This window comes from Bombina bombina, chromosome 10 (genome assembly GCF_027579735.1).
Source record: "Bombina bombina isolate aBomBom1 chromosome 10, aBomBom1.pri, whole genome shotgun sequence".
NCBI classification, from domain to species: Eukaryota; Metazoa; Chordata; class Amphibia; order Anura; family Bombinatoridae; genus Bombina; species Bombina bombina.
The window spans coordinates 130465000-130609178 of NC_069508.1; the positions used below are offsets into that span (position 1 = coordinate 130465000).

The window sequence follows — 144179 nt, forward strand, 5'->3', positions numbered from 1 at the left end:
TGCACAGTGGACACAGGAATATTAAGATCTCTGGAGATGGACTTGTAACCTTGAGATTGTCCATGTTTTTCCACAATTTTTGTTCTCAAATCCTCAGACAATTCTTTGCTGCTCTTTCTCTTCTCCATGCTGAGTGTGGCACACAGAGACACACAACAGAAAGGTTGAGTAAAGTTTTCACCATTTTAACTGGTTGCCGATGTGATTTCTATATTGTCAGCACCTGATAATTGATACAGGTGAGTTTAATTACTAATTACAGGAGAATCACCATTATGGAATGCAATTGTTTCTTTAAATTTTGAGAAGGTGCTGATAATTTTGTCCAGTCCATTTTTGGAGTTTTGCATGGAATGTTTAAGATTTGGCATTTTTCCCCCCCACTTTTTTGTGTCATACCAATACAAACAAAAGAAATAAACATGAAAATGCCTAAACATTTATAATTGCAACTATTTTGCATTATCTGACAGAAATGCAGGGGTCCCAATATTTGTATATATATATATATATATATATATATATATATATATATATATATATATATATATATATATATATATATATATATATATATATATATATGTGTGTGTGTGTGTGTACATATTTATCTATTTACATATTTATATGTGTATATATGTATTTACAGACATATAAACACATAAATATATATGTATACGTATATAGACCTATATATATATATATATATATATATATATATATATATTCTATATATATCTTCTCTACCGAAGTTTATATATATATATATATATATATATATATATATATATATATATATATATATATATATATATAAATACAGGGGCGTATTTAGGTTTTGTGCTGCCCTAGGCACTCAAAATTCTGCTGCCCCCCCCCACCCCAGGTTTAAGGCCTTTTTTTAGACATAATATTTTTGGGGCAGGGTGTAAAAAATAAAACAAATAATGTCTTTTTAAGTAGATGTTCACCAGGGCTTGCATTCACTCTGGACACACACACACACACACATATATATATATATATATATATATATATATATAAAGACATTATTTTGCAAGTCACATGATTAAAGTGTTTATATCAGAAAAAAATATCCTTCACTGTATGCTAGTTTGTCAGTAGGTAGTTGTTTAACCTTAAACATCTTCTTTGGTGATTGACAGTTATTTAAGCAAAATATCTGCTTGGATAAATATGTAATGAATAAACAAACTGGCCTTTAAAAGTACTTAAAAAATACAACAGTAGTTATGATAGGTTTAGGAATTTTATCCTAGGAGATAAAGTCACATGATACAATCATAATAAAGTATATACTTGTATTGTTTCTTAATGTATTAAATGCATACAACATATTTTCAGTTGTGTTTTAAGTCACATAGTTGTATAGATTCAGCAATAAATAATTATTCTTTGCATGTATGACAGATAGACAAACAGTAAATGTACAAGTATTTAGTGACTAATCCGTTTAAGTATTTTAATGCCTAATGAAGATGTATTGAAGAGAAAAAGGCATATGCTGTTTCACAGTGGTCACTGTGTAGTGCACACTGCACTGTGTAGTCTGATTGAGTGTCAATCACGCGGTGGAGCCAGGAAGAATACTGCATTCCCTCTCAGTCCAGGCCAGGCTGCGCAAGTGAGCTCCACCTCCACTGTCACAACGTCATGCGCACCCACATACAATCTCATAGGATAGAAATAGCCGGGCCAGCCATTTAAGTCATTAGTAATTGGTTGATTTAGCCACCCGGCCCTGAGTTCAGTAGAGTGGCCCTAGGGACTCAAAATTCTGCTGCCCATTAAAAATCTGCTGCCTTAGGCACCGGCCTTGTTGACCTATGCCTTAATACGCCCCTGTATGTATATATATATATATATATATATATATATATATATATAATCGATTGCGAAGGCAATTGCACTCTCTGGGTTTAAATAAGTGTAGCTTTACTGCATGTTAACGTTTTCGGGGTCCTCACCCCTTAGACTGAGTTTGTGAGAGTGCATGCTGCTGTATATTTATATATATATATATAAGTGCAAAATAGAGGAAGAAATACGGAGGGGACGCAATTGCTATGAGATTCTAGAAAAAGGCCATATAGTTCCAAAATAAATACTAGTATGGCTGTAATTGAATATGTGGTGCAAACCCTTAAATAAATTTCATGGTTTAACAAGAAAGAGAAAATCCTGGAAAAAATAGATACCAGGATAAAAGACAGGGAAATCAGCACTCTTTTAAAAAAAGTTTTATTAAGCTCAAAAAAATATATAATGAGGTGTATCCAAAATGAAAGCTGTAGTGGTTTCAAGAGAGATCAATCTCTGACACTTGAATCCTAGGACAAAATTATCTTAGGAATATACTTAGCAATAGGTAAATACACAAATGACCAAGTAGTGTGTGTAATAGAAACATAAAACATAATAATTAGCAAACCTGACCGGTCAGGGGTGAGTGTTCAAGCATGAACAGGATATATTAATAAAAGACGTTACTTCTATATAATATTAGACAAGGGTATCTCATTGTACTCACAACGCTATAAGTGCAGTATATGTCTTGGGAAACTATAGTCAGACTGCTATTTCTTACTGCAGTCGGCACCTTGTAGAAGTATAAGGCAATCTGCCGAGCAGATATCAAAATGGGAACAAGAAAGTTTCTGACTATGTACCTCAAGAATAGTACAAGTATATATGATACAGATTTGAGCAAAAGCAATGTGATAATTGTACAAAGTATTACTGAGATATATTAGTGAGGAACAATTATCAAACTACTACACCCTGCTGCGTACGGCACCTTATCAGATAAGGCTTAATGCCGGGCAGGTATGGTGATGGGATCTAAGTAGTTACTGATAATGTGCCTCAAAATATTTACATATGTCTGTACATAAGCAAGCAAGCATCAAAAAGCAGAGATAAAGTATGCTCAGCAATGATTAGTAATAAGCAAGTAGTAGCGTGATGTTTGAAAAGTCATTGCAGAGGTCCTTAGCTTAAGGTCATATATGCATAAGATGAAAAGTCATGAAAAGATGACAAGCATTGTGCAAAGTGTAGAGTTGCAGATCAAGTATGCAAGATGTTAGTATGCCTTAAGCGATAGAAATCACAAACTCTTATATGTAGAGTGGCTTCTATTTCCACCCTCTCTGCAGGGTAACGATATCCAAGTCTAACATCAGTTTGCCTATTTGTCAGGCCAAGTTATAACTGCATACTACCTGTCTCCTGTCAAGTCCTCAGACTGATGCTTGCTGTATAGTCATCAGTGGTTTTCATCACGCCCTGACGAAGCCCGACACACCCAACGGGTGAAACGTGCGTCGGCATTGGACGAGCCGACACGGTGCATGTGGTCAGTGTGAATGCCACTGAACGGAGATACAACAAGCATCGCATCCAGGAAAAGTTTGGAGGTCCCGGGAAAACCACTGATGACTATACAGCAAGCATCAGTCTGAGGACTTGACAGGAGACAGGTCGTATGCAGTTATAACTTGGCTTGACAAATAGGCAAACTGATGTTAGACTTGGATATCGTTACCCTGCAGAGAGGGTGGAAATAGAAGCCACTCTACATATAAGAGTTTGTGATTTCTATTGCTCATGGCATACTAACATTTTGCATACTTGATCTGCAACTCTATACTTTGCACAATGCTTGTCATCTTTTCATGACTTTTCATCTTATGCATATATGACCTTAAGCTAAGGACCTCTGCAATGACTTTTCAAACATCACACTACTACTTGCTTATTACTAATCATTGCTGAGCATACTTTATCTCTGCTTTTTGATGCTTGCTTGCTTATGTACAGACATATGTAAATATTTTGAGGCACATTATCAGTAACTACTTAGATCCCATCACCATACCTGCCCGGCATTAAGCCTTATCTGATAAGGTGCCGTACGCAGCAGGGTGTAGTAGTTTGATAATTGTTCCTCACTAATATATCTCAGTAATACTTTGTACAATTATCACATTGCTTTTGCTCAAATCTGTATCATATATACTTGTACTATTCTTGAGGTACATAGTCAGAAACTTTCTTGTTCCCATTTTGATATCTGCTCGGCAGATTGCCTTATATTTCTACAAGGTGCCGACTGCAGTAAGAAATAGCAGTCTGACTATAGTTTCCCAAGACATATACTGCACTTATAGCGTTGTGAGTACAATGAGATACCCTTGTCTAATATTATATAGAAGTAACGTCTTTTATTAATATATCCTGTTCATGCTTGAACACTCACCCCTGACCGGTCAGGTTTGCTAATTATTATGTTTTATGTTTCTATTACACACACTGCTTGGTCATTTGTGTATTTACCTATTGCTAAGTATATTCCTAAGATAATTTTGTCCTAGGATTCAAGTGTCAGAGATTGATCTCTCTTGAAACCACTACAGCTTTCATTTTGGATACACCTCATTATATATTTTTTTGAGCTTAATAAAACTTTTTTTAAAAGAGTGCTGATTTCCCTGTCTTTTATCCTGGTATCTATTTTTTCCAGGATTTTCTCTTTCTTGTTAAACCATGATATATATAAGTGCATTGGAGCCCTTTGCAGTCAAGCACCTAAAAACATAAAAATCATAGCTGGATCATGGATCAATGCATTGTGGTAGTCCATTAGTAGAAAATTGACCTTCACTTTAAATTCTGGAATCTTATCAGTACATAAAATGTTATTGAAAGTGAAACATTATTGCAGTATATATTCATTATTTATTTTGCTTCCTTTTACTGTAAAATACATCTGAATATTGTACATGTTGCACTTTCTCCCAGAGAGGCTTGGGTTAATATTTTTAGCTAATTTATCTGTGAACTTTCTCTCCTCCACCCTCACAATTTCTGTGCTCATTTGTTGAATTAGCAGTTTTGCATCAACCATCATAATAGGAAAAGCATTATTTGCAATAACAGTAGTAGTTTAGGTATGAATATTATTGTGTGTATATATAAATATTATTTTATATTCAGATATTAGATCGAGATTAGAAAGGAATATTGTAAGTCTATTTAAATACCAGTTAAATAAATTATTACTAAGTAACTAAGTTTAGTCACTGCTAAACCACCTTAAGGGAAGAGTAGATGCCAGTCTCTTACCTTAAAGGGAAATGAAACCCAACATTTTTGTCATTCTTCAGATAAATTTGCTTTTTGCTTTTTTTATTCTTTGTTAAAGAGATATCTAGCTAGGTAGCATGCACATGTCTGGGTCATTACATGACAGGAAATAGTGGTGCCATCTAGTCCTCTTGCTACTGTATAACCCTGCTAAAATACTTGTACACAACAGTTTAATGTCCCTTTAAGTGGTATGCAACATTTTAAATCCCTTTGCTGCCAGAGAAAGCTGCAAGCAAAGGAACAAAGAAACTACCGTATTAATAGCTGATTCCAATTATACAAGGAGGTCTGTCTATTACCAAGCTCTTTTAAAACGTGTCCTTAAAAGGTGCAAACCATTCATTGGTAAATGTCCAATGTTTAGCAGCTCCTGGATTAACATTATAAGCAGAACTGCATAAAGTTTTACTCAGAGACAGATTAGAGAACAGCAGGGCTTTGGAGTCAACAACCAAAATGTATTGCAAGGAAAAAATATGAATAGCTTGTAAAAAAATATATAGATATAGGGATTTTGTATTAAAATGTTGATGTTCATATTAAAAAAGAAACCAAAAAACTTTAAAGGTAGAAAAACATAAATATGCTTTAATATTTACTTTAATACTATATTTCTATCACTTTATTATTCTTACTATCCCCTAAGCCTTTTTCCAGCACATAAAGGGGTGAATCACAATCAGACAAAGTTAAAACAGAAAAGCAAAATTTGTCATACAGAGATATTCTTGTGTAACTTTACACTAATATAGCAGTTGCATAGACATTTAGTGACTTACAGCTCACTTTGAGCCCCACACATTGCGGACGTCATAATGTCATATAAATCCTCCACAAAAGTAATTCAATTCAATTTTGTAGAAAGCACAAGAAACAGCTTACCCCTCCTCTGTCAAGTATATCCTCTTCTATGGCAGTTTCGTAAGGACTTTACACCTTCAGCATAATCCTTTTGTAATCACAAACTCACCAGTCTAAAATGGCGCTTGACGCTAACGCTCTCAGAGGGGGGGGTGTGCGTATCACCTGAGTGCAAATGCCGAATCCCAATATCCGGCATGGGCTGTGATGCAGGACTCGCTGGGGCTCTCCGCTACCCCTACAAATCAATACTTCAGTGCAGATTTAACAAACACTGCGATGTCCATAAAGCACCAAACAGGAGAAGAGTTATTTAGGTAAAACGTCCATTTTATTGTACAAATTTTAAAAGAACAAAAGGGCAAAGCACACAGAACTGCTGCTGACAAGTTTCCTGCCTAGCGGCACTTCCTCAGAGCTAAACTACAGGTAAGATTGCAGGTGTTAAATTGCCTACGGAGTTGTCTGTCTGAGCCAATCAGATAACAGTATTTAATTTCTGGTATCTATTTTTTGGACCAACTCATTTATTCACATCCTAAAAGTCATAGAATTAAAATTGACCTATCACATACGTATTGACAAACTCAATCTACACAATCTATCTTAAAAAAGATTATGATACATAGTTAAAAGAGTGGCTTAAATAAACATTAATATATGCTATAGAATATCAGATGGTATTAGTATGACCACTTGAATAATATGACTATGGCATTTTATTGAAAGAAATATTAATTCGATCTTAAGGAAACTTAATTATATAATTCATTTTTAGTATAAAAAATAGAAATGTCTTCATAATAACTTATATAATAGTCTCCTTTGACACCATATACTGCCTAATATAATTCAAGCTCTATATACCACAATTTATTATGTAGGATGAACAGCTGGTAGAGATCATACAGAAAAAACAAACCCACAAGAACATATTAAATTACATTTATATTGCAATGATCTTACAACCCTATAACGAAATTAACCATGATCTATAAATAATTTAACATCGCTGATTTTATTAATTCCCAATGGATGTCCTGTTTTTAATGTATAGATAAAAAAAAAACTCTTTTTTGCTTAGGGCCATATATCTATCACCTCCCCTTGCATTAACTCTCACTTGATCAATGCCCTGAAAATGAAAGTATTTCAAACCCTCATTATGCTTGGCAAAATGTTTTGCCACTGGCGTTTTAGGGACTTCTGCTTCTAAGGATAGAAGGTGTTCCCTTACCCTGTCCTTAAGAAACCTTGAGGTAAGACCCACATGCTGAAAAATGCAAAAACCGCAGGTAATAAGATATATAACATAGGTCGAATTACAATTAAGTCTCATCCTTATGTCATATATCTTCCCTGTATTTGTAGATGTAAATTTGTCTCCTACTGTGGCATAACAACAGCTCTTGCATGGTCTACAACCACATTTAAAAAATCCTGCTTTTTTAGAGAGCCAGTTAGACTTCGCTCCAATATCACTTACATTTGTTGCAAAATTTTTGGCTACTCTATCTCCGATTGTTTCCGCTCGACTGGATACAAACTTGTAACTGCTGGATATACTTTTAAGATCATTATCTTTCTCCAGTATAGGCAGCCTTTTTCTTATAATCTCACAGATATTACTATACTGTCTGCTATAAGTAGTTATGAAACTAATATCACCATAGCTTGTTTTTACTTTCTTTTTGCCTATAAGGAGATTATTTCTATCAAATCCAGATACTTGTCCTGCAATATTCTGTAACAAAGAAGAATCATAACCTCTCTCTACCAGACGTGAGGTCAATTCATTTGCATGTTCCCAATATGTTTTTAAGTTAGTGCAATTACGTCTTAATCTGATATACTGACCCTTGGGTATGCCCTTTTTCAAATGATGTGGATGGGAGGAATCTGCTCTTAAGATTGTGTTACCACTTATTTCCTTCCTATAAACTTCTGTGATAATACTATCTTGATCATGGGACAATGACACATCCAAATATGGCATATTAGTTTTGGAGACACTATGGGTAAAACTTAAATTGCCCGAATTATTATTCAAATATTTCATGAAAAATTCTAATTCAGTGACTGTCCCCTCCCACACTAGAAGAATATCATCAATAAATCTTGTATAAAATTTGATGTTTTTTGCAAAAGAATTTTCTTCGCTAAAGATAAATATTCTTTCAAAATCTCCCAGGTAAAGGTTTGCATACGATGGAGTGAATTTTGCCCCCATCGCAGTTCCCCTAAGTTGTATAAAGAACTCGCTGTTAAAGATAAAATAATTATGTTCCAGTAGAAAGGAAATAACCTCTAGTATGTATTCAATTAATTCTTCACTATAATCAGAAAATCTTACCAGCATGTTCTTTACTGCTATTAAACCTCTATCATGGGGTATGCAAGAGTAGAGCGAGACAACGTCAATAGTTACAAAAATTTTGTTTTCCCTCCATCTGACCTTTTGTAATAGTCTAAGAAGATGCTTAGTGTCTTTTAAAAACCCAGGTAGAGATTGCACCACCGGTTGCAATTGTGCATCCACCCACTGACCTAATCTTTCCCCCAGGGAGCCAATAGCTGAAATAATTGGTCTCCCTGGGGGATTGATCTGAGATTTGTGCACTTTAGGCAGAAATTTAAATACTGGTACTCTTGGATGTTCCACATACACATAATCACTTATCTTAACAGTCAAAATCGACTTTTCTACACCCAGATCTATAAGGTGTGTCAATTCATTTTGAAATTTATTTGTTGGATTAAATGTAAGTTTTTTGTATGTCTCTGAGTCATTTAGCTGTCTATAAGCCTCATTCAAATATTGTTCTTTACTTAGAATCACTATAGATCCACCCTTATCTGATTTAAGAATCACTATGTCAGGGTTACTCTCCAATTTCTTTAGAGCAAAACGCTCTTTGCTATTTAGATTGTTTGAAGATGTTTTATTATTTGAGATATCCTCTGACAGAGTGATTAAATCTTGTTCCACTATAGAGTGAAAAATTTCAATGACATCATTTCTGGCATTGACACAGTAATACTTTTCTTAACCTCTTTAATCTGTTGCTGTATGTGACTCCCACTTGTCAGATTAGACTCTAACTGTAAATCACATAGAGAGACAATATCACATAAATCCCCAAAATTGCAATTTTCATTCAAGGTAGAGGCAGGTCTATTTTCAGATACAACAGAGTTAACAATATCTAAGGGAGCATCTTGATTTGAAAAATGTTTTCTCAATGCAATTTTTCTAACAAATTTGTTAGTGTCCAAGATAGTATCAAATAAGTTAAAGTTCCAAGAAGGAGAAAAACCTAATCCTTTGGACAGTACCCGTTCTTCTTGTTTGCTTAATCGTATAGGAGACAAATTTATTATCTTCAGTTTCTGTTGTTCTTCTTTTTCCACTGAGTCTTTCGACTTGGGTATCTTGGGGTTTGTGAATCTGTTACAATCCTGATTTCTTCTTGAATTTCTGGAGCTTTGTCTTTCTCTTTCTTTTTGTTGCTTACCCCGTTTTTTGGCCTTGCTCCCAGATCAGTAGTGGGATGTTCTACTGCTCTCATAGGGGTTGAAGTGGTAGGAATATTATCTGTCAGATCTGATTTTTCACCTCCATCCGTTGTAGTGCTTTCAAAGCTAGTGAAGGTTACTTTCTTCGGTGTGGTCTTGCTATTATCTATCTTTTTTTGTTTTTTCATATAGTTCTTTTTCTTATCTGTATTCCAATTATAGACTACCCCTAGTTCATAGTCTTTTGAATCTCTCTCATACTTCTTAAATTTGAAATCTGACAATTCCACATTCATTTTTTTCCATTGTTTCATTTAATTGATTTTGGAATGGTGTCAATTTCTCATCATCTTTATAATCTTTTAATTGTTCTTCTATCAGATCCATTTCAACAAGAATTAACTCTCTTTGTTCTTTTTTGAACTTGACTAATTTTCCCATCAAAATAAGAGAACAGTCTGTGAGTGTTTCATTCCAGTCTATCATAAATTCTGGATATTCCTTGTAAAATGCTGGAATTTTTTTTACTCTCAGGCCCCTTGGGATCTTTCTTTCATCTATGTAATGTTCCAGAAATTCAATATCCCACCATAATTTAAGTTCTTTAATGTGGATTTTTTCTTTTTTAGCATATAATGTTTCCAGCCCCTCTTTTTTTGAACAGACTGTTGCTGTGCCCTTAATTAATTTTTCAAAAATCTCTCTCCTGCCCTTGTCATATGAAGCAGCCATTAAAATGACAATTAAAATGACAATAAACCCCTCTTGCTTTTGTTTAAAATGGTGCTTTTTACCACACTCCCTAGAGGCCATAGAGCAATTTATGTAACCTACAAATGCTGCAAATCAAGTAGCTGGTTTAGACAGTTTGCAGCATTTCAAAACCTAGGTTACAGATTTTGCTTTTTGGCTTCTCTAGGGAGCGTGAGACAAAATACAATTTTTACAGAAAACAAAGTGGGGTTTGATGTCCCTTTAATACATCTGAATTTCAATATTTTTATATGCCCAAAACAACACAGTTATGTGCATTGTTAATCAGGCACTTGGTAATAAAAAATGAAATATGCAGGATATTAGCAAACAAAATGTCAATGTGGGGCGTTAGTGATTAAATCACAGGTTGAAGGAGTTTTATGTTAATTGATCCCTTTTGATAGTATGGAGTGAGGCTGATGATACTCAAATCTATATTTGCTCTCCAGATATCTCTCCCTCTTTACTCAATCATATTTCTAACTGTCTCTCTGCGATTTCCTACTGAGCTGCTGCGTATTCCCCCTCTCCTGGGCAACCATCCCACACCTTTGAGCTGTTGAATTTGAACTTGAAAAATGACCCTGTAAATGCATTATATAAGTTAAAGTAAATCCTAGCATTACAAAAACGCTATGATTCACCGCAGTTTGCTGAAGTTTAACTTTTTTTTCAATATAGTGACGTTTCTCACTGAAATAATAATGACAAACTATTGCAAATAAACAATAAAAATGGTGATTGTGATCACATCAAATTAAAACAAATTAGCTCACTGGCAGCAGTTAATATGCAGATAAATTTCAAAGATCAACCCCAATATTTTTTAAGCAAAAATGGGTAACATAGGTAATGTTTTGCTTTATTTTATACATGAGTTGCTTATATATTATTGGTTAGTATGCATGTATCTCATTCTATCATTCTCTCTCAAACAGTATTTCGTGGTATTCTTCTCTCGACAATATTTAATTAATCAAGATTGAATGTTCTAATGATAAAATTATCACAAATACTTAGCAAACGAACAGCATTGTTCAGGCACCACAAATACTCATGAATATGATGTGTGTATAACTGCTTATATAAGCTTAATTAGAAAAATAACAGTTTGCATCTGCAAAAAAATATTCTATAAAAATAATGTCAGATTTTGTAATAACTGCTCATGCACACAGCATTCTGGGTATACAATGCATCCAATAAAAGCCTTTGCCCAAAGTGTCTGTGGTCATCAGATGCACATACACACAACTTCAAACAAAAATATTTATTAAAAACAGCTTCATAATTGTATTTCTTTATTTATAACTATAATAACATTTACATTACCCTAGAGCAGAACTTTCCAGACTTTTCATGTTGGTGACACACTTTTCAGACCTACATCATTTCGCGATCTAAGTTACAATAACACCTAACACTACATTACAATTAAATCAATTAACTAAATTAAAAACAATTAAATAAATTAAATTAAATTAGCTAAATTACAAATAAAACACACTAAATTACAGAAAATAAAAAACAAATGACAGATCTTTAAACTAATTACACCTAATCTAATAGCCCTATCAAAATAAAAAAAAAAGCCCCCCCAAATAAAAAAAACCCTAGCCTAAACTAAACTATCAATAGCCCTTAAAAGGGCCTTTTGCGGGCATTGCCCCAAAGTAATCAGCTCTTTTACCTGTAAAAAAAAATACAAACACCCCCAACAGTAAAACCCACCACCCACACAACAAACCCCCAAGTAAAAATCTAACTAAAAAAACCTAAGTTCCCCATTGCCCTGAAAAGGGCATTTGGATGGGCATTGCCCTTAAAAGGGCAGTTTGCTCTTTTGCAGCCCAAACCCCTAATCTAAAAATAAAACCCACCCAATAAACCCTTAAAAAAACCTAACACTAACCCCCTGAAGATCTACTTATAGTTCTGAAGACCAGACATCCATCCTCAAGGAAGCGGCAGAAGTCTTCATCCAACCGGGCCAAACTCCTCAATGAAGCCTGGAGAAGTCTTTATCCAAGCTGGGTGAAGTGGTCCTCCAGACGGGCAGAAGTCTTCATCCAGACGGCATCTTCTATCTTCATCCATCCAACGCGGAGCGGCTCCATCTTCAAGACATCTGACGCGGAGCATCCTCTTTTTACGATGACAACCCAACGAATGACGGTTCCTTTAAGTTACATCATCCAAGATGGTGTCCCTTAGATTCCGATTGGCTGATAGAATTCTATTAGCCAATCGGAATTAAAGTAGAAAAAATCCTATTGGCTGATGCAATCAGCCAATAGGATTGAGCTCGCATTCTATTGGCTGATTGGAACAGCCAAAAGAATGCAAGCTCAATCCTATTGGCTGATTGGATCAGCCAATAGGATTGAACTTCAATCCTATTGGCTGATTGCATCAGCCAATAGGATTTTTTCTACCTTAATTCCGATTGGCTGATAGAATTCTATCAGCCAATCGGAATCTAAGGGACACCATCTTGGATGACGTCAGTTAAAGGAACCTTCATTCGTCGGGTAGTTGTCGGAAGAAGAGGATGCTCCGCGTTGGATGTCTTGAAGATGGAGCTGCACCGCGTCGGATGGATGAAGATAGAAGATGCCGTCTGGATGAAGACTTCTGCCCGTCTGGAGGACCACTTCGCCCGGCTTGGATGAAGACTTCTCCCAGCTTCTTTGAGGACTTTGGCCCGGTTGGATGAAGACTTCTGCCGCTTCCTTGAGGATGGATGTCCGGTCTTCAGAACTGTAAGTCGATCTTCAGGGGGTTTAGTGTTAGGTTTTTTTAAGGGTGTATTGGGTGGGTTTTATTTTTAGATTAGGGGTTTGGGCCACAAAAGAGGTAACTGCTCTTTTAAGGGCAATGCCCATCCAAATGCCCTTTTCAGGGCAATGGGGAGATAAGGTTTTTTTTAGTTAGTATTTTATTTGGGGGGTTGGTTGTGTGGGTGGTGGGTTTTACTGTTGGGGGGTTGTTTGTATTTTTTTTACAGGTAAAAGAGCTGATTACTTTAAGGCAATGCCCCGCAAAAGGCCCTTTTAAGGGCTATTGATAGTTTAGTTTAGGCTAGGGTTTTTTTATTTTGGGGGGCTTTTTTTATTTTGATAGGGCTATTAGATTAGGTGTAATTAGTTTAAAGATCTTGTAATTTGTTTATTATTTTCTGTAAATTAGTGTTTGTTATTTTTGTACTTTAGCTAATTTAATTTATTTAATTGTTTTTAATTTAGTAAATGTATTTAGTTATAGTGTAGTGTTAGGTGTTATTGTAACTTAGGTTAGGTTTTATTTTACAGGTACTTTTGTATTTATTTTAGCTAGGTAGTTATTAAATAATTAATAACTATTTAATAACTATTGTACCTAGTTAAAATAAATACAAACTTGCCTGTAAAATAAAAATACACCCTAAGATAGCTACAATGTAACTATTAGTTATATTGTAGATAGCTTAGGGTTTATTTATAGGTAAATATTTAGTTTTAAATAGGAATTATTTAGGTAATATTATTAATTTTTATTTAGATTTATTGTAATTATATTTAAGTTACGTTGGGGGCGGCAGATTAGGGGTCAATAAATGTAGGTAGGTGGTGGCGATGTTAGGGACGGCAGATTAGGGGTTAAAAAATGTAGGTAGGTTGCGGCGACATTGGGGGTGGCAGATTAGGGGTTAATAAATATAATGTAGGTATCGGCGATGTTGGGGCAGCAGATTAGGGGTTAAAACATATAATGTAGGTGGCGGCAGTGTACGGAGCGGCAGATTAGGGGTTAATAAGTATAATGTAGGTGTCTGCGATGTCGGGGTGGCAGATTAGGGGTTAATAAGTGTAAGATTAGGGGTGTTTAGACTCGGGGTTCATGTTAGGGTGTTAAGTGTAAACAAAACTTTTATTTCCCCATAGGAATCAATGGGGCTGCGTTACTGAGTTTTATGCTGCTTTTTTGCAGGTGTTAGATTTTTTCTCAGCTGGCTCTCCCCCTTGATTCCTATGGGGAAATAGTGAACAAGCACGTACGGCCAGCTCACCGCTGACTTAAGCAGCGCTAGTATTGGAGTGCGGTAAGGAGCACAATTTTGCTCAATGCTCACTTCTTGCCTTTTAACGCCGGGTTTGTAAAAACCTGTAATACCAGCTCTGCAGGTAAGTGAGCGGTGAGAGAAAACTGCTCGTTAGCACCGCATAGCCTCTAACGCAAAACTCGTAATCTGGCCGTTAATTACTTCCTCAATTCTCTAAGAAAAGAGACAGAACCTGGAAGTCACAGAGAGATGAGAGCTGCATCCCATAGAAAGGAATAGACAATTTCACAGGGGAGAGTGAGGTTAACAGGTGAGCACCAACACTGCTTTTCACAAAAGCATGTCAAATTTTTATTTTTAATTGATGTTTTGAGGGTATCTAATCCTCTTCTTCAGAACAGAAAGTTTAACTTTAATTTACTAAGGGGAGAAAAGTTACTAGCCCAGAGAGAAAGTTCACACATTCAAAAGATAGAAAAAAAGTGAAAAGTTTAATCTAGGACTATAGTTTTGATTTCCTAATGCACAACAGCCTATCTGTCTACTGTGAGAGCTGTCAGGTAAGCCCTGACACATAATGTACACAAAAACAACAAATGCTGGGAGCCATCCATAAAGCTTCTGGGGAACAAGGTCTTAAAGAAACATAATACTCATATGCTAAATCACTTGAAACTGATGCAGTATAACTGTAAAAAGCTGACAGGCAAATATCACCTGAGCATCTCTATGTAAAAAAGGAAGATATTTTACCTCACAATCTCCTTAGCTCAGCAGAGTAAGTTCTGTGTCAAAAGTTATACTTCAGCTGCTCCCAGCTGCAGATAAAAAAAAAAAAATGAAGAAATGAGCAGCAGCCAATCAGCATCAACAGTGTTGAGGTCATGAACTCTTTTACTGTGATCTCATGAGATTTGACTTAACTCTCATGAGATTTCATTGTGTGCACAAAAGCTCGTTCCTTCCGCTGTCCCGGGACAGACATACTGATTTGTTGCTTAGAAGTCCTTTACAATGGGATGTGGCTACTGAGGAACTTTGGAGGTAAAATATCTTTCTTTTTTACATAGAGATGTTCAGGTGATATTTTCTAGTCAATTTTTTACAGTTATACTGCATCACTTTCAAGTGTTTCAACATTTGGGTATTATGGCCCTTTAACTACAACCTTTCAGACTAGTATGACTTCGTTGGAGTCCCCTGCTTAGCTAATCTCTAGTGACACCTAGTGCTTCAAATTGGAACTACGGTGTTACAAAGCTGTAATTGATCTTTTAAGAGCATGATGAAGTGGCGCCAGGTTGTTACATCTAGTGAACATGGTGAACTGGCAACCTATATCTGTCAAGCCCTCTATTTTATACTATTGGAAAACACAAGGACATATACAGACACATGCATATACACATGTCTATGTAATTGATACAGCATCTCAGTTGTTTCAGAAAACCTCCCAATTTATTTTTAATTTACAATTTTTTCCATTTTGATTCAAATTTGCATAAAGTATTTGAGCTCTGGAGTTTGGGTCTATCAGAGGCCTTCTTTCATCTGGCAGTCATTCATCCATAAATTTGTAGAGGAAGTTTATGGTTAGCTTGCTTACCCATATGTCCAAATTACATATACTACATTTAGGCAACAACAAGGTTATAGTAGGCAACATTTTGTTGACAGTGATATTGCCACATGACATTTAAGTGACAAAGACATTTTTGCATACTTTTTTCCCACGATGATATTTGAGAGGCATTTCCCAGCACAGCATTTCCTCAGTCAACCTAATGTAAATAAACGTGAAATGTTTAGCAAAGCGGCAAATGTTTCTTTTTCAGCAACATAAATCCTGTGGCAAAATTTTGGCAGCAACATCAGAACCATTAACATTTTGGTGATCATTTTTGCAATAATTACATCAAGACAAAAGGTTTGAAGAAAACCCCAAATACATTTGACAGTTTGCATTGAATAAAATAAACACTATGTAAAAAGTCTCTAAGTAAACTCAAGATTTCTGCTAATGGTGTACATTTACAGGATATTTTTTCAGAGGAAAATCTGTATATCCCATATTTATATATTATATTGCTTTACCCTTAAACTGCTGAGCCATTCATAACATTTGCTGAGCTGTTTTAAAGTTTTCTAATACTGCTCACATTTAAAGGGACCGTCTACACCTTAGTCATCTTAAAGTCTTACCTTAGATTAAGCTGCAAATAGCCTCCTGCTCCCCTTTCTATATCATACAGCAGTAACAGTAAAAAAAAGTTATTTTAAAGTGAATATTGGACATACTTGAAAATGAGAGAAATCTCAATGTATCCTTCCTGGTAAAATATTTTATAAATAAATAAATATTGTTTCTGGTCACTTTGAAATGGCTGCTAAGTTCCGCCCACTGCTGACATCGCGGTCTGTATTTTTTTTTATAGTTATTAAAGTTATTAGTAAAGTAATGAACTCCACTAGTTTTCTTTTTATCTCTGTTTGTGGAAACAAGGTTGTGTGGAAACCCTTTTAGATAATCCTATGTTCCACACAGCCTTGTTTGAACAGCCTGTTTCATTGCCTTTTTTATATCTATCCCTCATTGTCTTCAGCAGGAAACATAGATAAGTGGAAACTTAAGTTAAAACATTGAGGTGCCCATTACTTTAGAGAAACGCAATGGAATTTAGAAAACCAACAGTTTTCAGAGTTAAAATACAGGTAAAGAAGACAAAATAAATAATGAAACATTTTATATTGCAATCTCATACTGTTTAATATTCCTTTAATGTGCAGAAGGCATGTTTCTTCACAGTGAGGTAGAATGTTTATACTGCTGTTAAACTATGTGGATATACAGTATATAATGTATTTTCATAATTTTTCTGTGTAAAGTATAAAATCGTACTCCTTGTTAGTCTAACACATTCAAGATTATTGTATACACACATACATATAAATATTTATATATTTTTATGTTGTATATTATATCTCCATGACTGGGGATATTAAACATTTCATGCACCTCCCTCTATGGGCCAAATTACAAGTGAGCGATATCGGGTTTATCGCAGCTGTTTGTGCGCATCGGAAGGAGCGATTGTATTACAAGTTGAAAGTAAATACAAAAGCATGAACGCTTGCTATTTACACTAGAATGATTACCGCAACCTTAGAGCTCTGGTTAACTGTTGCATGAAACAAAAAGTGTCACAAAACACATCATAAATACATTTAAAAGTACAGTTACACTCATAATAACACTAATAAAATGTATAATAATTTTACATGAACTTTTGTCACAATGGGATTAATCACAATCTATCAGCGATTTTCCCACAAAATAGCTTTTAGTTTTTTGACCGAATTGGTTGTTGAGTTTCTTGAGTGATCACAAAGCAATATTGTTTATTTGTTTATTTGTGAAAAGCCTGCAGCTGTGAACACGTTTTCAACAGAAAATGTCCTGAAAAGACCTTTACGTGTATTAAGTGCCTGTTCTCAAAATAGAAACTGGGTGGTCACCTGAAGCTGACTGTTAAAATAGCCAATTCATACCTCTTAAGGCTACAGTAAAGATCTATTCAAGTAGCCCCTTTGTTCACTGTGCAAGGGAAATACTCATTTACATGTGCGAAAATTAACCGATTGTAATCACAATCCATCCTCTACACTGATTAACCATGTAAATGCCATATGTATCTTGGCATGATGGGTTTACTTCTATATTCACTTCTGGGTCCCAGCATCTACAAATGGCATGTTATTATTTTGCATGTTAATATTTGATCACACTCACACTGTTGTGATTGCTACTGGCATCTTTGGTGATGATTGTAACAGCCAATAGAATGCGGGCTCAATCCTATTGGCTGATTGGATCAGCCAAAAGGATTGAAGCTCAATCCTATTGGCTGATTAATGTAAGATTAGTGTTTAGACTCGGGGTTCATGTTAGGGTGTTAGGTGTAAACATAAAATTTGTTTCCCCATAGGAATCAATGGGGCTGCGTTACGGAGCTTTATGCTACTTTTTTACAGGTGTTAGGCTTTTTTTCAGCCGGCTCTCCCCATTGATGACTATGGGGAAATCGTGCACGAGCACGTAAAACCAGCTCACCGCAGCTTTCAGCAGCGCTGGTATTGTAGTGCGGTATGGAGCTCAGTTTTGCTCTACGCCCACTTCTTGCCTGTTAACGCTGGGTTTATGAAAACTTGTAATACCAGCGCAGTAGGGAAGTGAGCAGTGACAATAACGTGCAAGTTATTACCGCACCCCTCATCCCGCAAAACTCGTAATCTAGCTGTAAGAAAATTATTAACCCCTAAATCTGCCAACCCCAACATCGCAAACTATCTAATATATCTATTAACCCCTAAACTGCCATTAATCCACATTGCAATTAACATAATAAATCTATTAACCCCTAAACTGCCAAACCCCACAACGCAAATAACTAATCACTAAGCCCCCTAACCTAACACCCCCTAAATTAACCCCATTACATAAATTAAAATAATTAAAATAAAAAAACTATCATTACTTTAAAAATAAAGAAAACTAAGTTTAAACTAATCTAAAATTACAGAAAATAAAAAAGTCTAACATTACAGAAAATAATAAACCACATTATCCAAAATAAAAAAATTAAACCTAATCCCTATGAAAATAAAAAAGCCCCCCAAAATAGAAACACCCCTTAATCTAAACTACCAATAGCCCTTAAAAGGGCTTTTTGTAGGGCATTGCCCTAAATAAATCAGCTCTTTTACATTAAAAATAAACCAACAATAAAAACCCCCACCCACCAAACCCCCCAAAATAAAAAACCTAACACTAAAAAAAACCTAAACTACCCATTGCCCCTAAAGGGACATTTGTATGGGCATTGCCTTAAAAGGGCATTTAGCTCTTTTACTGTCCTTAAAAGGGCATTCAGCTCTTTTTCAATTGCCCAAATCCCTAATCTTAAAAAAAAAAAAAAAACACCCTAACACTAAGCCCCAAATAGGTACTCACGGTTCCTGAAGTCCGGCGGAGAAAGTCTTCTTCCAGGCAGGTTCATCTTCTTCTATCTTCATCCACAGCGAAGGCGGCCCAGAGCGGAGGTGTGGAACGGTCTTCCCAGATGTGGCGATCCTCAGCGGTGGCGCTCTTTGGGGGCGTAGAGGCTCCTCTTCATGTGATCGTCCGCCGCACACTGAAGATTGAATGCAAGGTACCCCATATTTATTGGGGTATCTTGCATTCCTATTGGCTGATATTTTAAAATCAGCCAATAGGATGAGAGCTAATTAAATTTTATTGGCTGATTTGAACAGCCAATAGGATTTCAGTAGCTCTAATTTCAAAATTTCAGCCAATAAGAATACAAGGTACCCCACATTGATTACGGTACCTTGCATTCAATCTTCAGTCTACGATGGACAACGGATGAAGTGGAGCCTCCATGCAGCAGAGGAATGCCTCTGCTGCCGCTGATGACGGCCGCCACCAATGACCACCGCCACCGATGACCGCCGCCACCAATGACCGCCGCCGTTGTGGACTGCGCTGAGGATCCAGGCATCGGGAACACAGCTCCGCACCTCCGCTCCACGCCGCCTTCACTCCGGATGAAGATAAAAGATGATGGATCCGTCTGGAAGAAGACCTTCTCCGTCGGAATTCAGGAACAGTGAGTAGATTAGGGATGTGTTTGGCTTGAAAAAGAGCTGATTGCCCTTTTACGGGCAGTAAAAGACCTGAATGCCCTTTTAAGCGCAATGCCCATACAAATGCCCCTTTAGGGGCAATGGGTGTAATGCTCGTGGGATACTCCTCTATCAGACCGAACTCGGCCAGTAGTCTTGTTATCCCGGCGTCGAGCCGGAATGATATAGAATATCCCAAAGCAGAGAAAGTTAGTAAGATTAGGAGGGCGGCACTCACCACAGGCAGGACAGTCCCCAGCGGCAATGGTAGAGGAGTCCAAGGCAAATCACTTGAATGGTTAGACAGGCAGGATTTGGCAACAGTAAAGCAGTCCAAGGGCAAACCACTAGAATGGTCAGGCAAGTTTTGGCAACGGTAAAGCAGTCCAAGGGCACACCACTAGAATGGTTAGGCAGGCAGGGTTCGGCAACAAAGAGGCAATCCAGAACAACAGGGGTTAAACAGGCAGAGTAGTCAGAAAGGTAGGGGTCAGCAGCAGTATATCAATCTAGCAATGTAGCGGTTAAAGAGGCAGAGTAGTCAGACAGGCAGGGTTCAGCAGCAGTATATCAATCCAGCAATGTAGGGGTTAAACAGGCAGAGTAGTCAGACAGGCAGTGTTCAGCAACAGTATATCAATCCAGCAATTCAGGGGTAAAACAGGAAGAGCAGTCAGACAGGCAGGGCTCAAACACATAAAGGCAATACAGTAGTAACAATCTATCACACCCAGGAGCACACAAAGTAACACCTATACTTGGGCAGTGATAGATCGTTATTGAGCGATTTACATAGGCGCAGGATTCTCGCCAGAGGAATACGGACCGGCATCTAAGAGAGAGGAGCGCGCAGCGATGACGTCAGCGCTGCATGCATCCGGATCTGACACAGCCCCTGGCAACGAGCAGGGAAGGAGACACCACGCCCCTTGCAACAGCTAGAGCGGCGTGGCATGACAATGGGTAGTTTAGTTTTATTTTGTGTTCGTTTTTTTATTTTGGGGGGTTTGGTGGGTTGGGGGGTTTTACTGTTAGTCGGGGTTTAGTATTTTTAGAGGTAAAAGAGCTGTTTAACTTAGGGCAATGCCCTACAAAAGGCCCTTTAAGGGCTATTGGTAGTTTAGTATTAGATTAGGGGGTGTTTTTATTTTTATAGGGGTATTAGTTTAGGTTTAATTTTTTTTATTTTAATTACCTTTGTTTATTTTTTTTATGTAATTTAAGTTTTTTTTTTGTAACTTTAGCTTGAGGGGTTGTAGTTTTTAAACATAGACTGCCCTCTGGGCTTATCGCCTAGTTTAACTTATAAACTGGAACGTGTTTTGGTGATCGTGAGTTCAATAATGTAGGCGGAGACTGTGATCAAGGTCAATGATAAGACTGACATAGCTATACACTGAAGATATTGAGCATATAAGCATTTGGAGATTGCTGTTATAAGTCTGCCATGAAATGTTCATACAAATATTGTTGTTCAGCTTGTTTGTAAACTTCATTATCTAACAGGAGTCCAGGATATCTTAAAGGGAAAAGAAAGTCAAAATGAAATGTTTTTTTTTTTAAAAAAAAAAAAGGTACCAGTTTCCTACTATCACATTTACATTGTTCTTAGTATAATTTCTTGAAGAGTGTATCTAGTTAGGCTCAGGAGAGTGCACAAATCTGGAACACTATGTGGCAGCAGTTTTGCACCAGTGTTTCTAACTTTGTTATACAATGTTTCAAACACTGCTGCCATTAAGTGCATAAAAGTTTATAATACTGTGGAAACACTGATTCAGCACTGCTGCCATATAGTTCGCCAGACACAAGCACACTTCTGAGCCTACCTTAATATGCTCCTCAATAAAGAATACCAAGTGGAAGAAGGAAATTTGATTATAGAAGTAAACCGGAAAAATCTTTTAAACTTTATGCTCTATCTGATTCACAAACATTTAATTTTCAGTTTAATGTCCCTTTAATCCTCAGCGAGTATAGCAATGTCACCTCCTGTCATATGAGTAAAACAGACGAAAGCAGAGACCCCTTAAAGACACATCATAATTTAAATGTGATTTTCAGGCTGCAAAGTTTAAATGATTTTGTGAAGTTAATTTAATAATAGTTGGGCTTTTCTCTTAGCCCGTATATACATATGAGGAGGAGGGGATGGTGTCTGCGCTTGCTGATTGGACAGCTACATTTATGCACCAATCAGCAAGCGCTACCCAGGTGTTGAACCAAAAATGGGTTGGCTCCTAGGCTTACATTTCAGCCTTTTTAAATAAAGATATCAAGAGAACAAAGAAAAATTGATAATAGGAGTAAATTAGAAAGTTGTTTAAAATTGCTGCTCTATCTAAATCATGAAAGAATAATTTTGGCTAGACTATCCCTTTAACCTGTGCTCAGGTAATCCTGAAAATCTGGCATGTTCTTTAAAAAAAATTGTAGACATTTGTCTGTTTTTTTCCTGTTTCATTGCTCACCCAAGCTATTTAAAGCAACATTCTAACCCAAAAAAAGAAAAGGATCAAATTGTTACAGCATTTAGTTTTTGTATTACTACCCCTGACTTACTAGGTGAGCAGTGATTGGTAGTTGTGTGCGACTGTCGTTCCTGATTGGCTCACCAGCCAAATAATTTAAATATTGACGATATTATGATAAAAAAATTGAAATATTTAATAGTGTATTAAAATAATTCATATTATTATAACACAGTTGCTCTAACCTGCTGACCTGCAGTAACTCAACAGTATTTTTTTTTAAGGAACACTGTACTTAAAATGGAAATGCACAGAACACTTTTAGTAAAAATGCTTCTAGAAAAAGCTTTCACTGTTTCATTAAATATGTTTTTCCGTAAATTAGTTTTTCCCTTAATGTGTTACCAATGACTTGTTATTCCAGCTGCGGAGTAAAAAATGTATGCAAAATTACTTCTTTTTTTTGGGGGGTGGGGGGGTGGGGGTTGTATATGAAATAGCTGGTTTTGTTCTTTGAAATTATAACCCATCAAAATGTGTTGAGCTTGCAGGGAAATCAGATTTCCTAATTTTATCACTTTCAGTATATGCATGCTTCTTTATATTATCTCGGTCTGTAAACCAAAGTCCAATACTTTGAGAGAACAATTGAAAAACAAAATGTATGCTTACCTTGTAAATTATTTTATTTTATGGTGGTGAGAGTCCATGAGCTATTACTCCTGGGATTCAACTCCTGAGGCGAGATTACATATGTGAGAATCCATATTTTTTTTACCTGTTCAAATCAAAAAAAGTAGCTCTCATACATTTGGCTGATTTGAAATGTTCAGCCAATAGGAATGCAAGGTACTCCAATATAAAACGGGTAAATTGTATTTAATCTTCAGTGTGCGGTAGACGATCACATGAAGAGGACCCTCCATGTTGGATGTCTGCACCGCTGATGCCATTCCTGCTCCGCGCCGCCTTCGCTCCGCATCACTGGGATGAAGAAAGAAGATGGCCCCGCGCTGGATGAAGATGGAGCCGCCTGGAAGAAGACCTTCACTGGAATGATGAGTATCTATGTCAGGGTTAGTGTTAGGGGGGTTTTCTGGGGGGTTTTAATGTTTTTTTGTTACATTAGGGATATTATTTTATTTTTTTACCTCACCGCCTATGGTTTGGTTTTTTTTAGGGGGTAATTTGTATTTTTTAATGTAAAAGAGCTGTTAAATGTAGGGCAATGCCCTACAAAAGGCACTTTTAAGGGCTATTGGTAGTTTATTGTTAGATTAGGAGGTGTTTTTATTTTGGGCTTTTTTGTTTTTATAGGGGTATTAGATTAGGTTTACATTTTTTTATTTTGGATAATTTCGTTTATTTTATTCAGTAATCTAATTAGGTAGATTGCGTTGTGGGGGGTTGTCGGATTAGGGGTTAATATGGTAATTAGGTACTTTGCGTTGTGGGGGATGGCGGGTTAGGGGTTAATAGTGTTGATAGGTACTTTGCGTTGTGGGGGGATGGCAGATTATGGGTTAATAAATTTATTAGCTAATTTGCAATGTGGGGGTTGGCGGATTAGGGGTTAATAGTTTAAATAGGTAGATTGCATTATGGGGGGATGGCGGTTTAGAGGTTAATACATTTTATAAAAAAATTTTGCGATGTGGGGGGATGGCGGATATAGGGGTTTTGACGTGTCGGGTTCATTTTTTGGAGGCGGGTTAGACTTTTTTTTTTTCTTAGGCGCCGGCAGTTCATAAACTGCCATAAGTCACTAGCGACTCCAGAAATGTCTATTTCCGCACATTTCTGACCTGCCAGCACCGTATATGTGATGTACCCCGATGTGCAAGGTGAACTTACTTGCGCTGAAACCTACGCTGTATATATAATCTCACCCCTGGTCACTAGGAGATGGTGGCCAGGAGTTGAATCTTAGGAGTAATGGCTTGTGGACTCTCACCACCTTATTAAAGAACATTTTATTATTTATCTCTCCTACCTCCTTCTAGGAGTGTAATTTCTTCTGCTGGCTATGTTTACTAGACATGTGCATTAGTCTCGTTAACTGCTGAAAGCAGAAGAAGGTCGCTCACAGTGTCTGGCATTTTTCGGAGCCTGATTTCTTTTTGTGAAAGTGCAACACACTAAGATCTGGATTTGCACAGATCTTAGTGTGTTTCACTTTCACAAGAAAAGAGCCAAATGCTGCGAGTGGCCGGCTTTTCTACACGTCTAATGTTTACACAGCTTTTCTATAGCCTATTTATACAGGGAGTGCAGAATTATTAGGCAAGTTGTATTTTTGAGGATTCATTTTATTATTGAACAACAACCATGTTCTCAATGAACCCAAAAAACTCATTAATATCAAAGCTGAATAGTTTTGGAAGTAGTTTTTAGTTTGTTTTTAGTTATAGCTATTTTAGGGGGATATCTGTGTGTGCAGGTGACTATTACTGTGCATAATTATTAGGCAACTTAACAAAAAACAAATATATACCCATTTCAATTATTTATTTTTACCAGTGAAACCAATATAACGTCTCAACATTCACAAATATACATTTCTGACATTCAAAAACAAAACAAAAACAAATCAGTGACCAATATAGCCACCTTTCTTTGCAAGGACACTCAAAAGCCTGCCATCCATGGATTCTGTCAGTGTTTTGATCTGTTCACCATCAACATTGCGTGCAGCAGCAACCACAGCCTCCCAGACACTGTTCAGAGAGGTGCACTGTTTTCCCTCCTTGTAAATCTCACATTTGATGATGGACCACAGGTTCTCAATGGGGTTCAGATCAGGTGAACAAGGAGGCCATGTCATTAGATTTTCTTCTTTTATACCCTTTCTTGCCAGCCACGCTGTGGAGTACTTGGACGCGTGTGATGGAGCATTGTCCTGCATGAAAATCATGTTTTTCTTGAAGGATGTAGACTTCTTCCTGTACCACTGCTTGAAGAAGGTGTCTTCCAGAAACTGGCAGTAGGACTGGGAGTTGAGCTTGACTCCATCCTCAACCCGAAAAGGCCCCACAAGATCATCTTTGATGATACTAGCCCAAACCAGTACTCCACCTCCACCTTGCTGGCGTCTGAGTCGGACTGGAGCTCTCTGCCCTTTACCAATCCAGCCACGGCCCATCCATCTGGCCCATCAAGACTCACTCTCATTTCATCAGTCCATAAAACCTTAGAAAAATCAGTCTTGAGATATTTCTTGGCCCAGTCTTGACATTTCAGCTTGTGTGTCTTGTTCAGTGGTGGTCGTCTTTCAGCCTTTCTTACCTTGGCCATGTCTCTGAGTATTGCACACCTTGTGCTTTTGGGCACTCCAGTGATGTTGCAGCTCTGAAATATGGCCAAACTGGTGGCAAGTGGCATCTTGGCAGCTGCACGCTTGACTTTTCTCAGTTCATGGGCAGTTATTTTGCGCCTTGGTTTTTCCACACGCTTCTTGTGACCCTGTTGACTATTTTGAATGAAACGCTTCATTGTTCGATGATCATGCTTCAGAAGCTTTGCAATTTTAAGAGTGCTGCATCCCTCTGCAAGATATCTCACTATTTTTGACTTTTCTGAGCCTGTCAAGTCCTTCTTTTGACCCATTTTGTCAAAGGAAAGGAAGTTGCCTAATAATTATGCACACCTGATATAGGGTTTTGATGTCATTAGACCACACCCCTTCGCATTACAGAGATGCACATCACCTAATATGCTTAATTGGTAGTAGGCTTTCGAGCCTATACAGCTTGGAGTAAGACAACATGCATAAAGAGGATGATGTGGTCAAAATACTAATTTGCCTAATAATTCTGCACTCCCTGTAGAACTTTCAGTTCAGGTAGGGATACCGCAGGCAAAATCAGCTATTTCAAAATTCCAAAATAAAGTAAAACGAGCTATTTGTAAAAAAAAAAATAATAAAAGGATAGGAAAGTCAAATTAAACTTGCATGATTCGAGCGACTTCCGGGAAGAGGCGGAGCAAGCAGGACGCTTGCAGTTTCACGCCTCTACATCGAGCTATGACTATCGGCTCCGACTAACGCAGTAATCCTTGGCCGTGGAAGGTCTGCCCGACCCGGATTGGAGAGAGGGATTGCCCGCGTCATGAAAGTCTCCAAAGCAGCATGGGCTGCTGTGGCTGGAGCAACTCCGTTTCCAGTCAGTGAGAACCGCAGCACTTACAAAGCTGATTTGCTTCAATTGAGGGCAAAGTGCGGACCCAGCGAGAGCAACGGATTAACTGAGCAACTGATCTGCTGTCAAGCTAAGGGATGGCTAAATCCCACAGCCCTTAGACCCTTCAGCTTCGCATTAACTTGCAGAATGAGTAAGAGGGATCGTCTGGGTTAAAGTGGCTAGGGGACACGAACGCCTACTTGCTGAGAGGGACGGATAATTCTTGCAGTCCCTACAGGTACATTATTTACTGCATTAAAAACCCCGGTCCCCTGAGACTACAGAATTCCCATGACAGATGTAGCAGGTACTTTCTTGCTTTCCCGCACTTTAAACACACAGATTGTAGTAAATTCCTAAAACCTTACTGTAACCAGTAATACCAATTGGTGTTTGGACTTACTTTGTGACATTTCCTTTTGTGATATCTTTGTGGTCCCCAGACATAAAGCTCCTTATACCATTGCAAGTGATAACCTATATAAGAAATTCTAGGTATCAGAAATACGTATATGAATGAAATATCTGGGTATTACTTCATACTATAATAAGACCAAGAGCTGGTGAGAAATAACAACATCACCATAGACAAAAGCACCACAGTTGAGAAGCACCTACTTGGAGTGACTGGGACTCTAATAACTCCCATAACCCTTTTGGGTAGGAGTAAGAAAGACAGCTCCCATAACCCTTGTGGGTAGGAGCAAGGAAGTTCATAGATGGGCTTACTGGTATTATATTCAATAAGAAGGATATAATTCCAAAAGGGTGATTAACACACCAGCAGTAATTCTGGAAACTGCATTTAAACACACAGTCACATAAGAGGAAGTGCCCAAATACTGGAAAAGGTCCCTGCCAATTCAAGTGGCTTTATTTTATTCTCCAACCTGGTTAATAATTAAGCACAAATCAATAAAGATGGTATTTATGGGCTTTGCTTCTGCTTGACAAAAAGGCAGGCTCATTCTGTTTCATGTTGATAAAGGAATCAGTGTCATATTTTGTTTTATATAACTGATTTATTGTTGTGGTGCAGGGTAACATTGATAGATTGTTCGGCAAGCTAATAACTAACATAATACTAGTGATCCTCATATACTTTTGTTAACAGGGTAAACACTTATAGATAGTAACTATTTAGGTGCACAATTTAATTTGCCTTCCCTGACAACAAATAAGTTCTAAGATACAAATCCATATATATAAGCGTTTATAGTTTGTATTCAGTTTATAGTCATACAAGAGGAAGTGATTAAAACATTGGGAAACAGTCTCTACTCATCAAAACTGTATTATACCATTCTTTAGACTGTACAATAACTAAGTATGAATTGTTAAAATTGTATGCAGCTGCTACCCTGGTCCTGGCCCATTTGGGTTCATGGGGATAAAGGTAACAGGGACATATTGAGGCCTAGTTATCAAGCCGTCAACCACAAATACGCTGGAATTCCGCAGCGTATTTGTGGCGAGGCTGATTCGCCTTAGTTATCAAAGGCTAGAGACCGGCAAAAGTAGAATTTAGTGACGTAAGCTTCAATCCGCCGGACTCAGTCCGACACAGATCGATTCTTACGTCACTACAGATGTTCCGCACACAAGTGCGGCACAATCTGACTACTTTTGCTAGTTATCAAAAAACTAGCAGGTACGCTCTGCACTTTTCCGGCCCAGCGTACCTGGATTTCAATCCGCCGCCCTGGAGGCGGCGGATCCCATAGGAATCAAAGGGAGTCTGACCATAGCGAAAGTTCATGTTTGCTGCTGCCAGACATCCCATTGATTCCTATGGGAGCTGTCTACATCTAACACCCTAACATGTACCCCGAGTCTAAACACCCCTAATCTGTCCCCCCCTACACCGCTGCAAGTAAAAAAAGTTATTACCCCCTAAACTGCCGCTCCCGGAGCCCCCCGCAAGCTATAATAAATATGTTAACCCCTAAACCGGCGCTCCCTGACCCCGCCGCAACTATAATATATGTATTAACCCCTAAACCGCCGATCCCTGACCCCTCCGCAACTATAATATATGTATTAACCCCTAAACCTAAGTCTAACCCTAACCCTAACACCCCCCAACTTAAATATTAATTAAATACATCTAAATAATATTTATATTATTAACTAAATTAATCCTATTTAAAACTAAATACTTACCTATAAAATAAACCCTAATATAGCTACAATATAAATAATAATTATATTGTAGCTATCTTAGGATTTATTTTTATTTTACAGGCAAATTTCAATTTATTTTAACTAGGTACAATAGCTATTAAATAGTTATTAACTATTTAATAGCTTACCTAGCTAAAATAAAGAGAAATTTACCTGTAAAATAAATCCTAACCGAAGTTACAATTACACCTAACACTACACTATACTTTAATAAATTATTTCTATTTAAAACTAAATACTTACATGTAAAATAAACCCTAAGATAGCTACAATGTAATTAATAATTACATTGTAGCTATTTTAGGAATTATATTTATTTTACAGGTAACTTTGTATTTATTTTAACTAGTTAGAATAGTTATTAAAGTTATGAACTATTTAATAACTACCTAGCTAAAAGAAATACAAAATTACCTGTAAAATAAATCCTAACCTAAGTTACAATTAAACCTAACACTACACTATCATTACATTAATTAAATAACTTAAATACAAATAACTACAATTAAATACAATTACATAAACTAACTAAAGTACAAAAAATAAAAAAAGCTAAGTTACAAAAAATAAAAAAAATAAGTTACAAACATTTAAAAAATATTACAACAATTTTAAGCTAATTACACCTAATCTAAGCCCCCTAATAAAATAACAAAGCCCCCCAAAATAAAAAATTCCCTACCCTATTCTAAATTTAAAAAGTTCAAAGCTCTTTTACCTTACCAGCCCTTAAAAGGGCCTTTTGCGGGGCATGCCCCAAAGAATTCAGCTCTTTTGCCTGTAAAAGAAAAATACAACCCCCTCCAACATTAAAACCCACCACCCACATACCCCTAATCTAACCCAAACCCCCCTTAAAAAAACCTAACACTACCCCCCTGAAGATCATCCTACCTTGAGTTGTCTTCAGCCAGCTGACCCACCGATGGAACCGAAGAGGAGATCTGGAGCTGCAGAAGTGATCCTCCAAGGGGCGCTGAAGAAGTCTTCCATCCGATGAAGTCATCATCCAGGCGGCGCTGAAGAAGTCTTCCATCCGGGGCGATGTCATCTTCCAAGCGGCGCTGAAGAAGTCTTCCATCCGGGCGATGTCATCTTCCAAGCGGGGTCCTCAATCTTCTTTCTTCAGGATCCATCTTCATCCCGCCGACGCGGAACATCTTTCTTCCCTGACGGACTACCGACGAATGAAGGCTCCTTTAAGGGACGTCATCCAAGATGGCGTCCCTTCAATTCCGATTGGCTGATAGGATTCTATCAGCCAATCGGAATTAAGGTAGGAAAAATCTGATTGGCTGATTGAATCAGCCAATCGGATTGAACGTCAATCTGATTGGCTGATTCAATCAGCCAATCAGATTTTTCCTACCTTAATTCCGATTTGCTGATAAAATCCTATCAGCCAATAGGAATTGAAGGGACGCCATCTTGAATGACGTCCCTTAAAGGAGCCTTCATTCGTCGGTAGTCCGTCGGGGAAGAAAGATGTTCCGCGTCGGCGGGATGAAGATGGATCCTGAAGAAAGAAGATTGAAGACCCCGCTTGGAAGATGACATCGCCCGGATGGAAGACTTCTTCAGCGCCGCTTGGAAGATGACATCCCCCGGATGGAAGACTTCTTCAGCGCCGCCTGGATGATGACTTCATCGGATGGAAGACTTCTTCAGCGCCCCTTGGAGGATCACTTCTGCCGCTCCGGATCTCCTCTTCGGTTCCATCGGTGGGTCGGCTGGCTGAAGACAACTCAAGGTAGGATGATCTTCAGGGGGGTAGTGTTAGGTTTTTTTAAGGGGGGTTTGGGTTAGATTAGGGGTATGTGGGTGGTGGGTTTTTATGTTGGGGGGGTTGTATTTTTCTTTTACATGCAAAAGAGCTGAATTCTTTGGGGCATGCCCCGCAAAAGGCCCTTTTAAGGGCTGGTAAGGTAAAAGAGCTTTGAACTTTTTTAATTTAGAATAGGGTAGGGAATTTTTTATTTTGGGGGGCTTTGTTACTTTATTAGGGGGCTTAGATTAGGTGTAATTAGCTTAAAATTGTTGTAATATTTTTTAAATGTTTGTAACTTATTTTTTTTATTTTTTGTAACTTAGCTTTTTTATTTTTTGTACTTTAGTTAGTTTATGTAATTGTATTTAATTGTAGTTATTTGTATTTAATTTATTTAATTAATGTAATGATAGTGTAGTGTTAGGTTTAATTGTAACTTAGGTTAGGATTTATTTTACAGGTAATTTTGTATTTCTTTTAGCTAGGTAGTTATTAAATAGTTCATAACTATTTAATAACTATTCTAAATAGCTAAAATAAATACAAAGTTACCTGTAAAATAAATATAAATCCTAAAATAGCTACAATGTAATTATTAATTACATTGTAGCTATCTTAGGGTTTATTTTACAGGTAAGTATTTAGTTTTAAATAGAAATAATTTATTAAAGTATAGTGTAGTGTTAGGTGTAATTGTAACTTAGGTTAGGATTTATTTTACAGGTAAATTTCTCTTTATTTTAGCTAGGTAGCTATTAAATAGTTAATAACTATTAAATAGCTATTGTACCTAGTTAAAATAAATTGAAAGTTACCTGTAAAATAAAAATAAATCCTAAGATAGCTACAATATAATTATTATTTATATTGTAGCTATATTAGGGTTTATTTTATAGGTAAGTATTTAGTTTTAAATAGGATTAATTTAGTTAATAATAGAAATATTATTTAGATTTATTTAATTAATATTTAAGTTAGGGGGTGTTAGGGTTAGTGTTAGACTTAGGTTTAGGGGTTAATAATTTTATTACAGTGGCAGCGGTGTAGGGGGTGCAGGATAGGGGTTAATAAATTTATTATAGGTGGTGACGGTGTAAGGGGGGCAGATTAGGGGTTAATAAGTTTAATATAGGTTGCGACGGGGTCCGGGAGCGGCGGTTTAGGGGTTAAACTATTTATTTAGTTGCGGCGAGGTCCGGGATCAGCAGGATAGTGGTTAATAACTTTATTATAGGTGGCGACGGTATAGGGGGGGCAGGATAGGGGTTACTAGGTATAATGTAGGTGGCGGTGGTGTCCGGGAGCGGCGGTTTAGGGGTTAATACATTTATAAGAGTTGCTGCGGGGTCTAGGAGCGGCGGTTTAATAACTTTATTGAGTTGTGGGGGGCTCCGGGGGCGCTGGTATAGGGGGTAGAACAGTGTAGTTAGTGTGGGTGCTTAGTGACAGGCTAGCAATAAAGCTGTCAAAAAGCCGAAGAGCAGCGAGATCGGATGAGTGATAACTATCACAGTCCGCTGCTCATTGCCCCGTACTTGGTGCGCAGCTTTTTGACAGATTTTTTGATAACTTAGGCAAAATTTTGCAGGTCCGCGGCGGCGATGGTAGGCGAGCTTAGGCGGGCGTATTGGGCCGGCGAAGGCAGGTAAGTTGACACGTTGATAACTAGGCCTCATTGTGTCTTATGCAACTGACTTACTGTTGTGGTGCAAGGTATCAATAATAGATGTTCCTGTAAGGCGACATCTAAATTGACATTAATGATCCTTATTTAATAGGACACACATTTACATACAGTAGCTATCTATGCGATCAACTTAATTTGTCTTTTTTGTACCTGAAACACCTGAGTATCAAAATTTACTACATTTCATAGCTAATACACTGCCAAACATGTTGAATATACAAATAGGTACACAACCTATTCAAATAGAAAGGATCCACAGGACAGGCGCCATCCGTAAAAATCCTGATGGTACACCACAATCTAGATCTGTAATAGCTACATTTTTAAACTTTGCAGATAAAACTAACTTTTTGAGAAGTTATAGGAGAACGAGCCCCCTGGTCAAAGAGCAAAATAAGATTCTGTTATTTCAGCATTTTTCAGTCGAGACCTCAGCCAAGAGGCGACTGATGTCCACTTTTTGTTCGAAATTATTAAAAGCAAATATTAACGGAAGATTAGTATTTCCAGCTAAACTGGTTTTGCTGGTTAATGGAGAAACTAAAGTATTTAATTGCCCTCAAGAAGACAATTTATTCTGTAAAGACAATGGTATAGAGTAAAATCTTACTTTACATATGGCTATCAAGTTAAACAGTATATGGAAATGGAGTTTTTAGATTTGAGAAGGCTTTATTCTTCTTTTTTCATTTTACATTTTTTTCATTAAGCACTGTGATTGGTGTTATTTGTTGACTACTGTGCAGGTTACTGTTGACCTATATAACAATAAAGTGATTGAAATTATATGTACGGTCTCCAGATCAAAGGTAAATGGAGTCTTTAGATTCTAGAATGATATTTTGTCATTTTGTTCTAACAATTAACATTTTATATTTTTTGTTTCAAGCTTTTCTTGGTGTTTTTCCCTTATTATTTATCGGGAAATGTGTGATATATGCAATAAAATAGATGGTGACAAGGTTCTTATTCCCTTTTTTTTCTTTTTTTTCTCCCTCCTCACCCCTCTCCCATACTTACTTAGCTACTCAGTCACTGACAATAGTAATAGATGTAGAGTAAATGCTGAGTAGTACACTAAAAATCCTATTATGAAATGTGGCAGGGATTTCATCCCCAATTAAGAGGAAAACCATAATTAAACATTTGGGTTCATATAAACCGGATATAGTTATGCTGCAAGAAACACACTTACAAGAACAAGAAGCTAATAAACGTAAAAGCAAATGGGTTGGCAAAGTTATCTCCTCCTCATGTGATGCTAGGAAAAAGGGTGTAGTAATACTAATCAACAAACTAAGATATAATAATACAAATAAAGAAATAGATCCAGATGGCAGATTCCAAATTATTAATATTGAAATAGATAAAATTCATCTTATTATATGTAATATATATGAACCAAATGTGGTTGATAATAAATTCTGGAATGGACTAGCACTACAATTATTAGAACATAGAGGAAGGAATTTAATTATAGGAGGCGACCTTAATCTAACTTTTACATTTAACCTGGATAGACTGAATAGTAAATTCGGGAACAGAAGGGATAGGAAATCACGTATTCTGCAAAAGTTCTACAATAAAACTAGGACTCGGTCGGGATATGTGGAGGCTACAGAACCCTGATATGAAAGCATTCACCTGTTTATCAAAAACTCACCATACATTATCACGTATAGACATGTTACTAGTTTCTGACTTCCTGACAGGAAGGGAAATAAAGACTGATATCAAAGATATAACACTCTCTGATCACGCAATTATTTCACTAGAAATCAAACTTAAAACATGCCAACCTCCCATTACTAACGATTTATTTTTTTATAAATACCTGGTACAAAATAGTGCATTTCAAATCTGGCTAAAACATAGATGGCAAGAGTACTCAGATTTTAATCATCTATACAAAGATAAAAGCAAAATCTTCTGGGAAGCTGGGAAAGCGGTACTTAGGGGAGACATTAAGGCCTATTTATGTGGGATTAAAAGTAAAAACAAACAGCGGGATTTACAATTATCCAATGCGGTTAAAAATAGCTTTATAGCATATCTTGCACATTCTACAAAACAGTACTGGGACAGATATATAAATATGAAAACTCAGGGATCTATTTTTAAAACAAAATATGATACAAGAAGATGCACGAATTAAAGCATTATATGGTGGATTTAGAGGTAGATCTGCTAAATATTTCGCTTCCATCACTAGGCAAAGCTGCAATTAAACAGGGTTTAAATAGATACACCGTTGACAGCGAAATTCAAAAGATTTTTATAGAATTCTATAAAAACTTACATACAGCAGGAAAACCTGATTTAGAAGAAAAAAATACTTTTTGGAATAAGGTAAAGCTACCCAAAATATCCCAAGAAGCGATTTAAAATCTAAACAACCCAATATAGCGATAAAGAAATTGCAGATGGAATAAAAGCCCTTAAGCCAAATAAAGCACCGGTCCCTGATATGCTGCCCTCTGAGTTCTACAAAATATTGGCAGAACAAATTATACCTGTCTTACAAAATTTATATAATAGTTGTTATATGCAAGCTAAGATTTGTTCTCCTGGTTTCGCCGCATCCAACATCTCACTCATTCCTAAAAAGAGCAAAGATCCTGAAAACCATTCCTTATATTGTCCAATATCCCTACTTAATACTGATTATAAACTTTTAACTTCTATAGTAGCCAACAGGTTAAAACCATATCTTAAAGAAATTATTTATGAAAATCAAGCCGGTTTTATGCCGGGCAGGAACCCTGTTAAAAATATTCGAAAAAACGATGTTTGTTCTGGAGTGTATATGGGATAAGATGAAAAGCAAAAAGCAAGATGGGATGTTGGATGTGCGATATTGACAGTTGATGCCGAAAAAGCATTCGACTATATAAGTTGGGACCACCTATTCACAGCATTAGATAAATTTGGCTTTCAGGGCAACTTCATAAAATTATTACGGCTATTATATAACAATCCAATTTTGGCAATTAATATTAACGGCTCAAGGACAGATAGATTCCACTTACAGAGAGGGACACGTCAGGGGTGTCCCCTCTCACCATTGCTTTTTAATATATCTATAGAGTCTCTGGCAGTTTTATTACATAATCTGCTAATTGGTATACAAATTGGTGGTCAAAACTTTGTACTTTCGTTATATGCAGACGATTTGCTGATATATTTAAGTGATTTAGAAAAAGCCCTTCCCAAATTATTAAATGCCATACAGATATTTGGCGCTATCTCAGGTTACACAATTAATTTATGGAAGTCAGAATTGTTAAGGCTGAATAAACCAGGTAGGTTAGCTATCCACCTCCCTTTCAAAGAAGCTCACCAAGTAAAATACCTGGGAATAATATTGTCCAAGAATTCACAAGAGTGGTATGACTTAAAGTTCCCTAAGTTTTTTATAGAATGCAAAAAGAAACTGTCTGATTGGATTAATCTCCCAATATCATTGACAGCACTAATTATGTTAATTAAAACTATCCTATTTCCCAAGCTCTTTTATTTATTGCAAAATATTCCTCTCTTATTGCATAAAGCTGATTTAGTGCTGTTTAACCAAATCTGCACAAGATTTATTTGGAATGGTAAAAGACCAAGAATAGCCTTAGATAGACTTAAGCGCTCCAAAATAGCTGATGGCTTAGCTTTTCCTAATATTAAAGCTTATAATTTAGCAGCGCTAATTAAATACGCCCTAGACTGGATAACGGCACAAGAACATGTTTCATTTTTTCAATGAGAAACTAATATAATAGCCCCATTTGAATTGCAGTCTATAATACACTGCCCTATGAACAAACTCCTAAGTAAAATAGCTAATATGATCACATTCAAAAATATCATTATGGCAAGGCAAAAATATTGCAAGGAGAGTGATATTAATCCTTATTGGACTGAATTTCTTACTATTTCAGGTAATCCTGAATTCATCCCAGGATATTCTCATGTAGTGTTTAAACAATGGAAGTACAAAGGATTAATATATATTACTCAATTTTCAACAGAGGATTTAAAAAATAGATACAAATATTAATATTGCCAGACAATTTGATTTAACTGAGAGATTTTTTTGCTTTCTTACAGATCAGACACTATATTAATGAATTACAAATGGAGCATAGACCAACCTGGTCTCTGGGAGCCTTAAGAGGTATAATTAAACTATACAAGGCTGGCAGATGCTTAATCTCGAGGTTTTATAATCTGATTATATGATTTGAATGAAATTAAAAATAAATGGCAAAAAGAGTTCCCAAGACTGAACATAGAAGGGATACAACATTATTTTAAATGAAGCTATAAAAATTGGGTTCCAACGAATTGGAAGGAATCACACCTGAAATGAATAAGTTAGACATATATAACAAATGCTAGTTTAAATAAATTGTACGGAACCAAACAAACTTGTCCTAAATGCTGTTCAGATGAGGCAGATACCCGACATTATTTCTGGTCCTGTCCTAAAATTATGCAATTGTGGGCACAAGTTAATTACTGGCTTAAGAGAATACTATTTTACTGTTTTCTTCTTACTAAAATACTCAGAGCAATGCAAAGAGAACGACTTGAATAATACAATAATATTGGTAATTAGGCATTTAATACTTAAAAGTTGGAAAGCCGTTAAAACTCCTAAATTTACAGCTTGTAAGAAAGTTCTAGTTGCTCAATGTGTTACGGAACAATACTCATTACGAAATCCCTCTAACGTACAAATGAAACAATTTTTTAATAAATGGAAGACAGTTATTACTTAATCTTTACCTGAAAATCTTCAAACTCAATTGGTGGGTCCATTTAGTAATACAGAGTATGTACTTACAAATGTCAATGCAGGATACTTTCCAGAACATTGGATTGAAACTTAATGCTCCTCTGAACTTGGGACACGGAGGGGGGTGAGGGAGAATTATTTCTCCCCCCCCCGAACCACCTTAACTAGATATGGATATCCAATTAGCTTTAACTGTGCATAGAACACAATTCATAGATACCACATCTGATCAATGAGGTGACGAATATGGATATCGAGGCATTTATCATAGTATGCTGATTATTATCCTAATGTATAATTATTTTAAACAGCTACATCATTATAATTATAATTGTTCTGCATGATGTTGTTCTTTTTTGTCTTTTACAGTGAATAATGATTTGCTGTATACAGTTTAAGAAATATATAAGTACAACAAGCCCGCAAGCTTATGTTTTCATGTTTATTTTTCCTATCGAACTTGTGTATACCTTTTGAATTTTTTTTGTTTTTCAAAATTAAATAAAAATATATTTTAAAACAACAAAAACTTGCATGATTCAGTTAGAGCATGTAATTTTAAGACACTTTTAAATTCAAATGTGCTTCTTTCTCTTGGTATATCCTTTGGTATATTTGACTAAAAGGATAAAAAAGTCAAAATTAAACTTGTATGATTCAGATAGAGCAGGTAATTTTAAGACACTTTTACATTCCCTTCTTTTGTCAAATGTGCTTTGTTCTCTTGGTATCTCTTGTTTAAAAAGAATATGCACATATCCTACACTAGTGGGAGCTAGCTGCTGATTGGTGCCTGCACACATTTGTCTCTTGTGATTGGCTAACTAAATGTGTTCAGCTAGCTGCCAGTAGGGCAATGCTGTTTCCTCAGCAAAGGATTTAAAAATAATGAAGCAAATTTGATAATAGAAGTAAATTGGAAAGTTGTTTAAAATTGTATGTTCTATCTAAATCATGAAAGAAAATGATAGGGTTTCCTGTCCTTTTAATATGCTCCAGCAGGTAAAATGGATCATTGGGAACAAATTAAAGGGGATACAAATTTAAGGTATACTGTCCATCCAATTAGATTTAACTGTGCATAGAACACAATTCATTTATACCACATCTGATCAATAAAGTGACGAATATTGACTCATTTATGATGCAGCTTCTTGCAGTGATGTGGACCACCGCTGGAGGTGCTAGCGTTCACACAGCTGGGGGTGGTGTGTATCACATTTGTGTGTCTCCCTGTGCGCTACGATCAGGTGTGGCATCTTCATGCAGGCGAACAGGGAATATGTATCAATGCTTTGCATATCTATTGCAATGAAAAAGCTATCACTGAAACAGTATTAAGACTTTACTAGAATCATTTAGGCTAGTATTGGTGTATTGAATTCATTTTTCTGTTGAAATTTTTAATGCACTCAAGCATTTCAAATTTGATAAGAATGTCCCTTTAATGTAATGAAATTCAGTGCCATTTCTGTATACATTGCATATCTACATTGGATGTATAAAACATAGCTCAGATAAATGAGAGTTATATTAAAGTAGATTATTTATGTGGCACAAAACAATTCCAAATACTGTATATACAATAGTATGAAAAAATACAATCTCAACAATCACCTGAGATTACATTATTCATTAGAGAGTAAGCAACAGATAAAAGGTTCATCTTCATTAACAGCTCATATACAGTTTATCCTAATATTAGGAAATTAAACTACTACATTGTGACAAATGCAGAAAATATTTGAAAGATTTAGAGAGAAAGTGGTTATATTTATAATTCAAAATAAAAGCAAAGCTACACTATTGAGCCCTAACTCTATGTGGTATCATGTCTGATATAAGCCTTTAAGAGTTCCTGTCTCAGGATCCTAAAATTGTTATTGCACTTAGAGAAAGCCAACCAATGGCACTTCTACAGGTTGCAAAACCACCCCAGTATTTGAGGTTGCACCCCTGTTATGATGAGGAGGAGGAGAAAATAGACCTCCCCCACTTTTTCTTCCCACCTAGCCTTACCCAGCTCCACATGCAGAACACCTGTGACCCAAACCCCCTTATTGTCTCTCCCAATTGGATACTCTTAACTCCGCCCACACTGTTTCTTTCAACGGAACACTTATAACTCCGCCTTCTCTGTCTCTTCTAATGGAACATTCACAACTCTGCACTAGAATAAGCATTCTAAATCTTCTCACCATTAATCTATTGTTGGAACCTCCACTAATGTCATGGTATACAAAAGAACAGTGCTATGTCTCTATTTGTCTTCAAGAAACACATTTTGCATCAGGTTTTTGTGGGATAGTAATAAAACTTTTTTTTTACAGAATCCATTTGAAAGAAGGTAAAGTGAAACATTTTCTTTTCTATGCATAAAAAAAGATTTATTTAACGCATATAAAATAGGTTAAATTAACAATTAAAATGTATTCCTGGACAGTGACAAGTTTCCAAATGCATGAAAACAAAGATTTGCTTTATAACCACCAGGAACATCTGTTTTCTTTAAAGGGACATTAAACACTAAGGGCTAGATTACAAGTGGTGCTGTATTTGTTTTTATTGCGAAAACACAGCTAGCGTTAAGCTTTTTTGCGCTATTTGGGTTGCGCTGATACTACAAGTTCCAAAAAAACGTTATTTGAGCTACCGTTAACCTGAATACCATGAAAAAGAACACCTGAGATTGCGCAAACTCCATAGCCTTTTCTCATTGCCCATAGAAGTCAATGGAGAAAGAAAAAATGTTGGAAAAAACAAACATCCATTACACATACAGCGTAGCATATTTGCATTAACAAATTTGAAATATTTACAGTAAATACATAGTTAAAATCTTTATTAAATAGGAATATTGCATAAATATGTTTTATCATGTGTTTTATCTGCTTAATGGCAAAGGGATATAATGCACTTATATATATATGTCTATATATGTGTACATATATATTAATGTTTTTGTATGTCTATATATGTGTACATATATATTAATGTTTTTGTATGTCTGTATATGTGTACATATATATTAATGTTTTTGTATGTCTATATATGTGTACATATATATTAATGTTTTTATATGTCTATATATGTGTACATATATATAAAAAAAATTATATGTCTATATATGTGTACATATATATTAATGTTTTTGTATGTCTATATATGTGTACATATATATTAATGTTTTTGTATGTCTGTATATGTGTACATATATATTAATGTTTTTGTATGTCTATATATGTGTACATATATATTAATGTTTTTATATGTCTATATATGTGTACATATATATAAAAAAAATTATATGTCTATATATGTGTACATATATATTAATGTTTTTATATGTCTATATATGTGTACATATATATTAATGTTTTTATATGTCTATATATGTGTACATATATATTAACATTTTTATATGCCTATATATGACTGTAAATACATATATACACATATAAATACTTTAATATATATGTATACATATATATATATATATGTATAAATATACATACAAATACATCTTAAGCAATGTATATGTATGTGTCTCAATGTTAAACACTTTGCCTGCCTTTCTTTTCTAACACCCGAAATATCCTTATAACTTTTTTGTGCAATATATTTTTTTAATAATTTTTATTAGACAGTGTTAATATGAGTGTAACTGTACTTTGTAATATATGTTAGAAGTGTTTTGTTTGTGCAACTTTTTTGTTTCTGAACCCAGTTAACCACAGCTCTGAGATCACGGAATGGATTTCTCCCCACTTGTATTATCAGCGGAATGAAAAATGCTTGTGGAAACAATATATCGCTAGCGCAAAACCGTTTGCACCTCACTTGTAATCTAGTCCTAAATACATTTTATAAGCATAATGTTGAGGGTATTCTAACCTCCCTCTAACCATTGGCGCCATCTTTTTTAAACATTCTCGTTTTCAGTGCATTCCAGTGTTGACGTGTTTGCACACAAGCAGACATTCTTCTTCAGATATCTGCAGTGAAACCTAACTTAGGTTTCAAAATGGCAGCACTCATAATTAGGTGTATGAAATGTATATAGTGTTTAATGTCCCTTTAATGTAATACATTCTAAAATGGCCTTTTTTGATGCATCGAAAATTACATTTATGTCCCTTGACAAATGTATCTTTAAATTGTACATTCTAGGCCAAAATATCAAACAGTATTTAAAGTGCTTGATTGGCTATTGGCATTTATTGCAATTAAACTGTATATAAAGTGCTTGTTGCCAACTGGCATTTAATACATTTAAACAAACTGTGTTTTAATAGATCATCCAAAATATCAGCAGTGAATTTTCTGGTTTCAATCTCAAAGATTTGCCAGTTTTTTTTATTTTTAAAAATGTCCTGTGTAAAATATTCAGTTTTGATTTGCATAGCAAGTACACTCCCTATTAAATGCAGATCTATTAACCCTAGTAACATATTTTGCTTAAAAGGACACTGAACCCAAATTGTTTCTTTTTGTGATTCAGATAGAGAATGAAATTTTAAGCATCTTTCTAATTTACTCCTATTATCAAATGTTCTTTATTCTCTTGGTATCTTTATTTGAAATGCAAGAATGTAAGTATAGATGTCGGCCCATTTTTGGTGACCAACCTAGGTTGTCCTTGCTGATTGGTGGATAAATTCATTCACCAATCAAAAACTGCTGTCCAGAGTTCTGAACCAAGAAAAAAGCTTAGATGCCTTCTTTTTTATATAAAGATAGCAAGAGAACGAAGAAAAATTGATAATAGGAGTAAATTAGAAAGTTGCTTAAAATTGCATGCTCTATCTGAATCACGAAAGAAAAATTTTGGGTTCAGTGTCCCTTTAAAGGAATATAAAACCCATGTTTTTTTCTTTCATGACTTGGATGGAGCATACAATTGTAAACAACTATCCAATTAACTTCTATTATCAAATTTGAGTCATTATCTTGGTATCCTTTGTTGAAAAACAGCAACACACTTCAGGAAGCTATCTGAGCATATTGAGTGAGCCAATGAGAAAAGGCTAATATGTGCAGACACCAATCAGTAGCAAGCTTCCAGTAGTGCATTGCTGTTACTGAGCTTACCTAGGTATGCTATTTAACAAAGGCTACTTAAAGAACAAAGCAAATTAGATATTTGAAGTACAGTGGAAAGTTGTTTAACATTGTATGTTCTGTCTGAATAATGAAATAGAAATATTGGGTTTCATGTCCCTTTAAGCAAACTTAAATTAAAGGGACATGAAACCCAAATTTTTTCTTTCTTGATTTAGAAAGAGAATGCAATTTTAAACATCTTTCTAATTTACTTCTATTATCTCATTTGTTTTATTCTCTTGATATTCTTTGCTGAAAAGCATATCTAGATATGCTCAGTAGCTGCTGGTTGGTTGCTGCACATAAAAACCTCATGTGATTGGCTTACCCATGTGCATTGCTTTTTCTTCAAATAAGGATATCTAAAAAATGAAGCAAAATAAATAATAGAAGTAAATTGTAATGTTGTTTAAATTTCTATTCTCTATCTGAATCATGAAAGAAAGATTTTGGGTTTAGTGGCCCTTTAAGATGTTATATTTCTCTAATTACTCACATTAAAATGGTAAATAATTACGGAATATTTTAAAGCCTCTCAAAGTTTTGCATCAAATGAGATTAACATTAAACTAAACTATTCTTGAAAAATATACTATTGTCCTCTTATAGTTTATAGCAATTTGTGGTGGTAACAGATGACCCACTTTTGGATTAAGCAATTAGGCACCTTTATGTGATAATAAAATGTACATTAAACAAATAAACGTATGCAGCAAAAATCAGAGATATTGGCTATTAACAAAGACTATTTTTGTGTGTCAGCTTTATATGTAACTTTAAAGGGACAATACAGTCACAATTAAACATTTATGATTCAGATAGATCACATCATTTTAACTAACCTTTTAATAATTATCTACTTTGCATTGTATGTTTTCTTGAAAATCATAACTAGGCAGGTTGAGAAGCAGCAATGCATTACTGGGAGCTAGCTGCTGATTGGTGGCTGCACACATATGCCTTTTGTCATTGGCTTACCAGATGTGTTCAGCTAGCTCCCAGTAATGCATTGTTGCTCCTTCAACAAATAATATGTCATTTGGAAAGTTGTTCAAAATTGTATACTTTATCTGAATCATGAGATAAAAAATTGGGTTTCATGCCTCTTTAGGATGTTCTTTCTGGTGTAAAACATAAGTTCATAACTTTCAAACATTTAATTAATTTGCTTTTAATACCTGTAAAATAGTGTTAAAGAAATTTGAGAGTTGAACATTACAATATGGTGTTTAACAATTATGATTAAAATATAGTTTGGTAATTTCAAAAACACTAAAAAAAATATAAGCCTAAAATAATAACAAAAAATACTGGAAAATTTCAAACACAAAAAAGATTATTTTTTTTTCTTCTGACACTTTAGAATACTATATAAAATGATCTCTCTTTTGAATTTACAAGAAAACAAACAAAAATGATAATGTTTATGCATATATGGAAAAGAAAATATAGAACATTACATTTTGCCAGATATAGGGGCCGAATTATCAAGCTCCGAATGCCCCTGTTTCCGCGCGAGCCTTCAGGCTGGCCGGAAACAGCAGTTATGAATCAGCAATCTAAAGACCGCTACTCCATAACTTGTCCATCTGCTCTGAGGCTGCAGACATCAATCCGCCCGATCCTATATGATCGGGCTGATTGACACCCCCTGCTAGAGGCCGATTAGCCGCGAATCTGCAGGGGGTGGCATTGCACAAGCAGTTCACAAGAACTGCTTGTGCAATGATAAATGCCAACAGCGTATGCTGTCGGCATTAAGCGGTGTGCGGCGGACATGATACGCTACATTGTATTATGTCTGCTTGCACATTCATAAATCTGCCCCATAGTCGTAATAGAAGTCTCTTCCAATAGCGCTGATTTAATATACAGCACTGATGGAAACAAAAGCAAAATGTGTCTTTTTGTAACAAGGTAGTGTGTGAAATTGTGGTAAATGTAAATGTTAAAGGGATACTGAACCCACATTTTTTTCTTTCATCATTCAGTCAGAGCATGCAATTTTAAACCACTTTCTAATTTATTCCTATTATCAATTTTTCTTTGTTCTCTTGGTATCATAATTTAAAAAAGGTCACCAATCAGCAATAGCAGCAATCAGCAATAGCTACCCAGGTGCTGAACCAAAGATGGTATGGTTTGTAAGCTTACATTCCTGCTTTTTCAAATAAAGATACCAAGAGAACTAAGAAAATTTGATAATAGGAGTAAATTAGAAAGTTGCTTAAAATTGCATGTTCTATCTGAATCATGAAAGCAAAAAAAAATGGGTTCAGTTTCCCTTTAATCTTTAAGAGGGCAGATATTGCAATATTTAAAGGGCAGCGATGCGCACACTGTCTACACTATACAACAAAAAATCTATTAGTGTGTATGCGTCACTACCACATTTATGCCAGCAGCAAGCTTTCTAGCAAGTGCTAATTAAAATTCTTACAATACACTCAACATCATTCATCTTTAATCCAGGAAAACAAGATTTCCAAGCACACAGAGTCTATAGACACAGCTAATTGTCACTGATGGCTGTGAATCTAGGATATTGGAAGATGTCTTTTCAGGATTTCTTTAGATCCCTCAGGAATGCTGTTTGGAAATTTCACTTCGAATTCTACCAGTAGATCTCCACGTTGGTCTGGCGTTTTTGGAAAAGGAAGTCCATATCCTATAATCCTCCTTCTCATACCCGGTTTTATAATATCACTTATTGTCATTGGTATGTTCCGTCCTTCTAAGGTTGGTACACTGAGTGAACAGCCGCATAAAGCCTAGAACAAATATTGATGAATGTTAAATATATGTGACATGAGTTATATAAAACAGAGATAAAATTCTAGACTGGGTCTTTTATGGTTCTGCTATTCATTTACATATTTGCTCATGATCTGAGTCATCCACTTTTACTAAATCATGAAAAAAAATTGTTATTACTTTTCCAGGACAAATCTTTTATCTGAGGAACAGATAATTTGTAGAAATTACAGCCATGCATAAGGACACTGGTATGGTAGAGGAACACCATAACTTCTTGTGGAGCCAAGGAGAAACTTTACTTGACAACCAATATTTTGTTTTTGCTCATGTAACTATCCAATACTTTACCTGATTTCAATGTAAAATGGGTCAACAAACATCTATGTAAATTTTGCTAGAAGGTAACATTTTAATATATTTTTATAATAAGTTTTATATTTGCTTCTGAGATGGTCGTGTCTGCATTGAAGCTGGGTAGATAGCTGGTTAGCCATATGAGCAATAGGGATGGGCGAATGTTTCTAAAAATTCGAAATTTAAAACGAATTTTGATACATTCGTTCGTTCAAATTGAATTTCGAATGTTGATATAACATTATAACATTCTATTTTCAAATTTTTGTTTTCGAATTTTTAAATAAAATTTGAAAATATTCGTTTGAATAATAGAATGTTTAGCTATGTATTCATTCAATTTCGAAATGTAATATTCGAATTTGAATGTGACATTCGAATTTGAATGTGACATTCAAATTTGGAATAGTATTTCTAGTCTACAACTGTGTTTAATAAATGTAATATTCGAATTTGAATGCTACATTCGAATTCGAATGTCACATTCGAATCTGAAATAGTATTTCTAGTCTAATACTGTTTTAAATGTGATATTCGATTCAAATGTGATATTCGATTTGAATGTGACATTCAAATTCAAAATAGTATTTCTAGTCTAAAACTGTGTTTCATAAATGTAATATTTGAATTCGAATGTGACATTCGATTCGAATGTGATATTCGATTCGAATGTAACATTCGAAATAGTGTTTCTAGTCTACAATTGTGTTTTATAAATGTAATATTCGAATTCGAATGTGATATTCAAATGTAACATTCGAATTTGAATGTGACATTCGAATTCGAATGTGACATTCGAAAACTGTAAATAACATTCGAAAATCGAATTTTTAAGAATATTCGTTCTTATCAACATTCTATTATGTAAATCTAATTTCTACAATAACATTCGTACTAACATTCGAATTCGGATATAAACACATTCGCCCATCCCTAATGAGCAAGGAGCAACTTGGAGAGGACAAACAAGATGTGCAACTTCTCTATACTATTCTTCAAAATTATCCTACACAGGAAGTGTCAACAATGTGCACAAGAGATAAAGGAAGCTGGGGAAGATGAGAAAAAGGTTGAGAAATGATGAATAAATAGAGAGTGAGTGGGTGCACTTAAATAAATAAATAAAACAAATGACTGCTGTAAGCTGTAGTCATAAAATCTGATAATATAAGATAATCAAAGCAAGCATCCTTGGGACATTGTTCCTCATCCACACAAAAAAACAATCCATTCATTTTTTTCCAGTCTATTTACCAGAAATCTTCATCATACTAATTTCAATTTCTCATTCTCTTGAGCCTTAAATCAACCCTCCTTAGTGTGTTGCTCAAACCCGAGACTTTTAATTTTACTAGTATTGAGTTTGGGGTCTGCACTTCCACTTTTAACAGGAATCAGAAAGCCCACACTTTCTAAATATAAATTACAGCAAAAGAGGACACAATAAATAGTGATGGTGCAATCGAACATTTTTTTTTTTTTACTACATATAATTGGACATTTTATATTACAAGTTCAAAGTGTTTAATGCCTCTTTAAGATAACAAATTGTTACCCAGAAAAGCAAACCAGTCAGAAACATACCTCCCGTAAGCTGATCTGTACAGGACATATGATGTTTGAGCCATCTCTCTTAAAGTTTGAATGAGGCTTGTCTTTAATAACAAAAACAATATCAGCAGGAATGGTAGTCGGTGTCTCATCTCCCTCCTTGGGGAATGTGATCTTTGTGCCTTCTTTCCAACCCTTCTTTATCTCTATGGTTAGGATTTTATCTTCAGTCCTTGCAGATCTCCCATCTGGGTTCATTTTTTTCCTGGAAATTCTCATTCTTTTAGTGCACCCATGGTAGATCTCTTCCAAAGATACTCTCAAGTCATGAATTATAGGAGGATCCTGTTTGCGACGGAATTGGTTACCAACCTGGTTCTTTTCTCTAGGAAACCCATTCATGCTGAAGGTAGTAAAGGAGCTAAATGGATCTCCATCCAGTTCCATGTCTTCATCATCTCGTCCTCCTCCCATCCTTCTTCCAAAGAACATTTCAAATGGGTTTGCACCTCCAAAGAATGCATTAAATGTAGCATGTGGGTCACCATGGAAAGTATAATGAAAGTTGCCATTGTGGCCATCTGGCGTCCCAGCTCCTCCTTTAAGACCTAAGTAGAATATAAAAATAAAAAAAATGTCTTTTAATTACTGCATAATGGTTGACATCTTAGTTATCTACAATGCTCATGGAAAGTTTGTAACACAACACAATGGGGTCTATTTATGAAGCAGCTGATGCTACTTCTGACCCTCTCCGCTTCAGTTCCGACTGAAGCGGAAGTTAAGAAGCAGTGGTCCTAAGATCGCTGCTCCTTAACTCGTCCGTCACCTCTGAGGTGGCGGACAGCAATCAGCCCGATCGAATACGATTGGGTTGATTGACACCCCCTGCTAGCGGCCGATTGGCTGCAACTCTGCAGGGGGCGGTATTGCACCAGCAGGTCATCAGATCTACTGGTGCAATGATAAATGCTGACAGCCTATGAAGCATTTATCGATGTGCGGCAGACATGATTAGCTATAGCGGATCATGTCTGTCACCACCTTCATAAATAGGCCCCAATGACTCCCTAAAACTCTCTGAAAAGATTTGTATAATTAAAGCAGAGTTTGACAATGCCAGGTAACAAGGGGCCATGGCTCCTAGAATTCTCTTCTAGTGTATTGCTCTAAGTCTATACACATCAATAAGCACCGAAAAACTACAAGACTATTCCTACTAATATTAGGGGTATTCAAGAGCTGGAGCCCTTTGTAGTCAAGTAGCTAAAAAAGTGTAAAATCATATTTACGCAATATTAATATTTAATAAAGTGTTTAACTGTGTATTTTAAATAGCTGTCACTATATATATCTGTAAATATATATATATACATATATATGTACAGATATATATTTTACAAAAAAACATCACATATATATACAGTATATATATATAGAGAGAGAAATATGTATCTGAATAAATAAACATATTGGGGTCAATTTATTAAACCCAGGGCGGACATGATTCACTATAGCATATTAAATCTCCCTCTTTATTCTTTGTCAAAAACATTGGAATGTGAAATATTAATATTTCATGGTGGGTCAGCACACTTGAGAAAATGTGATCGGGTTTGTGCGACTTGTTGGGGGACACAGTCTTGAAAAAGGACGGTTTATCAGGCCGAAACACGTCAACAACTAATTGGTAAGCTTATTTCCTATACCTTAATAAGGTGTATCACACTATCTACAATATTGTTTGCTTTTTGCTTTACAGGATAATTTAGACACTTTTTGATGAAACACTATAAATAGAAGGCAAAAATTCACCACTTTTACTTCATTTTGAAATTTCCACTTGATTTTTTTCCACAGTTTTTTTAAAAAGAAATTTCACTAAAATTTCTTTTTTTTCACTTTTTTATTGTCACATTGGAGTGACTTTGGAATTTCATCATCACAACCGGCTCTACACAACCACGTGTTACTTTATTGGATACTTTCTTACAGCAATACAAACTTATATATTTTTTTTTTTTTTTTTCTTGGGACACTTTTTTGCACAATATCTTTATTGGGACAATAGCATTGGAATTAACTATTTACATCCAAATTGGAAACCCCCCTTCTTATCCACTGCATATATTCAAGCTGCTGTAATATTCAGATTGTTGATTTTTAATACATACATTGTATTTTATGCTATTATTGTTGTTGATTTTAATTTGTCAATCATGGATCCATGAACTCAGTTTTTATTTGTGTTTTATACTACTGTGCATAATAAATTTGTAATACCTTATACATGCACCTCAGCCTATTTGGCGCTCTCTAAACTGATATCTATTAGGTCTACTAGGAGACCTACTGAAGTGAGCAGTAGGTGTACCCACCTGCGCTAGGTCTACTAACTTACATACACTTCCACAGCATATGCTGTAAGCATTTATCATTGCAAAAGCATTTCTAGTGAAATGCTTGTTCAATGCCGCCCCCTGCACATTCGCAGCCAATCAGCTGCTAGCAGGGGTGTCAATCATCCCGATTGTATCTGATCGGGATGATTGCAGTTCACCACCTCAGAGGTGGCGGATGAGTTAAGGAACAGCAGTCTTCGACTGCTGCTTCTTAACTTAAAGGGACATTAAACCCAAATTATTTGTTTCATTATTCAGATAGAGAATGCAATTTTAAACAATATTCCAATTTACTTCTATTATCTAATTTGCTTCATTCTTTAGATATCCTTTGTTGAAGAAATAGCAATGCACATGGGTGAGCCAATCACACAAGACATCTATGTGCAGCCACCAATCAGCAGCGACTGAGCCTATCTAGATATGCTTTTCAACAAAGGATATCAACTGATTGAAGCAAATTAGATAATAGAAGTAAATTAGAAAGTTGTTTAAAATTTGGGTTTCATGTCCCTTTAACTTTCAGGCAGACCTAAAACTTTGGGGGACTTGCAACATCCGCTGCTTGATAAACCTACCCCTATGAGGGAATAAGTTAATGTGGTCACAATATTCTAACTTAAGCTTTTTGCTAGCAAAAACGTTTTAATTAAAACGTACTACTCGCGCTACCTGACATGCGCAAAAAGCCGAAGTTGAGTGGAGTTCACACACAAGCAGGAGCGCCAACTACTGCTCCACTCGTAATCCAGCCCTATGTGTTTCATCCCCGCAAAGGGAGCAGCTATGTGCCGTTTTAAAGCAGCATTTTTGTTTTTATTTTTACCGGAAAAAAAAAATGTAGTAAAACGTGTTCCCTTAAAACAACAGTGGAGATACAGTTTGCTGTATAATGTTGTAGGTTTTCACATATTTACTTAGCTCATAGAGCTTTGTGTATCGGACTGCATTTTTCCTTCTATCCATTTTGTTTAACTTGCTTCACTGACACATTAAGGATTTAAATAAAGTGAATTGAAAAACAAGTGTATTGTGCTTATTGAAATGACATAACATTTCAGCTAAAACAAAGGGCCAGATTACAAGTGGAGCGCTAATTTATCTTGCACCCGCAAACGGGTGCACGATAAATAGCCAGCCATTACAAGTAGCTGGTTTATGCTATCGTGAGCTCGCTGTAGCAATTAGCGCTTTGGGGGTAAAAGTGGCAGGTGTGGGATGTTAGAAAAAGAAGGCACTGAAAAGTGCCTTTCCCTGTAAATATGTATTTATATGCTTATATACATATATATTTATGTGTTAATATGAGAACGAGCCTATGGAAGCGCGCTTTAGTGAGCGCAATTCTTCCATGCAATGCATTCGCATTGCACCTAACTAATAATGCCAGCGTAAATTTGAGTGCACTGGTATAACTAAGTTGAGCGCAAATATCACTTTTGCTTAAGCAATATTTTGCGCTCAATTTGTAATCTAGCCCAAAGTATATCCAGTTGTTGGAGCTGCTAGTCTTCTAAGAAGAAAAAAAACCTAGATAGGAATAAATGGCAATAGAAACTTTCCAATTTACTTATATCAGCAAATGTACTTTGTTCTCTTAATAGCCTTTGTTGGAAAGCAGGTAGATAGGCTCAGGAGCATGCATGTGTCTTGAGCACTACATGGCAGCAGATTTGCAAGAATACTTTTAATTCTTAAATACTATACCTTTCTTGGATACCTGCTGCCACGTAATGCTCAGACACGTGCACACTACCTACCTAGGTATGCTCTTCATAAAAAACTACAAAGAGAACAAGTACATTTAATAACAGAACTATATTGAAAATGTTTTTATTATTTTTTTTTCTCGCTAACTAAATCATAAAATAAATATTTCAGTTTAATGCCCCTTTAAGAAAGCAATACAATCCTTTTACTTTTCTTTAAAGGTAAATTATAGCAATTTTTAAATATTAATCGGAAATTGCAATTTTCAGATGGAAATTACAGGAAAGCAGGCAAAATATTTAATGAAAGTGCAAATAGTTTTTTCAGTGTACATAATTAAACCTTTTACAGGTAAATACAATTTGAGTATAATGTCTCTTTAAGGTAACAATTGACTGGTATTATATCGGCCAAGCTTTTCCCAGAACAAAAATAAATTATAGGTGGTTTAAAGGACCATTTAATACAGTAGAATTGCATAATCCACAAATGGATATTAAAAAGACAGTACAATAGCATTTACTTTAAATTTCATAAGAGCAGTAGATTTGTTTCCAAAAAAAAAAATGTCTTTCCATTTCCCTGCCCCATATATCATGTGACAGCCATCAGTGAATCACAAACTCATGTACGTATATAGGGTTCCATTTCAGAAGCTACAAACGTAGCTTTAGAGAGCCTTCAGCTGCAGGCTGAGCATTGCACACGAGGCAAAGAGGGATATTTATCAAGCCGTCAACCGCAAATACGCTGGAATTCTGCAGCGTAATTGTGGCGAACCTGATTCGACCCATTTATCAAAGCCTACAGACTGGCAAAAGTTAAAATTTGTGACGTAACATATGATCCGCTGGTCTCAATACGACACAGATCGATGCTTACGTCATTACAGATGTTCTGAATACAAATTTGGCAGTATCTGACAACTTTTGCAAGTTATTAACTTTCTAACAGGTAGGCTCGCCACTATTCTGGCCCAGCGTACCTGGTTTTCAATCCGCCACCCCGGAGGTCGTGGATGCTATAGGAATCAATGGGAGTCTGAAAGCAGCGGAAGCTTATGTTTGATGCTGCCAGATATCCCATTGATTTCTATGGTAGAAAACAAATTACGTTTACACCAACACCCTAAAATAAGCCCCGAGTCTAAACACCCCTAATCTGCCGCCCCGACATCGCCGCCACCTACATAATGTTATTAACCCCTATTCCGCCGCTCCCGGACCCCACCGCAACTAAATAAATTATTAACCCCTATTCCGCCACTCCCCGACACCGCCGCAACTAAATAAATATATTAACCCCTATCCCGCCGCTCCCGGAGCCCACCGCAACTAACTAAATGTATTAACCCCTATCCCTCCGCTCCTGGAGCCCACCGCAACTCTAATAAAGTTATTAACCCCTATCCCGCCGCTCCCGGAGCCCACCGCAACTAACTAAAGGTATTAACCCCTATCTCGCTGCTCCCAGAGGCCACCGCAAACTCTAATAAAGTTATTAACCCCTATCCGGCCACTCCCGGAGCCCACCGCAACTCTAATAAAGTTATTAACCCCTATCCTGCCGTTCCTGGACCCCTCCGCAACTAAATAGATTTATTCACCCCTAAACCCCTGTCCTCCCACATCACTACCACTTACTAAACCTATTAACCCCTAAATCGCCACCCCACCCACATCGCTACACATAAACTAAATTAAGCTATTAACACCTAAACCTAACAACTCACTAACTTTACATTAAATATTAACATATCCCTATCTTATAATAAATTTAATCTTACCTTTAGAATTAAAATAAACTATATTAAACTACTAATTAACCTACTCTAACTGTTATACTAAAATTACATTAAACTATATTAAACTACTAATTAGCCTACCGTAACTATTATACTAAATTTACATTAAACTAACAATTAAATTAACTATATTACATATTTAAAAACCTAACCCTATTCAAGTTATTTAAATGTACTATAAAGAATTACTAAATTACAAAAAAATAACAACTAAGTTACACAAAATAAAAAACACTAAGTTACACAAAATAAAAAACACTAAGTTACACAAAATAAAAAACACTAAGTTACACAAATTAAAAAACAAATGATCAAATATTTAAACTAAATTAAACATAATCTAATAGCCCTATCAAAATAAAAAAGCCCCCCAAAATAAAAAAAAACCTTAGCCTACAATAAACTACCAAGGGCCTTTTGCAGGGCATTGCCCCAAAGAAATCAGCTCTTTTACCTGTAAAATAAAATACACTCCCCCCCCCCACAGTAAAACCCACCACCCACACAACCAAACCCCCCAAATAAAAACCTATCTAAAAAACCTAAGCTTCCCATTGCCCTGTAAAGGGCATTTGTATGGGCATTGCCCTTAAAAGGGCTTTTAGCTCTTTTTTAACCACAAAGTCCCTAACCTAAAATTAAAACCCACCAATAAACCCTTAAAAAAACCTAACACTAACCCCTGAAGATCCACTTACAGTTTTCGAAGACCAGACATCCATCCTCATACAAGCAGCAGAAGTCCTCAGCGAAGCCGGCATAAGTCTTCATCCAAGCGGGCCGAAGTCTTCATCCAAGCGGCATCTTCTATCTTCATCCATCCGGCGCAGAGCGGCTCCATCTTCAAGACATCCAGCACGGAGCATCCTCTTCTTACGACGTCTGTTGCAGAATGAAGTTTCCTTTAAATGACGTCATCCAAGATGGCGTCCCTTACATTTCAATTGGCTGATAGAATTCTATCAGCAAATAGGAATTAAGGTGGAAAAAATACTATTGTCTGTTGTAATCAGCCAATAGGATTGAGCTTTCATCCTATTGGCTGATCCAATCAGCCAATATGATTGAGCTTGCATTCTATTGGCTGACTGGAATAGCCAATAGAATGCAAGCTCAATCCTATTGGCTGATTGGATCAGCCAATAGGATGAAAGCTCAATCCAATCCAATTGGAATGTAAGAGACGCCATCTTGGATGACGTCATTTAAAGGAAACTTCATTCTTCAAGAGACGTCGTAAGAAGAGGATGTGCCACGCCGGATGTCTTGAAGATGGAGCTGCTCTGCACCGGATGGATGAAGATAGAAGATGCCGTCTGGATGAAGACTTCGGCCCGCTTGGATGAAGACTTCTGCCGGCTTCGCTGAGGACTTCTGCCGCTTGGATGAGGATGGATGTCCGGTCTGAAAAAGAGCTAAATGCCCTTTTAAGGGCAATGCCCATACAAATGCCCTTTTCATGGCAATGGGGAGCTTAGGTTTTTTATTTGGGGGGGTGGTTGTGTGGGTGGTGGGTTTTACTGTTGGGGGGGTGTTTGTATTTTATTATACAGGTAAAAGAGCTGATTTCTTTGGGCCAATGCCCCACAAAAGGCCCTTTTAAGGGCCATTGGTAGTTTATTGTAGGCTAGGGTTTTTATTTTGGGGGGCTTTTTTTATTTTGATAGGGCTATTAGATTAGGTGTAATAAGTTTAAATATTTGATCATTTATTTTTTATTTTGTGTAACTTAGTGTTTTTTATTTTGTGTAACTTAATTGTTATTTTTTTGTAACTTAGTAATTATTTATTGTAGATTTAAATAACTTGAGTAGGGTTAGGTTTTTAAATATGTAATATAGTTAATTTAATTGTTAGTTTAATGTAATTTTAGTATAATAGTTAGGGTAGGTTAATTAATAGTTTAATATAGTTTATTTTAATTCTAAAGGTAAGTTTAAATGTATTATAAGATAGGGATGAGTTAATATTTAATGTAAAGTTAGCGGGTTGTTAGGTTTAGGAGTTAATAGCTTAATTTAGTTTATGGCGATATGGGGGGCTGGCGGTTTAGGGGTTAATAGGTTTAGTAAGTGGTAGTGATGTGAGAGGCCAGGGGTTTAGGGGTTAATACATTTATTTAGTTGTGGAGGGGTCCGGGAGCGGTGGGATAGGGGTTAATAACTTTATTAGAGTTGTGGTGGGCTCCGGGAGCGGCGGGATAGGGGTTAATAACTTTATTAGAGTTGCGGTGGGCTCCGGGAGCAGCGGGATGGGGGTTAATAACTTTATTAGCGTTGCGGTGGGCTCCGGGAGCAGAGGGATAGGGGTTAATAACTTTATTAGAGTTACGGTGGGCTCAGGGAGCAGCGGGATGGGGGTTAATAACTTTATTAGAGTTGCTGTGGGCTCCGGGAGCAGCGGGATGGGGTTTAATAACTTTAGTTGCGGTGGGGTCCAGGAGCGTCGGGATAGGGTTTAAACATTTTACTATAGTGGCGGTGTTTAGTGACAGGGTATAAATAAAGTTGGGAAAAAGCCGAATGGCAGCGAGATCGATGACTGTTAGTTAACAACAGTCCACTGCTCATCGCCCCGTACTGGGTGCGCAGCTTTTTGACAGCTTTTTTTATAAATAAGGAGATTGTATTCAGGTCTGCGGCCGCGATGTTAGGCGAGTGTATTGGTGCAGTCAAATGCAGCATAGTTGATGGCTTAATAGAATGGCCTCCAGGTGTGCAATAATAAATGCTAGCCTCCTGTGTCCATCCGGGGGTTGGTAAATCTAATCCACACTGTGAACTCTTGCACATGCTCAGAAGGAGCTGGTGCCTCAGAAAGTGTGCCTATAAAAGGCTACCCATCAAGTCTGCCTATGGATCTCTCTCAATAAAATTCCTATAGTTATTGTATTCTATAGAGTTTCCTTCTAACTGATCAATTAGAACACTATTCTAATTATCTGCTATCTTTTATCCTAGTGTCTGATAACCTCCAAATTCAGGATCTCTTGCTTAATTATTTCTTCTTTTTATCAGGAAGTGCATTTGCATCAGAACTTTAATATTTTTCACTGTAAAAATTTAATTTCTAAATTAATTAAATTTTTTTAACCTTTTTTGAAAAACCTATTTATCATAGACTTGTGGAGGATTGACTCGATCTTTGGTATAATTATTGCTGTACTCTAGTATCCATTTTGTATACCGTAATTTCAACTATAGTTCTACCTTATATTCACCCATACATGCTGCAAAAGATGAGTTATAGTACCTTTCTTTTCCTTTTTTTATTATTAACCCTTTAAGTACGGCGCCGGTCGTTAAGGTTTTTCTTGTTACTAACACCGCGGGTCCCGCCACAAGCGACAGGACATCGCTATTATACCCTCCCTTCTGGTCACCGGAAACAGCACAGTCTCGCCACTGGTGGCAAGACCTCGCTATTAATTACACAATCCCAATAGAAAGACCAGCGACGTACGGGGTATGTCGCTGGTCCGTAAGGAGTTAATACTTTCAAGTTATACATCATTTTACTCCTTCTTTGAAATAATTTCTAATTCATTTCTTGTTTACTTTAGCGTCACCAGAAATAATACATTTACGTTGATGTCAAGAAGCTTGTACTAAGTTTATGTGGATATTTATAAGGATATTCAGAAAACACAATGAGTTATAACATTTCCTTTAAATATTGCCTATTTTCCAACCAAACTGATAAAAACTTAATCTAGATTACTAAAAAATTAAAAGGACAGTAAAGCCCAAATTAAATTTATTTCTGAAAGAGCATACAATTTTAAACAACTTTCCAATTTACTTCATTATTTAAGCATCCTTTGTTGAAAAAGCAGACACAGCTTTAGGGTTTGTGAGACCTTAGGCAAAAATAAAATATGAGGCCCCATATGTTTATTTTGTATTACCTGTTAATATGTTTTGCACTGTGTACCTAGTTGTGTATAATATTTTTTCCCTATTTTTTTAATTTATTTAAATAATTTATGTTTTGGCATTTTCATTGCACCAAATTTCTCAATAATAATAGAGAGATAGAGAGAGGGAGATAGAGAGAGGAAAGAGGAGAGAAAGTAAAGAGAGATTGCGAAGAGAGAGAAAAGAGTGGGTAGAGAAAGACGGTAGAGAAAGGGGAGGTATAGGGCGAAGAAAGCGGGAAACTGAGAGAAATGGGAGGGTACAAGAGGAGGGAGAAAGGAAGAGATAGACAAGTGCAAAGAAAGAAAGAGTGAAGGAAAGATAAGAGAGGTAAAAGTTGGGTAGTGGAGACAGAATACAGAGAGTGGATAGAGAGGGACAAGATAAAAAGAAGACTGAACAGAGAAGGGAGAGTAGGAGAGATAGTGGAAAAAGACAAGGGGAGAGAGGATGGAGAGAGAGGTTGAATGGAGGAACAGTCAGAGAAGTTGTGGTTGTGCCTAATAGGCTGTGAGGGTTAAAATATCTAGCTGTGCTAGGAGAAAGATTATGGACAGGGCAGGTATACTATAAAAAACCTGAGTAAGGAACAAAAAAAGAGAAAAAAAATAGCACATATAGTTTAAGCCCCTGTGTGAAGCCCCATCATGAGAGAGGCATAAGGTGGTAACCTATGTGGCCTAACATTGGGGCTGCCTATGTTTAAAATCATACCTAAGTAGGCTCAGCTGGGAGCTAGCTGCTGATTGGTGGCTGCGCATATACAGTATGCCTCTTGTCATTGGCTTGCCCATTGTGTTCAGCTAGCTCCCAGTAGTGCATTGTTGCTCCTTCAACAAAGGATATTGAGCAAAGTAAGCAAATTTGTAAATAGAAGTAAATTTGAAATTGGAAAGTTGTTTAACATTGTATGCTTTATCTGAATCATGGAATATTGGGTTTCATGTCCCTTTAATTAAAAAATTCTTTGATCACTGTGCAGAGGACATTTAACAATATGGCACAATAGTATCATATAATGCAACCTAATAAGAATACATTAACAGTAAACATAATTTTACACCGCTCCCACAAATTTTACACCGCACACACAAATCAATGATTTTATACCGCACACACAAATCAGTGATTTTACACCGCACACACAAATCAATGATTTTACACTGCACAAGCAAATCAGTGTTTTAACACCACACACACAAATCAGTGATATTACACCGCACACACAAATCAGTGATTTTACACCGCACACACAAATCAGTGTTTTTATACCGCACACACAAATCAGTGATTTTACACCGCACACACAAATCAGTGATTTTACACCGCACACACAAATCAGTGTTTTTACACCGCACACACAAATTAGTGATTTTACCCCGCACGCACAAATCAGTGTTTTTACACCGCACACACAAATCAGTGATTTTACACCGCACACACAAATCAGTGATTTTACACCGCACACACAAATCAGTGATTTTACACCGCACACACAAATCAGTGTTTTTACACCGCACACACAAATCAGTGTTTTTACACCGCACACACAAATCAGTGATTTTACACCGCACACACAAATCAGTGATTTTACACCGCACACACAAATCAGTGATTTTACAGCCTCATGGTTAAGAGTAAAAACACACAGGAGAAATTTTACTGCAGTGGCTACACATAACACACAGCAGTGATAAGCTCCTGCCCTCCCCAACTGCCGGTATTACATATGACAGGGATATATTTTTTTTACCCTCCTTGGCAGAAACACATGGAGTAGCCTATGTGCAGTCTCACATTTTCTGGTACTTATCTGTCATGCATAAAAACATACAAAGCCTTGGAAATTTAGCTCAGGGGAGTTTTAAAAAACAGAAAGCATTGAAAATGTTTCTCCCCTTTAAACTGTTCCCAATCATCCATTTTACCTGCTGGAGTGTATTATATTGTTTACAAGTAGCTCCTTTACCCCTATTTTGGCATTTGAAATAGCCGAATTAGCCTGTAGTATCCTCACCTATACTGAAAGTTTCTATACTGTAGTCTGTCACTGATAAGCCTAAGTAAACACAGCAAGCATAAGAAATTACACTCCCAGTGGGGTGCAGGATAGTTAAGTAATGAAATGATAATTTTCCATTGTACTCTTTAAGTATTGAGCTTTGGTTTTCCAGACAAATATAAGATAAGGAAGCAAGTTTTTGTACACAATGTGATAACATAATAAGATCTGATATTACCTTTAAGTTCAACCCATTGTAATAGGCTGTGGTTTAAAAGCACAAAACTAGCTACTTCATATACACAAATAAAACCTGAAAATGCAACTTCTCATACATTTTATACTCTGCAGCTGGTATAACAAGTAATTGAAAATACATTAATATAAAAACAATTTTACAGTGTACTGCCCCTTTTTTCATAGACTTTACTGGACAGCCTGCTAAAATACTGGACAGTCCAGTTGAACACTGGACACCTAATATAATGTATGATCTTATATATTTTGATCATGTTTGCTTGTCATTGAAAACTTGTAGCAACCAATATTTTCTTCTATTTTCAGACTACAAAGTATCCATCTAGGCCTGTGCCAAGGGCAACACGAATTTACAGCACATTTTAAAGAACACTTTGGTTTCATGGTGCATTGCAGCTCCTATGTTCTCCAAGGAGAAAGTAATGGTTTATAACTGGTCTAAAGGTGGCTCACAGAAGGGGATAATCACTTTTGTATGTTTTTCTGGGTGCCTGGCAGTAATGAGAGAATAATTAAAGGGATATGAAATCGAACATTTTTCTTTCATGATTTAGATCACAAACCAGTGAGTGGTTCAAAGATCAGTGAAGAATATGTGTAAACAGTTTCTATATTGAAGCTTTTTGTTGAACCTCAGTTATAAATGAAACTGGATTAAAATGACAGTAAAGTCAAAATTAAACATTAACAATTCAGAAAGAGCATATTATTTTAAACAACTTTCCAGTTTACTTCTATTATCAATGTTGGTTCATTCTCTTGGTATCCTTTGTTGAAGGAGCATCAATGCACTTCTGGATGCTAGCTGAACACATCCGGTGAGCCAATAACAAAAGCAATATATATATGTGCAGCCATCAAACAGCAGCCAATCACCAGAGCACAATGTTATCTATATGGCCCACGTGAACTAGCAGTCTCCTGTTGTGAAAAGCTCATTAAAAAGCATGTGATTAAGAGGCTGTCTGTAGTGACTTAGAAACTGGCAGAAATTTAGAGGTTTAAATGTTATAAATTATATTAATTTAACAATGTTGGTTGTGCAAAGCTGGGGAATGGGTAATAAAGACGTTATCTATCTTTTTAAACAATAACAATTTTGGTGTTGCCTGTCCCTTTAATGCTTTATGTTTAAACTACCTGTATTATTCTAATATATATATATATATATATATATATATATATATATATATATATATATATATATATATATACACATACATACAATTAATAAATATTTATTTGCTGTATTTTATTAAAAATTATCCTTATTCCACTTACCTATTTATATGTAGTATGCCTGTCAATCGGAAGGGCACAATCCGTAAGTCCGTAAGTGCTATGAGAGGATTATATGATACGTGATATATATATATGCCCCTATAAGCTATGTGTGTCTCTAAAACTTTACAAAATTAAAAACATTTCTGCTTAAAGGGACACTAAAATCAATAAAAATTAAACTTTTATAATTCCGATAAAGCGTGAAGATTCAAACCAGTTTCCAATTTACCTCAAATATATAATTTGATTTGTTATCTTTGTTGAAAAACATACCAAGGTATACGCAACTGCAGCATTTCACTATTGGGAGCTAGCTGCTCACTGGTGGCTGCAGATTTTTGTGTCCGTTCATTGACTCACCCAATGTGTTCATCTAGCTCCCAGTGGTGCTGCTCATTCAAGAGAGGACAACAAGCAAATTTGTTAACAGAAGTAAAGATGAAAGCTGTTTAAAACTGTATGACCTATCTGAATCATGAAAGAAAAATGTTGGGTCTCATGTCCCTTTAACAATGGATAAGTTATATTGGAAGATTAGCCTTCTGTCCTGTTTCTGTGATAAACTCTTAGCTGAGGCCTGTGAAATCCCAAAACCATGTACCATGTTTCCTTAAATAACAGGAACAGTGAGCAATTCTAATAGTAAAAGTGTATTAATAAGCATTCTTGCTACATATAGTTAAAGGGACAGTTTAGTCAAAATTAAACATAGATAGGGCATGCAAGTTTGAACAACTTTCCAATTCCCTTTTATCATCAAATTTGCTTTATTCTCTTGGTATTCTTTGTTGAAAGCTAAACCTACGTAGGCTCATATGCCAATGCCTAAGCCTTTAAAGGCTGCCTCTTATCTCAGTGCATTTTGACAGTTTTTCCACAGTAAGACAGTGCTAGTTCATGTGTGCCTTATTAGATAACATTGTGGAGCTACCTAGGGGTCAACACTGATTGGCTAAAGTCTGTCAAAAGAACTGAAATAAGGGGGCAGTCTGCAGAGGCACAGATACAAGTTAATCACAGAGGGTAAAAAGTATATTAATATAACTGTGTTGGTTATGCAAAACTGAGGAATGTGTAATTAAGGGATTATCTATCTTTTTAAACAATACAAATTCTGGAGTAGACTGTCCCTTTCAACATTTTATGAAGACTTAAATTGTAAGTGTAATGCCCTTTTTTTACTTCATTTTTTTAATATAATTTTTTATTTTGTTTGATTAATACACCCTAAGGGCACTATTTTTTAAAGCTCAGTGCTCAGACAAGGTTATCTAAAATGCTCTTTTAGCCCTGAAAATTCTCTATAAAAATTCTAGAAAGGCAAATTAAGATACATCTCTGTAAGAGCCCAAATATCTAACATTCTCCTGATCAAATGTAAAAAAAAAAACCTTGCTGACATTCACAGGGGCTGCTCTCAAGAATTCTCTAATAAAAAGGGGCTGCCCTCAAGGATTCTCTAACAAAAAGGGGCGGCCCTCAAGGATTCGTTAACAAAAAGGGGTGGCCCTCAAGGATTCTCTAACAAAAAGGGGCTGCCCTCAAGGATTCTCTAACAAAAAGGGTCTGCCCTCAAGGATTCTCTAACAAAAAGGGGTGGCCCTCAAGGATTCTCTAACAAAAAGGGGCTGCCCTCAAGGATTCGCTAACAAAAAGGGGCGGCCCTCAAGGATTCTTTAACAAAAAGGGGCTGCCCTCAAGGATTCTCTAACAAAAAGAGGAGGCCCTCAAGGTTTTGCTAAGAAAAAGGGGCGGCCCTCAAGGATTCGCTAACAAAAAGGGGCTGCCCTCAAGGATTCTCTAACAAAAAAGGTCTGCCCTCAAGGATTCGCTAAGAAAAAGGGGCAGCCCTCAAGGATTCTCTAACAAAAAGGGGCGGCCCTCAAGGATTCTCTAACAAAAAGAGGCTGCCCTCAAGGATTCTCAAACAAAAAGGGGAGGCCCTCAAGGATTCTCTAACACAAAGGGGCTGCCCTCATGGATTCTCTAACAAAAAGGGGCGGCCCTCAAGAATTCTCTAACAAAAAAGGGCTGCCCTCAAGGATTCGCTAAGAAAAAGGGGCGGCCCTCAAGGATTCTCTAACAAAAAGGGGCTACCCTCAAGGATTCTCTAACAAAAAGGGGCGGCCCTCAAGGATTCTCTAACAAAAAGGGGCTGCCCTCAAGGATTCTCTAACAAAAAGGGGCGGCCCTCATGGATTCTCTAACAAAAAAGGGCTGCCCTCAAGGATTCGCTAACAAAAAGGGGTGGCCCTCAAGGATTCTCTAACAAAAAGGGGCTGCCCTCAAGGATTCGCTAACAAAAAGGGGCGGCCCTCAAGGATTCTTTAACAAAAAGGAGCTGCCCTCAAGGATTCTCTAACAAAAAGAGGAGGCCCTCAAGGTTTTGCTAAGAAAAAGGGGCGGCCCTCAAGGATTCGCTAACAAAAAGGGGCTGCCCTCAAGGATTCTCTAACAAAAAAGGTCTGCCCTCAAGGATTCGCTAAGAAAAAGGGGCAGCCCTCAAGGATTCTCTAACAAAAAGGGGCTGCCCTCAAGGATTCTCTAACAAAAAGGGTCTGCCCTCAAGGATTCTCTAACAAAAAGGGGTGGCCCTCAAGGATTCTCTAACAAAAAGGGGCTGCCCTCAAGGATTCGCTAACAAAAAGGGGTGGCCCTCAAGGATTCTTTAACAAAAAGGGGCTGCCCTCAAGGATTCTCTAACAAAAAGAGGAGGCCCTCAAGGTTTTGCTAAGAAAAAGGGGCGGCCCTCAAGGATTCGCTAACAAAAAGGGGCTGCCCTCAAGGATTCTCTAACAAAAAAGGTCTGCCCTCAAGGATTCGCTAAGAAAAAGGGGCAGCCCTCAAGGATTCTCTAACAAAAAGGGGCGGCCCTCAGGGATTCTCTAACAAAAAGAGGCTGCCCTCAAGGATTCTCAAACAAAAAGGGGAGGCCCTCAAGGATTCTCTAACAAAAAGGGGCTGCCCTCATGGATTCTCTAACAAAAAGGGGCGGCCCTCAAGAATTCTCTAACAAAAAAGGGCTGCCCTCAAGGATTCGCTAAGAAAAAGGGGCGGCCCTCAAGGATTCTCTAACAAAAAGGGGCTACCCTCAAGGATTCTCTAACAAAAAGGGGCGGCCCTCAAGGATTCTCTAACAAAAAGGGGCTGCCCTCAAGGATTCTCTAACAAAAAGGGGCGGCCCTCATGGATTCTCTAACAAAAAAGGGCTGCCCTCAAGGATTCGCTAACAAAAAGGGGTGGCCCTCAAGGATTCTCTAACAAAAAGGGGCTGCCCTCAAGGATTCGCTAACAAAAAGGGGCGGCCCTCAAGGATTCTTTAACAAAAAGGGGCTGCCCTCAAGGATTCTCTAACAAAAAGTGGAGGCCCTCAAGGTTTTGCTAAGAAAAAGGGGCGGCCCTCAAGGATTCGCTAACAAAAAGGGGCTGCCCTCAAGGATTCTCTAACAAAAAAGGTCTGCCCTCAAGGATTCGCTAAGAAAAAGGGGCAGCCCTCAAGGATTCTCTAACAAAAAGGGGCGGCCCTCAAGGATTCTCTAACAAAAAGAGGCTGCCCTCAAGGATTCTCTAACAAAAAGGGGAGGCCCTCAAGGATTCTCTAACAAAAAGGGGCTGCCCTCATGGATTCTCTAACAAAAAGGGGCGGCCCTCAAGGATTTTCTAACAAAAAGAGGAGGCCCTTAAGGATTTTCTAACAAAAAGGGGCGGCCCTCAAGAATTCTCTAACAAAAAAGGGCTGCCCTCAAGGATTCGCTAAGAAAAAGGGGCGGCCCTCAAGGATTCTCTAACAAAAAGGGGCTACCCTCAAGGATTCTCTAACAAAAAGGGGCGGCCCTCAAGGATTCTCTAACAAAAAGGGGCTGCCCTCAAGGATTCTCTAACAAAAAGGGGCGGCCCTCATGGATTCTCTAACAAAAAAGGGCTGCCCTCAAGGATTCGCTAAGAAAAAGGGGCGGCCCTCAAGGATTCTCTAACAAAAAGGGGCTACCCTCAAGGATTCTCTAACAAAAAGGGGCGGCCCTCAAGGATTCTCTAACAAAAAGGGGCTGCCCTCAAGGATTCTCTAACAAAAAGGGGAGGCCCTCAAGGATTCTCTAACAAAAAGGGGCTGCCCTCAAGGATTCTCTAACAAAAAGGACTGCCCTCAAGGATTCTCTAACAAAAAGAGAAGGTCCTTAAGGATTCTCTAACAAAAGAAGGAGGCCCTTAAGGATTCTCTAACAAAAAGGGGCTGCCCTATAAGGATTCGCTAAGAAAAAGGGGCAGCCCTCAAGGATTCGCTAACAAAAAGGGGCTGCTCTCAAGGATTCTCTAACAAAAAAGGGCTGCCCTCAAGGATTCACTAAGAAAAAGGGGCAGCCCCTTAAGGATTCTCTAAAAAAAAGGGGGCGGCCTTCAAGGATTCTCTAACAAAAAGGGGCTGCCCTTAAGGATTCTCTAACAAAAGGGGCTGCCCTCAAGGATTCTCTAACAAAAAGGGTCTGCCCTCAAGGATTCTCTAACAAAAAGGGGTGGCCCTCAAGGATTCTCTAACAAAAAGGGGCTGCCCTCAAGGATTCGCTAACAAAAAGGGGCGGCCCTCAAGGATTCTTTAACAAAAAGGGGCTGCCCTCAAGGATTCTCTAACAAAAAGAGGAGGCCCTCAAGGTTTTGCTAAGAAAAAGGGGCGGCCCTCAAGGATTCGCTAACAAAAAGGGGCTGCCCTCAAGGATTCTCTAACAAAAAAGGTCTGCCCTCAAGGATTCGCTAAGAAAAAGGGGCAGCCCTCAAGGATTCTCTAACAAAAAGGGGCGGCCCTCAAGGATTCTCTAACAAAAAGAGGCTGCCCTCAAGGATTCTCTAACAAAAAGGGGAGGCCCTCAAGGATTCTCTAACAAAAAGGGGCTGCCCTCATGGATTCTCTAACAAAAAGGGGCGGCCCTCAAGGATTTTCTAACAAAAAGAGGAGGCCCTTAAGGATTTTCTAACAAAAAGGGGCGGCCCTCAAGAATTCTCTAACAAAAAAGGGCTGCCCTCAAGGATTCGCTAAGAAAAAGGGGCGGCCCTCAAGGATTCTCTAACAAAAAGTGGCTGCCCTCAAGGATTCTCTCACAAAAAGGGGTGGCCCTCATGGATTCTCTAACAAAAAAGGGCTGCCCTCAAGGATTCGCTAACAAAAAGGGGTGGCCCTCAAGGATTCTCTAACAAAAAGGGGCTGCCCTCAAGGATTCGCTAACAAAAATGGGCGGCCCTCAAGGATTCTTTAACAAAAAGGGGCTGCCCTCAAGGATTCTCTAACAAAAAGAGGAGGCCCTCAAGGTTTTGCTAAGAAAAAGGGGCGGCCCTCAAGGATTCGCTAACAAAAAGGGGCTGCCCTCAAGGATTCTCTAACAAAAAAGGTCTGCCCTCAAGGATTCGCTAAGAAAAAGGGGCAGCCCTCAAGGATTCTCTAACAAAAAGGGGCGGCCCTCAAGGATTCTCTAACAAAAAGAGGCTGCCCTCAAGGATTCTCTAACAAAAAGGGGAGGCCCTCAAGGATTCTCTAACAAAAAGGGGCTGCCCTCATGGATTCTCTAACAAAAAGGGGCGGCCCTCAAGGATTCTTTAACAAAAAGGGGCTGCCCTCAAGGATTCTCTAACAAAAAGAGGAGGCCCTCAAGGTTTTGCTAAGAAAAAGGGGCGGCCCTCAAGGATTCGCTAACAAAAAGGGGCTGCCCTCAAGGATTCTCTAACAAAAAAGGTCTGCCCTCAAGGATTCGCTAAGAAAAAGGGGCAGCCCTCAAGGATTCTCTAACAAAAAGGGGCGGCCCTCAAGGATTCTCTAACAAAAAGAGGCTGCCCTCAAGGATTCTCTAACAAAAAGGGGAGGCCCTCAAGGATTCTCTAACAAAAAGGGGCTGCCCTCATGGATTCTCTAACAAAAAGGGGCGGCCCTCAAGGATTTTCTAACAAAAAGAGGAGGCCCTTAAGGATTTTCTAACAAAAAGGGGCGGCCCTCAAGAATTCTCTAACAAAAAAGGGCTGCCCTCAAGGATTCACTAAGAAAAAGGGGCGGCCCTCAAGGATTCTCTAACAAAAAGGGGCTACCCTCAAGGATTCTCTAACAAAAAGGGGCGGCCCTCAAGGATTCTCTAACAAAAAGGGGCTGCCCTCAAGGATTCTCTAACAAAAAGGGGCGGCCCTCATGGATTCTCTAACAAAAAAGGGCTGCCCTCAAGGATTCGCTAAGAAAAAGGGGCGGCCCTCAAGGATTCTCTAACAAAAAGGGGCTACCCTCAAGGATTCTCTAACAAAAAGGGGCGGCCCTCAAGGATTCTCTAACAAAAAGGGGCTGCCCTCAAGGATTCTCTAACAAAAAGGGGAGGCCCTCAAGGATTCTCTAACAAAAAGGGGCTGCCCTCAAGGATTCTCTAACAAAAAGGACTGCCCTCAAGGATTCTCTAATAAAAAGAGAAGGTCCTTAAGGATTCTCTAACAAAAGAAGGAGGCCCTTAAGGATTCTCTAACAAAAAGGGGCTGCCCTATAAGGATTCGCTAAGAAAAAGGGGCAGCCCTCAAGGATTCGCTAACAAAAAGGGGCTGCTCTCAAGGATTCTCTAACAAAAAAGGGCTGCCCTCAAGGATTCACTAAGAAAAAGGGGCAGCCCCTTAAGGATTCTCTAAAAAAAAGGGGGCGGCCTTCAAGGATTCTCTAACAAAAAGGGGCTGCCCTTAAGGATTCTCTAACAAAAGGGGCTGCCCTCAAGGATTCTCTAACAAAAAAGAGGTGCCCTCAAGGATTCTCTAACAAAAAGGGGCAGCCCTCAAGGATTCTCTAACAAAAAGGGGCGGCCCTCAAGGATTCTCTAACAAAAAGGGGCGGCCCTCAAGGATACTCTAACAAAAAGGGGCTGCCCTTAAGGTTTCTCTAACAAAAAGGGGCTGCCCTCAAGTATTCCCTCAGGGCTGTCCCTGTGAGTTATTATTAAGTAATTATCGGCTAGATTTGGAGTTTGGCGGTAAAAGGGCTGTTAACGCTCCGCGGGCTTTTTTCTGGCCGCACCATAAATTTAACTCTGGTATCGAGAGTTCAAACAAATGCTGCGTTAGGCTCCAAAAAAGGAGCGTAGAGCATTTTTACCGCAAATGCAACTCTCGATACCAGAGTTGCTTACGGACGCGGCCGGCCTCAAAAACGTGCTCGTGCACGATTCTCCCATAGGAAACAATGGGGCTGTTTGAGCTGAAAAAAAACCTAACACCTGCAAAAAAGCAGCGTTCAGCTCCTAACGCAGCCCCATTGTTTCCTATGGGGAAACACTTCCTACGTCTGCACCTAACACTCTAACATGTACCCCGAGTCTAAACACCCCTAGCCTTACACTTATTAACCCCTAATCTGCCGCCCCCGCTATCGCTGACCCCTGCATTACACTTTTAACCCCTAATCTGCCGCTCCGTAAACCGCCGCCACCTACGTTATCCCTATGTACCCCTAATCTGCTGCCCTAACATCGCCGACCCCTATGTTATATTTATTAACCCCTAATCTGCCCCCCACAACGTCGCCGACACCTACCTACACTTATTAACCCCTAATCTGCCGACCGGACCTGAGCGCTACTATAATAAAGTTATTAACCCCTAATCCGCCTCACTAACCCTATCATAAATAGTATTAACCCCTAATCTGCCCTCCTTAACATCGCCGACACCTACCTTCAATTATTAACCCCTAATCTGCCGACCGGAGCTCACCGCTATTCTAATAAATGTATTAACCCCTAAAGCTAAGTCTAACCCTAACACTAACACCCCCCTAAGTTAAATATAATTTTTATCTAACGAAATAAATTAATTCTTATTAAATAAATGATTCCTATTTAAAGCTAAATACTTACCTGTAAAATAAATCCTAATATAGCTACAATATAAATTACATTTATATTATAGCTATTTTAGGATTAATATTTATTTTACAGGTAACTTTGTATTTATTTTAACCAGGTACAATAGCTATTAAATAGTTAAGAACTATTTAATAGTTACCTAGTTAAAATAATTACAAATTTACCTGTAAAATAAATCCTAACCTAAGTTATAATTAAACCTAACACTACCCTATCAATAAAATAATTAAATAAACTACCTACAATTACCTACAATTAACCTAACACTACACTATCAATAAATTAATTAAACACAATTGCTACAAATAAATACAATTAAATAAACTATCTAAAGTACAAAAAATAAAAAAGAACTAAGTTACAGAAAATAAAAAAATATTTACAAACATCTTGAAGACCTCCAGCGCGGATCCATCCTCTTCTTCCGACGACTAGACGACGAATGACGGTTCCTTTAAGGGACGTCATCCAAGATGGCGTCCCTCGAATTCCGATTGGCTGATAGGATTCTATCAGCCAATCGGAATTAAGGTAGGAATTTTCTGATTGGCTGATGGAATCAGCCAATCAGAATCAAGTTCAATCCGATTGGCTGATCCAATCAGCCAATCAGATTGAGCTCGCATTGTATTGGCTGATCAGAACAGCCAATAGAATGCGAGCTCAATCTGATTGGCTGATTGGATCAGCCAATCGGATTGAACTTGATTCTGATTGGCTGATTCCATCAGCCAATCAGAAAATTCCTACCTTAATTCCGATTGGCTGATAGAATCCTATCAGCCAATCGGAATTCGAGGGACGCCATCTTGGATGACGTCCCTTAAAGGAACCGTCATTCGTCGTCTAGTCGTCGGAAGAAGAGGATGGATCCGCGCTGGAGGTCTTCAAGATGGAGCCGGTCGTCATCGGATGGAAGAACATAGAAGATGCCGCTTGGAGAAGATGTTTGCCGGTCCGGATGTCCTCTTCTTGCCGGATAGGAGGAAGACTTTGGAGCACCGGATTATGGATCGCCAACCCCCGCTTGGGTTGGATGAAGATCTTGGAGCCAGGACGGATCGGTGAACCTGGCATGGTGAAGACAAGGTAGGAAGATCATCAGGGGCTTAGTGTTAGGTTTATTTAAGGGGGGTTTGGGTTAGATTAGGGGTATGTGGGTGGTGGGTTGTAATGTTGGGGGGGGGGTATTGTATGTTTTTTTTTACAGGCAAAAGAGCTGAAATTCTTGGGGCATGCCCCGCAAAGGGCCCTGTTCAGGGCTGGTAAGGTAAAAGAGCTTGTAACTTTTGTATTTTAGAATAGGGTAGGGAATTTTTTATTTTGGGGGTCTTTGTTATTTTATTAGGGGGCTTAGAGTAGGTGTAATTAGTTTAAAATTGTTGTAATATTTTTCTTATGTTTGTAAATATTTTTTTATTTTCTGTAACTTAGTTCTTTTTTATTTTTTGTACTTTAGATAGTTTATTTAATTGTATTTATTTGTAGCAATTGTGTTTAATTAATTTATTGATAGTGTAGTGTTAGGTTAATTGTAGGTAATTGTAGGTAGTTTATTTAATTATTTTATTGATAGGGTAGTGTTAGGTTTAATTATATCTTAGGTTAGGATTTATTTTACAGGTAAATTTGTAATTATTTTAACTAGGTAACTATTAAATAGTTCTTAACTATTTAATAGCTATTGTACCTGGTTAAAATAAATACAAAGTTACCTGTAAAATAAATATTAATCTTAAAATAGCTATAATATAAATGTAATTTATATTGTAGCTATATTAGGATTTATTTTACAGGTAAGTATTTAGCTTTAAATAGGAATCATTTATTTAATAAGAGTTAATTTATTTCGTTAGATAAAAATTATATTTAACTTAGGGGGGTGTTAGTGTTAGGGTTAGACTTAGCTTTAGGGGTTAATACATTTATTAGAATAGCGGTGAGCTCCGGTCGGCAGATTAGGGGTTAATAATTGAAGGTAGGTGTCGGCGATGTTAGGGAGGGCAGATTAGGGGTTAATACTATTTATGATAGGGTTAGTGAGGCGGATTAGGGGTTAATAACTTTATTATAGTAGCGCTCAGGTCCGCTCGGCAGATTAGGGGTTAATAAGTGTAGGTAGGTGTCGGCGACGTTGTGGGGGGCAGATTAGGGGTTAATAAATATAACATAGGGGTCGGCGATGTTAGGGGCAGAAGATTAGGGGTACATAGGGATAACGTAGGTGGCGGCGATTTGCGGTCGGAAGATTAGGGGTTAATTATTTTAAGTAGCTTGCGGCGACGTTGTGTGGGGCAAGTTAGGGGTTAATAAATATAATATAGGGGTCGGCGGGGTTAGGGGCAGCAGATTAGGGGTACATAAGTATAACGTAGGTGGCGGTCGGCAGATTAGGGGTTAAAAAATTTTAATCGAGTGGGGGCGATGTGGGGGGACCTCGGTTTAGGGGTACATAGGTAGTTTATGGGTGTTAGTGTACTTTAGGGTACAGTAGTTAAGAGCTTTATGAACCGGCGTTAGCCAGAAAGCTCTTAACTCCTGCTTTTTTCAGGCGGCTGGAGTTTTGTCGTTAGAGCTCTAACGCTCACTGCAGAAACGACTCTAAATACCGGCGTTAGAAAGATCCCATTGAAAATATAGGCTACGCAAATGGCGTAGGGGGATCTGCGGTATGGAAAAGTCGCGGCTGTAAAGTGAGCGTTAGACCCTTTAATCACTGACTCCAAATACCAGCGGGCGGCCAAAACCAGCGTTAGGAGCCTCTAACGCTGGTTTTGACGGCTACCGCCGAACTCTAAATCTAGGCCTATGTTTGCTGGAGAAACCAAAGTTAGCAGGAAGCAGAAGGGGGTGGGGACACTTTAAAAATTAAATACTTCAGCCAATACAAACCAGATTACCGTATTTTAGCGAATATTATCTTACAATCATCTCTATATTCGTATACCTGTTTTAGTATTAGTTTAATAAGTGTTTTAGGTAATTTGAGACAATCTCACCAACTGAAAGGTTGCAAGATAAACAGTGAGGTCTGCAGGGAAAATGTTTACAGAATTTCGCAGATACGGCAGAACTTTCAGCTTCACTCATGGAACACTCATTTTAAGACCACTTGTAGAGATGGGGAATTTATTTTACAGTAAGAAAAGCAACACACTTTGAATTTTGTATTAAAAGTATTATTTTCACATTGTTTTTGCATCTACAGTTTAGGTTTTGTTTTACAACTTCTAGCACATGGATTAAAGGGATATGAAACCCAAAAATGTTCTTTTGTGATTCAGATAGAACATACCATTATAAAAAAAATATTATTATCTATTCTATTATTCTATTATTATCTATTCTATATCTATTATCAAATTTGCTTCATTCCTATGATATTCTGTGTTGAAGAGAAACCTAGGTAGTCATCTGAAGCACTACATGGCAGGACATAATGCTGCCATCTAGTGCTCTTGCAAATGGATAACATTCATGAAAAACTGCTGACATAGGGCTTGCTTCCATTGAGCCATAATTTGGTTTGCCGAGGTCGCAAACCAATAAATATGATGTCGGAAGCAATATTGTTCATTGACTGCTTTCAATGGTGCGTTATACCTCAATATCAATATGTTAATCCTTATTGATCTGTCTGCAGCCTTTGACATGGTTGACCACACTCTCTTGCTCCAAACCCTCCAATACTTTGGCATCTGTGACACAGCTATATCGTGGCTCTCTTCTTACCTGTCTAGCAGGACTTTTAGTGTTACCTTCTCTGGCACATTCTCGAACCCTTTATCACTTTCTGTTGGGGTATCACAAGGCTCTCTCCTTGGTCCCCTTCTCTTCTCAATTTATACATCATGCTTAGGTTCCTTAATACAGACCCATGGGTTTCAATACCATTTGTATGCTCATGATACCCAAATCTACATCTCTGCACCAGACCTATCCCCTTCCTTACTAACTCGTGTCACTAACCGTCTTTTTAATATTTCATCCTGGATGTCCTATCACTACCTTAACGACAAAGGACGTGCAGGGTACGTCCAATTAACTGGTAGTTAATGACCAAGGACGTACCCTGCACGTCCTCAGGGTTTTCAAGCGCTGGAAGCGATCATGATCGATTCCAGGTGCTTTCAGGGTATTGCAGCGATACCTCAATATTGAGGCATTGTGCAATTCACTTTTAAGCACACTGATGCAGAGAGGGCCACTCTGTGTCAGGTGGGAGGCTGATCTCTAAACTAAAGCTAAAATGAACCCTACAAGCGTAACCCCTTCACTGCTGGGCATAATACAAGTGTGGTGTGCAGCGGCATTTGGCGGACTTCTTATTACCAAAAAGCAATGCCCAAGCCATATATGTCTGCTATTTCTGAACAAAGGGGATCCCAGAGAAGCATTTATAACCATTTGTGCCATAATTGCACAAGCTGTTTGTAAATAATTTCAGTGAGAGACCTAGTTAGTGAAAAAGTTTACTTTTTTTTTTATTTGATCACATTTGGCCGTGAAATGGTGGCATGAAATATACCAAAATGGGCATAGATCATTACTTTGTGTTGTCTACTATAAAAAAATATATACATGTGAAGGGTTATTCAGGGATTCCTCACAGATATCAGTGTTACAATGTAACTATCGCTAATTTTGAAAAAAAAAAATGGTTTGGAAATAGCAAAATGCTACTTGTACTTATTGCCCTATAACTTGCAAAAAAAGCAAAGCACATGTAAACATTGGGTATTTCTAAACTTAGGAAACAATTTAAAAACTATTTAGCATGGGTGTTTTTGGTGGATGTAGATGTGTAACAGATTTTGGGGGTCAAAGTTTATTTATTTATTTATAAAATATTTTTACCAGGAAGGATACATTGAGATTTCTCTCGTTTTCAAGTATGTCCTGGGATCACAAAACATTGCATTGATACAATAGGGTACAATAAAATACAAAAACAATAATAAAAATACACATTATATGCAAACATTTAACATAGAGCAGGTACGAAATATTTAATCAACCATGACAGGAGCATTCTGTTTTGAGATATGTATAGAGGGATCTCTTAAAGGATTTTAGGCTTGGGGAAGTTTTTAAAGTGTGAGGGAGGTCATTCCATAATTGTGGCGCTCTGTAGGAAAAGGAGGATCGAGCTGCTTTCTTTTTGTATTGAGGCAAGCTAAATAATGTGCTGTTATTGGATTGGAGGTTATAGGAGGTGGGAATAGCAGGGGAGAGCATTCTGCTCAGGTAGGATGGGAGCTTCCCAGAAAGGCTATTAAAGACAAGGCAGGAAAGATGGAGGGTGCGTCTGGATTCCAGCGACAGCCAGTTTAGTTCTTTTAGCATGTCACAATGGTGGGTCCTGTAGTTACATTGTAGCACAAAGCGGCAGAACGAGTTATATAACGTATTTAGTTTATTAAGGTGAGTTTGCGGAGCAGGTGCATATACTATGTCCCTATAATCCAAGATAGGCATCAGCATTTGCTGTACAATCTTTTCCTTTACTCTAGGGCTGAGGCAAGATTTGTTTCTGTACAGGGCACCTAGTTTTGGATAAAGTTTAGAGGCAAGTTTTTCTATGTGGAGTCCAAAAGATAGATTGGGGTCTAACAACATACCTAAGTATTTAAAAGAGTGGACTGCGGTCAGCGTGCAATTGGATTTTTTTTTATGCAAGGATGGTAATTTTGTAATTTTTGTATTTTAGGTCCCGTTCCAAAGATCATTGTGACCGTTTTGTCAGTGTTTAGGAAGAGTTTGTTTTTCGAGATCCACTTTTATACCTCTGTGAACTGGTCTTGAAGCACTGCTTCAAGCTGTGGCAGATCAGATTTGTTTAAATAGATTACCGTGTCGTCTGCGTACATGTGTACAGTTGAGGATTTGCAGACATTAGGCAAATCATTTATAAATAATGTGAATAGTAGGGGGCCGAGAATGGAACCTTGGGGAACACCACACATGACTGGGAGAGGGAGGGAGTCACTGTTAGAGACAGAGACATATTGTGATTGATCCGATACATATGATTTAAACCAGGTTAACGGGCGATCAGCAATACCAGAGTTTTTTAGTTTGAGAAGTAGTAGGTCATGGTCCACTGTGTCAAAAGCCTTTGCAAAATCAAGGAAAATAGCTCCAGTTAGGTCTCCTTGTTCCATGCCAGTTTGGATGTTGTTGCAAACGTTTAGGAGGGCAGTTGTAGTGGAGTGATTTGGTCTAAAACCTGATTGATCAGGGGTCAGATAGTTAGAAAGTTGATAATACTCGCATAATTGCGTATGGACACATTTTTCTAAGATTTTTGACAATACAGGGAGCAATGATATAGGACGATAGTTAGAAACCAAGGTTAACTCCCCACTTTTATGAATAGGCACTACTCTTGCAGTTTTCCAGAGTTTGGGTATGTATCCAGACACCAAGGATTCGTTAATTAGGGTTGCGACAGGCTTAGTAATTGCCGGCGCACTGAGCTTCAACAGCATTGCTGGGATTTGATCAGGTCCTGACTGGTTTCTCATTTTTAGATTATTGAGGTGTTTCTTAATGACATTGAAGGGTACAGGTCTAAAATTGAACTTTTCTATATTGGGTCTTTGCTGTTTTAGTGGGGCCTGATCCACATTTGTAGCTTCAGGATGCGTGCCATTTATTAGTTTGTCAATCAGGGTGGTGGAGCATCCGACAAAATAATTGTTAAAGGCATTTGCTACTTCTAAGGGGAGTTGCAGGTTTTGGTTATCCACATTGACAGTGGAGGGTTGGGAGTGGATTGGTGGATTTTGTAGGTTATTTATGAGTTTCCAAAACTTTCTAGGGTTACATATATTATTGTGCAGATTTTCACAGAAATATTGTGCCTTAGCCAATTTTGTTTGTTTAGTACATATATTTCGCCATTGTCTATATACACAGTGATCATTCATAGAGCCAGCATTTCAAAGTTAATAAAAGTGTAGTTTTTTTCAATTTTTTTCATCATATTTTATAAAAAAAAATTATAGTAAATTATATGATATGATGAAAATAATGGTATCTTTAGAAATTCCATTTAATGGCGAGAAAAATTGTATATAATATGTGTGGGTACAGTAAATGTGTAAGAGGAAAATTACAGCTAAACACAAACACAGCAGAAATGTAAAAATAATTAACGGTAAGAAAATTGAAAAACGGTCTTGTCACTAAGGAGTTAAGCTAAATTTCTCTAAAACTGAGCTCCTTATTTCCCCCCTTCTTCTAAAATCCCTACCCCCCCCCCCCCCCAACTTTCTCTAACTGTTGATAATCACATCATTATTGACTCAGATCTCTCTTTCACTCCTCACATACACTCTTTGGCAAATTTTTGCTGCCTCCACCTTAAAAACATCTCCAAAATTTGCCACTTCCTCACACAAGACACAACTAAGACTTTAATCCACTCTCTAATCATTTCCTGCCTTGACAACTTCATGCTCTTCGGCCTCCCTAGCTGCCGTCTATCTCCCTTACAATCTATAATAAATGCTTCTGCCAGGCTGATCTTCCTTACACGTCGCTCCTCATCTGCTGCACCTCTCTGCCAGTTAATTCACTGGCTTCCTCTAAGCTCCAGAATAAAACATAAAATCCTGAATATAACTTTTAAAGCTCTCAATAACACTGCCCCACCCTATATCTCCAAACTAGGTTCCAGATACTCATCATCCCGTTCCCTTCGCTCTGCTCATGACCTCCTCCTCTCTTGTTACCTCTAGTGGTGAAAAACTGTTAAAATGCATTCTGAAAAGAGGTGGCCTTCAAGGTCTAAGAAAAAAGCATATGAACCTCCTAGGTTAAGCTTTCAACTAAGAATACCAAGAGAACAAAGCAAAATTGGTGATAAAAGTAAATTGGAAAATTGTTTAAAATTACATGCTCTATCTGAATCATGAAAGTTTATTTTGGCCTAGACTGTCCCTTTAAGTATAGGTTAAAAAACTGTGTAAACATAGTCTGCAGAAGAAATTACACCCACAGTAGGAGGTAGAAGAGATAAGCAATAACATGTTAGTATTGGGCTTTGGTTTACAGAGATGATATAAAGAATGTGGGTGTACAGAAAGTGATAAACTAAAGATTTTGTTGGATTGCGGTTTCAAAGAACAAAACCAGATATTTAAAATACAAAAATAAACATAAATAAGCATTTTCTCATACATTTTTACTCTGTAACGACACCTTAATTTCCATGACTGATAAAATGATTTTACTTTGCAAACAAGTCCACCTTGTCTTATATATAATTTATGGTTGCTATAAACCTGGCAGCCTAGGACAACTGTACCATGACGTGCATACCCTCTCCATATGGCAGTATATATTTGTGGGGCAGGGTACAGAACATATTTGCTAGTGTTTATATCACAGGGCTCGGAAAATTCAAGGGGTATTGGAATATAAAAAAAATAAAATCCTAGAAGTGCCAGAAATATAAATCCAACTCTGACAGCATGGGAATTGGCAAGAATTTAAATTGGAGTCAGGTGTGTGGTTCTAGACTATTAAATTGGAGGTGTAAAATGTTGACCACAAAGCTAAGTATCAAGGGTGGATGGTGGGGACAAAATTTGCCTAAATTTAATCAAAAACATTTGTGGAACCAATATCTTGTTGAAAAAAATGACTGCAGCATCACAACGTAAACATTATGGAATTCATAACACAGCTGAGAGTTGCAAGTTAAAGGTATATTAAACCCAAATTTCTTCTTTCATAATTCAGATAAAGGAGCAATTTTAAGCAATTTTCTAATTTACTCCTATTATCAATTTTTCTTTGTTCTCTTGGTATCATTATTTGAAAAAGTAGGAATCTAAGCACCCTGGATATCTGATTGGTGGCTACATTTAGACAACAATCATCAAGAGCTACCCAGGTAGTGAACCAAAAATGAACGGAAGTCTTTATTAATGTGATATGAAACCCAAAATGTTTCTTTCATGATCCAGAGAATACAATTTAAAAAAAAATCCAATTTACTTATATTATCAAATTTGCTTTGTTTTCATGTTATTCTTTGTTGAAGAGATATCTAAATAGATAGCGTGCACATGTCTTGAGCACTACAAGAAAGGAAATAGTGTTGCCCTCTAGTGCTCTTTCTAATGTATAATATTGTTGCAAAACTGCTGCCAAATAGTGTTGCAGACACGTGCACACTCCAGAGCTTATCTTCCTGCTTTACAAAGGATAACAAGAAAACAAAGGAAAATTGATAATAGAAGTAAATTGAAAAGTTGTTTAAAAGGATAGAAAGATCAAAAATGAAATTGCATGAATGCATTTCAATGTGAAATAGAAGCATTTTTGCAATACACTTTCATTAGCAAAAATTCTTCTAGTAAAAAAATATTACTGTTTGTCTGCGGCATATGCACATATCCTGTGTGCGTCCGTGCACCAGTATGCAAACACTACACCTTCTAAGAGAGATGGCAGTAGTGTGTATTACTTCTGAAGACTTAAAGAGACAGTCTAGTCCAAAATAAACTTTCATGATTCAGATAGAGAATGTAATTTAAACAATTTTTCCAATTTACTTTTATCACCAATTTTGCTTTGTTCTCTTGGTATTCTTAGTTGAAAGCTAAACCTAAGAGGTTCATATGCTAATTTCTAAGCCCTTGAAGGCCGCCTCTTCTCTCAGGGCATTTTGACAGTTTTTCACCACTAGAGGGGGTTAGTTCATGTTTGTCATATAGATAACACTGTGCTCATGCACGTGGAGTTCAGGTGAGCCAGTTCTGATTGGCTAAAATGGATGTCTGTCAAAATAACTGATATAAGGGGGCAGTTTGCAGAGGCTTAGATACAAGGTAATCACAGAGGTAAAAAGTCTATTTATATAACAGTGTTGGTTATGAAAAACTGGGGAATGGGTAATAAAGGGATTAGTTATCTTTTAAAACAATAAAAATTCTGGTGTAGACTATCCCTTTATTTTGTGTCATAGAAGCCATTGCTGAGTAATTGTGCAGGCATGGTGTTTTACTTATTGGTTCACGAGCATTCACAGGATATGTGCATATGCCACAGACAAAACAATAATTACTTTAACTATAAGCATTTTTGATAATGAAAGTATATTGCAAAAATGCTTCTATTTTACATTGAATTGCATCTATGCACATTTCTTTTTTGACCTTTCTATCCCTTTAAAATTGTGTTCTATCTGAATCATGAAATACATTTTTATACTTTTATGTCCCTTTAATTCTGCATCCTGGGCATAACTCCAAAATAAATATCCTGACCACACCCCTAGAACACCAAGGAACGCACAGGGCCAACCCCTGGAGACACCTTTTATCTATCAGTGGAACTATATATAACAAAACAGGCATGGCAGTATTTTACAATTACAACCATTTACGTAAACTGTTTTGTGTTTCCTAAGTATTGTGGTTGTAATTATTGTTGTTTTGTGTTGCTAGCTGTTCTCATTTGATGGTTAAGATACTGTGTACTGAGCAATTCATGCAACTGTAGATCCCCACTAACAGAATGCTCGAAATGAGAGGTGAAGGAAAGCTGAAAGGGACAGTCTACTCCAGAATTGTTATTGTTTAAAAAAAAAATAGATAATCCCTTTATTACTCATTCCCCAGTTTTGCATAACTAACACAGTTATAATAATATACTTTTTACCTCTGTGATTACCTTGTATATAAGCCTCTCAGTGACGTGCAGTAATAGGAGGCAGGGGAGGCAGCGCCTCCCCTGTCCAATCAGTGAAAAAAGATTTCAAATAATATATATATTTTTTTTTTTTTAAAAGTATTTTTTGTCTTTTATTTTTTTGGCCACCCCCACCCCAAAGGGTACCCCCCACCCCCTGACGGCGATTACCCACATCATCATTATTTAACTTCATTTGTCCTGCGCTTGCGCTGCCAAATTCAGCATCCATTGTTGCGCAATTAGGAGGCAGTGAGCCGGTCTGCTGCCCTCCATTAATTGCGCAACATGGATCTGAATAACTTAACTGCTCACTTAAAGCTAGCTCCATCCAGTGGTGTCTTGCTGGGCCCTCATACAAGCTCCAATGGAGGCGGTTATCAAAACCGCCTCCATGATGGAGCTAGAACACTCAGCCAATCAGCATCAGCACTGCCGGGGAGGCGTGGCTGCTGGGCTGCTGAGTGACAGAGTGTGGGTCACGTGACGTCGGATTTATGTGACGTCGGCCGACACAGTCAGTTAGACTTCAGGCGCGGGAAGAGTCAAACTCAGTACAGGAGGGAGCTGCTGCTGAAGTGCGTGGCTGTGCTGCGTGCCCTGCCCTGTGCTGAAATTAAAGTGCTTGTGTGTGGACTCAGTCGACCAGGGAGACAGTGACTAAAGAAGAGCCAGCCAGGAGGAGCTGTCAGCTCAGCTGCGGTTGTGGATAAGTCTCTGGTCTGGAGTCCGGACTGTGGAGGGAGGTCCTGGAGGAGTCAGGAGGAGGACGGTGGATGGAGGAGCGAGCTGGAGCCACGTTGAGTGACAGTCTCAGTCTGTCTGACAGTAACGACCTCAGCAAAGGCTCAAGTAAGGTAAGGAACACACACACAGGGTGATGACAGTACTGACTCTGAGTACAACTACAACAAATTAATACAGGCAGTCAGCCACAGAGTCTGTCTAACTGTAATAATTTAATAATTAATTCATCACAGCCCTGCCAAACAAACCCCATTATATCAATAAGTAAGTTGCAACTTGCAAGGTCAAGATTGGGAAATGGTATATTAATTTAAATCAGTCAATAAGAGGAATTATCATGCTATGCACTTTAGCTCTCCTTTCACTGGCATCCAAGAGCCACATGATGATCCTGCTCATGTCTGAGTCTGACTGTCAGACATGGGCAGAATGTGGCTCTTGGATGCCAGTGAGTGAGAGGGAGCTGAAATGCATTGCAACTTTGAGTGTCACTGTCATACCACATGAGTTGTCATGCCTTTAGTATAGGCAGTGGCCTACTTGGCATAATGATACAAATTGCCCTGTTGATGCCTTTAATGTTATGCAGTTTTACACACACCATAGGAGTTATCATGCCAATAGGCAGCTGCCTACTTAGACTAATGACATATATGCAGAATGAGGAAAAAGGAAGCTGAGTCCTGTAGTCAGTGATAAGAGTTTATTTTGGAGCAGGCTTCAACATATCAGGTGAGTTCCTATCTAATGACATATATGGCCCTGTTTCTATGTTGTACAGTTGTAGGCAAATCAGAGTACTTCCTCCTCTCTCTCTATATGTAAAATAACTGCAGTTTAACCCTTACACAATAAATGATAAAGATACCCCCATAAACAATATGAAAATAATACCAAGTCCTCAAACCCCCTCCCCTGTGTCTCTCCCCCCATCTCTATCCCCCCTGTCTCTATCTCCCTTCTCCCCTGTCTCTATCCCCTTCTCCCCTGTCTCTATCCCCCCTTCTCCCCTGTCTCTATCCCCCCTTCTCCCCTGTCTCTATCCCCTTCTCCCCTGTCTCTATCCCCCTCTCCCCTGTCTCTATCCCCTTCTCCCCTGTCTCTATCCCCCCTTCTCCCCTGTCTCTATCCCCCCTTCTCCCCTGTCTCTATCCCCTTCTCCCCTGTCTCTATCCCCCTCTCCCCTGTCTCTATCCCCCTCTCCCCTGTCTCTATCCCCCTCTCCCCTGTCTCTATCCCCCCTCCTCTGTCTCTCTCCCTCCCTCTCCCCTCTATCTCTCCCTCCCTCTCCCCTCTATCTCTCCCGCTACGCATGCGCTGTTGAAATTTAATACTGTCAAACAAATTAAAAGTGTATATTGGTTTTTATATATATTTTATATATATATATATATAGCAAAGTTCAATCATTTCTCATGGTGATGAAATATGCGACGATGTGCTTTCATTGTTGTATTTTTCACCACTGTGAGAAGTGATTGAACTTTGCCATATATATATATATATATATATATATATATATATATATATATATATGTATGGGTAAAAGTTGAGGGTTCCAAACTATAGTGCTCGTAGAGTGGAGCAAACATAAAAAAGAGAACAATTTATGGTGCAGTATGAATATACTAGTTTACAGTATAGTGCAAAAAGAAAATTTATGCTTACCTGATAAATTTGTTTCTTTTTAGACACGATAAGTCCAAGGATCATCTTCATTACTTATGGGATATTCACCTCCTGGTCAGCAGGAGGAGGCAAAGAGCACCACAGCAGAGCTGTTAAATAGCTCCTCCCTTCCCTCCCACTCCAGTCATTCGACCGAAGTTAGGAAGAGAAAGGAAAAGCCAAGGTGCAAAGGTGTCTGAAGTTTACAATAATTAACAATCTGTCGTAAAAGAACAGGGCGTGCCGTGGACTCATTGTGTCTAAAAATAAACAAATTTATCAGGTAAGCATAAATTTTCTTTTCTTTTTAAATAAATGATGAGTCCACGGATCATCTTCATTACTTATGGGATACAATACCCAAGCTAGAGGACACAGATGATAAGGGAGGGACAAGACAGGGAACCTAAATGGCACCACTGCTTGAAGAACCTTTCTCCCAAAAGTGGCCTCAGCCGAGGCAAAAGTATCAAATTTATAGAATTTTGAAAAAGTGTGAAGAGAGGACCAAGTTGCAGCCTTGCAAATCTGTTCCACAGAAGCTTCATTTTTGAATGCCCATGAGGAAGCAACAGCCCTAGTGGAATGAGCCATAACTCTTTCAGGAGGCTGCTGTCCAGCAGTCTCATATGCCAAACGGATGATACTCTTCAGCCAAAAAGAAAGAGAGGCAGCCGTAGCTTTCTGACCCTTACGTTTTCCAGAGAAAATTACAAACAAAGAAGAGGACTGACGAAAGTCCTTATTTGCTTGTAAATAAAAATTTAAAGCACGGACCACGGAGGAGTAACTGGCTTAAACACAGGCCTATTCCTGACCAAGGCCTGACAACAGGACTGTACATCTGGAACATCTGCCAGACGTTTGTGTAACAAAATAGATAAGGCAGATATTTGACCCTTTAGGGAACTTGTCGATAAACCCTTCTCCAAACCTTCTTGGAGAAAAGACAACATTTTGGGAATCCTAACTCTACTCCATGAGTAGCCCATGGATTCACACCAATAGAGATATTTACACCATATCTTATGGTAAATCTTTCTAGTTACAGGCTTACGAGCCTGAATCATGGTCTCTATGACCAAATCAGAAAAACCCCGCTTGGATAAGATTAAATTTTCAATCTCCAAGCAGTCAGCTTCAGAGAAACTAGATTTGGGTGAAGGAAGGGCCCTTGAATTAGAAGATCCTTTCTCAACGGAAGTCTCCAAGGTGGCAGAGATGACATGTCCACCAGATCTGCATACCAAATCCTGTGAGGCCAAGCAGGTGCAATGAGGATCACTGATGCCCTCTCCTGCTTGATTTGAGCAATGACCCGGGGAAGAAGCGCAAACAGGGGAAATAGGTATGCAAGGCTGAAGGACCAAGGAACTGCCAGAGCATCTATCAGTTCCGCCTGGGGATCCCTGGACCTCGACCCTTATCTCGGGAGCTTGGCATTCTGACAAGATGCCATGAGATCTAACTCCGGCCAACCCCATTTGAGAATCAGGTTGGAGAACACTTCCGGATGAAGTTCCCACTCTCCCGGATGAAAAGTCTGCCTGCTCAGAAAGTCCGCCTCCCAGTTGTCCACCCCTGGGATGTGGATCGCTGACAGATAGCAAGAATGAGCCTCTGCCCACCGGATTATCTTGGCTACCTCGGTCATCGCCAAGGAACTCCTCGTTCCTCCCTGATGATTGTTGTAAGCCACTGACTTTATGTTGTCCAATTGGAATCTGATAACTGGGCCGAAGCCAACTGAGGCCAGAAGAGCATTGAAGATCTTAGTTCCAGAATGTTTATAGGAAGAACAGACTCCGTCGGAGTCCACACTCCCTGAGCCTTTATGGAACCCCAGACAGCTCCCCACCCTAGAAGGCTGGCGTCCATTGTCACAATCATCCAGGACGGTCTGTGAAACCAGGTTCCCTGGGATAGATGATCCAGAGACAACCACCATTGAAGTGAGTCCCTCATCTCCTGTTCCAGGGTTATTTGAGGAGACAAGTCTGCATAATCTCCATTCCACTGCCTGAGCATGTTTAACTGCAAAGGCCTGAGGTGGAACCGAGCAAACGGGATGATGTCCATTGCCGCCACTATCAGTCTGATTACTTCCATGCACTGAGCCACTGATGGCCAAGGAGTGGGCTGAATGGCTCAACAGGCATCCAGAATCTTTGATTTCCTGACTTCTGTCAGACAAATCCTCATAGATATAGAATCGATTAGAGTTCCCAAGAAAGTCACCCTTGTCTTCAGGATTAAGGAACTCTTTTCCAGATTTACCTTCCACCCGTGAGTTCTCAGGAAGGATAGCACAAAGTCGGTATGAGCTCTTGCTTGCTGACAAGATGGTGCTTGGATTAGAATATTGTCCAGATAAGGCGTCACCGCAATGCCTCGCAGTCTTAGAACTGCTAGCAGAGACCCCAGAACTTTTGTGAAAATTCTGGGTGCCGTGGCCAGACCGAAAGGAAGAGCCACGAACTGAAAGTGTTTGTCCAGAAAAGCAAACCTCAGGAACCTGTGATGAGCTCTATGGATAGGAAAATGTAGATATGCATCCTTTAAATCCACTGTCATCATAAATTGACCCTCCTGGATCAATGAAAAAAAGGTACGAATAAATTCCATCTTGAATGACGGAACTCTGAGAAATATGTTTAGACTCTTGAGGTCTAAGAAAGGTCTGAAAGTTCCCTCCTTTTTGAGAACCACAAACAGATTTTAATAAAAACCCTGCCCCTGTTCCTGTACTGGAACGGAAACAATCACTCCCAGGGAGGAGAGGTCTCTTACACAATGTAAGAACGCCTCTTTTTTATTTGGTCTGCAGATAATCTTGAAAGAAGAAATCTTCCTCTGGGAGGAAAATTTTTGAACTCCAATTTGTATCCCTGAGACACTATTTCTACTGCCCAGGGATCCTGTACGTCCCGAACCCAAGCCTGAACAAAGAAGGAAAGTCTGCCCCCTACCAGATCCGGTCCCGGATCGGGGTCATGCCCTTCATGCTGTTTTGGATTCAACAGCAGGCTTCTTGGATTGTTTACCCTTGTTCCAAGGTTGGGTCTCCAAGTAGGCTTAGATTGTTCTGGTTTAGAGGAGGAAGAGAAACAATTTCCCTTGAAATTTCGAAAGGAACGAAAATTACTCTGTCATCCTTTTTGTTTGTTTCTCTTATCTTGAGGAAGGAGAAGACTCTTACCTCCCGTGATAACAGAGATCATTTCTGTCAGGCCAGGTCCAAACAAGGTCTTCCCCTTGTAAGGAAACGCTAGAAGCTTAGACTTAGATGACACATCTGCAGACCAAGGTTTTAACCATAAGGCTCTGTGGGCTAAGATAGAGAACCCCAAACTCTTGGCTGCCAATTTAGTAATTTGCAGAGAAGTGTCAGTAATAAAAGCATTAGCTAACTTCAGAGCTTTAATCCTATCTTGGATTTCCTCCAAGGAAGTCTCAGTCCTGAGAGACTCAGACAGGGCATCAAACCAATAAGCTGCCACACTGGTGACAGTGGCAATGCACGCAGCTGGCTGCAAAAGCAGGCTCTGGTGAACATAAATCTTTTTAAGTAGACCCTTCAACTTCTTGTCCATGGGGTCTTTAAAGGCACAACTATCCTCAATGGGAATAGTAGTTTGCTTGGCTAAGGTGGAAATAGCTCCTTCCACCTTAGGAACCACTTGCCAAGCCTCCCTGACAGAGACAGTTATAGGAAACATCTTTTTGAAAATAGGAGAAAATAGAAAGAATCTCCAAAGCTCGCTTCGGCACTGGAAAAACGTCTGAGTAAGAAGGAACTTCAAAATATCTGTCCAATTTACTCAACTTCACAGGAGCGACTACTTCTGTGGAATCACAGTCATCTAAAGTAACCAAAACCTCCCTGAGTAACAGACGTAGGTGTTCTAGTTTAAACCTGAAAAATACAACCTCTGAATCAGTCAAAGGCAATGAACTTTCTGAGTCTGAAATTTCGCCTTCCAATGGAACCTCAATACCCTCCATCTCAGTTCCCTGGGAGGGTACATCCGAGATTGCCACCATTGCATCAAAAAACTCACTGACCGCATGGTTGTCTTTCCTCTTATGTTTGCCTTGTAGCATAGGAAAAGCAGACAACGCATCAGAAATTGTGGAATACATAAGCACAGCTATGTCTTTTAAGGTGACTCTAGCAGGCGCTTGAGCAGAAGTACAGGTCACTGCTTGTGCGGGCGTTAAGTTTGGGACGCTTGGGAAGAAAGCTGTGGCATACTCTGAATCTTTAGACTCCTGAGAAGCATCCGCTTTTGAAAAACTTTGCTCATGCAAAATCTTTTCCTTATAAAATAAAGCCCTCTCAATACATGAGGGACAAAAAGGGATTGGTGGTTCCACATTTGCATCCAAACACATGGAGCAAGTAACATTCTGCACGGCTCCTAAGTCCATACTGAAACCCCAATGTTAAAAAAAAAAAATTTACCCCCAAATTTTTTTTTTAATAATAAATTGTTACTGTCCCCTTAAAATATAAAATGAAACCTTTTTACTACATGCAGAAAAGTGTTCCAAAAATATTAGGAGATAATCAAATTACATTATATTCCAAAAAAATGTGATCACTTAAAACGTTACTGTGTCTTTAAATTTTAAAAAGACAACTATTTTTTGCAGCAAAAAGAAACACTCTGCTGAGGTGCCTACCTGCCAACCGGGGTCATTGCTACGTTCTTACCGGTCCGGATGATAAGGACTCCAATAACACTAAAACCGCTTGCTCTATATAGTTAAAAACCAAGCGATTATAGTGCGACATTGATCCGACGTCCCTCACACCAGACAAGGCTGAATATTGCGCAGCTCACTTTAGGAAGCGTGGAAACCATAGCCCCGCCCATTGTGGGCGTTACTAAAACACACAAGACGACTGGCTTCACTTAGAGAAAATAAACCGTTAGGGAAAAAAACGTAATGGAAAAAACAAGCTTAGCTCCCAGCCCCAGTGCCTGTACATATGCTGTCCCAAGACTCTCCATACACAGAGAGCATGATGTCCCAACATAAAAGAGCCCCATGACCGAGACTTATATGTTTAAGTATATAATTAAAGTGCCCACTTTCCTCTGAGTGTTTTGTGTTTCTCCCGGAATAAAAAAGTCAGCACTTACCTTAATGCTGCCCGACAGCAAGACAGTCCAGCAGGTTTAAGACGTCCTCTCCCTCCCATAGCCCTGTGGAAAATGATAAAGCCTGAGTAAGACAGCTTAGGCCATCAGGATAAGGGCAGCATAAACGTATGGGAGGCGCAGTGAGAATTATGCCCCACAAGTTCCCATTGCTTTAAAGCCACCAAAAGCTCTACTGAAGAGACTGATATTGACTATGGCTACACCCTAGAACAAAGCAGCACAATCTTGCACTACTTTAAAAACTCTTGATTGACAAATCTTTTCTAACACCTAACTTTACCTCTTCCTAGCACTAACGTAGGCAAAGAGAATGACTGGGGTGGGAGGGAAGGGAGGAGATATTTAACACCTCTACTGTGGTGCTCTTTGCCTCCTCCTGCTGACCAGGAGGTGAATATCCCATAACTAAAGAAGATGATCCGTGGACTCATTGTGTCTTTAAAAAAAAAGAGTAAGAAATGTTGCTTACCTTTTTAAAGCTCAAATATGTGAGGTATGTGAGGAGCCTTGGAGGGAATTAATCCCTATCTGTGTTAAAGATGTTTGTCTTGGTGGTACATATGGGATTCAATACTTCTTTAAATCTTGTGCCTATGGAAAGTGCTTCTCCTCTGTGGAGTATGGTAACTTTAATTTCCAATGAAGAATTTCAGCTGTATGATGTAGGTTGAATCCTTTCTTTTCCAGTATTGTATTATTGCCTTAATTGGGAAATAATAATAAACTTCCCCTCTCTGGGGTATGGTAGATGCCTTTTTAGAAAATGAATCAAATACTAGTAGCTGATGAAAAATTAATATATTTTATTTAAGCACAAACAACCAGTGTCAGTGCTAATGACTAAAAAGTCTCAAGATGGTATTAGTTACTGCTTGTGTAGAGACTTGAAGAAACTACTTTCCACAAAGAAGGCAATTTGGATAAATGCCTTATTTTTCACAAACAATCAGCTAGATTACGAGTTTTTCGTTTCGAGCTGTGCGGTGCTAATGAGCAGTTTTCTCTCACCGCTCACTTACCTGCAGCGCTGGTATTACGGGTTTTTACAAACCCGGCGTTAAAAGGCAAGAAGTGAGCGTAGAGCAAAATTGAGCTCCTTACCACACTCCAATACCAGCGCTGCTTAAGTCAGCGGTGAGCTGGTCATACGTGCTTGTGCACCATTTCCCCATAGAAATCAACAGGGAGAGCCGGCTGAGAAAAAGTCTAACACCTGCAAAAAAGCAACATAAAACTCAGTAACGCAGCCCCATTGATTCCTATGGGGAAACACATTTTATGTTTACACCTAACACCCTAACATGAACCCCGAGTCTAAACACCCCTAATCTTACACTTATTAACCCCTAATCTGCCGCCCCCGACATCGCCGACACCTGCATTATATTTTTTAACCCCTAATCTGCCTCTCCGGACACCGCCGCCACCTACATTATAGTTATGAACCCCTAATCTGCTGCCCCCAACATCTCCGACACCTACATTATATTTATTAACCCCTAATCTGCCGCCCCCAATGTTGCTGCAACCTACCTACACTTATTAACTCCTAATCTGCCGCCCAAAACGTTGCCGCCACTATACTAAATGTATTAACCCCTAAACCTAAGTCTAACCCTAACACCCCCTAACTTAAATATAATTTAAATAAATATAAATAAAAATTACTATAATTAACTAAATAATTCCTATTTAATACTAAATACTTACCTATAAAATACACTCTAAGATAGCTACAATATAACTAATAGCTACAGTACATTGTAGCTAGCTTAGGGTTTATTTTTATTTTACAGGCAAGTTTGTATTTATTTTAACTAGGCAGAATAGTTATTAAATAGTTAACTATTTAATAACTACCTAGCTAATTAAATACAAAAGTACCTGTAAAATAACACCTAACCTAATTTACAATAATACCTAACACTACACTACAATTAAATAAATTAACTAAATTAAATACAAATATCTAAATTAAATTAAATTAGCTAAAGTACAGAAACAAACAAACACTAAATTACAGAAAATAATAAACAAATTAAAGATATTAAAACTAATTACACCTAATCTAATAGCCCTATCAAAATAAAAAAGCCCCCCAAAATAAAGGAACCCCCTAGCCTAAACTAAACTACTAATAGCCCTTAAAAGGGCATTTTGCGGGCATTGCCCCAAAGTAATCAGCTATTTTACCTGTAAAAAAAAATACAAACAACCCCCCCCAACAGTAAAACCCACCACCCACACAACCAACCCCCCAAATAAAATACTATCTTATAAAACCTAAGCTCCCTATTGCCCTTAAAAGGGCATTTGGATGGGCATTGCCCTTAAAAGGGCAGTTAGCTCTTTTGCGGCCCCCTACCCTAATCTAAAAAATAAAACCCACCCTTAAAAAACCTAACACTAACCCCCTGAAGATCGATTTACTGTTCTGAAGACCGAACATCCATCCTCAAGGAAGCGACAGAAGTCTTCATCCAACCGGGCCGAAGTCCTCAACGAAGCCGGGAGAAGTCTTCATCCAAGCCGGGCGAAGTGGTCCTCTAGACGGGCAGAAGTCTTCATCCAGACGGCATCTTCTATCTTCATCCATCCGACGCGGAGCGGCTCCATCTTCAAGACATCCGACGCGGAACATCCTCTTCAAATGACGGCTTCTTACTGAATGACGGTTCCTTTAAGTGACGTCATCCAAGATGGCGTCCCTTAGATTCCGATTGGCTGATAGAATTCTATCAGCCAATTGGAATTAAGGTAGAAAAAATCCTATTGGCTGATCCAATCAGCCAATAGGATTGAGCTTGCATTCTATTGGCTGATTTGAACAGCCAATAGAATGCCAGCTCAATCCTATTGGCTGATTGCATCAGCCAATAGGATTTTTTCTACCTTAATTCCGATTGGCTGATAGAATTCTATCAGCCAATCGGAATCTAAGGGAGGCCATCTTGGATGACGTCACTTAAAGGAACCGTCATTCAGTAAGAAGCCGTCATTTGAAGAGGATGCTCCGTGTCGGATGTCTTGAAGATGGAGCCGCTCTGCGTCGGATGGATGAAGATAGACAATGCCGTCTGGATGAAGACTTCTGCCCGTCTGGAGGACCACTTCTTCCGGCTTCATTGAGGACTTCGGCCCGGTTGGATGAAGACTTCTGCCGCTTCCTTGAGGATGGTACTTTTGTATTTATTTTAGCTAGGTAGTTATTAAATAGTTAATAACTATTTAAGAACTATTCTACCTAGTTAAAATAAATAGAAACTTGCCTGTAAAATAAAAATAAACCCTAAGCTAGCTACAATGTAACTATTAGTTATATTGTAGCTAGCTTAGGGTTTATTTTATAGGTAAGTATTTAGTTTTAAATAGGAATAATTTAATTATAGTAATTTTCCATTGGTTTGAAATGTGAAGTTATTTTGTGCAGAGTATTAGTAAATACAGTTGGTGGAGAGTACCTGATGTAGTTCTTGAAAGGATAAGGTGGTTTTATTCCTTATCAGGTTTTCTACTAGATAAGATGGCGCTGGACCGGAAGTGACGTCACAATGAAATTCATCATTGGAAATTAAAGTTACCATACTCCACAGAGGAGAAGCACTTTCCATAGGCACAAGAATTAAAGAAGTATTGAATCCCATATGTACCACCAAGACAAACATCTTTAACACAGATAGGGATTAATTCCCTCCAAGGCTCCTCACATGTTTGAGGTTTAAAAAGGTGAACAACATTTCTTACTCTTTTGCACTATACTGTAAACTAGTATATTCATACTGCACCATAAATTGTTCTCTTTTTAATGTTTCCTCCACTCTACGAGCGCTATAGTTTGGAACCCTCAACTCCTACCCATACTACTATTTTTTCCATTTGATAATAGTGGAATTTCCAGACCAAGCTGCTTAGAAAAACATCAGGACGAACTTTAAATAAGGCAAAATAACTATTTGCATAAAACACAGCACAAGCCAAAACACCCTTTTCTTTTTATTCATACATATTTATATATATATATATATATATATATATATATATATAATATGCACTTTTAATTTGTGTGACGGTATTAAATTTCAACAGCGCATGAGTAGCGGCAGCAAGATCCGACACAACTTCCTTGTCAGAATCTGCTCCCTCTGAGTGCGCATGTTGCTGATTGACATAATCGCATTCCACACATTCCTATTTAAAATATATGGAGTGTGATTACGTCATACAGAGCATGCACAGTCAGGGGGAGCAGATTCTGACAAAGAAGCAGAATCTGATAGAACGCCGGGCCTATTTTTTGTTCAGTACCTGTGTAGCGCTTGCTGATTGGTGGCTAAATGTAGCTACCAATCAGCAAGCGCTACCCAGGTGCTAAAACAAAAATGGTCCGGCTTCTAAGCTTACATTCCTGCTTTTTCAAATACAAATAGCAAGAGAATGAAAAAATAGGAGTAAATTAGAAAGTTGCTTAAAATTGCATGTTCTATCTGAATCATCAAAGAGAATAATTTGGGTTTAGTTTCCCTTTAATCTGTAGTCTTACATATTTAGGTTGTCCCATTAAAAAGTATTGCAGCCAGCAGAGAATATAGGCCTTGCCTCTGTGCTTGATATCTCAGCTGCATCTGTAACAATTTGTTCTGTTTGTGAATCTCAGAAGAGTGGTTGAGACTGTACCTATAAATAAATCGGATCTGCAACCTTTTAACATGGCATTTTAATCATATGCGTCATGCCTGAAATCGCCATTCCTTAAGATTGATTTACCTCTTTCAAGCACATTTGGACATTTTTCAGAAACATTCTCTAAGCAATATGTTACTGCTTACAATAGGGAGAAAGAAATGTCCTGGAATTTGATGACATCATGCAAATTCTTTTTTCCCTGGGCAATGAGATGCAGACTTTTTTATATGTACAAGCAGGCACTAATGAAATCATCTGTTATAACCCTTTTTGGGGGAAAAGGCTGTTTAATGTTTTACACATACAAATAGTATAAAAATATAATGTATTTCAGAACTTGACAAATTTTGAGCTCGTAAAAAAAAAAATACATCTGGCTCCTAACGTCTGTCTGACAGTTCCTGAAGATCTCACAAATTTTTGAATCATTTCAAAAAAATGTATTGACATCATTCAAATGTACTATAAATGTAATATAAAAGGATTATATGAACATAAATATTAAGAAAATTTGACATAAGCTTTCATTATTCCATCCTAAATAAACACTGTTTTAGTAACTGAAAATTAAGCAGCCATTGCTCAACATTCAAAAAAAAAACTAGAATAGGTACATTTATGGATAAATGTGTAACTAAAGGAGTTGGACAAAACACACACATAATATATACATATATTATTTTAATTGCAAGAGTCTGATAACAGTATAAGTATATTGATTGGACAATAGGCTTTGGAACAAGAAACCAGCAGTTAGTCCAATATCCCTATATAAATCTACTTTGAAGGTTGGGCTTATGTACTGGGTCATGGGATGGCATACTGTGACTATCCCCCAGGCTGAAAGGTGCCAGTCTTCTCCTGCATATGGAACAGGTTGTGCCAGTTCCTTTAGGGGTGCAATGTGTGCAAGTTTTTTTTTTTTTAACTATCCCACATGATACGGCTCATGCAAAACATGTTTCAGAGACGCTTGAAAAATAATAAAGTTGCTTTTCTATGTGACAAACAGCATTTTGTGTCACTTGCATAACTTACATCTATTTTGTAAACCTTTATCTAAACAACAGATAAACATGTATACACACACAATAAGTAAATCTATATTTTATCCCTTTTTTTAAAGATATGAAGATGTCTCTGCATAGCAGCCTAATTTATAATATAAATAGAATGTATTAACACTTTCAGTATACTGCAATCTCTATAAACACATAAAGCATTGATTACATCTCATTAATTACACCAGTGAATGTTAAATTACATATTAAATTTGCTTATTGTGCTAAGAAACAGAAATATGCTCTAATGATGAAATGCATTTTACTGCTATCTGGTTTCTATGCATTACAATATTCTTTAGAATGATTTGTTATATTTACAGTACCTTCTTCTCCAAACTGATCATAGATATCCCTCTTCTTGGGGTCACTGAGAACCTCATAGGCTTCTGCAATCTCTTTAAACTTCTCCTCTGCATGAGCAGATTTGTTTTTGTCTGGGTGCCATTTGAGTGCTTGTTTTCTGTAAGCTTTTTTGATATCCTCTTCAGAAGACCCCTTTTCAATGCCCAAAATGGAATAGTAATCTTTCCCCATAACTCTGTCAGCTAATACAAAACTAAATGTTTTTATATAATGTTCAGGTGTTGTTTTAATATATCAAGTATAAACCAGAAAAGAAGTCACAGATTGTTGATCCAGTGTAGGCTCTGTGTATACTCAGACTGTCAGTGCCTGAGTAGTATCTTTTCCTGGGATGAAATTCCTTCCCCTACTGATCATATATAGAAAAATCTGCTTCCAGCCTCCCATTTACGTCTATGATGCCTGCAGAATACACTAGCTCTTTCTAGAACTTTTTTTTTAAACAAGCCTAGCTTTATCATAATAGAGGCAGCAGAGTCCCTATATAACCCAGTATAATGCAACTACAAATACACAAAGCTTTATACAAATAATAATACAGATGACATTAATGTAAAAACTATTGCAAATTAATAAAATATAGCAAGAAATTATATATATATGACAATCAGAATAAAAAATCCCTGCTCATTAAAGAGACAAAATTTTAATCGCTGAGATTATTTTAAATCACACTTTTGTAGCAATGTGCACAGTTATTTACTCTTGAGAACGTTTCTGCTTTTGCTGTGTTTTATAGCTCCAGAGTTTGTGCTTCCAAATATGTGGTTCCGTGTATTATTCCTGTATTGGAGTCATTTACACATATGGGGCGCGATCCGATATAGATCGTAGTATGCGGCGCAAGCGAGGGAACCCGCATCGCCCGCAGTTTCAGCTCGCAACTCGAGCTATCCCATATACGGCGCCATCAGATGCTAACGTGTCGTAAGTCGCATAAACCAGCGATGTCCATAAATCTGCGCAAGTACAAATTTCTGGTGTCGCCATTGACTTGCGGCACGTTAGAAACTGCCGACGCCTACAAAACCTGACTAAAGTCTAAATCACCCGCACTGTCTAACACGCCTCCCTAACATAGCCCGACACGTCTAACACGCCTCCCTAACATAGCCCGACACGTCTAACCCTCTATCCGCTATCCCCCCTCACTAGCCTAACAATAAAATATGTATTAACCCCTAAACTGCCGCTCCCGGAGCCCGCCGCTACCTAATAAAGTTATTAACCCCTAAACCGCCGCCAGCTATATTAAATCTATAACCCCCAAAAGTGAGCCCCTAACACCGCTGCCATCTACCTTACCTACCCCCTAAAGTGAGCCCCTACCCCGCCGCTATCTATTTTAAAATTATTAACCCCTAATCTAATCCCCCTACCCCGCCGCCATCTATATTAAATTATTTAACCCCTAAAATACTAAACTATCCCTACCACTAAACCTAAGTCTAACCCTACAAATAGCCCTGAAAAGGGCTTTTTGCGTGGCATTGCCCCAAAGTAACAGCTCTTTTGCCAGCCCTTAAAAGGGCTTTTTGCGGGGCTTTGTCACAAAGTAAACTGCTCTTTTGCCTACAATCTACATCCCCCTACACCGCGGCCACCTATAATAAATGTATTAACCCCTAATCTAATCCCCCTACACCGCCGCCAGCTATATTAACTATATTAACCCTAATTATATTAGGGTTAATATAGTTAATATAGTTATTTTATTATATATATTAACTATATTAACCCTAATTATATTAGGGTTCATATAGTTAATATCGTTATTATATTATATATATATTAAGTATAATAACCCTATCTAACTCTAACATCCTAACTAAACTCTTATTAAAATAAATCTAATATTAATATTATTGATTAAAATATTCCTATTTAAATCTAAATACTTACCTATAAAATAAACCCTAAGATAGCTACAATGTAATTAATAATTACATTATAGCTATGTTAGGGTTTATATTTATTTTACAGGTAAATTGTTAATTATTTTAACTAGGTATAATAGCTATTAAATAGTTATTACCTATTTAATAGCTACCTAGTTAAAATAATTACCCAATTACCTGTAAAATAAATCCTAACCTAAGTTACAAATACACCTACATTATCAATAAATTAAAGAAACTACAAATATCTATCTAAAAATACAATTAAATAAACTAAACTAAATTACAAAAAAACAAAAAACACTAAATTACAAAAAATAGAAAAAAGATTACAAGATTTTTAAGCTAATTACACCTATTCTAAGCCCCCTAATAAAATAATAAACCCCCAAAATAAAAAAAATTCCCTACCCTATTCTAAATTAAAAAGAAGTTCAAAGCTCTTTTACCTTACCAGCCCTTAAAAGGGCCTTTTGTGGGGGCATGCCCCAAAGAAAACTGCTCTTTTGCCTGCAAAAAAAACACAATACCACCCCCCAACATTACAACCCACCACCCACATACCCCTAATCTAACCCAAACCCCCTTTAAATAAACCTAACACTACCCCCCCTGAAGATCTCCCTACCTTGTATTCACCCCGCCGGGCAGAACTCTTCATCCGATCCGGGAGATGTCTTCCAGCAAGCGGCAGTGAAGTCTTCTTCCATCCGGGCGATGTCTTGAAGCAAGCGGCAGAGAGTCTTCTTCCATCGGCGATGTCTTCAAGCAAATCGGCATCTTCAATCTTCTTTGTTCGCTCCTCCGCCGCGGAGCATCCATCCGGCACGACGACTTCCCGACGAATGAGGTTCCTTTAAATGACGTCATCCAAGATGGCGTCCGCCGAATTCCGATTGGCTGATAGGATTCTATCAGCCAATCGGAATTAAGGTAGAAAAATCTGATTGGCTGATTGAATCAGCCAATCAGATTCAAGTTCCATCCGATTGGCTGATTGGTTCAGCCAATCGGATTGAACTTGAATCTGATTGGCTGATTGAAGATGCCGATTTGCTTGAAGACATCGCCGATGGAAGAAGACTCTCTGCCGCTTGCTTCAAGACATCGCCCGGATGGAAGAAGACTTCACTGCCGCTTGCTGGAAGACATCGCCCGGATCGGATGAAGAGTTCTGCCCGGCGGGGTGAATACAAGGTAGGGAGATCTTCAGGGGGGGTAGTGTTAGGTTTATTTAAGGGGGGGTTGGGTTAGATTAGGGGTATGTGGGTGGTGGGTTGTAATGTTGGGGGGTGGTATTGTGGGTTTTTTTGCAGGCAAAAGAGCAGTTTTCTTTGGGGCATGCCCCCACAAAAGGCCCTTTTAAGGGCTGGTAAGGTAAAAGAGCTTTGAACTTTTTTTTAATTTAGAATAGGGTAGGGAATTTTTTTTATTTTGGGGGTTTATTATTTTATTAGGGGGCTTAGAATAGGTGTCATTAGCTTAAAAATCTTGTAATCTTTTTTTTATTTTTTGTAATTTAGTGTTTGTTTTTTTTTGTAATTTAGTTTAGTTTATTTAATTGTATTTTTAGATAGATATTTGTAGTTTCTTTAATTTATTGATAGTGTAGGTGTATTTGTAACTTAGGTTAGGATTTATTTTACAGGTAATTGGGTAATTATTTTAACTAGGTAGCTATTAAATAGGTAATAACTATTTAATAGCTATTATACCTAGTTAAAATAATTAACAATTTACCTGTAAAATAAATATAAACCCTAACATAGCTATAATGTAATTATTAATTACATTGTAGCTATCTTAGGGTTTATTTTATAGGTAAGTATTTAGATTTAAATAGGAATATTTTAGTTTATAATATGAATTAGATTTATTTAATAAGAATTTAGTTAGGGGTGTTAGGGTTAGATAGAGTTAATATAGTTTATATAAATACTATAGTAACTATATTAACTATATTAACCCTAATATAATTAGGGTTAATATAGTTAATATATATAATGTAATAACTATATTAACTATAATATACTTAGGGTTAATATAGATAATATAGCTGGCGGCGGGGTAGGTAGATTAAATTAGGGGTTAATAATTTTAATATAAATGGCGGCGGTGTAAGGGGTTCACATTAGGGGATAGATCAGTTAGATGGTGGCGGTTTTAGGGGCTCACAGTAGGGGGTTAGTTTATGTAGATGGCGACGGTTTAGGGGTTAAATACTTTATTATGGATTGCGGCGGGGGATCGCGGTTGACAGGGAGATAGACATTGCGCATGCGTTAGGTGTTAGGTTTATTTTAGCAGATCGCGGTTGACAGGGAGATAGACATTGCGCATGCGTTAAGTGTTAGGTTTATTTTAGCAGCCAGTTTAGGGAGTTACGGGGCTCCAATAGTCAGCGTAAGGCTTCTTACGGCTGCTTTTTGTGGCGAGGTAAAAATGGAGTAAGATTTCTCCATTTTCGCCACGTAAGTCCTTACGCTGTATATTGGATGCCAAACTGCGCGGGTTTGGTATACCTGCCTATGGCCCAAAAAACTACGGGCGACGGCAGAAATATACGCGCGTAACTTCTAGGTTACGCCGTATATAGGATACCAAACCCGTGCAAATATTGGCGTCGCCGACTTTTGCGGGCAACGATTTTTATCGGATCGACCCTAAATTGAAAGTATTATGGAACATATGTTTTTTAACCCTCTCCAAATTTTATATTAAAGGGATACTGAACCCACATTTGGTTCAGCACATGGGTAGCACTTGCTGATTGGTGCCTAAATGTAGCCACCAATCAGCAAGCGCTCCCCAGGTGCTGAACCAAAAATTGGCCGGCTTCTAAGCTTACATTCTTGCTTTTTCAAATAAAGATACCAAGAGAATGAAGACAAATTGAAAACAGGAATAAATTAGAAAGTTGCTTAAAATTGCATGCTCTAGCTGAATCATGAAAAAAAAATTGGGTTTCAGTATCTCTTTTTAATATTCCGAAGTTGCCTGAATCAGCTTTATTGCACATTGGAATGCACTTACTGTCCAAGCATCAGTGTTATTATGTATGATAGGGGCAGGAATCGTAATATCACAAATAAACAGAAAAAGGCACTAGATAGTTTGAGTAAAAATGACAATATCATTATCAGGGCCGCAGATAAGGGTGAGGCTATAGTCCTCATGAACAAGAGTGATTTTTTAGCGGAAGCAAATAGACAGCTAAGTAACACTGAGGACTATATCAATCTACTGAGTGATCCCACACGTACTTACCAACGACAATTGGCCTCCCTTGTGGATGATGGAGTAGAACTTGGCTTTTTGATTCTGACACCAAAAAGTATTTGTTGGTGTCCAATCCAGCCATTGCTACTTTTAACCACATCCGAAGGTCCATAAGTTGGTGGAGAATGTGCAAAGGAGACCGATAGTAAGTGGGATAGGCTCCTTACTAGAACACCTGTCCGAATGGTTGGATAACATCTTGCAGCCCCTTGTGAGCACACTGTGGAGCCACTTGGCAGACACCAAGCATGTATTGAATTTACTTTTTGATATCAAGTGGCAAACAAGCTACAAGTGGCTCACAGTTTACGTAAGATCCCTTTACACCACCATACCACACGAAAAGGGCCTGGAGGCAATACGCTTCTTCATGGAAAAATATCATGGTGGGGACCATAATTTTGTTGATTACTTAGTTGAGGTCACCAGGTTCCTCCTGACTCATAATTATTTTGAGTTTGGAGGGGATTTTTTCCTCCAGAGGCGTGGGACAGCTATGGGGGCTATGTTTGCCCACTCCTATGCTAACCTGTTTATGGGTTGGTGGGAGCTGTTCCACGTCTTTGAGGAGGGAAACCCCCACAAACATGACATACAGGGAGTGCAGAATTATTAGGCAAATGAGTATTTTGACCACATCATCCTCTTTATGCATGTTGTCTTACTCCAAGCTGTATAGGCTCGAAAGCCTACTACCAATTAAGCATATTAGGTGATGTGCATCTCTGTAATGAGAAGGGGTGTGGTCTAATGACATCAACACCCTATATCAGGTGTGCATAATTATTAGGCAACTTCCTTTCCTTTGGCAAAATGGGTCAAAAGAAGGACTTGACAGGCTCAGAAAAGTCAAAAATAGTGAGATATCTTGCAGAGGGATGCAGCACTCTTAAAATTGCAAAGCTTTTGAAGCGTAATCATCGAACAATCAAGCGTTTCGTTCAAAATAGTCAACAGGGTCGCAAGAAGCGTGTGGAAAAACCAAGGCGCAAAATAACTGCCCATGAACTGAGAAAAGTCAAGCGTGCAGCTGCCAAGATGCCACTTGCCACCAGTTTGGCCATATTTCAGAGCTGCAACATCACTGGAGTGCCCAAAAGCACAAGGTGTGCAGTACTCAGAGACATGGCCAAGGTAAGAAAGGCTGAAAGACGACCACCACTGAACAAGACACACAAGCTGAAACGTCAAGACTGGGCCAAGAAATATCTCAAGACTGATTTTTCTAAGGTTTTATGGACTGATGAAATGAGAGTGAGTCTTGATGGGACAGATGGATGGGCCCATGGCTGGATTGGTAAAGGGCAGAGAGCTCCAGTCCGACTCAGACGCCAGCAAGGTGGAGGTGGAGTACTGGTTTGGGCTGGTATCATCAAAGATGAGCTTGTGGGGCCTTTTCGGGTTGAGGATGGAGTCAAGCTCAACTCCCAGTCCTACTGCCAGTTTCTGGAAGACACCTTCTTCAAGCAGTGGTACAGGAAGAAGTCTGCATCCTTCAAGAAAAACATGATTTTCATGCAGGACAATGCTCCATCACACGTTGCCAAGTACTCCACAGTGTGGCTGGCAAGAAAGGTTATAAAAGAAGAAAATCTAATGACATGGCCTGCTTGTTCACCTGATCTGAACACCATTGAGGACCTGTGGTCCATCATCAAATGGGAGATTTACAAGGAGGGAAAACAGTACACCTCTCTGAACAGTGTTTGGGAGGCTGTGGTTGCTGCTGCATGCAATGTTGATGGTGAACAGATCAAAACACTGACAGAATCCATGGATGGCAGGCTTTTGAGTGTCCTTGCAAAGAAAGGTGGCTATATTGGTCACTGATTTGTTTTTGTTTTGTTTTTGAATGTCAGAAATGTATATTTGTGAATGTTGAGATGTTATATCGGTTTCACTGGTAAAAATAAATAATTGAAATGGGTATATATTTGTTTTTTGTTAAGTTGCCTAATAATTATGCACAGTAATAGTCACCTGCACACACAGATATCCCCCTAAAATAGCTAAAACTAAAAACAAACTAAAAACTAATTCCAAAAATATTCAGCTTTGATATTAATGAGTTTTTTGGGTTCATTGAGAACATGGTTGTTGTTCAATAATAAAATTAATCCTCAAAAATACAACTTGCCTAATAATTCTGCACTCCCTGTAGTGTGGTATGGACGGTTTATTGCCAACCTTCTGTTTATTTGGGGGGGCCAGGAGGAGACCCTGACCCAGTTTATTGACAATCTTGATGAAAATACTATTGGCATTAGCTTCACTTCTGATGTCCAAAACATGAAGATAAATTTCCTCGATATTACACTTGAGGGAACGCTTGGCCAGAGAATTAAGACTGAGGTATATCGCAAACCAACTGCAGGAAATTGGCTTCTTCATGCCTCCAGCTGTCACCCCCAAGGAGTCTTCGGGGGTGTAGCCAAGGGTCAGTTCATCCACCTTAAGAGAAATTGTACTGATCCACTTGTTTATGAAAAACAAGCGGATGACTTGTCGGTAAGGCTTAAGGAGAGAGGCTACAATGTACAGACTATCTCTAAGGCAAGGAACTGTTGAGGGGATCACTAGAGAGAACCTATTGGGCCCTGGAAGAAATTCCCACAAGGGTACTCACTTGGGTAAAGGATCTAACAGCAAAACTACTTTCATTACTGAGCATTCAAGACAGTACAGATAGTAGACAAACATTTTAAACTTCTGGCAGCTGACGATGGCTTGATCAAGGCAGTTGAACAGGGGATAAGGTTATCCTACAAAAAGAATAGGACGATAGGGAACATTGTCACCCCAACAAGGATCAAAAGCAGTGTACCCATCAATTCCTCATGGCTCAGGTGCAATGGCACGTTTAGATGTCATCATCACACGTTTGTAGCTTGTGAGAGAGTGAATGTGAGGGATACATTTTGCTCTACGGTAACAGGTGAAACAATTTTGGAACCAAATTTTATCTAAACTGCAGACAAATGTACATAATTTACCTAATAACTTGCAAAGATTGTACCCTTCAATATGTAGGGTTAACGACAAGGGAAGCCAGGACCCGCATTAAGGAGCACTTGTCAGACATTAGAGCAGGTACACTGACTACACCCCTTATTAAAAATTTTGCAGGTGTTCATCAGAAAAACCTAAGGTTCTTCTCATGGACAATTATTGACAAAGTACCCCCCAAGAAAGGAAGAGCTGACAGGGTACGCAAACTAGGGGAAAGGGGGGCCTTCTGGATTTTCAAATTGAGAACGAGAACTCCAGAAGGCCTCAATTCTGAATTTGACCTAATCAACTTTTGGTAAAGTTCAATTATTTCTAGCATACTAGTGGGTATTGAATTCCCCCTGTCCCTTCCTTTGCCAGTAAGTGGGACGGAATGGACTGGTTAGACCCAATCCGCCATTCTGTTCCCAGGGCCCCACTGGATACCCCTTCCCCTGCTTTGGTAATTCCTCCTTTGTTTGAATTGAATTTAGTTCAGTACCAGGGATTTACTTTCCCTTAGACTACTATTGACTACTTCTATATCTTGATGGGTCCCCCATTTAGTGTGCCAAGGTGGGTCCATCAGGAGTTAAAAAAAAGTACATTTGGCCTCCCTTTATATATACATATAAAATCCAGAAGATGGTCTTTTGTTATAATTAGTTCATTATCTTTAAGTAGCATGGTGACCCCTTACCCTGGCAACTAATGTCCAGTTGGGACTTATTGCCTTATGTTTCTACATGTGGCTTAAATGTGGAACTTAAATTGTCACTGATTAGACAGATTTACTAGTGATTCCCTTGGAGCGCATGGGTCAGTATGTTTTTGTATGCTTGTGTCTCTCAAGACTGTCATCCATGGCAGTGACCTACACCCTTTGGCTTATGTGGATATACCTCTGTCTTACTCCTTGTTCTGTTGTGTTCCACTATAAACAAAGTTTTTTGACAGTATACAGCTGTCATCACAGTGTTGTAAACATTTCAGTAGTATGAGTGGTCACGACTCACAGGACCTCTTTTTTCTACAAAACGCCCAAACGTTGTATAAACATCACATACACTTAGCATCCCATCCTTTTTTTACCTAGAATGGGTGCAAAAAGCTACGATCCCGTTCTACATATTGTGGGATCATGTATGCATACACACTCATTTAACCTTGGCAGGAGTCTTTGCTCACTATAGTAATGGACTATGAAGGGCTTGCTAGGTAACACGCACAGGAGTGGGCATAGGGAGATATTTTAAACCTGATTGGTCACATTATATGTGGGTGTTGGAGCCTGGTACCCAATCATGGTGGAGGTTATAGTTTTAACTTCACATGTGAGTTTAAAATTTTAGCATGGCTATGAGTAAGGCTAATGCCGAAATGCGACAGCCATTGTGTAATGTAGCCTCTTTTTTTCACCTTTCTGTAAATTTTACCCCGGAGGCACTGCCCTCCACCACTTTGTTTTGGAATCATCCAATGTTTTTTGGATTGTTTATCCAATAAAATACTTATGCTCGCAATACCATCCATGCGTCTCGTACATTTTTGTATTTGCTTATTTGTGTATTTACCTTTTTACTGCAGTTAAACTTACTAAAGCTAAATCCTGGAAAAAGGATTTCCCTCCTTCTTCGGCCTTAGTTGTAATTATTATGGAATACATATATGGAAAAGCACATATTTTATACGTTAGATAACTCTGACTTATTTGAACGCATTTGGGAGGGTTTAGTTTCCAAATATAATCCTGCTGGTATCCACAGTATTTTTTGACCGAGATATTATACCTACAGCTCTGATACGTATATATTAGTATCATTTTTCAACGAATGAGAGACCTGAAATACTCTCTGTTTCTAATCTTTTCTTCCTTCTAACTTTCTAATCTTTATTCTGTTTGTTTCTCTTGAATATTAACTTTCCTAATTTCGTAATGTTCTAAGTTAAAACAGTTTTGAACAAAGCACACTGTTCGTTTTAAACCGATTTCATCTGTGTGGTTTATGTTATGTAACTGCTGATTACCAAAGCTAGCATGTGCTTGAGCCTTTATTACAATTATTCTGATTTTAAGATTACTTATTGCACTGTATTTGTGCTGAAAGACCACTTTATTGATATATAAGTATTGTATTTTTTTCGGGAGTTCTACGAGACTCTATCTCTACAAAATGCTTCTCATGTAATGTTATTCTCTCAATCAAAACTTTAAAAACTTTAAAAAAAAAAATGTTTTTTGCTGAACAACCAGGGGTGGACTTGTCAGGGGGCCAGGGTGGCCTACATCCCCCATAATCTCAAGGTTACAATAACTGTAAACAGCCCTCCATGAGTGCTGCAGATGGGGCCACATATCCAAGGAACTGCTAACAATACAGAACAGCAGTAAGGAATCTCAAATCCTGTAATAGAAACCACATTCCTTTATTGTTTTTTGTTTTTTTATATCTTTATTTTAGAAGAAAAAAGAACAGTGGGTACAAAATAAATTTAACGCCATGTAGGGCACAAATGAAATACAGTGATTATACAAATAAATCTTATATATACTCAATTCCACTATAGATCCGTACAGACACATTCAGCTAGATTACGAGTTTTGCATTATGAGTATAACGCTGCTTTTTCCCTACCGCTGCTATTACGAGTATTAAGTGTACCGCACACTTTTTTGGCCGTCACGCAACGTCAGTACCGCACTTTTTAAAAAGTCCTTTTTCAATGGGACTTTCATAGCGCCGGTATTACGAGTTTTGTCTGGGAGGCCAAAAAGTGAGCGGTACACCTTATAACCACAAGATCCGTACCGCCAGCTAAAGTCAGTAGTTATGAGTTTTATGTTACAAAGCTGTAGCATAAAACTCATAACTAAAGTGTTAAAAAGTACACTAAAATCCATAAACTACCTATTAACCCCTAAACCAAGCCCCTCCCGCATCGCAAATAATAAAATAAAAATATTAACCCCTAATCTGCTGCTCTGGACATCGCCGCCACTTAAAAACATAATTAACCCCTATTCCGCCACTCCCCGACATTGTTGCCGCTATAATAAAATTATTAACCCCTAAACCGCCACCCTCCCGCATCACAAACACTATTTAAATATTATTAACCCCTATTCTGCCGTCTGCCCACTCCGCCGCTATAATAAACCTATTAGCCCCTAAACCTAACCCTAACATTACCCTATCCCTAACACCCCCTAACTTAAATATAATTAAAATAAATCTAAATAAAACCTACTATTAATAACTAACTAATTCCTATTTAAAACGAAATACTTACTTACCTGTAAAATAAACCCTAAGCTAGCTACAATATAACTAATAGTTACATTGTATCTATCTTAGGTTTTATGTTTATTTCACAGCTAAGTTTGTTTTTATTTTAACTAGGTATTAACTATTTACTAGCTACCTAGTTAAAATAAATACAAAGTTACCTGTAAAATAAAACCTAACCTGAGTTACACTAACACCTATCATTACAATAAAATTAAATAAATTAAATTAACAAAATACATTTATCTAAATTACAACAAAAAAATACTAAATTACCCAAAATAAAAAAATAAATTATCAAAAACAAAAACGAATTACTCCTAATCTAATAGCCCTATCAAAATATAAAAAAAAAAACGTAGCCTACACTAAACTGCCAATGGCCCTTAAAAGGGCCTTTTGCGGGGCATTGACCCAAAGAAATCAGCTCTTTTACCTGTACAAAAAAATACAAACAACCACTCAACAGTAAAACCCACCACCCACACAACCAACCCCCCCCCAAATAAAATCCTATCTAAATAAACCTAAGCTCCCAATTGCCCTTGGATGGGCATTGCCCTTAAAGGGCATTTAACTCTTTTACATTGCCCAAAACCCTAAGTTAAAAATAAAACCCACCCAATAAACCCTTAAAAAAAACCTAACACTAACCCCCGACGATCCACTTACAGTTTTTGAAGACCGGACATACATCCTCATCCAGGCGGCAGAAGTCTTCATCCAAGCGGGCAGAAGTCTTCATCCAGACGGCAACTTCTATCTTCATCCATCCGGCGTGGAGCGGGTCCAACTTCAAGACATCCGGCGCGGAGCATCCTCTTCTTCGGATGGCTGTTAAAGAATGAAGTTTCCCTTTAAATGACATCATCCAAGATGGCGTCCGTTACATTCCGATTGGCTGATTGAATTCTATCAGCCAATAGGAATTAAGGGGGAAAATCCTATTGACTGTTGCAAACAGCCAATAGGATTGAGCTTTCATCCTATTGGCTGATCCAATTAGCCAATAGGATTGAGCTTGCATTCTATTGGCTGATTGGAATAGCGCTTCACCCATGTCATGGAATAACATTGGAATGTATAAAAACATAACATTGGAATGTATAAAAAACCTGGACATAACATTACATAATACATTCACATTGATCGATATTTATATGGATACTCTTATTATGTTTTCTGGTAATTTTAAAATAAGAATCACGAATCAAAGTTGGGATTACATTGTAATAGATATCCCTTCTATTCTTGATATCTTCATTTTAATGTAAGCTTAGGTTCCTGCCCATTTTATATTCTGCCCCTGTGTAGTTCTTGCGATTTTTTGGATACATTTAGACAACACTAACACATTTTTTAAAAAGTGCAGATTCTAAAAATATAAATTTCATACGTTTTTTTGTTTATTCCTATCATTAAAGGGACATGAAAACAAACATTTCACTTTTAGGATTTAGACACATGTGATTTCAAAATAATTTCAAATTGTATTTGATTATCTAAATTGCTTCAGTCTATTGTTATCCTTATTAGAAAATCATATCACATGATGTCATGATGACATATTTTTCATAATAACTTCAGTTTTGCATTGTGATCAATATGTGTTGTGTCCTAAAAAAGATTAATGTACATTGCACAGATGGATCTATGTGCCACATGGCTTTGGTTTCATTTTTCACCAGTTGTTATTCAAAGTGTTGTTTGTGTGTATTATTTCAAAAACAACAATCAATAGGTATATTTAGATATGCAATAGAATCATATGAGATGAATAATCTGTCTAATTTAGTAAGAAATTAAACATATGTTAAAGAAATCCTTTTCTTTATAATCACCTTGATTAACTCATGCATTTATTGTTCATATTAGTAGTCTATTCTTCACATTTCTAAGTATATTATTTTGAAAATTTGATACTGATGGGATTTAGTGATGTCCAAACTGTGTTCACTAATATATATCTATATCATTAATAGATGTAGTTGTTGTGGGGAGCCCAGAGGGATCCAGCACCAATGATGAGATGCCTTTGCAGGCTTTGGGTAAGTCCAATGACTCATGCATATGTCATTGAAGGTGTATTTGTAATAAATATTATGATCATGATTCTGATGAAGCATTACATTTGAATAAAACAGATAATTTACTCTTCTGATTATATATCTATTTATTTTTAATCTTGAAAGATTAAGATCTCAAAGCTTCTTAGTCTACACCTTTGTTCTTCAGAACATGGATAGCATATGTTTCTTTTATTATAAATTTAGACAACAATCATAAACTGATACACACATGAGTATTCTTAAATGTTCCATGTATTCTGCTTTTGAGATAATTGTAAAAATACAGACACTAAAATGTAATTATTACTCATCGAGAATAACAAATCTAATGTCATTTGTATGCTCCATCAAAATGATGTAATTCATAACTTTGGCTCAGTATATCTTTAATGCAACATTGATATGTGTCCTTGAGCAACAGTAACATATGTTATAATATCTGATTTTAACGTGTACACAACATGTTATGTTTTACAGAGATTGATGTAACATGTGAGACGGAGGAGTAAGTGGCTCCCTTGGAGTCTGATGGTATGTCAAATCTATATAACATGTATCCAACATGTATTATTGTTTTAAAACATTCTCTGGAAGAAAATCAAAGTCTACAGCTTTGGCACTTTAAAAATTATTATTCCATTATTTTTAGAAAACACTACTGCCCCCCTTTCGATATCATGCAGCATGAACATATGTTTGTATTATTCTTTCATTTATGTATGATTTGTCATTAATGACATCATGATGTCACATGCATATTCCATGCCAAACCACAATAATCATCTTCTGATTGTACAGACAGTCATTGCTATTAATCTGAGTGCCTATATGCAGACCATATCCTTATGTCATTATTGTTTATAAATTCAAAAGCACTTCTAAGTATACATAAAACATAATCATGTTTAAATGCCTTGATTTCATTTCATGATGTATGAGATGTTAATATATTTTTATTTATTTTTTTTGTTTTTTTTTGTTTTCTTTTCAAAAAAATTCCTTTATTGTGTCAAGTTGAAATGTACATTACACAGTAGCAGTACAATTTGATCAGGGTACATAAGAAAAAACAGTAGCACAATTATGGAACAGGGTATAACCAGAAGTAATGACTCTTTTTATGGTGCTAAGAAGTTGAAGAGCGTTCATCAGTAAGCATGTCGTAACTCTTCCAGTCAGAATCAGATAAACAACTTGAACTCTCTTAATATAAGTTATAACAATTCAAACAACAAAAACCCAAAAAGAAAAAAGAAGAAAAAGGAAAGAAAACAAGTCCAGAATATGTCTGTCTTGTAGTGACTTTGAATGTCAATAAGAAGGTCTAGTGTGTTATATGTGTACGTGCATTAGGTCTTAGTTACGTGTATTTGATACTGCAGTGAGTTTCAGAGAATAAAGGTATTGCTCCCAAAGTAGACGGATGGATAAAAATTCTTCCATTTTATGTTGTTTTGTGTAATGTTATTGTTCCATGTCTATGGCAGTGGAAACTCTATCGCGCCAGAATTGTATAGTTGGTAAATTAGATTGTTTCCAATAGTATGGGATGTATTTTTTAGCCGTATTAATCATTATGGTAAGGAGTTTAAGTCGCAATGAGCATGATATCTGTGGGAGGTAGTTAAAAATAAAGGTCCATGGAGTGAATGGAAGAGGCGTTCCTATCACTAATTTTATCTCCTCTCTAATGTCTGACCAGTATGTTTGTGCAATCGGGCATAACCACCAAATGTGGAGGAAGGTGCCTCTTTCTGTACATCCTCTCCAACAGCTGGTGTTGGAGCCTGGGAACAATCTTCCCAGTTTGTCTGGGGTGTAGTGCCATCTACAGAGAAGTTTCATGTTCATTTCTGTTATATTCATAGAGGAAGCAGATGAACTCATATGTTTATATATTGTTTTCCATGTCTTAGGTGGTTGTTGTTCACTTAGCTCTCTCTCCCAGCTCACGGTATAAGATGGGGGATGAAGTGAGCGGTGTGTGAGTAGTAGTTTATATGATGTGGATAAAATGCCTGTTGTCGGAAAAGGTAGATAGCATAAGGATTCAAATGGAGTTAGGGGTCGGGTTAGATTATGTCTCTCTGCGTGTGTCGCGAACTAGTGTGCTAATTGGTGGTATACGAGCCAGTTATTTATGACAGGTCCCATTATTTCAACCATTTCTTCCTTGGGCTTTAATTTACCATTTTGTATAAGTGAGTAATGAGGTAATGCCTGGGTTAGGGTGGGATTATCACTGTGGCGGGGTGAAGGTTGGTATGGAGTTTCGGGATTGCCTATGAAAGGTGTTAGGGGCGAATGGGGTGTAGAGATAGATTTGTACCCTCTCAAGATTTTTCCCCATACACTAAGCATTTCTCTAACTAGGAACGGGAGTTCTGTATTAGTCTTTTCACGTTTTGTTGTGCTGAGCCAACATCTCCCTCCTAATTAGCCCTCCTTTGCGATTTCTTGCTCTAAGCCCACCCACTCTTTGTGTTGTGCATGTCTACACCAGTCCACTATCCTGGTAAGAAAGGTAGCGTAGCGATATAGTAGCACGTTGAGTACTCCAAGCCCTCCTTCTAGCTAGGGGCGATACAAAGTTTGTGTAGCAATCCGGGGACGCTTATGGCTCCAGATATATGCATTGATAAGTTTCTGTAAGGAGTAGATAGTGGAATCAGGGATAGGGATGGGTAATGCCTGTAGAACATATAAAATTTTAGGGAGTATCACCATTTTAATAGCGTTTATCCTTCCCAGCCAAGAGATTGGTTTATTGGCCCAGGAGTGTAATGTGGCGCTGACGTGGATTTCAGGGAGTTAAAATTTAGAGGGACTAACTCTTGTAAGCGGGGGGAGATCAGGATCCCTAAATATTTGATTGCTGTTGGTTGATGCTTGAATTTGTGTAAGTGTAATATACGTAGGTCCTCTTGGGGTGTCCCTAAGTTAATGAATTCTGATTTTGTGTGGTCAATACGAAAATTGGACAGCGTCCCAGAAAGAGAAGTATCAATGGAGGGATGGAAGTGGGAATGTTCGTGAGTGTGAGGATAATGTCATCCGCATATAAGGATGCCTTATATTCCTGCTGTCCTATTGAGATGCCAGTGATCGAGGGTGTGGTTCTAATATATACTGCAAGGACTTCCATTGCTAGGATAAACAGTGTTGGGGAAAGCGGGCAGCCTTGTCTAGTACCGTTATTTATATGAAAAGGGAGGGATAGGGAGTCGTTTAATTTTATTTTGGCCGTGGGATTATTGTATAGTGCAAAGATCATATGGGTAAATTGGTCATCAAAGCCAAATTTTTTCAAGGTCTGTGTTAGGAAAGGCCAACTGAGACGATCAAACGCCTTTTCAGCACCCAGTGATAAAATTATAGAGGGGATATGATTAGTTGTAGCATATTCTATAATATTTAGTATTTTAATGGTGTTGTCTCGGGCTTCTCTGCGAGGGGTAAAGCCTGCTTGGTTCGTATGTACAATGTCAGGGATAATTTTGTTTAAACAAGTGGCCAGGATTTTCGCATAAAGTTTAATATCCAAATTCAATAATGAGATGGGCCGAAAGTTAGAGGGTGTTGTAGCTGGCTTACCCGGTTTTGGCAGTACAACCACATGTGCCTCTAGCATGGAAGGTGGGAATTGTTCTCCATCTATTACAGAATTAAATAACTTTGTTAAGTGTGGTATTATAGTGTTTTGGAACGTCTGATAGTACCTTGCGGAGAGTCCATCGGGGCCTGGACTTTTCCCCGATTTTAACTCCTGTATTGCAAATGTGACTTCTTGTGGGGTGATAGGTGAGTTAGAGATGTTAATATATTTTTATTATATATTTCAGATGGACCTTCCTCTTCTGGGCATCAGCTTCCTGACCCTCCCCAGGCCCCTCCCAAGGTAGAAGTCCCTCCCCAGGTAGAAGCCCCCCAGGTAGAAGCCCCTCCCGGACCTTCCCATTCCTCTTGTCTTGTTCCTCTCAAAAAACGCCCCTTTGCCCCCCCCCCTCGTCGCTCTCCCCGTATTTTGGCCCGTACAGCTCCCCCACCTGACCAGCCTCCAACTCACCAGGCCCCTGACTCCCCAGCTGTACGGGCTAACCCAGAGCGGCAGCCCATCCCTCCCCCCTTCCCTCCCCATCCCAATCCCATCCCTCCCTCCTTCCCTCCCCAGACCAATCCCAGCCCTCCCCACTTCCCTCCCCAGCCCAATCCCATCCCTCCCCCCTTCAATCCCCCCAGTCCCCACCTTCATTGTCCTGGGTGTAGGGTTGTCCTTCCCAGGCACAATTGTAAGTATCATCCACATTATAACATATTTGATCTCATATCATTCTATATACCAATCACCACTACTTGGATAGAACAATAGAAAAATAACTTTTTCTTACCTTATCTCTTCTATAACCCACTGGGGGTGTAATTTGTTCTGCTTGCTGTGTTTACTCAGCTTGGCCTCAAGGCCAAAAGGTTTAAGGATAGGTGTGGATACCACAGGCTAACTAAACTATTTCAAATGCCAATGTAAGGACAATGGAAATAATTTTAAACAATTTAATACACTCAAGCTGGTAAAGTGGATCATTGTGAACCAATTAAAGGGGAGAACATGTTTGAGTAAACTGTCCCTTTAATGGTTTATGTCTGAAGAACATATTTAATGTATAATTCTTCGAGACAGAATATTTAATTATAATAATGATTTGTCTTTATTATTACAATGTATCTTTGCTCTCTTTTTATTATGTTATGTAACTATCATTAATATTGTTTTTTTGCTTTATTTTAGGTTGTGACTCAGCATGGCTGATGCCAGAGGCTCTAGCGTGCATAGAGAAGGCCGTGCTGAGGAACAATCTGTTCCTGGGAAGGATGCATGACACCATGCATGCCCAGCTACAGGTTCAGCAATTGACTCTATGACGTATGATGCGTGTAGAGTCAATGCTTGAATTTGGAGCTGGACATGCACAGGACGATGAGGGTGATGCTGATGACCCATAAGTGGAGGATCCGGAGATGCTCCGAGGGCACAGATACGAATCTTCCGTCCACATGTTACCTTTTTTACAGTTGATGTTGTTTCCATTTGGCCTTTTTCATTTTTTTGTTGTGCCTGTTGTCCTCTTTTACCTTGTCAAATGGCTCCAATGGGGCAGTGTTGGCCCTTGTCAACTCTCTCCAAGGACTGTGATGCACTCTTTTACCTTGTCAAATGGCTCCAATGGGGCTGTGTTGGCCCTTGTCAAATCCCTCCAAGGACTGTGATGCACTCTTTTACCTTGTCAATGGCTCCAATGGGGCTGTGTAGGCCCTTGTCAACTTCCTCCAAGGACTATGATGCACTCTTTTACCTTGTCAAATGGCTCCAATGGGGCTGTGTTGGCCTTTGTTGGCCCTTGTCAACTCCCTCCAAGGACTGTGATGCACTCTTTTACCTTGTTAAATGGCTTCAATGGGGCTGTGTTGGCCCTTGTCAACTCCCTCCAAGGACTGTGATGCACTCTTTTACCTTGTCAAATGGCTCCAATGGGGCTGTGTTGGCCCTTGTCAACTCCCTCCAAGGACTGTGATGCACTCTTTTACCTTGTCAAATGGCTCCAATGGGGCTGTGTTGGCCTTTGTTGGCCCTTGTCAACTCCCTCCAAGGACTGTGATGCACTCTTTTACCTTGTCAAATGGCTCCAATGGGGCTGTGTTGGCCCTTTGTTGGCCCTTGTCAACTCCCTCCAAGGACTGTGATGCACTCTTTTACCTTGTCAAATGGCTCCAATGGGGCTGTGTTCGCCCTTGTCAACTCCCTCCAAGGACTGTGATGCACTCTTTTACCTTGTCAACTCCATCCAAGGACTGTGATGCACTCTTACCTTGTCAAATGACTCCAATGGGGCTGTGTTGGCCTTTGTTGGCCCTTGTCCACTCCCTCCAAGGACTGTGATGCACTCTTTTACCTTGTCAAATGGCTCCAATGGGGCTGTGTTGGCCCTTGTCAACTCCCTCCAAGGACTGTGATGCACTCTTTTACCTTGTCAAATGGCTCCAATGGGGCTGTGTTGGCCTTTGTTGGCCCTTGTCAACTCCCTCCAAGGACTGTGATGCACTCTTTTACCTTGTCAAATGGCTCCAATGGGGCTGTGTTGGCCCTTTGTTGGCCCTTGTCAACTCCCTCCAAGGACTGTGATGCACTCTTTTACCTTGTCAAATGGCTCCAATGGGGCTGTGTTCGCCCTTGTCAACTCCCTCCAAGGACTGTGATGCACTCTTTTACCTTGTCAACTCCATCCAAGGACTGTGATGCACTCTTTTACCTTGTCAAATGGCTCCAATGGGGCTGTGTTGGCCTTTGTTGGCCCTTGTCCACTCCCTCCAAGGACTGTGATGCACTCTTTTACCTTGTCAAATGGCTCCAATGGGGCTGTGTTGGCCCTTGTCAACTCCCTCCAAGGACTGTGATGCACTCTTTTACCTTGTCAAATGGCTCCAATGGGGCTGTGTTGGCCTTTGTTGGCCCTTGTCAACTCCCTCCAAGGACTGTGATGCACTCTTTTACCTTGTCAAATGGCTCCAATGGGGCTGTGTTGGCCCTTTGTTGGCCCTTGTCAACTCCCTCCAAGGACTGTGATGCACTCTTTTACCTTGTCAAATGGCTCCAATGGGGCTGTGTTCGCCCTTGTCAACTCCCTCCAAGGACTGTGATGCACTCTTTTACCTTGTCAACTCCATCCAAGGACTGTGATGCACTCTTTTACCTTGTCAAATGGCTCCAATGGGGCTGTGTTGGCCCTTGTCAACTCCCTCCAAGGACTGTGATGTGCTCTTTTACCTTGTCAAATGGCTCCAATGGGGCTGTGTTGGCCCTTGTCAACTCCCTCCAAGGACTGTGATGCACTCTTTTACCTTGTCAAATGGCTCCAATGGGGCTGTGTTTGCCCTTTGTTGGCCCTTGTCAACTCCCTCCAAGGACTGTGATGCACTCTTTTACCTTGTCAAATGGCTCCAATGGGGCTGTGTTGGCCTTTGTTGGCCCTTGTCAACTCCCTCCAAGGACTGTGATGCACTCTTTTACCTTGTCAAATGGCTCCAATGGGGCTGTGTTGGCCCTTGTCAACTCCCTCCAAGGACTGTGATGCACTCTTTAACCTTGTCAAATGGCTCCAATGGGGCTGTGTTGGCCCTTGTCAACTCCCTCCAAGGACTGCGATGCACTCTTTTACCTTGTCAAATGGCTCCAATGGGGCTGTGTTCCCCCTTGTCAACTCCCTCCAAGGACTGTGATGCACTCTTTTACCTTGTCAACTCCATCCAAGGACTGTGATGCACTCTTTTACCTTGTCAAATGGCTCCAATGGGGCTGTGTTGGCCTTTGTTGGCCCTTGTCCACTCCCTCCAAGGACTGTGATGCACTCTTTTACCTTGTCAAATGGCTCCAATGGGGCTGTGTTGGCCCTTGTCAACTCCCTCCAAGGACTGTGATGTGCTCTTTTACCTTGTCAAATGGCTCCAATGGGGCTGTGTTGGCCCCTGTCAACTCCCTCCAAGGACTGTGATGCACTCTTTTACCTTGTCAAATGGCTCCAATGGGGCTGTGTTGGCCCTTTGTTGGCCCTTGTCAACTCCCTCCAAGGACTGTGATACACTCTTTTACCTTGTCAAATAGCTCCAATGGGGCTGTGTTGGCCCTTTGTTGGCCCTTGTCAACTCCCTCCAAGGACTGTAATGCACTCTTTTACCTTGTCAAATGGCTCCAATGGGGCTGTGTTCGCCCTTGTCAACTCCCTCCAAGGACTGTGATGCACTCTTTTACCTTGTCAAATGGCTCCAATGGGGCAGATTTTTAAATATGTTTTTTGTAACGTTATCTTATTTCTTTATGTTTTATGACATAATAATAAAATACACGTCATTCCAATATTATTTTTCCTCTTTATTCATGTCATTGATTGAAACAAAATAATGGTCTTTCATGATTCATAAATATAATACAATTGTCAATAAATTTAATATTTACATCTCAAATTAAATTTGAGTCATTTTCTTGATATACTTTTCATAAAGGTTTATCTTTGCAAGATTATGATTAGCATAGGACTGAAGTTCTCTATATATATTGCTGGTTGTATATATCTATATATATATATATATATATATATATTTATTTATTTTTTGCACATCCATGTGTTCATTTCTAAAATATTCGTGAATTGATGCACCTTTAACAAATGATCCCAGGATTGATATAATGAGATAATCTATGTAAATGTTAAATTTGATGTAAATAATATCCTCTCATTGAATCCAGAAACTTAATTGTTTGTATTTCATGTCCCTTTAAGTGATGCTGACCACAATTCTTAAGGAATGGATATGCATTTCTAATGTATTTGTGTCCTTTTTACATCAACATGGACATATAATATTTATAAAAAAAAAGACTTATTTGAATGTTGACAGCACATGTATTCCAATTTCACTTATATCTTATTGTAGTAGTGTACCAAAATCAATCACTGTGTGTAATGCGCATATTTTAGATGATTACTATCTTTCTCTTATTCTTTTTTCTCTTTAATTATCCTACAATATATTGCTATAGGTAGGCTGACCATATTTCAACTTGAATAAGTGACACATTTGATCAATACATGTGTCATTATTGTTATTCCAAATAAATCTTAACATATCTGAAAACATCACTGACATATGAATTTCTCATGTGTCCCTTTTTAAATGGTAAAGATGTACACCATAGCTATAGATAACATATAATATATAAACAATTCCTATTTTCATAATGTATCTCCTAGCATTATTTATCATTTAAAGGGACATGAAACACAATAATCCAAAGATTAAAATTCAATGTGAAAATGCATTTCAAATCGCAATGTCTTACATAATCGTTTAACATAAAATGTTGTTTTCAGGTCTATTTAAACCCTGCTGCTTGCTAAATAGTTAATAATCCTCTGCTTCTAATGAAATATATCCTTAGTTTCAACAATGGATTCTATTTCATATCTCACAGTATTACGTTATCTAGCGTGACATTCATAGCTACCAATATAGCACATACTAGTTTAGAAAATATAAATACGTTTCTTATTGACATGCCAAGCTGTCAAATGAGTCCTTGCATTGGCTGACGTTTTTACGCGATCTCGGGTGTGCCATGTTGCTTAAGACATCACCTGCCAAGCTGTCAAATGAGTCCTTGTATTGGCTGACGTTTTTACGCGATCAAGGATGCGCCTTTGATTGGATGGCGTTTTTACGCGATCAAGGATGCGCCTTTGATTGGATGGCGTTTTTATGTGATCAAGGATGCGCCTTTGATTGGATGGCGTTTTTACGCGATCAAGCATGCGCCTTTGATTGGATCCCATTTTTACACAATCAACGATGCGCCATGTTAAGACGTCACATGCCAAGGTGTAAAAACCATCTGATTGTATTACGTAGTCCCACAATATTTGAATTTGCATGTAACCCACGTTTGTGAATGAGAAGACAAGTTTAAAACCATGTCGAGTATGGATTGTGTGAATCATGTACATTGTTGAACCATAGATGGTAAAGAACACAAAAATCTCTTTTGATGGCTGTCTCGTTGAATAAACGAATGAAAGCAATATGTTTTCCTGCATAAGATATTTTGAGGCAAGTGCAAACCCATCAATATATTCCGTCTTGTTTAATATGTTTGTCAACAATATTTTACTTTTAATAAATAATGACTGTGTTGTGTTGAATTTTCTCCATATCTAATTCCTAAAGATGCGCTATTGTATTTGAATCAAGTAATCAATATGCATTGACCTTTATCATATGCTAAATATATGAGATGCCTACTTATTCTAGATGTTATGTTGTGGTATTTTTTCTTAAAGGGACATTATACACTTTTCTCAACACATATATGTTTTTTCGATCTATTTATATAGTCCTTTTTTTTATAATCAATGTCTAGTTTTGCTTATGTTTAAATAACATTGCTGTGATTTTCTGACTCCTACCCAAGTCTCAAAGTTTGATGTGAGTACCATCAGCTACCTTCTCCAGCATGCTCCTGTTTGTGTAAAGGGTCTTTTCTCATGCAAAAGAAGGGGGATTGTCTTATTTCCCACTTGGAATGGGCTTTCAAGCTAACTTTTCAACATAGCTAAACAGATTTTCTAAGTAAGTCTTTAAACCGTTTTCTCATGGATTTTGATATCAGTATATGGTCATCTTGTTGTTTATAGTTGTTTACATGCAGTTCTCTGAAAATGATTGTATACTGTCCCTTTAATGTGAATGCTCAGTATTGTGTCATGTATGAGTTCCACATTGGTTAATATCCAAATATATTAGTGTGAGCATATATTTCTAAAGTAACTCGTAAAAGGACCTGAAACCATATTCCTTCTAAATGAAATGTCTTTCTTAAATACTTCAAACACAATAATGTCTCTTTAATAAAATAGACTTTATTTAACACGTCAATAGAAATATGGCATACAGGCTTAGTATCCTATTCCAATATTTTCATGTTTGAACAAGTACATGTAGATATACCAACAATCCCTAAGGATTAGTATATGTTAGCATATGTTATTTTTTTAAAGGGACAGTCAAGAAAAACAGTAATAATTTTAATGTCCAAAAATGCAATTTGTACAAAAATATATGTCAAACGTTTATCACCAATTTATCTTAGTTCTCTTGTTATTCTTAGTTGATAGCTAAACCTAGGAGGTTCATCTGCTCATTTCTTAGAGCTTGAAGAGTGCATCTAATATGAATGCATTTTCACCACTAGAGGGCATTTTTTTTTCAATTTTCATATAGAAAACATTGAGCTCATACAGTATAGTTACCCTGGATTGATCAGTGATTGGCTGAAATGTTGGTCTGTCAAAAGAACATAAATAAGTGGTCATTTTTCCGAGGCATAGATACAAGGTTAATCACATAAGTAAAATGTGTATTTCTCTAAGTGCTGTTTTTCCAAACTTGATAATGCGTAATAAAGTGTTTTCTTTGTAAAAAAAACAATGTTCTGACTGTCCCTTTAAGCTGTGTTATTGGCATTCAAACAGTAATATGCCATCATGTATAATTTTAATGGTCATATTGTTTGAGATTAGGGAAACAGTTTGGAGATCACATCACAGAAACCAATCAATGTAATGAACAAGGATAGGTATGTGATGATGTGGTGTCCACACACTTGTAACCCACACTCTGCAAACAATCTGCCTCCATGGACCCGGTCCCATAGAAGCAGATTATATACAGAGTGTGGTCCACAAGTGTAAGAAGACCACATCATCACATACCTATCCATTACACATTAAATAAATAAAAATATAGATACCAAAAAATACTTACTTCCTCTTCCTTCCCCTCTTCCCATAAGACTGAGGCTCTGTGAGGGGGGGGCAACTGCCCCCTCCGATGAGTTCTCATTGGAGATGTTTTGGGAAGAGGGGAAGGAGGAGTACTGGAGGAGTACTGGGATGACCCGGCTGAGGAGGAGATTGAAGGATTATGTGTGTGAAGGAGCAGATGGCCCAGGATCAGATGGCCCAGCAGCAGATGGCCCAGGATCAGATGGCCCAGGATCAGATGGCCCAGCAGCAGATGGCACAAGAACAGATGGCCCAGCAGCAGATGGCGCGTTATGCGCCTCCCGGAGGACATGCGATATATCTCTGAGAGTATGTAAGATCTCGCTTTGTCCTTGGATAATCTCTGTTTGGCCTTGTCAAATGGCATGAATGTCTTCTGTCATATGGATTCTGCTTTCAAGATTTTCCCTCCGGGAGGCATGCATCTGTTCTTGAAAATCTCATAATATCTGCACCTCTGCTATCTCCTCCTGAGGGGCTGCTGGTGCACGGCGGGCTGCTGGTACATGGTGGGCTGCTGGTGCAAGAGGGGCTGTTGGTGCAAGAGGGGCTGCTGGTGCAAGAGGGGCTGCTGCAGGGACCTCTTCTGCAGTGGGGGCTTCTTCCAAGGAGGAGTATAGAGGGATATCTTCCATGTCTCCCCGAGGTGGCGAGTCATCTCCACCACTCTCATACCTGAGTGAAGGAGGAGCCTGTAGTTGGTGTGCTGCCTCCTCCCCAGACTCTGTATATTGTAAAAAGAAAGAAATGTATATATTAGCATAGTTCCAAATAAAGATGTAAATGATTTTGCTTACAATAGAATTACAAATGCAGCCTCATTAATCCACTTTGAAATATAACAATCAATACGATTTCCGCATTTTCCAAACCGTGTTTCTGATATCTGGTCAATCTGAATGTGTTTTTGCGTTTTCTTTTCAGTCTGTTGAAATGCACACCTAACCTGTAGCCTAGATACTAATGTAATCACAAGGTAATTGTAAATGCGTTTACGTAATAATGTGTAAAAAAGTGTAATTGCGTTAATCATATCCTTGAATACATTCTTTATTTTTGAGGTACAGAGATTGTTAAATGAGCTTACCGTCAGATGAGAGTGGCAGGTTCCCGGTATCGACTCCTCCGCTCCCGACTATGGCCACCTCGGAGATGCTGGGACGCAACATTTCCTCCCATTGTGAATACTCCACCATCATTTCAGGGACGCCGCCGGCCCTGTTGCGTATTGGTACTCCCGGGAGATCTTTCTTTTGAGTTCCATTTTGCAGTTCCGGTTGCGATGCTTTATAGACTCGACATCCCTGTTATGGGCCCCCACTGCATTAACGGCATCCCTGATCTCCAACCATAGCTTCCTCTTCTCCCTAGTGGCCTTCTGAGCCTGCAGCCTCCTAGCCCTCTGCATATAAGCCTCTACAAGGGCCTCCTTCTCCTCCATATTATATACCTCGCCTCCCAAGTCAGCTTGGTTTTCCCCTGTAATAGTGTCCTCTGATTCCCGGACTGTGAAGCTCTACGCTGGCCGCCACTGGGCCCAGCCACTTGTTCATCTTGAACAAAGTGGCCGGGTCCACCCGCCGCTTCCTCCCCCCTTCCTGTCCCCCTTCCTGTCCTGTTCCTCTCCCCCCCCCCTCTCCACCCCTCCTGACTAAACTCCTGTATGACATCCTCTATAACCTCTCGTCTAAACTCAGTCCTGAGGAACTGTAATAGTTCCGGGCTAATCTGCCCCTTATCATGGAATGAAAGGGAATGGGGTATGGAGTGTAGTATGAGAGGGGATGGGGTATGGATTGTATGTAGTGTTATTGATAAGTGTATGTATGTATTGAATGTGTTTGCGTGTAAATGTGTTAAGTATACAGAAAAACCACTCGCACACTCAGCCAAACCAACTCTCGCTCACTACCACTAACTCACTATCTCACACTACCACAAACTCACTATCTCACACTACCGCTAACTAACTAACTCACTGTCTCACACTACCACTAACTAACTCTCTCACACTACCACTAACTAACTCACTATCTCACACTACCGCTAACTAACTCTCTCACACTACCACTAACTAACTCTCACACTACCACTAACTAACTCTCACACTACCACTAACTCACACTACCACTAACTAAGTCTCACAATAACACTAACTCACTCTCTCACACTAACACTAACTAACTCTCACAGTAACACTAACTTACACTAACTCTCACAATAACGCACAAAATCTCTCTCCTCTCTAATCTCCAAAAACCCACCAGCAACACAGTCAAAGAAGCCATGCTTGTGGCGTGCTTATATACCCTATGTAAATGTTTAATGATGCACTGGTTTGCCTTGTAAATTATGTTCAGGTGTGCTTTGTAAGTAATTAGTATGTGTGCAATGTGTATTAGTTGTGTGAATTTGTGCATGCTCATATTGAGTTAGTATTTGTGGAATGTGTAGAATGCGATGATGTCATAGTGATCGTTTTGCATAACATTGTCCAAAAGTAGTATGTGTAGAGGACTTCCGGTTGGGGAGGAGTTGTGCAGTCTACCTGCATGCCGGCGTGGTGAGAGGACGCCAACCCAGCAGCTCTCCGCCACTTACCCTGGAAGTCTGCCCAGGTTTGGAGTGTGGCGCTCTGCAGGGAACCGACCTGCGTGAGAGCTGGAAAGTCTTAAGAAGCCGTGTTTTGGCCGCGACTGCACTGCAGTCAACATTTTATCGCTACTTTCTTTACATTTGGCTACAGGGAAGAGGTTGCTGAGGACGGTGCTGCTTGATCCCGAGGACCCCTCCCCTGGACGGGCAAAAGTGCTGCCGTAGGGGTCTAGAATAAACTGCCCTAGAGTGCCTATAACGTGGAGGCGGTAGCCTGGAAGGAGACCTCGCTGTTTGGTGACCTATGGCGGACCCGGCTTTATTCCAGGACGCTCCCTGGTGAGTAGCAGAGTGAAGCCGAAAACGCTAGGATATCTGGAAGCCTGCATTAAGGAAAGGCATCCCGGTTAAGCAGTTGACAGACAAGCCACGATAATTATCTGAGGTCGTGCCGTGCTGTATTACCCGCTAAATTGGCCTCATTATTTATGGTCTCCCCCCCGGAGGAGGAAAGTTTTAGCATTAAAGTGGAGCGGTTCAGCTTGCTGCGCAACCCTGGTGAAAGTTGTGGGTTGCTGCTGTACCTACTTGGCTGTATTTTGGCCCCGTGTCAAAGTGGTAAGCTTGAAATTTACCTGGTTCCCTAAGGAGGACTGTTGTACTTAAGCCCTAAAGCTTAAAAGTTGTTCGTTGAGGATCAGGTTCTCTTCCTTCTGCCGGCCACTGGGTTGCAGCTCTGGTCGCTGAAGCTGACTGTTTGCCTCAAGAAATCCCTCCACAGTTATTATTTTGCAAAGTCACATTTTTCTGCCAGGGGGTAGGGTTAGTGAACACCATAGCTCAGCCCCCCACCACAGGAAGGGTATCAGTGCCCGTGAGAAAAGAAAGAGTCAATTCTTTCCTGACACAAGTTCTGTGGACATAAGTTGTGATTATAATTGCTTCAGTCACATGGTCCTATTGGTCGGGAGTCGTGGAGGAGAGAGTAGTTAAAAGTAAAGTTCCAACATTTATTGATGGGGGGAGCAGAAGTTAAGCTCCCCATCATACTTTCATAAGAGCTAAGGGGCCAATTAGAGTTATTTTGTTGGACAGTGCAAGCTGGTGGTCCCCCAGCAATATTGACTTCCTGACCCGCTGAACACAACTGTGGAATGGCCCCTTCCTTTCCAAATCAAGTTCTCCTCTTTTGCCTTGTTGTGTTATTCGCTTGATTTGTGTTTCTGTTTTCTCCCCTTTTTTTTTTTTTTTTTTTTTTTTTTTTTGCTGTTTTTGTTTTTCTGTAATGTAATGTAACTAGCTGTTGCTAAGTATTACTGGAGGTATCAGTCTAATACCTGGGTAGAGAAGGTCTGTTTTTCTGTTATTACAGTAATAAGGTTGATAATCACTTGTTATGATTGTTAAAAGATTGATGTGTGTTTAGTTTAGTTAGCAATATGTAGGCTGGTAATAGTCTTGTAAATTTAATTTGCAACATTAAATCTTAGTTCTAGGCCGTCAAGCATCTAATCCAGCCTACAGCCTGTTCAGATTCTTCCCTGTATAAGGTAGTGTACCTGGCAGATAGATAGACATTTACAGGGTATAAAAAATTTCTTATCGAATTGCTTTTTCAGGTGCAGGGGATAGGATTTAGCTGCACAAAGAGTTCATACGTTGAAGGCAAGGATGATTCATGACTAAAATTAGTCAGTGATCCCCCTAATATATAATTTTCCTGGTTGGGGTCCTGTTCTTTCTATACTGTTCTTTCTCCTTTTTCACATTGTGTATGCGCGGTGCATACTCTTAGAATTCTAGGGCCCTTCTTTCACAGGAGGGGCACGGGCCCCCCTTCAGAGATCTTTTTTTGGTTTATTGTTTTGGCACTTGTAAAAATTCAGGCCAGTCTGGGCCTTAGTCACGTATCGATAAGGGTCTCGTCTCCCTACCAGATAGGGGCTGGATTTCTTTCTTAATTTCTTGCACATATAATATATATATATCTACACTTTGGGGGTATCCCTTTTTTTTTTTTTTTTTCTTTTTCTTGCGCACGGGTGGTTTTTCAGGACTTGTACCCCTCCTATAAGGATTTATGGACAAATATTTGCAGGGGAAATCTTCGCCCAAAATGCCCATTAAAGCTAAAGACAAAAAAGCCAAAGTGTCGGAGCCCGCTCTCGACACTTCGGTTGAACCAATTACTAATCTAGGGGATACTCATTCTTTATTTTCACAGCTGTCTGAGTTATTTTCTCCCCAACTCGAGATGATCAGGAAAGAACTAGGTTCTATTTCAGCTGAAATTACCACTCTGGCAGTGGAAGTAAGGCAGTTCTCACATAGAATGCAAGAAGCGGAAAATAGAATCTCAGATTTAGAAGACCAAGTTAATTCTCAGGAAACTTTATTATCCCAACAAGATACTAAAATCATTCATCTTCAGGGGCGTCTAGACGACATGGAAGATCGGGCTAGACGAAACAATATTAAAATTGTGGGGCTCCCGGAGGATGCTAATTTTGAAGACCTTTTGAAGTTTACCTCGGTCATACTCCCGCAGAAGCTGGGCGTTCCACAATCTAAGTTACCTATCATGATTGAGAGAGCCCATAGAATTGGCCCAAAAAAAAATATGGATTCAGTTCAAAGTAGGAGTAGGGTGTGCATATGTAAGGTCCTTAATTTTCAGGACGTTGAAATGTTGAAATTGTTTAAGAAACTAAATGAACCCCTAATGTTTGGTAATGGTAAAGTATTATTGTTTCAAGATTTTTCAGTTGAAACCTCCATGAAGAGAAGGAAAATGGCGCCCCTCTGTACTCAAATTATTAACAAAGGAATCAATGCACGGATGGTTTATCCTGCTAAAATTATAGTTGAGTACAGAGGGACTCATCAGGTCTTCACAGAGGAGGGGGAGGTGAAAAATTTCCTTAAAGATAAATAAGGTTTTATTTCATTCCTTTTACCCCAGGTTACACAAGTGCGATGTGGTACTACAAATGTATTTGTGGCTTGTTGTTGTTTCTGTGTTGGGGTTTGTTTTTTTCTCTCTCTTTTTTTTTCTCTCCCTTCTTTTCTTTCTTCTCTTTCTTTCTCTCCCCCCCCCCCCATACTGATCGTCTAGAATATCTACTATATAAATAGGATATGGAATTAAAGATAACCTCTTGGAATGTGGGGGGGATTTCCTCTCCCTCAAAACGAAAATTAATCATTAAACTCCTAGCTAGAAATAAGGCTGATATTTCTTTTTTACAAGAAACCCACCTTGAAGATCATGAAGCTAAAAAGCTCAAGATTAAATGGGTGGGTGAGGTTGTCTCTTCTTCTTCTGGAGGCAGGAAATGTGGGGTTGCGATCCTTATAAATAAGACCTTGGACTACAAAATTGCACGGATTGAATTAGATCCGGAAGCCAGATTTATTATTCTTCATATTTATATAAATGGTTTAAAATTTGTTTTTTGTAATATCTACGGCCCTAACAAATTGGACAAAGTATTTTGGGATAAGATCAAATGTAAATTGTTTCCTTTGGTTAAAGAGAACTTGATCATTGGAGGTGACTTTAATATGACTCTATTTCCAGAATTAGATCGGCTTCTAGGTAGAAACATTTCAGAGAATAAGAGAAGTTCAAAGTATTTTTTACGATTTTGCCAGAAATTGCAGGTCCATGATATATGGCGTAGGTTAAATCCTGATGTGCAGAAGTTCACATGTGAATCTAAGGCGCATAGGACGTTTTCTTGTATAGACCTATTTCTAATCACAGAGTCCTTGCCTGTGGTCAAATTAGAGACGGAGATCGGCGAGATAATGGTTTCGGATCACGCAATTATTTCTTTAGTTTTGTTTTTCCAGGATATAAGGGACATTAAGTCCCCTAGATTCCTCTATCCAAGATTTCTTTTCAATGATCCTAGATTTTTGTTCTGGCTAGAATATAAATGGCAGGAGTATGTCAGCTTCAATTCCGGGCATATGCATAAGATAGAGGTTTTCTGGGAGGCAGCTAAAGCCGTGTTGAGGGGGGATATTAAAGGGTTTATGGTTACACGGAATAGGAAATCGCGGGCGAGAGATACTCAATTGTCTAATCAAGTTAGGAATGCCTTTAGGAAATACTGCAGTGACCGTTCAAAGTTCAACTGGAAGTTGTATATAGAAGCCAGAAAAGAAAGAGATGCTTTCTTGTTGCAAAAACATCAGCAAGAGGAGACCAAAATTAATCTACGATTTAGAGGTATTCATGGTAGCTCTGCGAAACATCTGGCCAGATTGGTTAAAGCTAGGAATAAGAAGAACTTTATCCCAGTAATCCAAGTTGAAGGGGGGCGTACCTCGGATGTTGATAAAATATCCAGAGTTTTTTTTCAATTCTATCATCAATTATACTCAGAAGGAGAGTTCAATCAAGACAATCAGACAGAATTTTTTTCATCGATTTCTGTTCCTAAAATTCAAAAAGAAGAACTGGACATGCTAAACGCGCTGGTCTCAGCTGAAGAGATAAGTCTAGCCATTTCCCGGGCCAAACTTAATAAAGCAGCAGGGCCGGATGGCCTACCTGTTGAATTTTACAAAAGTCTAGCTGTTCAGGTTACACCAATCTTAGAGAGATTATTTAATGAATATTTTTTATCAGATAATGTTATTTCTGCCCTTTTTTCAGCAGCCAATATTTCGTTGATAATAAAAAAAGGGAAAAATCCGGAAGATCCTGCCTCTTACAGGCCTATCTCGGTCCTGAATGTGGACTATAAAATTCTAGCTTCAATTATAGCCCGGAGATTAGTACCCTGTCTGGATAGATTGATTCATATGGACCAGGTGGGTTTTATGGCAACTCGTAGTTCATCGAAAAATATAAGGAAACTAATAACTTTGGTTGATTTTGTTTGGAATCTAGAGCAGGTTGTAGAAGGGTCGGCTCTGGGGGATTTAGCGGTTCTCACGCTAGATGCAGTCAAAGCATTTGACTGCATCTCATGGAGGCATCTCTTTGCCACCTTAGATAAATTTGGTCTTGTTGGTAATTTTTCCAATTTTGTTAAAAAAGTTTATCAGAACCCGGTGTCGTATTTGTTAGTAAACGGTAGGATTTCGCCTAGCTTATTATTGCACAGAGGTACGAGACAGGGTTGCCCTCTCTCGCCTCTTTTGTTTAATATCGTATTGGAACCTCTGGCGATTAGACTGCGAGAGGTTCTGCCAGGGATTCAGCTGGGCCATCAGAGTCTGAAAATTCTCCTTTATGCAGATGATATTTTATTATTTTTGAGTAAAACTGCAGTCACTATCCCAAGAGTAGTGGATACGATAAAGCATTTTAGTACATTTGCTGGGTATAAAATTAATATGGAAAAGAGTGATCTGATGTGGCTCGGACGCCAGAAGGGGGATCGACCTAGTACAATATTCCGTAATGTTAATGCGATTAAATATCTAGGGTTAGAGATAGATAAGAATCCGAAACAGTGGTATCAGGCAAACTTTACGACTCTTTTCCAGAAAATTCAGGAAGATCTCAAGCTCTGGGCGGTTTTTCCACTGTCACTTACTGCCTCGGTTAATCTAATAAAAACTATAATTTTTCCTAAAATTCTTTATTTTCTCCAAAATTTACCTCTTATTATCCCTAATAAGGATCTGAAGAACCTGGCTTCGTGGTTTTCGAAGTTTCTGTGGAAATTTAAAAAACCTCGGATTTCGAATGATAGATTAATGCAGAAGTTTACGGGGGCAGGCTTGGCTCTACCTAGTATTAGATTATATAATTGGGCATCATTAATTAAAATAGCGGTAGACTGGATTGCTCAGGCTAATTTGGTTTCTACATATGATCTAGAATCACATCTGGTCAAACCTTGGTCTTTAACGGCTCTTCTGCATTGTGCTCCACAGTTCTTACCGATAAGGGTGTTCTCCCTTATCTCAGTAAGGAATATAGTTGTGATCTGGCATAAGTTTTGTAAATTATGCAAAATTGATCCGTCATTCTCTGATTTTTTACCCATCAGAGGAAATCCCCTATTCTTACCTGGGCTAGATCAGAAATGCTTTCAGATTTGGCAGAATGGGGGTTTGGTTTATTTGAATCAGCTCCTTAATGTTGATCGTCAGATTTTACCTTGGGAGATTATTAGGGAGCAGTTCTCTCTCCCGAGTGCTAATCGGTTTGCTTACTTTCAAATTCAACATTTTCTTAGCGGTCAAACATGGTATGCGATGGGAAGATGGGAATGGCCTGAGATTAAGACTTGTATTAGGACATTTAACATGGAGGATGCTTCAATCTCATTAATTTATGACATCATGTTGACGAAACAGGGTATACTGGAGGAGGATAAATTAATCCATGCCTGGTTACCTTATATTCCAGTGATAGATCGTGAGATGTTAATCAATAGCCTGGCAACGGTGGCTAGATACCCGATAGCAGTAAACTGGAAAGAATCTCACTTAAAACTTTTAAATAACTATTATTATTCCCCAGCGAAATTAGCTAAGTTTTTTCCGGGTAAATCCTTTAAGTGTGAACATTGTTCATGTGCTCAGGCGGACACTTGCCATATGTTATGGACCTGCCCTAAAATTTCGCAATTGTGGCAAAAGATTCAATACTGGTACAATAGAGTTTTCAAAACTACAATCTCCCTTTCTCTGAAAGACATAGTGTTGCTTTTTCCTGATGCAAGAACCAATTTGTCTCTGTATATCCTAAATATTATTATTCTAATTGTGAGATATAATATCTTCAAAAAATGGGTATCAAAGACACCGCCTTCTCTCGCGTCTGTATTGAGGGATATCCAAGCCCAGATTATCTTCGAATCTTTTCACTTACAGCAAGTGTCAGAAAGAAGAATCAGAAAATTTCTGGAAAGCTGGGCCCGATTATTAAGTCATACACTTTCTGCCTCCAGAAACAGATTTTGCTGCCCTTTTTGGCGTCAGTAAGCTTTGCCGAGCTGGTGATACTACAAGTGTTCCCGGATACCTGGTTAAGGAATGCGGGTGATATAGATTAAGAAGGGTAATGACGAATCCAGGTGATCAGAGTGTATTTTATATTCGATCCTGGTATGGGGGGGCTTGCCTTTTCCCCTTTTTTTCTTTTTCTCTTTTCTTTTTCTTTTCTCTTCTTTTTGCGTTTTTATTTCTTTATAGCTGGTAAACATTAGCCATTACAATGTTAACAGATACGGTTAAATTTACAAGGACAAAATATAGTTTAGAAATTGTTTTCCCTGATACTGACGGTTGTCTTTGTTTCTTTTATCTTGCATTTTTGTGAGAAGATATCGCTGACAAATTTTTTCTTTTGGTTTGTCCTGCGTGACAACAATGTTGTTGATATTATGATTTTTTGTGTTGTTTGGAATGGCTATATTAAATAAAAATATTTAAAAAAAAAAAAAAAAAGTATGTGTAAATCTAAATGTTGATTTGTGATGGTGTTGTATTTGTGAAGTGGTGTTAATGTTTGTTTGTAATAATATTCCATAATCTTGAATGCGAATGTTTTGTTTGTGTATGAGTGTGCAATTTTTTTTTTCGTGTTGTTTTGTTCCATGTTGTAAGATCGTAAAGGTATTTCTGTATTCCTCGTTTAGTGTAAATTTTCAATTTTGTTTTCCGCTTGTGAATGTGTAATGCGTATGTGTTATGTTGTGTTTTTGTTGTGCATTATATGGTATACGTAATATGACAGAGCAGTGCGTATTTCTCGCGAGATCGAGTGTTAGGGGAAAAATGCGTGCTTCTTTGATTTCTCATTGATCTCTATGGGAGAATGTTTAACGCAGGCGTGATTACGCGTATAAAATAAACGCGGTAGTCGTGTTACCGCGACGCGTTCGGAGGTTGTTTTGAGACTCGTAATACCTACGTTAAAAAAAGTACGCTAAGGAAATAAAAGACACGTAACTAACGCACCCCTTCTAAACTCGTAATCTAGAATGTAACTATTAGTTATATTGTAGCTAGCTTAGGGTTTATTTTACAGGTAAGTTTGTATTTAGTTTTAAATAGGAATTAGTTAGTTATTAATAGTAAGTTTTATTTAGAATTATTTTAATTATATTAAAGTTAGGGGTGTTAGGGTTATGTTAGGGTTAGGATTAGATTTAGGGTTACGTTAGGGTTTAATATATTTAGTGTTAGTGATGTGGGAGGTCAGGGATTAATAACTTTAGTATAGTGGGGGCGGCAGATTAGGGGTTATTAAATTTATGTAGGTGGTGGCAACATTGGGGTCAGCAGATTAGGGGTTAATAAGTGTAATGTAGGTGTCGGTGATTTCGGGGGTGGCAGATTAGGGGTGTTTAGACTCAGTGTTTATGTTAGGGTGTAAACTGCGAAGGCATGTCATGTATTCAGCCTGAGGAAATAGCCAGAGCAATATGGCCGAGAAACACGTTGCTAAGCAAATTAAAACCTGTTTATACTTACTCGGATGTCCTGCTTTCTTATCCAAACACTGTTTTCCATTCAAACCACCAATATTAAGATCAGACGCCACTCCAGCATTGTACTTGCTATACCAGCTACAGTAATTACCACTGCGGTCTAACCGTTTGGGCTCTGTTCCCGGAACCTGTTACAAGACAGACACTGGACTGGCGATCTAAGGACAGCACCTGCTGCGGATTTCATACCTTAGCCACACGTAGGACACTGTGGCTGCAGCGTACTGACTGCTGTATTAAATGCCAGCCTGCCTGTATGCAATTTTTTCGTTAAAACTGCCATCAAACTTGTGAGTATATTTTCATTTGATCACCTGCTGTATTGTTTCTACACTGTTTGAAAATATTGCACCATGAGGCGCTTTCTTTTGTTTTTAATTTGTAGATGCACTGAACCACCATCGGTCACAAGAAAAGCAGCCTCCTTCCTGCTTAGGATAAGCACAGAAAGACTTTTTGTGGGGGGGGGGGGTTCCAAATTGTCACCACTACCCATTCTATTGGGTTTTATTTACAGCATCTTTTTGTATTTTTATGCTCTTTTTAAATTGCTCTGTCTGAATCATGAAAGAAAATGTTTGGGTTTTATGTCCCTTTAAGTATAATGGCAAGAATAAAGAAACTCATTTTTTGCTAAACCATCATTTGCGCCTTTGTTTATTCATTAAAGGGACAGATTGTTTTTTGCTTTGAAACAAATGCAAAGAATACAGCTAAAAAACATGTCTACTATTTAAAAAGGAACAGTAATGTAAAAATTACACTTTAATTGAGTGGATAGAGCATGACATTTTAAACAACTTTCCCATTTGCTTTTATTATCAATTTTGCTTAGTGCCTTTGTTAAACAGTAATCCGAGGTGAGCTCAGGAACATGCACGTGTCTTTTAACTGCCTGGGACTATGGGGTCGGTACAGCTACCTGTGAGTGCTATTGAGCTCCCAGGGTTGTGCATGTTGCAGGGCCATAGGATGTGTACCCAGTCTAGTCTGAGAGTGCAGCCCCCTTCCATTTTTTATATATTTGATAAAGGGGGATACACATTAAACAGGTGATTTTGTTTTTTTTTTTTTTTTTTTTTTTTTAAGATAGTTTTTATTAAGGATATTATAAGCATATACAGCGTATGAAGCATTGCCAAAACTTAGGTAGTACAAACATTGGGATAACATTTACAATAGTAAGTAGTGTACAATTAAGTAAATACAGATTCACAACATAATAGGCAAAAATAACGATGTCCTAGTTTTAGTATTAATATATACCTCCTCTGAAAATATTAGGCCACTTTTGGACCATGAAATAAGATAAAAACTTGTCGGAGGTACGTATATCGGGTCTATAGCCACTTTTGGGCTTGGTATATTACAGACACAGATATATCAACAATAATAATGAAATAAGTGTCAACCAGAATGAATAATATGTCATTCCTTTGGGGACAATTGTAGCACCCTCATCAACACATCCTCATCATTTAAAGAAGACCAAGAACAATTGAACAAATATCTGTGTACATTTAATATCACAATATAATTGTAATCCCTAAATGGAAATAAAGATGATGAATGGATTAGGTGGTTGCCATGCAAAAAGAAAATAAATGGTTCTATAGGATACATTTTCCTTTGCCTACGAAGTACGCTCAATGGTATTATGGGGGGGGGGGGAGGTACAGGAGTGGAATCAGAGGGGAAGAGGCTGAAATGAAAACTCAGGAAATATAAGTTTGAGACCGGGTTGGTGAGGGAATATATCGCCATTGAGTTCCTATGTTAAAGAGACTTATGTAGTATCTTCCCTCAGGGGTTGTTGTCACCACTGGACACAGACGGGTAAGGGTTAGTGGATATGACCCGCTCACACATGGAGAGCGGGAAAGGGTGATGGGAGATACAGTCGGTGAAAAAATATTATGGGAGCCAAAAGCCCTATAAACCAGAAACCAGGGGACATTATATTAAATACGAACCTATCTACTGGCATAAGTGTAACAAACATCTACTTGGATATGTCCCATGGGGCCGTAGAATAGTGTTAGTCTTGGGATACAGAGGGCCAATTATAGCAGAGTTGGTAGGTCCCATCCTTAATGATATATATATAATGAACTTGTAGGGGTACCCTAATCGTGTAGCTCTAGCATAGTGCCATCACTAAAACTAATGCATTTGTTGGGGTGAGTATTCTTGACTATAAAATGGGATACGTTGCTTTGTTGAAGTATGTTAGGGAATGCAGCCTCTACTAATAGACAGAGTTCAAACATTTGACTAATTATATAGGTCCAACATAAAGCAAGTGGTTAAGACACATAGAAACATACAATGCACAAGATACAGGATAACATTTCCATTGACATATACAATATAGAGAGCATCTGTGTCCATGAACAGCTCTAATGGGATTACTAGTGGTCGTATAAACCTAGAGCACAATAGAATAGAGATAAAGAGCAAAAACCACCCTTATATCTAAACTTGTTGGTTACTTCTGAATAGCAGCTTGTATTTTTGTCTCTGAACATTTAAATAGCTACAGGTAAATAGAGTCGTTCTCAGTAAAAGCGCAGTAAGATCATATATTCAGCATTATAGCACTGACCGAGGAGCATGGGACCAATACACCAGGGTCAAGAGCAAAGTGTGCAGCTCCCTAGACCATAGTGTAAAAATATGACCAGTATATAAAGAGTAAGGGGCTGAAAAATACATATATAAAATAAAACAATATATCTTATGTCTTAAGACCACTATAGTAATGTGCACTAAACTGGGAATGAATCTTAGTAATATACTACTAGGGACTAAAAATATTCCTCAGTAGACTTTCTTAGGTAAGATATATACATGGAAACAGGCGGAGCTATAGTGAAATTTCAACACTCAATACATTTAGCCTAGTACAGGATGGACATATGTCGTAATAACCACTAGAGTCATCTCGGTAATACTTTTCAGCGTAGTCAGAACTTTAAGCATATACAATTAGAAATGAACACGTAGATATACTAAGCATATAATGCTGCATAACTAGAGAATTATAAGATTAGGCAACAGCTGTATGGGGATCTGTAAGGAGCGGGTATTTGTACAGCACATGGTATTGCAATCAGCTAAGCTCCTACCATTAACCAACTTAGAGGCCACATAACTCAAAATTGAAACAGAACAGTAGAAATAAAAATCAAATAGGCAGCTTAACACAACTGGTGCTAAGATAGTCTCTCATCTAAAAATAAAAATGGTTAGAGTTCTATAAGGGACTTTAAAACACTAGAGTTATCTCTGCTTAACCGATTCCGGTTAAAACATTAAGAGATATCTTGCTGATGCCCCAGTAATGGGAGCCCGTTGTCTCCTTCTTATGTGGCATTGACAGCTTACTGTGCCACATGAAATATTGCATGGTGATCTCAACTAAAGCCCACTGTAGTGCATGTGCGGGTGGGGACTCAGCAACATAAATATTGTCCGCTCTAGAGAGAGGGGTGAGTGTCTGAAGTTTGCGGGAGGTTGTCAGGCCTTGAAATAGCGTTACCTGCAATATTAGATGTCTCTGAGCCTTAACCCTCCAAACAGTTACATTTTCTCCTGAAGTGGTGCAGTCGACTGGAACAGAGACTTCATACCCAACATGCTGATTAGTAAGGCTACCCGCTGTGTACAGCCCAAACTCAATGTCCGGTCTATCCAGTCGGCTTGTTGTTATGATCTTTGCGCTGTTGCCTTCCGTTCGTTGCCACACTGTCAGGTATGTAAGGTCCCCGACTTCCGATAGCACCGTGCTACTGGGGGAAGACACTGGAGGTGGTAAGGGACTATCTGCGAAGTCCAACATCTCATTCTGTCTGATTGTGGGAATAACCGTCTGCACCCCACTTGGATACTCTGGACTCCCCAGCAGGTCAATAACGGGACTCGGCGCCAGATGATCAACTGTAGCGAGGTAGGTACTCTCCTCAATGCATAGTCTCAGGGACGCAGTCTGCTCACAAAAGAGCTCCCTCTTTCTCCCTTCACAAGGCTTCCACTGGAATATTAGAGATGGTATAGGTTTCTCAATATGTGGGTTAGAGTCTCTAGGTATCAAAGACCTCAGGCTCCTTTCAAATTCACCAAAATGGCTGTGGATCAGCTGGGACATTTCAGCTTCCCATTGATTGAGAGTGTCCATAATCGTATCTCTGGTTGACCTGATATATGCTCTCTGTGTCTCCGATAGGGTCAGTTGTAGCCTGCTGGAGGGGAATTAAATTTAGTAAAGTCCCCAAGTCAATCTGATTCCTCCGGTAAGTCTCCACGTGGGCTGAGATAAAGTCTTTCTCGAGGGCCACAGGCACCAATGCCTTCAATGGTGTCAGTATAATCTCAAAATAAGTTTTCCCTGGATATTAGGTTGCCATAACCTCTGTGCCTGTAGTGTGCCAATTTTGTTGAAAAATTAGATGCTGGATGGTCGCTAAACTTAGATTTTAAAAGAAATATAGCTAGAGCTGCTGAGAGATGCGACCATCCAGATCGAGAGTTAGCTCCTCCCCCCAAGGTGATTTTGTTTTGGAACAAGTCAAGTGTATGCGGTCTCTGTTGGATGATATACATATTTGTAAATATAACTCAACAACAGGTACCCACTATACCAAATAACTTAATTCTGTATATCTAAAAAAAAAGGGTATATTAGATGGTTTTGAGAGCTCTCAGGGAGGGTTTTAATAATGGCTAACCCATTCTTGAAGTTGTTATGTACTTCATGTTCATTATGCAGGGGAGGTCATACTGTTCTAAAATTAATTGTTTCTTAACCCCTTAAGGACCAGTGCTGGTCTTTGAATGAGGATTGTCTGCCACTAGGGACAAGAACCGTGCTACTATGACCTGAAAAAAACCTTAACTGCCAGTGAAGTACATGGGTACATTGCCGTTGTTAAGGGGTTAATAAAATGTATCCATTCTCCAAATTGTGGTTCCTGTTTGTCTTTCCATTTTTTAAAGATATATTTATTTTGGCTAAGACATTTTTATAACTTTCCAATCTAACCCCACTTCTGACCATCACTTAGAAAAATAATTTGAAGGTATTTAAAGGGACATGAAACCCCAAAAAAATATTTCATGATTTAGGTAGAACAATTTTAATGTTTTTCCAATTTACTTCTATTATTTAATTTGCTTCCTTCACTTGTTATCCGTTGCTAAAAATTTCATCTAGAAAAGCTCAGGAGTAGCAAATAACTTAGGTTCTAGCTGCTGTTTGGTGGCTGCATATATATATATATATATATATATATACCAATTGCCATTGGCTCACCCATGTATTCAGTTAGAAACCAGTAGTGCATTGCTGCAACTTCAACAAATGATTCCAAGAGAATGAAGCAAATTTGATAATAGAAGTAAACTGGAAAGTTGTTTAAAATTGTCTGTTCTACCTAAATCATGAAAGAAAAAAATTGGGTTTTTAACCAAAATTCCAATGTAAGCCAGAATTGTTTAATTTCTGGGCAATCCTATATAAAATGTAATAAAACTGCAGCTGGATAACTACATTTCTGACACTTAGCAAATTGTAAGTTTCTCCATAGCACTCCTTTCTTAGGAATGTTGTATATTCTATATCAGCTTTATAAAACAGATAATGTAGTCTTATAGATTTCATTACAAACTCTGCCTCTATCTCTTATACAGGAAACCTATTTCTTAGACAGATATTCCAGATTAACATGTCCCTCCTGTGAAACAATCAAATTATACCATCGAGAAATGGAAAGGTGCCATTTCTAAATCCATTTAACCAATGATCGATCCTATCTCAACCCTAAGCATATAGATTTATTTGTATGAGTTTATATATATAGTGCCTTAGTTGCAGATAGGCATGGAAATCCATATCGGTTATGTCAAATTCCTGTTTTAGCAGCCTTCTACTTACTTAAAAAAAAAAAACAATTGCAAAGCCATGCATATCTGCCTTTTCTGACGAAAGGGGGTCCAAGAGAAACTTTTATAACCATGTGTCTTTTGACTGCAGTAGTTTTGTGTATGTAAATAATTACAGTGAAAAAAACCATAGTTTATGCATGAAGTATACAAAAATGGAACCAGATCAATACCTTGGGTTGTCTTCTTTAAAAATATATATAGTTTGGGGGTCAATTTTGAGAATTTGGGCAGTTTTGCTATACCAAATAAGAGTTACCCCATTGCATAATTTATTTTAGACATAGCTGCATAGCTTAAACCCTTTTGGGTTATTTTCCAACTGTCTTGCTCCTAAAAATATGCCTGGCTCCTAAATATTCTTACTGGCTCCTAGTTTTTAAACAGATTTGTCAAGCCTTAAAATGATCAAAAATAATACAAATATTTATATGTTTGGTCTTAGCTGAATGAATCAGAGGATACCAATGAACAAGATTTTTTTTCTACAGTTAGAAAGCTTTTGTGAAATGTGATAATGTTCAGACGAAATTTGTCGAATTCGGAGATTCGGATCGATTTGAATTTCCGAATTGCGGTAGTGCCAAATCTACCGAATAAATCCGAATCGATTCGAATTTATTCGGTAGATTCGGATGGATTTGGATGGCCGTGTATTACACTAGTATTGTACACTATACTAGTGTAATACACAGCACATCCCACTTAACACTTACCGAAATTCCAAAATTCCGAACTGATTCAAACCGAATCGAACCGAATCAAACCAAATTTTTCACGAATCCGAAAGAATCCGAATGAATCCGAAACAAATTCATTCGATTTCTTGCGAATTCGAATCAATCCAAACCGAAATTTGAATCAATCTAAATCGATCCGAACCGAATTTTTCGAGGCTGCACATGTCTAATATATATATATATATATATATATATATATATATATATACACATATAAATATATATATACAGGGAGTGCAGAATTATTAGGCAAATGAGTATTTTGACCACATCATCCTCTTTATGTATGTTGTCTTACTCCAAGCTGTATAGGCTCAAAAGCCTACTACCAATTAAGCATATTAGGTGATGTGCATCTCTGTAATGAGAAGGGGTGTGGTCTAATGACATCAACACCCTATATCAGGTGTGCATAATTATTAGGCAACTTCCTTTCCTTTGGCAAAATGGGTCAAAAGAAGGACTTGACAGGCTCAGAAAAGTCAAAAATAGTGAGATATCTTGCAGAGGGATGCAGCACTCTTAAAATTGCAAAGCTTCTGAAGCGTGATCATCGAACAATCAAGCGTTTCATTCAAAATAGTCAACAGGGTCGCAAGAAGCGTGTGGAAAAACCAAGGCGCAAAATAACTGCCCATGAACTGAGAAAAGTCAAGCGTGCAGCTGCCAAGATGCCACTTACCACCAGTTTGGCCATATTTCAGAGCTGCAACATCACTGGAGTGCCCAAAAGCACAAGGTGTGCAATACTCAGAGACATGGCCAAGGTAAGAAAAGCTGAAAGACGACCACCACTGAACAAGACACACAAGCTGAAACGTCAAGACTGGGCCAAGAAATATCTCAAGACTGTTTTTTCTAAGGTTTTATGGACTGATGAAATGAGAGTGAGTCTTGATGGGCCAGATGGATGGGCCCGTGGCTGGATTGGTAAAGGGCAGAGAGCTCCAGTCCGACTCAGACGCCAGCAAGGTGGAAGTGGAGTACTGGTTTGGGCTGGTATCATCAAAGATGAGCTTGTGGGGCCTTTTCGGGTTGAGGATGGAGTCAAGCTCAACTCCCAGTCCTACTGCCAGTTTCTGGAAGACACCTTCTTCAAGCAGTGGTACAGGAAGAAGTCTGCATCCTTCAAGAAAAACATGATTTTCATGCAGGACAATGCTCCATCACACGCGTCCAAGTACTCCACAGCGTGGCTGGCAAGAAAGGGTATAAAAGAAGAAAATCTAATGACATGGCCTCCTTGTTCACCTGATCTGAACCCCATTGAGAACCTGTGGTCCATCATCAAATGTGAGACTTACAAGGAGGGAAAACAGTACACCTCTCTGAACAGTGTCTGGGAGGCTGTGGTTGCTGCTGCACGCAATGTTGATGGTGAACAGATCAAAACACTGACAGAATCCATGGATGGCAGGCTTTTGAGTGTCCTTGCAAAGAAAGGTGGCTATATTGGTCACTGATTTGTTTTTGTTTTGTTTTTGAATGTCAGAAATGTATATTTGTGAATGTTGAGATGTTATATTGGTTTCACTGGTAAAAATAAATAATTGAAATGGGTATATATTTGTTTTTTGTTAAAGGACCACTCAATACAGTAGATCTGCATAATCAACAAATGCATGATAAGAAGATAATGCAATAGCACTTAGTCTGAACTTCAAATGAGAAGCAGATTTTTGTTAAATAAATTGCAAAGTTATATCTATTTCCACTCCCCCTGTATCATGTGACAGCCATCAGCCAATCACAAATGCATATACGTATATGCTGTGAATTCTTGCACATGCTCAGTAGGAGTTGGTGACTCAAAAAGTGTAAATATAAAAAGACTGTGCACATTTTGTTAATGGAAGTAAATTGGAAAGTTGTTTAAAATTGCTGCTCTATCTGAATCATGAAGTTTAATTTTGACTTGAGTGTCCCTTTAAGTTGCCTAATAATTATGCACAGTAATAGTCACCTGCACACACATATATCCCCCTAAAATAGCTATAACTAAAAACAAACTAAAAACTACTTCCAAAACTATTCAGCTTTGATATTAATGAGTTTTTTGGGTTCATTGAGAACATGGTTGTTGTTCAATAATAAAATTAATCCTCAAAAATACAACTTGCCTAATAATTCTGCACTCCCTGTATATATATATATATATATATATATATATATATATATATATATATATATATATATAGTAACAAAATACTCCCAGCACTGCTTCTTTATATATTTATATATATATATATATATATATATATATATATATATATATATATATATATAAAACATTTAAAAAAATATTTCCTTTTTTGGTAATTTTTCAGTAATTTCTTCATTCTGTGAATAAATAGCAAACTTATCTAGTACTTTGAGCAAGTTGTTCTCTGAAATTCCTGGTAGCAAAGGGGTTAATGTCCTATTAATGACAAACCTTGTACTTGTATAGTTTCTAGCTGGAGTAATCTACATTTTTTTTAATTCAGAGAAACATGAATCTATGAACCCTTGAGGATTGTGTTGAGGACAACCAGGTGTCATACTTCACACTCTAGGGGTTAAAATGAAAAAAAATCTTATATATTATTTTATTATATATTTGTGATGTTAATATTTGTATTTAGCTAATCCTTTCCAATGACAAACCTTAGTAATAGTTTACCATTACTATGATGCTTCAAAGTTTAGAATAAAGTATAACAAATGTTACATGATGTTATAGATAAATAGGCTCAAGGTTTACATACCACTGATTTCCCTAAAATATTTTAATCTGGTATATTAAAGTCCATACTGCCATGAAGGACTCCCTATTTTTTAAATAAATGCTGTATTTTTAGGGGCTACTTTAAAGGCACGTGAAACCCAATTTTTTTCTTTCATGATTCAGATAGAGCATGCAATTTTAAGCAACTTTCTCATTTACTCCTTTTATCTAATTTGCTTCATTCTTTAGGTGTCCTTTGTTGAAGAAATCACACGAGGCATCTATGTGAAGCCACCAATCAGCAGCTACTGAGCCTATGGTGGTATGCTTTTCAACAAAGAATATCAGGAGAATTAAGCAATTTTGATAATAGTAGTAAATTAGAAAGTTGTTTAAAATTTCATGTTCTTTCTGAATGATGAAATAATTTTTTTTTGGTTTCATGTCCCTTTAACTATACAGAGTATTATGTTCCTTCAACAAACTGATAGAGGGTATCAAACAATTGAGAAGTTTATAGATTCTATATTCTATTATAGATCCATAAACTCTGTAGATAAGTGAACAGATATTACATTTTCTTCTCTACCTTGCAAGTAACTCTGTTTCAAGTTCTTGCTACTAATCCCCACTGTATTTTATCAAATGTATCCAAAATATGTTTGTCTTGCCTTCTAGTTAGCAATAAAAACTACTCAAAACAAACTATATAAAGTATTTCCCAACTATGTGAAAGCTATGATTTATACAAATGTTCTGCTAATGTATAATTAGTTACAAAATATGATATTTTTTCGTAGGCGCTTTAGAAAATCTAGTGTTTCCCCTGCCCCCCTCCAAAAAAAATTAAATTAAAAATACTAAAAAATAAAAATAAACTTTACTTTTAAGTTTCATATAATGGGGTAGAACTAGTAGTATTTTCCCTTTGTTTTTGCTTACAATTTATGTATTTTTGTTTGTTTTTCTGTAGTAAATCTAAAAAAAGTATCTAAATGCTTATGACCATATTGTTTACCAAAAGAAAGTCAAATAGCATGTGTATAAACCAGAAGTAACCTGATGATAGAGTGATGTATAGATAGACAAATTACATTTTTACAGTAAGAAAAACACTTAAAAGCTTAAAATGACAATCAATATAGAGTCATAAGGAAATTATATATATAACAAATCAAATATCTGATTATAATTATTTATTTTATTTTTTGTAAATCAAAAATACAGATCTTATATTTACAGTGTGTATTATAATTTGTAAGGCACTTTATTGCTTTGTAGAGCTTCTATATAGTTTTGGAAAAATTCACTACAAAACAATATTGGTGAGATATTTTCATTCCTCCCTGTGTAACTAAATGATTGAATTCCCATTTCCTAATTTTAAGTTTAACTGATACATTACCCCATAAAGGGCACACACAAATGAAACCTTTGTGTTTTAAGGACTGTAAGCAACACACCCTCATCCTAAATGCCCTGCCCATACATCCATTCTATAGCCCTGCCTTCACTTTATGTGCAAATGTAGTGTTTTGCATATGTACACACAAACAAATGTTGTTCCTAAACATGTCTTTACAATATGATACTAGTAGTAGCATAGCCAAATAAATTACAAAATCATCATGCATGTGAACAAAGTTTCTGTTTAAATTTAAATTTTTAAAGTTGCATAACTTTGAAACAATTTTTTTTTAACTGTGCTGATATATATATATATATATATATATAAACACACACACACATATATATATATACATATATTTTTTATATATATATATATATATATATATATATATATATATATATATATATATATATATATATATATATATATATATATATATATATATATATATATATATGAAATACATATATATGGGACTGTTAAAATATAACTATAGGGAAAAAAATACTAGTCACTCGATGTTAATGGCATTCAAAAGCAAAATATTTATTAAATGTATTTTTTTTTAAAAGGACCTCTTTCTTTGTATTTTGGAATTTTAATTGATTTTGATTAAAAAAAAAAAATATTTGCTACAGCTTTTTGTCCACTTTGTTGACAAGTGCAGGGAGCTAGACCAGACACCAGTCATGTACAAAGCTTAGCAGGCAGAGACACATACCATTCTTAGTTAAAGGGACAGTATACACCAATTTTCATATAACTGCATGTAATAGACACTGCAATAAAGAAGAATACGCACAGATACTGATCTAAAAATCCAACCTTTAAAAACTTACTTAGAAGCTCCAAGTTTAGCACTGTTGAGATTAGCTGGGACACCCAGTGAAAGGGGCTGGGTGCAGATTCCCCTTTTCTCTGCAAATGAAAGACAGATTAAAGAAACAGGAGTCAGCAGTGGTCTGAACACATGAATACATCTGACACTTTGGGGCTTGGTTAGGAGTCTGAAAATCAGCACAATGTTATTAAAAGATAAGCTATACACTGTTAAAAAAAAAAAACTCCCAGATGGGCTATATAAATGGATCAACTAGAAATCATTTATGCAAAGAAAAATCTAGTGTATAATGTCCCTTCTTTAATTAGCAACAAAGAAAAAAGTTGGGAAAACATGACAGCTCACTGGAGAGCAGTGTGAAGAAAAACAACATAGTGTTTTATTCACATCACAAAAGACTATGGTACACTTGAAAAAAAAATGTAATATTATTATGAAAAACTTTATTATTATGTGGTAACACAGTTTAGTTAACTGTCCCATAAACAGCTCTATGCTTTCTGAACCACTCCCGGCTTTCAGTATGTGCAGCAGCTGTGTTCATCAGCAGAGTGTATCATTTCTAATTATATAACATTAGTATTTATGCTTTATTTAGAACAGTGGTTTGAACTTTTCTTCTGTATTGAATCTCCAAGGTTTTAAAAAAATGTATGTCCCTCTTACTTCTAAACACTTCTGAAGTTTTTTTAACAGGACGTTAAACTAAAAAAAATTATTTGTACACAACAGCAGCAATCAAAAATGTAAACTATATTTTCACACAAAAAAGCATAAAACTGTTTAAATCAATGCTAAAAGCACCAAGAGATTAATTTTGTCACAACTGATTCTCAAGGATAATTTACTCGTTAGCTGACAAGGACAACTCCCCCAACTCTATTGGTGGATGGGGACATGCCTCTACAAACATTAACCCTTTTGTGCCGGGGTTAACGTGTCTACATCGGAACAACTGTTTCGATGTAAACAAATTGAAATCTCGCTATTGTGCACGTGATCACGAGATTTCAATGAAGGGATCACGTCAGGGGGGCGTCCCTATGATGCTAGGCATGCCCTCCAGACCGCGATCTCATCAGGGAAGCGCCAGTTACTTCAGGAAATCCAAGCGGTTAGGACGTTGTATTCCGTCCTTCGGCGCTAAAGCCCAGCTAAATTCGGACGGAATACAACGTCCTAACGGCGTTAAAAGGTTAAAAAGCTGTTTTAGTAAGCACAGCAACATATTATAAACAAACATTTTTGTTGAGCCAATTCTGGAGCTTTCTTGAGTTAATTGTTAAGTAATATAATATAACCAGAAGCAGTTATAGGCCTTCTGGATGGTTATAATAATGGCTGTGAAAATAAATGTGAAAAGGTGATGGTGGTTAGTGATGGGGTCACCATTTTCTGCCACTCAGTCCTATTTTTCTCACACAAATTCTACCTTGGCACCTTTTCCTTCTTTCACTTGTTCTATGATCCCTTTAAAGAGACACACAAGTGCAAAAAGAAAATGCTCTTATGTATAATATTTTATAATTGCTAGCTAAGGAGAATATTGCATGAATACAACTTTGTGTTTTACCCCTGCAAAGGGTTTAAACACATAGTTAATGCCAGCTCCATTGCAGTAATACTTTATTTGGAACTAGTCACCAATTGCCACCTAGTTCCTAGTAGTACACTGCTAGTCCACCTACACATGTTTTTCAACAAATGATACCTAAAGACCAAAGTAAATGTTATAATACAAGTAAATTTAAAAGTTTCTTAAAATTGCATGTTCTCTCTGAATAATGAAATTTTAATTTTGACTTTCATGCCCTTTTAACATCAATTTATTGAACAAATTGTTTTATTTTAACTGGTTTGTTTTATTTTAACTGGAACCAAACACTACCATTATAAGTTGTTGTTTGTTTAATGGCCATAATTCATTAGATCATGTGATTAAGACTATAGACCTTCTGATTGGATCAGTGGTGGTTTCCGCTCTGGGCCTGCAGTGCGCTGCGGGTCTGGAGCTGTATTTCTATGTGCGTTTAACCCATCTGTGTGGGTTAAACACACAGTAGTGTAGGGTTCATAGTCTTAAAATGACATGCACTAATGAATTAGATCATGTTATTTTTCGACTATTATGTCCCTTTAATTCTTCTGCAACATCCAGTTAATAAACAATTAAGAAAAATACACACAACAGGATTGTCAATGATGTTCTGTAATATATTATTATTTGCAAGCAATAGGGCAGTAATAGAACAACACTTAAGATCATTTTCTTTTTTGCATTTAATGTCCCTTTAACCATTTCACTGCTAAGTATTTTTTGCTACGTAGTTTAAACCAAATTGTAAGTCACATTTCAGTGAGTGATCGACACAAATTATGTAGGTTGTTTTTTTTTTCAGAAGGCCCAGCATATTCACAATATACCATTATTACATTTATAATTCATGGCAAATGAGACAGCTGCGGCAAAAACTGTAAAAAATTTATCATTTTTTTCAGAGATTTTAATAAATAATACTGAAAATTGCCAAGTGACCACGGCTGTTACTGTGATCACCTTACTAAATTGTCATCATGGGTAGCCACATATGAAATAAGGACCCATATGTGTAGGCTGACCATATTGCCGCTTTAAGAAGGAACACATATGAAAAATACATATGTGAGGGTTCTTATACAAAACCATTTCTTTAAATAGCCCTGAAAACAGCCCTGACATATGTATTTTTCATATGTGTCCCTTTTTAAAGCGGCAATATGGTCAGCCTACATATGTGCTTTTGGGAGTTATAATATAGAGAGGGCCCATTGTTCAGAATAGAAATAAAAACACTTTTTTTCTTGCCAGGTGTTCACTGTTACTAGTTATACAGATAAAAGCCATATATTATTTTGAGAGAGGGACTTGTCTGCTAGAAAATAAACTTTATTAGGGGTCTCTGCACATATTAGATTTTTTTATTGCACATATAATGAGCCATTCCCAAGCAAATCCCCATGTGTTTTCTCTACTTTATTTTGAAAAGATTGTTTGTGCTCCAAGACCACCGTCATTTGAAAGAGCAGAAGCAGGTGATTCTCTTTCAAATGAGGGGTCTTGGAGGTTTGTAGCTGCTATGGGAGCTAAAATTGAAGGTTTTGAAGAACCTCCCCCCATCCAGCTCCCTTGCAGCTAGTGAGCTTCCTGGTTCTCCCTCCATGTAGCCTGAGAGTGTCACCCACTAGGCCACCAACGATCCCTAGCCTGTAGTGAGGGGGATCTCCTAAAACAACATTTGATCAGCAATCTCCCTGCATGACGAGAAGGGCTTGTATGCGCCTACAGGTAGCGATGTGCATGACCAGAACAGAACGCCTTGTCATGCACATCAAAGGGGTTATGTTTGACTATGTTCTATTTAACATATGAAAAAGCAGAATAAAATGTTTATTTTTTTCCTAAAAAAAATGTCATATAATACAGCATTATAAAAAACACACACATTTTCAAATGAACCAAACAAAACAAATCATTACGCTGTCCCTTTTTCACTTTGCCTACCTTCAAAAACAATTACCTTTTCAATGTTACCCGTATTATACTCTGTGCTATAATTAGAAAGTAATTTGCTTTAGGTAATCTAGAAGTCACATAGACTTAGAAAAGAAATGACAATTTAAAGTGATAGTAAATTCATACCAACTGCTCAACATATTTTTAAAGCTCTCATCCTAACTAGCATATCGATATGCTTTTTTAATAATAAAAACATCAGTTTACTGAATAACTTCAATTTTATTGCTGTAAAGTTACAGTTTTATATTCAGCCTCTCTCTTAAATTTTCTAAGGTACTGCTTTGATTGACATTCGTTTTAGCCAATCATCGGCTCACCATGCGCCCCATGTTAAAAGTACCTGCACGCTCCTGTGCTCTGAAATCACCAATTGCGATGCAATGCGCAACTCTTACGCTACTGATCTAAGTCAATTATAACTGGCATATGAAGCATTCTCTTTTTCACTTGCGCAAGTAGCGTAAGAGTTGTGCCTGCCCATTGCATCGCAA

At 38.0% G+C, this 144179-nt stretch overlaps 1 protein-coding gene across 1 annotated transcript; it reads right to left on the reverse strand.

Moving 5' to 3' along the window:
• Positions 1-42866: 42866 nt before the first annotated feature.
• On the reverse strand, positions 42867-92857 carry DNAJB4 (DnaJ heat shock protein family (Hsp40) member B4). Its single transcript, XM_053693328.1, has 3 exons — positions 92486-92857; positions 46911-47485; positions 42867-44986 (listed from the first exon to the last, which is right to left on the reverse strand). The coding sequence occupies exons 1-3, from the start codon at positions 92694-92696 to the stop codon at positions 44753-44755; spliced, it is 1020 nt and encodes a 339-aa protein (XP_053549303.1). The 5' UTR covers positions 92697-92857; the 3' UTR covers positions 42867-44752.
• Between the last annotated feature and the right edge of the window lie 51322 nt (positions 92858-144179).

Coding starts and splice junctions, on each gene's coding strand:
- DNAJB4 (XM_053693328.1), bottom strand. CDS start 92,696: ATGGGGAAAGATTACTATTCCATTTTGGGCATTGAAAAGGGGTCTTCT. Junction 47,486..92,485: donor TGATCAGTTTGGAGAAGAAG/GTACTGTAAATA, acceptor TATTCTACTTAG/GTCTTAAAGGAGGAGCTGGG. Junction 44,987..46,910: donor TACAGATCAGCTTACGGGAG/GTATGTTTCTGA, acceptor TATTTGTTCTAG/GCTTTATGCGGCTGTTCACT.